At 33.7% G+C, this 115,641-nt stretch overlaps 15 protein-coding genes and 1 long non-coding RNA gene across 23 annotated transcripts; 7 read left to right on the forward strand and 9 right to left on the reverse strand.

Moving 5' to 3' along the window:
* Positions 1 to 829: 829 nt before the first annotated feature.
* Positions 830 to 3,649, reverse strand: LOC133679606 (zinc finger CCCH domain-containing protein 25-like). Its single transcript, XM_062102253.1, has 4 exons — positions 3,375 to 3,649; positions 3,022 to 3,131; positions 2,725 to 2,912; positions 830 to 1,693 (listed from the first exon to the last, which is right to left on the reverse strand). Exons 1-4 carry the CDS (start codon positions 3,545 to 3,547, stop codon positions 1,106 to 1,108), a joined length of 1,059 nt encoding a protein of 352 aa, XP_061958237.1. The 5' UTR covers positions 3,548 to 3,649; the 3' UTR covers positions 830 to 1,105.
* Positions 3,650 to 8,996: 5,347 nt separating this feature from the next.
* On the forward strand, positions 8,997 to 18,423 carry LOC133680531 (villin-1). Of its 3 annotated transcripts, none has more exons than XM_062103536.1 (22): positions 8,997 to 9,129; positions 9,221 to 9,293; positions 9,423 to 9,525; positions 9,623 to 9,691; positions 10,128 to 10,364; positions 10,755 to 10,932; positions 11,013 to 11,142; positions 11,539 to 11,704; positions 11,805 to 11,955; positions 12,075 to 12,163; positions 12,249 to 12,404; positions 13,014 to 13,082; positions 13,187 to 13,255; positions 13,401 to 13,538; positions 13,951 to 14,079; positions 14,614 to 14,919; positions 15,281 to 15,421; positions 15,782 to 15,907; positions 16,338 to 16,400; positions 16,878 to 17,091; positions 17,513 to 17,670; positions 17,946 to 18,423. In XM_062103536.1, the coding sequence occupies exons 2-22, from the start codon at positions 9,247 to 9,249 to the stop codon at positions 18,057 to 18,059; spliced, it is 2,853 nt and encodes a 950-aa protein (XP_061959520.1). In that variant the 5' UTR covers positions 8,997 to 9,129; positions 9,221 to 9,246; the 3' UTR covers positions 18,060 to 18,423. The 3 variants fall into 3 exon arrangements, with proteins under 3 accessions (XP_061959520.1, XP_061959519.1, XP_061959521.1); XM_062103537.1 differs by lacking the exon at positions 8,997 to 9,129 and having other exon boundaries at positions 9,143 to 9,293; positions 14,614 to 14,761; positions 14,909 to 14,919; XM_062103535.1 differs by lacking the exon at positions 8,997 to 9,129 and having other exon boundaries at positions 9,137 to 9,293.
* Positions 18,424 to 20,637: 2,214 nt separating this feature from the next.
* LOC133680534 (non-specific phospholipase C1-like) lies at positions 20,638 to 23,797 on the forward strand. The gene is made up of 3 exons (XM_062103539.1): positions 20,638 to 21,940; positions 22,099 to 22,275; positions 23,197 to 23,797. Exons 1-3 carry the CDS (start codon positions 20,833 to 20,835, stop codon positions 23,517 to 23,519), a joined length of 1,608 nt encoding a protein of 535 aa, XP_061959523.1. The 5' UTR covers positions 20,638 to 20,832; the 3' UTR covers positions 23,520 to 23,797.
* Positions 23,798 to 23,945: 148 nt separating this feature from the next.
* Positions 23,946 to 25,805, forward strand: LOC133680535 (ammonium transporter 1 member 3-like). Its single transcript, XM_062103540.1, has one exon. It carries the CDS (start codon positions 24,221 to 24,223, stop codon positions 25,616 to 25,618), a length of 1,398 nt encoding a protein of 465 aa, XP_061959524.1. The 5' UTR covers positions 23,946 to 24,220; the 3' UTR covers positions 25,619 to 25,805.
* A 320-nt stretch (positions 25,806 to 26,125) lies between these two features.
* Positions 26,126 to 31,133, reverse strand: LOC133680532 (DEAD-box ATP-dependent RNA helicase 51-like). Its single transcript, XM_062103538.1, has 12 exons — positions 30,668 to 31,133; positions 30,170 to 30,355; positions 29,303 to 29,488; positions 28,989 to 29,072; positions 28,463 to 28,504; positions 28,181 to 28,252; positions 27,770 to 28,069; positions 27,298 to 27,336; positions 27,097 to 27,201; positions 26,820 to 26,888; positions 26,607 to 26,732; positions 26,126 to 26,509 (listed from the first exon to the last, which is right to left on the reverse strand). The coding sequence occupies exons 1-12, from the start codon at positions 31,037 to 31,039 to the stop codon at positions 26,333 to 26,335; spliced, it is 1,758 nt and encodes a 585-aa protein (XP_061959522.1). The 5' UTR covers positions 31,040 to 31,133; the 3' UTR covers positions 26,126 to 26,332.
* A 3,075-nt stretch (positions 31,134 to 34,208) lies between these two features.
* Positions 34,209 to 37,418, reverse strand: LOC133679520 (E3 ubiquitin-protein ligase AIRP2-like). The gene is made up of 5 exons (XM_062102136.1): positions 37,160 to 37,418; positions 35,738 to 35,888; positions 35,451 to 35,517; positions 35,094 to 35,328; positions 34,209 to 34,628 (listed from the first exon to the last, which is right to left on the reverse strand). The coding sequence occupies exons 1-5, from the start codon at positions 37,225 to 37,227 to the stop codon at positions 34,418 to 34,420; spliced, it is 732 nt and encodes a 243-aa protein (XP_061958120.1). The 5' UTR covers positions 37,228 to 37,418; the 3' UTR covers positions 34,209 to 34,417.
* Positions 37,419 to 53,575: 16,157 nt separating this feature from the next.
* On the reverse strand, positions 53,576 to 55,692 carry LOC133679233 (dehydrodolichyl diphosphate synthase 2-like). Its single transcript, XM_062101771.1, has 3 exons — positions 55,218 to 55,692; positions 55,003 to 55,070; positions 53,576 to 54,276 (listed from the first exon to the last, which is right to left on the reverse strand). The coding sequence occupies exons 1-3, from the start codon at positions 55,617 to 55,619 to the stop codon at positions 53,829 to 53,831; spliced, it is 918 nt and encodes a 305-aa protein (XP_061957755.1). The 5' UTR covers positions 55,620 to 55,692; the 3' UTR covers positions 53,576 to 53,828.
* Positions 55,693 to 56,354: 662 nt separating this feature from the next.
* On the forward strand, positions 56,355 to 58,145 carry LOC133679432 (uncharacterized). Its single transcript, XR_009836165.1, has 2 exons — positions 56,355 to 57,207; positions 57,791 to 58,145. It is a non-coding gene; the product is annotated as an uncharacterized LOC133679432 (long non-coding RNA).
* Positions 58,146 to 58,892: 747 nt separating this feature from the next.
* On the reverse strand, positions 58,893 to 60,365 carry LOC133680517 ((S)-8-oxocitronellyl enol synthase CYC2-like). The gene has a single exon (XM_062103517.1). It carries the CDS (start codon positions 60,207 to 60,209, stop codon positions 59,070 to 59,072), a length of 1,140 nt encoding a protein of 379 aa, XP_061959501.1. The 5' UTR covers positions 60,210 to 60,365; the 3' UTR covers positions 58,893 to 59,069.
* Positions 60,366 to 61,740: 1,375 nt separating this feature from the next.
* Positions 61,741 to 64,961, reverse strand: LOC133679232 (vacuolar cation/proton exchanger 3-like). The gene is made up of 11 exons (XM_062101770.1): positions 64,482 to 64,961; positions 64,177 to 64,244; positions 64,022 to 64,050; positions 63,741 to 63,937; positions 63,406 to 63,618; positions 63,106 to 63,222; positions 62,893 to 63,009; positions 62,748 to 62,801; positions 62,526 to 62,642; positions 62,323 to 62,413; positions 61,741 to 62,224 (listed from the first exon to the last, which is right to left on the reverse strand). Exons 1-11 carry the CDS (start codon positions 64,791 to 64,793, stop codon positions 62,178 to 62,180), a joined length of 1,362 nt encoding a protein of 453 aa, XP_061957754.1. The 5' UTR covers positions 64,794 to 64,961; the 3' UTR covers positions 61,741 to 62,177.
* Positions 64,962 to 72,649: 7,688 nt separating this feature from the next.
* LOC133679119 (agamous-like MADS-box protein AGL29) lies at positions 72,650 to 73,664 on the reverse strand. The gene has a single exon (XM_062101628.1). The coding sequence runs from the start codon at positions 73,386 to 73,388 to the stop codon at positions 72,783 to 72,785; it is 606 nt and encodes a 201-aa protein (XP_061957612.1). The 5' UTR covers positions 73,389 to 73,664; the 3' UTR covers positions 72,650 to 72,782.
* An 8,173-nt stretch (positions 73,665 to 81,837) lies between these two features.
* On the reverse strand, positions 81,838 to 82,449 carry LOC133680130 (agamous-like MADS-box protein AGL62). Its single transcript, XM_062102953.1, has 2 exons — positions 82,150 to 82,449; positions 81,838 to 82,029 (listed from the first exon to the last, which is right to left on the reverse strand). Exons 1-2 carry the CDS (start codon positions 82,447 to 82,449, stop codon positions 81,838 to 81,840), a joined length of 492 nt encoding a protein of 163 aa, XP_061958937.1.
* A 2,170-nt stretch (positions 82,450 to 84,619) lies between these two features.
* On the forward strand, positions 84,620 to 88,227 carry LOC133680446 (inositol 3-kinase-like). Its single transcript, XM_062103405.1, has 2 exons — positions 84,620 to 85,729; positions 87,295 to 88,227. Exons 1-2 carry the CDS (start codon positions 84,860 to 84,862, stop codon positions 87,577 to 87,579), a joined length of 1,155 nt encoding a protein of 384 aa, XP_061959389.1. The 5' UTR covers positions 84,620 to 84,859; the 3' UTR covers positions 87,580 to 88,227.
* Positions 88,228 to 89,337: 1,110 nt separating this feature from the next.
* On the forward strand, positions 89,338 to 97,381 carry LOC133679223 (SMR domain-containing protein At5g58720). Of its 2 annotated transcripts, XM_062101757.1 has the most exons (11): positions 89,339 to 90,197; positions 90,922 to 90,947; positions 91,353 to 91,475; positions 92,362 to 92,441; positions 94,538 to 94,770; positions 95,014 to 95,090; positions 95,204 to 95,260; positions 96,079 to 96,146; positions 96,229 to 96,335; positions 96,429 to 96,499; positions 96,920 to 97,381. In XM_062101757.1, exons 1-11 carry the CDS (start codon positions 89,582 to 89,584, stop codon positions 97,040 to 97,042), a joined length of 1,581 nt encoding a protein of 526 aa, XP_061957741.1. In that variant the 5' UTR covers positions 89,339 to 89,581; the 3' UTR covers positions 97,043 to 97,381. The 2 variants fall into 2 exon arrangements, 1 of the variants encoding a protein (XP_061957741.1); XR_009836137.1 differs by lacking the exon at positions 96,920 to 97,381 and having other exon boundaries at positions 89,338 to 90,197; positions 95,184 to 95,260; positions 96,429 to 96,502.
* Positions 97,382 to 101,427: 4,046 nt separating this feature from the next.
* LOC133680395 (peptidyl-prolyl cis-trans isomerase CYP20-1) lies at positions 101,428 to 103,623 on the reverse strand. The gene is made up of 7 exons (XM_062103315.1): positions 103,468 to 103,623; positions 103,202 to 103,280; positions 102,799 to 102,846; positions 102,681 to 102,704; positions 102,116 to 102,298; positions 101,967 to 102,042; positions 101,428 to 101,862 (listed from the first exon to the last, which is right to left on the reverse strand). The coding sequence occupies exons 1-7, from the start codon at positions 103,540 to 103,542 to the stop codon at positions 101,724 to 101,726; spliced, it is 624 nt and encodes a 207-aa protein (XP_061959299.1). The 5' UTR covers positions 103,543 to 103,623; the 3' UTR covers positions 101,428 to 101,723.
* A 2,469-nt stretch (positions 103,624 to 106,092) lies between these two features.
* On the forward strand, positions 106,093 to 110,934 carry LOC133680394 (phosphoinositide phospholipase C 1-like). 5 transcript variants are annotated; one of them, XR_009836302.1, is made up of 9 exons: positions 106,093 to 106,437; positions 106,642 to 106,835; positions 107,113 to 107,248; positions 107,344 to 107,801; positions 108,112 to 108,229; positions 109,233 to 109,376; positions 109,474 to 109,560; positions 109,817 to 110,308; positions 110,404 to 110,934. XR_009836302.1 is itself a non-coding variant. In XM_062103314.1 (8 exons), the coding sequence occupies exons 1-8, from the start codon at positions 106,138 to 106,140 to the stop codon at positions 110,126 to 110,128; spliced, it is 1,749 nt and encodes a 582-aa protein (XP_061959298.1). In that variant the 5' UTR covers positions 106,093 to 106,137; the 3' UTR covers positions 110,129 to 110,312. The 5 variants fall into 5 exon arrangements, 1 of the variants encoding a protein (XP_061959298.1); XR_009836301.1 differs by having other exon boundaries at positions 109,817 to 110,209; XR_009836303.1 differs by having other exon boundaries at positions 109,817 to 110,205.
* The last annotated feature ends 4,707 nt before the right edge of the window (positions 110,935 to 115,641 follow it).

Below are 115,641 nucleotides of genomic sequence, written 5' to 3' on the forward strand. Positions count from 1 at the left end.
TCAGTACTGCTCGTCTCTGGATCAAGTCCAAACCCTGAGGTTCATCAAAGAGGGATCGGCGAGCTGCTTTGCTATCGAAACTTGGGTTGGCTATTGCATTGTTACTTTCATTCACAATTTGCAGAGTCGAACAATCCGTTCACCTCTCATCGATTTGAGCAACTCTCCGCTCTCTCGTGCAAATTAAAAGAGCAGCTGTAATTGAGATAAAATGTGATAGAACAGTATCAATCTGGTGAAAGGCATATAAGCCTGTATAGGGTAATATCAGAGGCAAGAACTCAGTTTTCTAGTCTCCTCTGATGACCTCCTGGAACCTTCTGATTTGTTGGGATCTATTCACGTAACACCTACAGAAAAGGATTACGAAGACTACAAGCTATGCGATTCATCAGCTTGACACCCTCTAACCAACATCCTAGATGAAGCAGGCACCGGGTCAAAAGGATCATGCCCTCAAGGAGGCGTGAGTACTGAGTGCCTGACGGTAAATGGTGTCATGACAAAGTAAGTGAGACCAAACTTGGGCTATCGGCCATTTGGCCTGCAGAATACAATGAAATAGTATCAGATGCATAATACAAGCCATCCATCCCTTGCTTGTCGATCCAAATTACCTGTCATATATACCCGTGAAAATTTTGGACCAATCATAGCACAAATATCTATGGCAATTTCCGCTCAGAAATAACTCAAGAAAAACAGAGCAATCATCCATATGACTGACCATAGGGTGTTTCATTTTTAAAGTACTTGGAACTTGCAATTACCCATTGGCATCTAACAGTAGAAAAAAGGGATTGAATGCCACCACAATACAATGAACCAATTGCAATTAACATTCCACGTATTATATAGATGTGAGATTGCCTCTTCCTAAATGACGTCAAACTGTTCTACAAATCCATCCCTTTTGAAAAAACATATCATCAGACACTCTGCTCTGTCAAGCTGCAACTATGCAGACTTTGATGCAAAGTTTCACAATACAAAGTCTGGGATCAACCCCAGTTCCCAAAACAAAAGCCATTGTCACTATCAGAAACCATGATAAGAATCACCTGGTTGCGTACTGGCAAAGTGAGCATATCTAGTGATGTGAGCATTATCTCTCTGCTTTACGCCTGTGATCACCTCTTCCTCTTTCTCGATGACGATTGGAGGGAGAATCCCTCCCATGTGCAGACAATTTGTCCCCTCGTCTCTTATCTTGCTCTTCTCTGAAATAGGACTCTGTTTCATTCCTTCTTGATCTCCTTTCTTCCCTCTTATCATCATCTTCTCTTGACCTGGGTTCAAATTCATCACGATCATGCCTCCTTGATATTTTTTCCTCCTTTCTATAATTATCTCCTCTCAACTTCGGTTCAGGTACAATATCCTTGTGCCTTTTCAATCTATTTTCATCTCTCTTATAATCATCTTCTCTTGGATTTGGCACAAATGCATCATCTTCGAGCCTTCTTAATTTCTTGTCTTCCCTTCTGTTATAATCTTCTCTTGGCTTCTGCACAATCTCATTATCATCATGCCATCTTGATCTCTTTTCCTCCCTCCTATCATTTTGTTTAGGGTGGCTCTCTGAGGGCATGTTATAGCTAGATCTTTCCTCACTCTTCTTAGGACCATCAAACATTTCATGTCCCCATCTAGAACTTTTATCTTGAGCACCCCAGCCTGTGTTTGCAGCTCTCTAGATACAAAAAGAAAGCAAAGCATAATTATGTGAGCCAGCTGCAATGAAATGCAAAATGAGTTGCAAGAACCTAATCTGCACAGCACATTCAACAAACTTACCCCACAAAGTAATTTAAACCAATAACATAATTCTCTTGGTCAGGAGATGAATTAAAATAAAAAAAATAACAAAGCAGTTAAGGGGATTGAGTGATGATTTCCAAATCAAAGAACCAAATCCTCAGCCAATTAAGAAGGTATGTGAATAGGAAGTAACTACATCTTGAAGGCTTAAAGCAGCAAGTAGAAAAGACTCTCAATCATCATTGTCCAGCTCAATGAGCCACCTTTGTAAGCAAGAAATAAATTTTATCTCAAACCACAATCAACTACTATCAATACTGATCTCCATGTTAGTATTGGAATCATTATATCAGTGCTTATGATGGGCAGTTCTGATGCATGGACTATTTCATGGCATGGGCAATTTCTCTGGTCATTGATTCAAGGATTCATTCTAAAAACACGTTAACAAACACTGACAAATAAATAATCAGACTTCAAATCAATGGATATGCAAGTCACTTTGTCACCAATTTGACCACAGCTAACTACAGACAGGGAGGTTCAATTTCATGGGCAAATTTCTAAGAGCAACCTTTAAAAGTAGAGCAGCCAGCTGCATGCGGATTGCATGAAAGAACGGTTAAGGTTTTAGAACATCAACGAGTTACTTTCAAAAAAAAAGACAGGAAAATTATACTGAAAAACTAGTAAAAACAAACACTTGAAAAATGATTCTCTTATGTAAGACGAGTACTGTGCAATGAGCATTATCATCCAATTAATTTCAAAAGGAAATAAAGAAAAAGGTTGAAAAGGAGAAAATATTAAAATCAAATGTTAGTTTTTAAGACCTTTAAATTCATTTTGAAGCTTCCATACCTATTAATTGCATATAAAAGTACAAAGACTACTAAAGGGACAGCCATCCAAAAAACAATGATATATCAACAACTGTCTTCCCCAGGGATCTATGAACCTTACATGCTCATCATGGGAAAATCTGCACCCAGCTCCACGATTACATTCACCTCTCTGGAACGCATGACAAACCCCCCGGGCCTCCCTCTTCTGCTGCGCTGTCTCTTCATCTTCTTCTTCTTTCTTCTTGTACTTAGTAACGTGGTCAACCCTTATAATTCGGCCAAGAACCTGAGCTCCATTTAGATTATCTGAAAGAAAGCCAAAAAGATTTGTCCATTGCAAGCATATTAGAAAGCAAAAACACTTAGGTAGTAACTAATGTCCATTGCAAGCATATTAGAGACAGGGGGAACCAACCTACAGCAAGATTTGTACTTCTCTGATCCTCGTATGCAATAAATGCAAAACCTTTTGATTTACCAGTACCCTTGTCTCTTACTAGATTAGCATCAACTACCTCCCCGTATCTGGAAAAACCCATTTTGAAACACATAAATATTAGTGAAAAAAACAAGATCACCTATTAGCTAATCCCTTCAAACTCACTTCTAATTAAGCAGCCAACTCCGAAAATAAGAACAGTAATAATCAACAGAAAACCACACGCTGCCTTTTCCGAGACCAAAAAGAAAAACCCACGAATGTTGAACCCTTTAATCAGTAATTAAAAATAAAAATACACAGAATTGAAGAGGGAAAGAGAGAGTTACTGAGCAAAGACAGCGAGGAGATCGCCTTCAGTGAGATCGAAAGGAATGCCACCCACAAAGACATAAGCAGAGTCTTTGTACTTAGCATGCCATGATGCTTCCTCTGAAATCCCTAACGCAGCTTCTTTTGAGTTTATGTTTTGGATTCGTTTCACCAGCGTCAATGGATTCATAGCTACCACCCCCTCTCCTTCTCTAAACCTCTCTTTTCTCTCCTCCTTCTCTCTCTCCCCGATTTGTCTTCGATTCTTTTCGCCAACGTTAATGGGCCAGTAAGTGATTTCGTCTTTTTTATACGGTTTAACTGGACCGACTTGTCTAGCCCGCCCGCGTGGTTCCAAAGTTCCAATACAAGGGTTTTTGTTTTTCCTGAATAACAACCAATAAAAGAGATTATTAGGGTACTTGCTCGTATAAAAATGGGTTTTTTAGGTAATTATGGTGTTTAATCTCACTTTTATGATGTGAAAAGAGAAATAATCAAAGAATATTGATGATTTATTATAAAGTAGATGAACGGGAGAGGCTGATTATTGTAGCCAAAATAAAAATGAAGAAAGGTAAAGTATATCTTCCTTATAATTCATAAAATTTTCAATTTCGATCACAAACTTTAAAAAATATTATTTCACAAATTTTTTAAAATTACTGAAAATTTATATAATTATTAATTTCAAAACTTATAAAATTAATCGAGATACATACAAACTGATTCAAACACTTCATTAATTAAAAAAATATATTATTTCAAACTTCTAATTCATTTCAGTTATTCTTTATTTTAACTTTTAATTGTTTATTCATTTCAAGATTTATGGATATAGAAAACACGAAGAATGAGTGATATAAAACCATCAACATTATTAATCGATCCATCGAGTATTTACTTTTTTGTTTTTAATCAAAAATAGATTTTTTTAGTTATTAATTAGATATTTGATCTCAAGCTGAATCTATTTTATTTTACAAAAAAAAATATACAAGTATTATCAACATGTTTTTTTAGTACATAGAAAAACTTTAATCACATAATAAAATGTTAATGCATGTCTTTAATATATACTAAATCAAGAATTATATTTTTTTCATAGATATCAAGAAAGCTTTAACGCTAACCAAGGATTGTTAATTGTTTTTTAATTTTACAACAATGAAATTATTCTTTTTTTAAGAAAACTAATTGTCTAAACTCGCTTGATTAAAAAAAAAACAATTTTGAGATGTAATTCATCTTTTTATTAAAAAAATAAAAAGAAAAAAGACATTGTTTTGCCCGCCACAAAAAATGACACATCGCTTGCTAGCATGATAGTCGATCATCCTAGGCGCCCAAAATGGAAGGCTCTGGTCCTTATGACCCAAATAACCCATTTCGCAACTAACTGGTCACCTAAAAAATATTACCGAGACCTTAATAAATTCGTTGATAATCTCAAATCAGATTCTAATCTCTCTGAAAATAAAAAAAGACCCGGTAAAATTTTTTTACCAAGAATAAAATTATTTGAAAATAATATAAATAATATTTTAAAATTTTTAAATTAAAATAAATTTCTAATATAATATCAAAGTTTTATCAATCAAGTGATTATAAGTTCGAATTTTATTATTTTTATTTATTTAATAAAATTAAATAAAGATAATAATGGGTATATGCACGAGAAAGATTTAAGTCTACAAAATTTATATTTAAAGAGGTATATTAAAATATATTATAAAATATATCAGTTGACTTCACATTAATTATTAAAATTTTAGGCTGGAATGATTGTCTAAAAAAATATATAATGGAGCCCTTCGTGTTACAATTCAAGATGTTTTCTGCTCAAACTTGCGCGTGATTATAATTTTTTTTTCATGGTGATGTATATTTTGGAACCGAGTGTACATCAATTAATATTATATGACTTTATGAACAAACCCATTATTAATTAATTTATTTTTTAAAGGAGTAATATTTATTTAACCTTATTTTCGAAAATCGAACTCAGGAAGTTAAGAAAAGGATTACACCGTTGCGGCTGCGTTCCCAAAAAATTTAAATTTTTTTTTTACTAAAATTTAATATGGTTTGTATGTTTTGGATCGTTTTGATGTGCTGATGTCAAAAATAATTTTTAAAAAATGAAAAAATATCAATGACATGCATTTTGGTATGAAAAGTTATTTGAAAAACACCCACAAACACACTGCCAAACACGCTCTAAACCTTTTCCACCACCAAACCTATCTCCGGATGTTCTCGTATTTGTGACAAATACACTGTCAGCATAATAAAAAAGAAAAAATAAAAAAAGAAGTCAGTACGTTGTGTTTTGATAATTCTCATTCTCTTTCGTGAAGTTATTAGATGTATACATGAGATAAGAGTACGATATTATTTTTGTACAGGGAATCGCAGTATAACTTGAAGTTTATGATATTTTAAATTGTCTTGAATCCGTGAGTTTTTTTTAACATTTAATATTTTAATTAAATACGAATATTCAAAATTCTTCATAACAAGTAATAAACAAGATATAATTATATCTTATTTATTACTTGTTATGAAGAATTTTGAATATTCGTATTTAATTAAAATATTAAATGTTAAAAAAAACCGGGGTTGTTAAAATATTCATGTTTATATCTTATACATACAAACCAGGGTTGTTACAATGGCGGTGAGTTTTCTTTGTAAACATATTTAAAAAAGACAATGAATTCCATTTTGATTTTTTCGCCGACTAATTTAAGTTTTTTTTTTTTTTGGGATGATTTTTGAGTGTTTTAATGCTAGTTGGTGGTTTATAAAGATTTTTACGGTGTTTGGTGAATGGGTTGAAAAAAATAAATTCTTAATCCAAAAAACATCACCCATGATTTTTTAGCAACCACGGTGGTGCTCGAAATCTGGGTTAGGTAGCTACAGATAATATATTATTTGTTTTTTTTTAAAAAAAAAAATAAGGGTGCACCGCCTTTAAAAGAAAAATAATATAGCCTGGCCATGCAAATCTGACCTAGGCTCATAATGACCTCAGGTTTTTTTTAAGTCTTGGAGCGTCATGTCACTCAGGTGCGCACATTTAACATTCAACACGTTTTGATGCATTTTTATTGTTTTTATTTTTCATTTCCATACTTTAAATACGATTTTGATTTTGTCTTTATTTTTTTATTATATAATTAAAAATAAAAAAATGTTACTGAATTCATCAAAATCCATCACTTAGGTTATAAGTTTAACGAGTTAACTCAGACTGACTTTAATCAATTTAATATCTTGATTTTAATTTTTTTAGAAATATTTATTTTTTCAATTCAAATTATTTCTTAATAGTCTTACAAGTTATCTCTAAACTTGCGTGCTTAATCTTTGTAATTTTTTATCCTTTGATTTATTTTTTTTGTATATAGACTTGCAAAGTTAATGAGATCTCAATGTCTAGTCTCAACTTTTTGCTTTAAAAAAAAATATCATTTTTATTTTATTTTAATTCAAATTGTTTCTTATTCGTCCTACAAATTGTCTCTGGACTTACATACCTAATATTTGTTTATTTTTTCTTTTGATGTTTCTGGAATATAGATCAATCAAGTTGACGAGATCATATCAATATAATTCTTACTTAATTTCAATTGAAACTCAAACTAAGTAAAAAAATCAAGTTAAAATTTGACCCTATAAATTAGTTTTAATAATAATATCAAAAAGCTTGTCGCTACATATGCATTTCTTTACACGTTCAATAAAATTTTGCTCCCATTTGCAACGCAGTTTAGTTCGGTCTAGTGTATTTTTGCGTGTTTGACAATGTGGTTATAGTTGTTTTTGAAAATATTTTTCACTCAGAAATATATTAAAATAATATATTTTTTATTTTTAAAAATTATTTTTGATATTAGTGCATTAAAATGATCTAAAAATACAAAAAACATATTAATTTAAAGTAAAAAAAATAAAAAGATTAAATCTTTTTTAAAATATTTTTAAAACATCAGCCGAGCCGAGTTAATCTCATCCCATCTGGTTGTATGAAAAGTGTTAACCCCCCCCCCCCCCCCCCCGGCCGGTTACCGAGTTAATATTTCCTCTCTCTCTTTAGTATTTTTGTTTTTAATTTAATTCAAACCTGACACTTCACGTTTTTTTCTTTTTTACATTTTCCATCAATTGATTCACTAACGCCGTTAAAAATGGATACTTATCGCATACTCATAGCATGATTTTTTCACTAATGTATGTTTTGGTCCCTACAATTTTTCAAAATCTATTTTGATCCCTATATATTTCTATATAAATAAATCCTTGATTAAAAGTTTTTTGTTCATCATATTTTATACTCATATATATTTTAGTCCCGGGATGACTTTTTTAAAATAATTATTTACACATCAAATTATAAACTCAGACAATAATTAAAATGGATCGATATATAGAGTAGGAATTGATTAGATTAAAATAAGGATATTCATTTAAATTAATAAAAATAAAATAAGTTAAGAAAATTCTCATATCAATGAAATTTTCTTTCATTTTTAATTTTTAATTTTTTAGGTTTTAAACAAGAAAATGAATTAAAAAAAAAGAAACAAAAGAAAATAAAATTTTGGCAATGTATAGATGATAGGGGAAACAAATATTTTTTTAAATATGACACCTATTTAAATCTATCCGATTCTTATCTTACTCACCCACTTTTTTAAATAATCGACTAATTTTACTGAGTTTATATCTCACATGTAGGGACTTAATAAAAAATCAATTCAAGGACTAAATTGTATAAGATTTTAAAACATGATGACCAAAAAACTTGCAATTAAAAACTTATTTGCAAGAAAAGTATAATATAGGAATCAAAATAAAATATTAAAAAAATACAAGATCAAAATAAACACCAACAAAAAAAATCCATACTATGAGCACATATCTTGTCAATTTTTAACATAAAACCATCTAGCAGTTAAGAGTTTGGAATGTAAGAATCTAGTTTGTGATAGTATATTTATTTTTTTTATATTTTAAAATTATTTTTAAAAAAATTTAATTTTTTATTTACTTTAAATTAATATATTTTTATTGTTTTTAAATTATTTTGATGTACTGATATCAAAATTAATTTTAAAAAAATATCATTAACATGTATTTTAACACAAAAAATTATTTAAAATATAACAGTAACCACACTAAAAAATACCGCTGCATAAAATACACCACGTATAAAAAAAAAATGGTGTAAAAATAACAAGATTCTAAAATATAAGGTTGATATTAAATAAAAATATAAATATTAAAATAAAGAGTATAAAACTGTCTAAAATCATCACCCCGCTGGTCATCTATTGTTTTCCTAAAACGCGCGCATTTGGTGTTTCACCATCATCTCTCTAAAAAAAGATAAAAAAGAAAACTCTTGGTTGGCCCAGGTAATCATTCCTGACTCAACTGAGCAATCAACGGCTTAAAAAATCACAAATGGGCCCATGAACGCACTAATCCAACCGTCCATGATTGAAATCAAAGGAGCGGGAACGGCATGAGGCACCGCCTTGTCCTTTTCATCTTTTACATTCCATCAGACACAGAGTGGGCCCCTCAATTAGCTGGACGATAAAGCCAAACTTGCCTACCCTTCTCCATTTTCCCCTCTCTTTCACTTCCTCCCTAACATCTTCAACAACAATCTTTAGTTTGTTTTTACTCTTCCTCACCAATCACTCACACTTTAAAAGTTAAAAATAAATAAAACCTGCCGAAATTCATCAAAATCTGGTGAGGCTTTTACTATGGCAGTTAGATTTGATTGATGACGAACATTTTTTATTATTTTTTTCTTACTTCTTTTTTTGCCTTTGGATGGCAGAAAATCAGAGAAGAGAATGAGCAGCAATGTCAAAGCAGGTTGACTCTGTATTCGATGGCGCAGGAGCCAAACCGTATCCTTATTTGTGCATGTTTTCGTACTGGATTTTGTCTCTGAAATAGGCGCGGTTAATTAATGTAATGTTTTTTGAGGTTATTAATTGCTTCTTCTTCTTCCTTAACGGCACCCGTCCTGTGTTTAGTGGCTTGGAAATATGGTGTGTGGAGAAGCAGCTCCGGTTGGTTCCAGTCCCAAAATCTCTGCATGGCAAGTTTTATTCTGGGAATTCGTATGTAGTTTTGAGTGTAAGTTGTTGCTTCTCACATTTCACTGTTAATATAGAAATTCCTTTTTTTTTTTGGATAATATTGAGCTTCGTTTCTTGTTTGTGCTGTGCGACAGACGGTTTTGCCAAGAAGCGGCCCTCCTCAGCACGACATACATTACTGGTTGGGAAAAGATGCAAATGAGGTATTTTTTTTTAATCTTGCCTTCTAATCTTAGTTACTTGGGATTTAGTCGACCTGCATTGATATGGGAACCACTAAATTTCGAATTGCCAGCTTAGATTATAAAGATCAAATGAATTATGTGAAATATATGCAACCGAATGAATGCATCAAAGAAAGCAATCAATTGAGCACAAGATCTTTAAACGAAGAAACTTTCCGAGTCAAAACATTTTGTTGACTCAATTTATTGTTGTTACCATACTGTGGCATTTGATCTAGGAGATTGATGAAAAATTGTTGAGTTAGTTGACTGCAGGCCTCGTCCATCTTAAATTATTCATAGACACTTGTCTTCCTATCTTCTCTGACTGTAATGGTTTGTAGAGCGCAAAATTTTACATTTGATAGCTTGCATTAGTACAAAATGTTCTAAGGTTGCTTAATGGTATTTGCAGGTGGAATCGACCCTAGCATCAGACAAAGCACTAGAATTAGATTCAGCTCTAGGGTCTTGTACTGTACAGTACAGGGAAGTTCAGGGCCAAGAAACAGAGAAGTTCTTGTCATACTTTAAGCCATGTGTTATACCCATTGAAGGAGTGTTTTCTTCAGATTCTGGACAGTTAAATGGTGAATCATACAAAATTAGCTTGTTAACATGCAAAGGGGAGCATGTTGTTTCTGTGAAAGAAGTAAGTCACGAACAACTCTATAAACTTCTGTGGAAACTGAATTAGCCATCTATGACTTGAGAGATGCTGAAGATTTGTCACTCATTTACTGTTAAAACCCTCAGTTATTTCAGATAGGTGCATATAGCTATTTTTGATGCCATTGCATGGATTCTTCTAGATGGAGCCTGAAATTAATACTTATAAAAGTGTAGCTAACATAATTTTAGTCAGCATTTGTTTACACACTTCTTTCTTTGTTGGTTAATTTAGACCAACTTTTACAAGCAGAATGATTATTGATATTGATTTTTTTTTAAGATTTATTTATCAATAAATATGCACCTGCATATGTCCTAGTCCTGTTTGGATTTTGGTGAATATGGTTTTAAAGGTGAGCATTCTGAGCAGGTGCCTTTTTCTCGGTCATCCTTGAACCACAATGATGTATTCATACTTGACACTGCATCCAAAATTTTCCTCTTTAGTGGGTGCAACTCTAGCACTCAAGAAAGGGCTAAAGCTTTGGAGGTTGTTCAGTATATCAAGGAGAACAAGCATGGTGGAACCTGTGAAGTGGCCACTGTAGGTCAGACTCCTTCCCCCCCCCCCCCCCTCTTTCTCTCTAAAGAAAAAAAGAATCTGCGATTAATTATTCTGGTGCTGCAGAGGATGGGAAACTTGTTGGCGATCCTGAAGTTGGTGAGTTCTGGAGTTTTTTTGGAGGATATGCTCCTATTCCTAGGGATTCACCTTGTGTTGAGAAACAATCTGATTCTCCATTCTCACAATTGTTCTGGTGAGTTTTTTCTTCATCTACAGGCATTCCCTGCTGTTTTGGACACATGGTCACTCCTGCATATTGCCAAGTCCAAGGTTGCCATTCAAAAGCTCGGCTAGTTTGCCTAGGATTAGGATTGGTAACATTCAACTACTGAAGTCATCTTGTTTTTGGCCACCAAAAGGATACTGTATTGTGTTCGTACAAATACAAATAATTATGTTTTTCCCTTAGCCTGCCTAATTTCATAGACGATTCACTTTTTTTGGATTTTGGATGTAGTTGTGTGTGCATGTCTACCAGTATGTGCCTGCATGCTTTGTATGTGGTTACTGTTTCCCTAAAATTTTCCTTTCATTGAAATAACACCTCTTGCTTCTTTTTCTGAAAATACTTAAGATTCCTTATTAACAGGATAACAGCACAGGCTAAGCTGTGTCCTTGTGAAGGTAGTTCGTTGAACAAAGAAATGCTAGAGACAAACAAGTGCTATATGCTTGACTGTGGTGCTGAGATTTTTGTATGGATGGGAAGAAATACCTCAATTACAGAAAGGAAGAAATCAATTTCAGTTACCGAGGTAAAAAAATGACCACCCTTTCAAAGTTTCTTCTTGTGCTAGCCCATAGGGATTCTTACGAGCATTATTCTTACCTTTTTTACTGGCTACTCCTTTGCAGGATCTACTGAGAAATCAGGGAAGGTCAATGACAACCCATTTAACTTTTCTAACTGAAGGATTAGAGACTTCCATATTTAGGTCGTATTTTAAGAATTGGCCTCAAGTGGTGGAGCCAAAGTTGTATGAAGAAGGTCGTGGAAAAGTAGCAGGTTTGTTACCTGTGCAGATAAATTATAGGAAAGATTAGAAAGGGCGATAGCAGAATGGGTGGTTTTACTAATTTAGTTGCTTTAATGCTAACTATTTAGTTCACCTTTTTTTTTTCCAGCAATATTTAAGCAACAGGGCTATGATGTGAAGGAACTGCCTGATGAAGAAGACTGCCAGCCATATATAAATTGCCGAGGAAAACTGAAGGTAGTTTGTCAATTTTTTTTTTCGAGTTTTGATCACAGCCAAATATTATCCTAGGTTCCTGTTTGATGCAATGTTAATAATTCAGGTTTGGCGGATAAATGGTGAACAGCCGACCCTTATTCCTGATCCAGAGCAGACAAAGCTCTTCAGTGGAGATTGCTACATTGTTCAGTATACATATCCTGGCAATGGGAGGGATGAACATTTGTTTTATGCATGGCTTGGTCGTGACAGTGTTCCGGTAAGTGTAGAAAATTATGATAGACTTCAAAGACAGGGATCAACCATAGGAATAATATTTTGACTGGTATCTGCACATGTTACCAAAACTGCTCACCCATGATAGTGGAACTTGGGGCAAGATTTAGGTGGAAATTCTTTTGTTCTTATAAGATCATGTATGATTTACTATATATTTGTATATTTTGAAATAAAAAAGCTTTTATATTTTCTTCACTGGGAATTCTAAAAGTTTTGACTGGAGGGTTGTGAGGTCTTAAGGTAGAGGGGAAAAAGATGAGAGGAAAAGAATCAGTGTTTTTGTTTTTCATTTGAAATAATCTTTCTTCAAATTAAAATTAAAAAAAAAGGAAAATGAAAACTGTAGTTTTCTTTTCATTGCACATTGTTTCCACTTGAGTTACAAACAAGTCATATTTGCCTGGAAACGCAAAAACATTCGGTATTGGAATTTTATGCTTGCTGTCCTTCTGAAACTGTTAATGGTTTTCCTTTTTCTTTGAACTTCCTAATTTAATGTTATAAAATCAATATAAAGTGAAAAGACCCCCTTAAAAACTTATAATCATGGTGTCTATCTGATGCGCTAACAATCCTTTACTTCTTGCAGGATGATAGAGCAGATGCTATCTCCCACATGAATGCGATAGCAGACTCAAGCAAAAGGGATCCAGTCTTGGTTTGTTCTTTTTTCTCACATTTATATGCATTATATTGGAAACCTTCCATCCAGTTATTCAAGAAACTGATTTACTACTGACTGAACTAATATTCTGTATTTAGGTTCAAGTTATTCAAGACAAGGAACCACTTCTATTTTTCTCAATTTTTCAGACAGTAATTATATTCAAGGTCTGTACTTAGTAAACTTTTATGCTCTTTCTTTTTATTTTCCTTTTCTCTCATTTGTATTTTGCCCTTCATTTCCCAAGTTAATGTCCTGTTAAACATGCCCAGTGCCTTTTTTTTTTCTTACCTTTTTTGTCATTTCCTTCAGGGAGGTTTAAGTAAACGGTACAAGAACTTGATTGCGGAGAAAGGAATTTTGGATGAAACTTATGATGAACAAAAGACTGCACTTTTTCGAGTTCAAGGGATCAGTCCAGAGAACATGCAAGCCATCCAAGTTGACCAGGTAAGTTAGCACAGTAGAATCCACACAATTATTGTCACTCTTGCTCTCTTAGAGTTGTCTTGCAGGACATTCTTTTGCACAATAATAATCCTTGTGATTGTAATGCTACAAAATCACTGTGTAAATGCAAGTGTCAACTTTTGACACCAAAACCATGTAATTGACTCCATCACACCAATAATATTTTTAACACAGATATGAACAGTTGTGTGCCTATATTGATCATGCCATAAATCTTTTCAATACACAAAAGTATGCTCTGTTTTAATTCCATGGTTTTAATTCCATTATGTGGTCTGTAGGATGGAATCAATGAATAACATAATATGCCAAAACAGAGTGTTTGTATTTGCTTCTAAAATGCTGTTGCAATTTGATCGGTAATTGATTATGAGCTGTGCAACTCATGCAGGTTTCAAATTCCTTGAACTCCTCGTATTGTTACATCTTGCAAACTGGAACATCCATCTTCACATGGATAGGGAATCTCTCTTCTACTGTAGACCATGCTCTTCTTGACAGAATGCTGGAATTGATTAATGTATGTACTCTGTTGAGCCATCACTAGGTGGCCATATGTTAATGGTTATATGCTTATGCTCTGGGTTTATCGACTCTGCATTGCATTTGGTTTAGCTTTTAGGAGGGATGAGTGGGAAAATTTGATGTTAATTTCTAAACGGTTTTAGATTTTACAGTAAGTTCTTTGATTTCACGGTAAAAGTTAGCATTTATAATTAAATATATTAGGTTTTATTCCAAGGTTTAGTATGTTACAGTAAAAGCTGGACATTAAGTCAAGAGTAGCTTGCAAGCCTTGCATCCCAGCTAAAATGTCATGTTAGTGCTTGCTTCTCCTAAAAACACACATACATCAGAAGAAATTTTTACAAAATTTCCCTTCTGTTACACTTGCTTTCCCTTCAATTTTTAAACCAAACACATTGTAAATCTTCTCTATCCCTCTCTTATTTTCCCTCTGATTGATGACTCAGCTCATAGTTATTTGAATTGAATTCTCTTCTTAACTTTCCAAAAGAGTAAAGAGAATTATATTTTATCTGGTCATTTGCAGCCAACATGGCAACCTATATCAGTGCGGGAAGGGAGTGAACCTGATATTTTTTGGAATGCCCTTGGTGGAAAAACTGAGTATCCAAGGCAAAAGGAGTTAAAACAACATGTTGAAGATCCACATCTATTTACGCTTACATGCGCTGATGGTATGCAAAATACACTTTCAAATTTCATTCATTCTAGAGATGATGTGCTCTGCCTTGGTTCTGAATTATTACAGGTGTTAATTGCTGTCAAATTTTTTCTGATGGTGGGTTTTGGATCTTATGCTGCTTGGTTGAATTTTGTTGCAGGCGATTTCAAGGTATAATTAAATGTGCACATATGCAATTAGAAGCTGGTGGATCTTTATGATATATTATATAAGCTTCGTATACAATGATTTTGAATGCCTGATTCAAGCATTGTTGTTCATAAATTAGAAGCTTCGGATACAAATAGAAGTCACGTGGAGTCTGCCTTAGTAAATTCAAGTAGTTTGCAAATTCCCTCCACAAATTTTAAGTTCAAAGGCCAATAGCTGGGTCATGATTTTGGTACATTTTGGTGATTATAAACATGTCAACTACTTTAGCAAATTACTCCTGTGTGGTACATTTAGGAGATGATTCTTATTTTTATCTGTCACTGCAAAAATGGTGTTAAGCACGTTCCCTTTATTTCAGGTGAAAGAGATATACAACTTTGCGCAGGATGATTTAACCACTGAAGATGTGTTAATACTCGACTGCCACGAGGAAATACATGTCTGGATTGGAAGCCATTCAAATGTCAAATCAAAGCAGCAAGCCATCCTGCTTGGCATGGTAACTTATTTGTTTTAACTTGTTTCAAGTTATTTTCTTGGACACAAGTATCTTTATTTAACAGTATGAGTTGCTCATTTTCTGAATCACTTTATGAAACATGGACCTTAACACTTCCATTCAACTATTTGAATGATGTGCGAGAAAATCTGATGGTTCATATGGCATGAATTGTTTTAAGGTTCCAGTTTTTGTTTAATGGTCTCATGTGTGATGGCTTTTTATATGCCACTTAAGTCCAATACATGACATTGTTCCAGTGCATTGATTAGCTAAGAATACACTTGAGGTTCTTCAGTTTTCACCTCTATCTGCATTTGTGTGTGTATTTCTTCTCATAGTTTCACTTGAAACTGGCAGAAATTCCTTCAGACAGACCCGCTGGTTGAGGGACTATCTTCCGAGACTCCTATTTATGTCATTACAGAGGGGCGGGAGCCACTTTTCTTCACTCGCTTCTTTGAGTGGGATTCATCAAAGGCAAATGTAAGTGGATCTAAATGTGGCATGTGTTGCAGATGACAACTGAATGCGTGGATAATTCCTGATGTTCTAGCAAATACAATTTTCCTAACATTAATGGTGTTATATGGGAAGTATCATAACTCGAAAATGGTAGTGGGAGATATAAATTGTCTTCTGCAGTTAAGGTGATGCATTTGTATATTGGGGGAGTGGTGGGGATTCAATAAATCACTGTCAAAACTGCAGCCAATAAATGTTCTCCATAAACAAAGAAACATGCACCCCTAGTTTCTTCCCAGTCTCTTTTTTTATTACTTTATGACTAGACATGCTCACATTTTGAAGTACACGGTGAACTTCAAGGAAACTAGAAGATAGCGATGAAATTTCCTTGTGATGTATTCATAATGAACTTTAGTTAACTATTTTAACATGGTTGTGGACCTTGTAGATGCATGGAAACTCCTTTGAACGAAGGCTTGCTATTCTAAAAGGAAAGAAGCAAAATCTTGAAGTAAGTGGTATCTTACTTTGCAATACTTGTGTTGTGCATTTGGATGGGTGCATTTCCTGGCTCTGAAAGCTCTAGTAAAATGCTGAAGTAGCCAAAGAAAGTCACTGGCCCAAATATTCCTTTATCAGTAATGACCAATGAGCATTGCTCAATAATTTTTCAGTGGAATGTATAGCCTAAGAATTTCAATGTGGATTGATATGGCATGCATTTAACTGATTCTTGCTTCAGGCTCAATCCGGCCATACTGTATTATCCCAATGTAATCTCATTTCATCTCATGTGGGATGCGTTATTATTAGCTTGAGATGATGAAGGCAATGTTGATGATGTTGTGGAAAAAGATAGTGAAGTTTTTAACCTTGTATTTATAGATATCAGATTTGTTTTTGCACATTAGGTTCTGGACAACATTTGGCCTCTTTGTTTGTGATATAAGGTTGAATTTATTCATGCTTCATTTTATTTGTTGTGCAGGTTCATACAAGTAAATCATGGAAAGCATCCTCCAAGGAGACAACTCCAGATGGTTTGAGGAGCAAGTCTGTTAGTTCAAATGGGAGAAATAGTACATCTCCAGTATCCAGTGCTTCAGTCACGCACTTTAATTCTTCAACCAACTACCAAATCTCCTCCCCAGCTCCAACAGCAAGAAAGCTCTTTCCTGGGTCCCCCTTTCATGACAGTGCTGGTAATAAAGAATCATTCAATTTGTTAATATGGAATTCAGCGAACAAAATTTTAGTTCCCCCCCCCCCCCCCATGATTTTATGTAATAACAGTGAAACCTTGGCATGCACAATTGTAGTCATTGGAACAAATAACTATCAATATAGGATAATTGCTAATTAAATGCATATTAGATTGAGTAGATTATGCCACCAAATGTTTATGACAGAATGGAAATTTGACATGATTAACATACAAAATTTTGTGGATTTTGACCTGGTCATCATCCTATTGCATGACCTGTTGGAAGAATGACGAACTTAAGTATGAATGAAACATGGAGAAGGATGCAATCATGCTGGATGCTGGCTTTCTACTCTTTAAAACTTGATGACATGTTCTGATTGAAATTTTTATTAAGACTTCATTGTTGGTCATTTCAGGTTCTCCAAAAGCAGAGGCAGAATCCCCCTCTCAGGCTGCAGTTTTAGCTCAGGTTGATGGCAATGATGCTAGTGAGAACTCAGTGATCTATCCTTATGAGCGATTGAAAGTGAATTCAAGTGATCCAGTAACGGACATAGATGTAACCAAAAGAGAGGTAGCCATTTTGTTTTCATCTAAACCTTGTCCATTTATCGTTTCAGTACACCATTTGACTATAAAACTAGCTGCTACAATTTTAATTCACTTCCGGGACATTTTGGCTATGTTGAGAATGCCGTGTAAAAATTTCAAAGAATTTTTTTTCAATGATAATTGCCAAATTAAGTGGCTATTTTTTAGGATTTGATTCTGCTGTGTTTGCCATTGCATTGCTATGGTGCAATTGAATATCAGTTCTATTCAGCAGCTAATTACAGTTTCTGAATTTAGGGATACTTAAGCGACGGAGAGTTTCAAGAGAAGTTTGGAATGCGGAAAAAAGCATTTTATGAGCTTCCAAAATGGAGACAGAACAAGCTGAAGATATCTCTTCATCTTTTTTAAGGGAGATCAGAGGTACAGAAATATCATCTTTCCATCTTAGAAAAGTGAAATCTTTTCTTCTTACTAGCAGGTTTTGGGCATTGATGGGGCATCTAGGGTTTCTTGAATCTGCTATATTGACTGCTATCCATCTTCAGAGCATAATCATTATGCATGGAGAAATGTTATATATTAAAAAGATCCTCCGAGGTACCTGTTCTAAGTCATGTTTTCTTTACTTCTTGTTGAAACCCATATTTAGTCAGTTACTTGAATCAACTTGCTGAAGTAGAGCTGGCATAAAGTGCCTTGGTCAACCATTCTAATCGACGTGTCTTCTTATGAAATAATTATTAGTAATACACTAGATGATCGATGTTTGATATCTTGTGGTGACAGACCCAAATTTTTTTGAGTATAAAAAACACTACCAAGGTCATGAAGAACTTTTTAATAATGTTATTAATCTCTTGTATTGATTTTTTTGTTCAACTCAGTTTTAAATTAAATAATAAGAATTATATTAATATGACTTAATAATGATTTATGACTTGATAAGTTTAAAGACAATTCATTTAACCAACAAAAAAATATTTTGTTTTTAGAAAAATTAAAATGATTTTTTTTTAAAAAAAAAACCCAAGTTGGATTAGCTTACCGGGATTTAGTTCATGAATTTTATTAAATTTAATTTTTATTTTGTATTTAATTATATGATAACTTTTAAAATTGAGAACCAACTCAATTTTAGAATGGTTGTTAAAAATCATGATCATTTTATAAATCAAATCAAGATAATTTTATAGAAATCAAATTTGAAATGAATTAAATATTAAAGGATAAAATTAAAAAAATTAATAAAAATATAATATTAAAACATAAAATTAAAAAAAAACAGTTCAGATCCTTTTTTTATTAAAAAAAATGAAGCATGTTGTTTGATTATACTCACATTCTAGCCAACAAAGAAGGAAGTAGCTGACTGCTAGGATTTTTTGGTATGAAAATTTATTTTTTTTATTTTTGACCACAAAAAACTTAATAAATATCCTTAGCAACTCAATGGATTGCTCTCTTTAAGTCAGAACTTTAAATTGCTTTAAAAAATTCTCTTTATCTTAATCTATATTTTCAAGGTTTAAAAACTTTTTTGTAGAACTATTTTTTAAATTGAATGAAATTCATTGACACTAAATTAATTTTTTTATTGTCGAAATATGATTAGCCGATGATTTTCTAGCTTCTTCATCATAATTAGGTAATGTTATCACTTCTCTTAAACTTTAGGGACTGAAAATAAAAAGAATTTTTGAACCAAAACAAAAATTATAAACTACATTGATAAAAAAGAAAGAAAAGGAAATATAGGTGGACCAAAAGTACTTTCTTGTGCATATTTGAGATTGGCCATGAGATCTCTCTTTGTTTAACCCTATAGTTCTTTTTTGTTGAATTTTGTCTTTCTTGAACAATTTTTAACAAATTAATCATCAAATTGGTTATAGAAGGCTCCATTAAAAAAAAGTTTATGGACTAAAGTTGAAAAAAAATTAATAGTTATTGTAAATTGTTACAGTGAAATGCCTAAATATTTTAATATATGCTGTAATTTCTAGTATACATATGTAAATAAATTAAACTATCACATAATATCATACCTGATATTTATGATTTTTTTTTGTTTTTAATCACATAAAATATGAACATATCATGTAATAGTCATACAATGTTTATTTAATATAAACAATAATTTCAGTTAAAAAAACTAAATATATAGAAGATATATTAATAAGAAAATTATTTTAATGAAAAATATTCAAAACAACCGGATTCTTTAATGGTTTAATAACCATACCAAGATAATAAAATTTTAATATTGCCAAATGGTTGATGTAAGGCGAAGCCGGCTGAAAATCATGTGGGTCTCAAGACTGATCGAAGGGTGGTCATGCGGAGGGGATGTTGGTTGACTAACTATAATTTTAAATACTTCTGCTCATCAAGTTCATGATTGTTTTCTAATGGATAATTGGCTTCGGGCACGAGGACAGGCCCGCCCGCCCGCTAAGCTGAGCAATATGTGAATAAACTGCAATTCTTGTCACAAACGCATCACGGAGCAATTACTTGAGGGCGAAGCTGAGCAATATGTGAATAAACTGCAATTCTTGCATTTCCATTGCTTTTTACCGGTGCAGCAAGCTTGATCTTTACAAGAAGCAAGGATCGTGACGGCCTGACTTGTAAATCAAACGTTCAGACCTTGAGAACTATTCACAGAAAACAAAATCAATTTGTTTATTTCCCATGAATTATTAAAAAACCTGACGAAATTAATGTTTTTACTTCAATTATTGGAATATGAAACCATCCTTTCATGATTTGAACACAATATTTGCCTCTCCACCACCCCCAAAAAAATCCTGAGATGTCTCTACCTCTACGATCTTCTATCTCTATCGCAGTGTCACGTCGCGGAAAGAAAGTAGAGAGGGCTAGGCTTTATTATCGTCGTCATGAGTTTAAAATTGGAAAACCCGGCACCACATAAACACCCACTTTACTTCAATTTAAGCTAATTAAATCCCGCCTTCTGATAATAATTATAAATAAAAGTCAAGTCAAGCATTTTAATACTCTTTCTTCCAAGATACATACCCTCCTTTGCTTCCACGTTTATTTATAAATAAATCAAGGAGCACTTTACTTTCCTGTCGTCGGCTACTCCATTATTATACCACCCTTTCCCTTCCCAAACGAATCACTGCAATTTCCCAGTTCTCGGTCACCGGAAATGACTTGTCGTCGGCTCCCGCTCGCCTTTTTGTTCTTTCTATATTTGGTAATTTCCTCTCACTCCCTGGACTTTGATAATTTACACAAAAAGCACAAATCCAAAATCAAAGGTCCCATCAAAACCCTAGTGATTCTAGTCATGGAGAATCGCTCTTTCGATCACGTCCTCGGCTGGCTCAAATCAACCCGACCCGACATCGACGGCTTGACTGGGTCCGAATCGAATCGAATCTCTGTCTCCGACCCCAACGCCGATGAAATCTTCGTCTCCGACGACGCGGTCTTCATCGACTCGGACCCTGGCCACTCATTCCAAGCTATCCGAGAACAGATTTTCGGTTCAAACGATAGCCTCGCTGACCCGGCTCCAATGAGCGGCTTTGCGCAACAAGCGAAGAGCATGAGTGAAACCATGTCGAAAGTCGTCATGAGCGGGTTCAAACCCAGTCGGGTACCGGTGTACACCGAGTTAGCGAACGAGTTCGCCGTTTTTGACCGGTGGTTCGCGTCGGTTCCCGCGTCAACTCAGCCGAACCGGCTCTATGTTCACTCAGCAACCTCACACGGAGCCATGAGTAACGTGCGGAAAGACCTCATCCATGGATTCCCTCAAAAAACGATCTTCGACTCACTTGACGAGAACGGCCTCAGTTTTGGAGTTTATTACCAAAACATCCCCGCGACCCTTTTCTTAAAGTCGTTGAGGAAATTAAAGCACGCAATGAAGTTTCACAGCTACGAATTGAAGTTCAAATTGCACGCGAAGCTAGGGAAGTTACCTAATTATGTGGTGGTGGAGCAGAGGTATTTCGATGTGGAGTTATTTCCAGCCAATGATGATCACCCATCACATGACATGGCGAGAGGACAGAGGTTTGTGAAGGAGGTGTACGAGACACTGAGGAGTAGTCCGCAGTGGAAAGAAATGGCGCTTTTGATTACTTATGATGAACATGGCGGGTTTTATGATCACGTGCCCACACCCGTGCGCGGGGTGCCGAATCCTGATGGGATTGTTGGACGTGACCCGTACTATTTCCAGTTTAACCGGTTGGGTGTTCGGGTTCCTACTCTTTTGATCTCTCCTTGGATTGACAAGGGTACTGGTAAGTGTTTGAATCTTTGTTGTTTTGTAAGTGTTTATTTGGTTGCTTAAGGATCACGCTGTGCAGAAAACGTTTTTGCACAAGTAAATAGGAGGGGGTGGTGTGGAAGTGGATTGATTAGGAAATGATTGTGGATGTGAATGTGTGTTGCACTGCAGTGATACATGAGCCAGCTGGGCCAAGACCATCTTCTCAATTTGAGCACTCTTCAATCCCTGCAACGGTGAAGAAGCTCTTTAACTTGAAATCGAATTTCTTGACAAGGAGGGATGCATGGGCTGGTAGTTTTGAGAATTACTTTTACCTACGTGACACTCCTCGTGATGATTGTCCAGGTTTGGCATCAATATCCTGATCATCAACCATAAATATTAAGTTATGTTTAGCTTTTCTTTTGAACAACTAAGTTACATTGTCTTGTAGTTTATGAAATGTTACTGAACTTTGTTGATTGCTTGAGGATTAAAGTAGGATATGGTCGTGCACAGGGACCCCTGTTTAATTGGGTGGTATTTATATTTGATTTCGACCTATAATGCTCTTGTTTGATTTACCTATAATTTCAACCTTTAATGGGATCACCTTCTTGTCCCGAGATAGATTTTATTGCATCCGCCAATTGGTTGCCTGCCTTCAAATTCGTAGGTAACATTTTTCTAACTGACAGAGACTTGAATCTTTGAAAAATTTATTGCATCCGCCAATAGGTTACCTGCCTTCAAATCCATAGGTAATATTTTTCTAACTGACAGAGACTTAAATCTGTGCAAAATGTGGGAGCACATAGAGTCTTCTGCATGTTATGCCCTGGGTGCTGATTTCTGTGGCAACATGCCAGACCTTTATTGGTATTTTCTTGTCGTCTCTTTGCTGGTAGAAGAGCAGGAAGACATAATTAGTTTGTCCGTTGTTTATCTTTTTATGCACTTCCTTTAAACTTATATGTCTATAGCCATAATGGAGATTGGAGACAAGATTTAAGCCTTTAAGTTATCTGCATCTGGAAATTTAGATGTAGAAGCCAGTCAAGAGTGAGGATACCCTATTTTTTGTTTCAGTCTACTATGTGAATCAGGTAGCTTTCCTTTAGATGGTCCACGAGTGTCTAGCATGATATATGTTGACAGATATCTTCTATGGCATTGCTGGAACCGTTGGTTCATCCATAAATCTCTTCTGACCAAACATTATTTAGAATTATTGATATGTTGTCCCACACCATATGATTTGAAATTCATCCTGAAATCTGTATACAGAAACCCTGCCAGAGGTGACAACATCAATGAGGCCATGGGGACCAAAAGAAGATGCAAGCCTCTCAGAATTCCAGGTTGAGATGATCCAGCTTGCGTCACAGCTCAATGGTGATTATGTACTGAATGCTTACCCAGATATTGGCAAAAGCATGACAGTGGGTGAAGCCAACAGATATGCCGAGGATGCAGTTAGGAGGTTCCTTGAAGCCGGCAGGGCTGCTCTAAGAGCTGGAGCAAATGAATCAGCTATTGTTACAATGCGACCTTCACTCACTAGCCGAATTCCAGTGGGGGGTCCTGGTAACTACCAGAAAGCCTATTGATTCCTCACAAAACCACCAGTTTAGATATGAATTTAAATACAAATATAAAATTACTGTGTCCGTAAATATATAATGTAAAATTGCAAATGAATCTGCTATTTGTTACAATGAATACTAGTACTGTTCCTATTTACATGTGCAAGTGGTGCTTGTATTATATCAGGTATATGCAGTAGTTAATCTGAATGTCAGACTCTCAAGAGTGGAGATTGTGTACCTTGCATCTTGTTCTTGCGAGAACCACAGAAATAAGAGGCCTCGTAGCCATTTTATACTGAGTTGCTGTTGGAAAAATTGCCAGTGGTTTAGCCTTATCATGTGGTATCAACAACTGAGGTGATGGCGAGCTACCAAAATAACTTGTGTTACGGAAATAGAGCATCATATTATATCGTTCGCTTCAATTTCCTCCATCAACGGATTTGCTTCATCTCATATTATTCAAGATCCATGTAGCTGAATTAAAAGTTAAAACGACCAAGTTTTAGGCCTATCTACTCTGTAGACGAGTCTTTGAAGGAGAACGAGCAGCCAGTCAACAATCTCCTCTAGATGGTCCTACCAAAAATCGAAATGAATAACTGGCCACAGGAGCACCTACCATTCAACGTACTATCTATACACAATAGCAAGTTGTAGCAAACCAGTCTGCATCTCCCATCTCCCGCTTGCAACAACCAACCCTCTCTCCTACGATACGAATGGAGGTCTCATGGGAACAAAGTGTGACAGACTCTATCAATACCATTTACTTGCTCTTCTCAGCTTACTTGGTCTTTGTGATGCAACTTGGCTTTGCCATGCTATGTGCTGGCTCAGTCAGGGCCAAGAATGCCATGAACATTATGCTTACAAATGTTGTTGATGCTGTTGTTGGGAGCATCTCTTATTACCTCTTCGGCTTTGCTTTTGCTTTTGGTGATGGCACCAATTCTAACCCTTTCATAGGTACAACCTTCTTTGCTCTCAAAGATATTCCCAGCACCTCTTACGACTACAGTTACTTTCTTTACCAATGGGCTTTTGCTATAGCAGTTGCTGGAATCACCAGTGGCTCAATAGCCGAAAGAACCCAATTCAGTGCTTATCTTGTTTTCTCATTTTTCCTTTCTGGATTTGTGTACCCAATTGTGGTTCACTGGGTTTGGTCATCAAATGGTTGGCTGTCTCCTAGTTCAGACATGTTGTTCGGCTCTGGTGCTATTGACTTTGCTGGCAGTGGCGTGGTTCATTTGGTGGGAGGGATTGCTGGACTTTGGGGGTCTTTCATACAAGGTCCTCGAGTGGGCAGGTTTGATGCATTTGGCAAGCCCGTGCCTATGCGTGGGCACAATGCAACTCTTGTGGTGCTTGGGACATTCTTGTTGTGGTTTGGCTGGTTTGGGTTCAATCCTGGTTCATTCGGTAAGATTCTTGTCGCCTACCCCAATACAACCGATCAAGGGAACTGGACCGGTATTGGCCGGACTGCAGTAACAACTACATTGGCTGGTTCGACTGCCGGACTCACAACCCTATTTGGCCGGCGATTACTAGTAGGCCATTGGGATGCATTAGATGCTTGCAATGGATTGCTTGGTGGTTTTGTGGCCATTACTTCAGGATGTTCTGTTGTGGAGCCATGGGCCGCCATTGTATGTGGGTTTTGTGCAGCTTGGGTCTTGATTGGGCTAAACGTCTTGACTCTAAGGCTGCAATTTGATGACCCATTAGAGGCAACTCAGCTGCATGGTGGGTGTGGTGCTTGGGGTTTGATATTCACTGGATTATTTGCCAAAAAGGAATTTGTGATCCAAGTTTATAATTCAGGTGAGGCGGGAGTGGTGAGACCCTATGGCCTTTTGTTGGGCGGTGGATGGGGTCTGATCGGATGCCAAGTGGTTGAGTTGTTGGCAATAGTAGTCTGGGTTAGCATAACAATGGGACCGGTTTTCTTTGCACTTGATAAGCTTAAGATGTTGAGAATATCAATTGATGAAGAAGTAGCAGGCCTTGATATCTCTAGCCATGGAGGCTATGCCTATACTACGCATCCTGAAGAGAACCATCCTCGCTTCTACGCAGATTATATGCCTATCCAAGGTCGAAATCATTCATGATTCAACAGCATTTCTCCACTGTATCATTGGCGCTTTGGTTTGTTTTTTTTTCCTTTTTCTTTCTGGTGAATTCAAGCATTTCTGCTCGTTGATTCCTTTCCCATTAATTTGTTGTTCCTTCTTTAAGAAAGAGAACCTGCATGTTCTTTCTGCTGTAAATAGATAGCTCTGCCGAAACTTTCCCAAACACCTACCTAACTATTACTTGACAATCAATCAGCCGCGCCATGTGCATGCTTCCTGAGTCCTGACACTGGACGCTAGTAGCAACCAAGACTTGGTTATTAACACCGCTCCAATTCGGCCAAAATGGCTTGATATCCGAAATATGTAGTCAATTTCATCTCGCTTAAATTCTCTGTGGATCATGTTTTTTCCTTGCAAAGCGGGTTGTTATCAATGGCTAGTAACGTTGCAGTGGTGGGCAGAGGAAGTGTTTGGAAGATGGCCCGTGAAGGGATTCGACCTAGACCACACTGGTGTGGCGATCTGACCTACCGTAAAAGATTACAAAAAATCTGACTTCAGAGCTCTGAATTGATACAAGTATTCCTTTAACATTACACCTCGGAGTTGCATAAACTGGAAGCAGATATAGAAACATTTAAGCAAAACTTTTGGGCGAGGCCACAAGTCAATAAACAAAATCATATGATTGCTGATATTACATTTCGCTCCACCAAAATTTGTGCCACATGCTGTTATTGATCTTGGCTAATACCTTACAAATTGTCGCTTTTCATCTCCATCACTCTGCCTTCCATACGGATTGCTCTCACTGAAACCATTTCGGCTTCCTTGATTTGCTTTCTTCCTAAACTTGGAAGCACTGCTGTCCATATTCAGATTCATCTTTGGCGGAGAAGAAAAGCAAAATGACGCAGCAACAGCCTACATATATCCAATATTAGCCATTTCATTGCTCAAAAAATAAATATAATCATTCACATGTAATCGCCTTCTAGAATGCAAGCAACAACAATGGTACCTGCAGATCTAGTCGGTGGACATTAAAGATGTCCTTCATAGAATGTGAATTATAGGCCAATATGTAAGATCTATATGCATCTTTAGCTGACTGGTTCAAATAGTAGTTGTTGGCCACCAACTTCTCCTGAAACAATCCAGTAGTTCTCTTTAAGTTCATTGTAACTTTAGTTACTAGGATGAAACATCCAACAGCGAGGAAGTAGGAAAGTACCAGATGTGATTGAACATTTGCCAGCTTCTTCTGATCAAATTCATACTCTTTGACAGGGACTTTTGCTGCCTATAAAAGAGACAATAAGTTTTAGAGTGCACAAAAGGCAAATTCATACTCTTTCAAGTATTCTTGCTTTTCAAAACCCTAATGCTGCACATCCTACTGTGTGATGAAATGAAACCAACTATTTATTGCATTAAGGTGGTGCCCTCTTCATAAAACAAAAGAATTGGGGATGTGTAAGATAAGCAGCCATGATGAATTTGCTATATACCTTCAGATAGCGCAAAAATTGCAGCTCTTCCGGAATCAGGAAAAGCAAGGCATTTCCTTTTGCACCTTCCCCTCGGGCTGTTCGACCAACCCTGTGAATGTATTCCTGAAAGCAGTAATTTCAGGGCACATGTTACTAAGCATGCATGAACAAGAACATTGAACTCTTAACTGAAACATGCTAGCCAAAAAATATGAGCACCTTAGGTTCATCAGGAGGATCAAACTGCACAATCCAGTCCTAGAAGCAGAAAAAAAAGAAAGAAGGAACAAATATCAGCCGACTTAAAAAGAAAATGCAGCTTCCATGGTCTGAATGATAAGCTGTTATTTTATGTGAAAGCCTTTAAGTGAGCAATTTTCCAATTGACTTTCAAAAATCCCAAAAAACCATGGCGAGTTCAAACAAATCCAAATGTATAACATCTCTAATAGTTGACCACGTTAATGACCCAAATTATTTTTCACTCTCTTTTTTTTCTAAGAAGATCATTTAGTTCTCGTGATAGGCCAACCAAAATATAATATCTCAAGCAAAACAGAATTCTAACTATACTCCCAGATGTCCAGGAGTCATTTTCAAATTTTCAGTGTCCCTCACCCACAAACACAACACACTTCTAGGGGTAAGATCCTGGTAAATATTAGCTAGTCACTTTAAGAAAGAAACATACCACAGCAGGAATATCAAGTCCACGAGCAGCAACATCAGTACAAAGCAAGATGCCCTTCTCGGCTTTGCAGAAATCAAAAAAGGTAGAGGTTCTTTTCTGTTGCTTTTGTTTTCCATGGATATCAAAGCATTCCACATGGATGTACCTCAGAAGGTCAGAATGGAACTTAACAGAGTTACATGAAGAGAAGAAGACCATCACTTTCTTTGACAAATTTCTCTTCAAAAAGGAGTACAAGAGAATAAATCTCTTGGCACTTGGCACTACACAATAGCCTTGCTGCAGACCTTCATTTGTGACCTACAATACCCGACATCTTGTCAGGTTTAAAGGCAGGTAACTTGTGCTAGTATGTACATATGTTTATATGTATGAAAACATTTAGAGACATAGAAGCAACAGCATGTCTACCTTGGTTCTACCATCATCCACGTCAATATAGACAGGAGCTGTCTGAAATGACAAGCGAGCAAGGTCCTCCACCTGAGATTGAAATCCAGCATTAGTTGGATCAACCAGAAAACAAAATACTGAATTTCACTATCAAAAAAGGAAAAAAGGCTGAATTTGTATTACAAGCTTAATCATTGAAATTCTGGTTAAAGAGAAAAAACTGGTTCAAATATTGAAAGGAAAAGCATGAGTAAACAGAACCAACACCAACATCAAAATGCGATGCCTTGGGAAACATACCTTTTTAGTTTGGGTAGCTGAAAATAGGGCAGTTTGCCGAGCCTGCACATTGATTAGTAAACCACATCAGCTAAAAAGCATTAACTATTGCCAAAAAGAAATAAAAAATGCCATTACAACCACAGATGGGAGCGAGCATGGCTCATTGAAAGTGACCATATCACTGAATATTATCAAATATCAGCATTTGAGCTCAAGTTTTAGCAAAGGAACATAATCAAGAAAATTCAGGATAACACTCAGCACTGAAAACAAGAAGAGATTGATGAGACTTATTTAGTGCAAATCTACCAAATACTGTAAGAGCAGCCAATCAACTCACTTCAAAGTGCTGCTGTTAATACTGTTTGGAAAACACAGGTTGGATCAGCATGGTTAACATACATTGTTTCATGAAGTAGATTTTATCCAAAGAAAGTAGATTTTGCCAGTTTTACACAACTTTCAGAGATGCCTCTGCATTATGAACATATCTTTTTTACTTTTAAATAAAAAAATCATATATAATTACCACAACTTAATTTACCTTTGGTAAAAGCTTCATAATTTGCTTCATTTCTTCCTCAAAGTTTGCCTCCAATATCCTGTCTGCTTCATCAATCACGAGGCACTACAAGTTTGAAAGGTTGTTTACAAATTAGGTCAGACTTCTAATCGCCAAACAACTAATTTAGCTACAGGGAGCAGCATTTGATTACTAAGATTTGACTTGAGTCTTATACTGCATCTGCTAAACATTATAGCTAATATAGTCATAAGATATTCGACCAATGTAATTAGTTTGAAAATAAAACAAGTAAAACATCTTCTATAACACGGTTAAAGCTTAATAGAAGTTACCTTTAGGTTCTTATAAATAAATCCCTTTGTATTTTGAAGATGATCAAGAAGTCGACCAGGTGTTGCCACCAGTAAATTTACCCCTTTAACAATGCGTTCTGCTTCTCCTCTTCTTGCGGAACCACCAATAACCAAGCCAAGAGTCTGGGAGTGATACTTGAGAAGGTCTTTTGCCACAGCATGAGTCTGCAGAGTTGATTGTTGAATTAGTCAAGGAAAACAGCAAGTGAACTATCCAGAGCCATGAAATTTTCTCTTTTACAAACACATTTTTTTTCTCTTTTCAATCTGTGGCAAGTTGATAACAAATTATAGCACACTACCAATATAAAATCACATCACTTTCCTCTAAAGCTAAAAAAAGTAAATTCAAACAAAAGCCATCAAAGCAAAGTCCATTAGCAAAGTGACATACTGCCAACTAATTTACAATTCAAATATCAGATGGTAATCACACACGGTAAGAAGCATGGGTATGTCAACACAAAGTACAGGATTAAATCACACATTTCCATGTCAAAAACATCAAACACTTAGCATCTAACTTCAAAATATCACAGAAGCTTCAACTCAACCATCAAAATTAGAATTTATCAGCAAGCATAATTTATAAGTCGTACAAAGGGGGGAAATCAATTTACAAGAAGGAAAGTACATGAATAATTTTTTTTTTCTTGGCATCATCTCATAATTACATGGGGAGAAAAGAGGTAACAACTACTAGTCCATGAAACCCTACTGCTGGCTCACAGATAATTTCTATAGGCTTCCTAATTGAAGATGAAGTCAGGTTTGTCTAACACTATCTAAAAGAGGATTGATATGCTGCTTCACGAGGATACATCTGCAGTGCAAGGATTCCTTTACCTGTATAGCAAGTTCTCTTGTCGGGCAAATAACAACCACGCCTGTTCCATTGCGAGGGGCAAAACGAACATTATATAGTAACTCTACAGCTGGTATTAGAAATGCAAGAGTTTTCCCAGAACCCGTCCTTGCAGCACCAAGAACATTTTTTCCTACTAGAAGTGGCGGGATTGCCCTGGCTTGAATCTGTATTTGCAATGATACATCAGTTATAGGAAACGTTTATCGCATAAAAAGATGAAAATAGGTATGCTATCCTACATTGTATAGAAATTACTGTGGATATTATGGTCTTCCTCTAGGCAGAGCTATATGAACTTTTTTTATGTAGGAGTTCCCAACAAGACAGCAACATTGCAAAGTTAGAAAAAAATCTCGCCAAGAATTTAGAAAGCTTGAAGTTCTAAAAAAAACTAATGCATAGGACATTGATGCAAACAAAAGCAATAAAAACTATCAGGTTCCTTGGCAAAAACCGGAAAAAAAAAATATATATACCTGAGTCATATACTCAAACCCTATCTCTTGAATAGCCTTACGAGTGGGTTCAGATAATCCCAAAGAGTCAAAAGACTCTGTGCTCATAATCCCACCTCCACTTTTCACCTTCTTCACCGTCTCTTTCTCTTTATCTTCCTCTTCACTCATGTCTTCACCTTCCTTCTTACTCTTCTTCTTTTTCTTCTTCTTCTCTTTTACCTCCTCAACTTGCCTCTGCTCCTCCTCCTCCTCCTCTTCTCCTCCTTCGATTTCATTGGAGTTCTTCTCTTCTGCTTCTTTTCCTTCCTTTTTATTTTTGTTTCTCTTACGCTTTCTCTTCTTCTTCATCTCTTCCTCTTCTGCTGATCTGTTGTGCTTCTCTTCCGCCATGGCGGCCACTGCTTTCTGATCCAAGCTAGCTAGGGTTTTGTTTGGATTGAGACGATGAATGAGCTTGGGGTTTTTGTTACTTCGTATGTCAAACGCTTAAACCCTCTAAATACAAATCTAATAGGGCCCAATAAGAGAGATATGAGAATGCTTTGGGCTTATGGAATCACTGATTTCTTGGCTTATTTATTAACATTTTAATATATTGTTTAGAGTTATTAAATAAATATGTTTGAATTTAAAATAATTTTAATTAATTTTTTAACAATATAAAATAATCTTTAACTGGATAAATTGAATAATATTTTAAAATTTAGATACACTTAACTCTTTAAAATAATAATTACTAGATAATTTTCACTTAAAATTTCAATATTATGAATCTTTTTTTTAATTTAAACATTTTTTAATTATAGATGATATGAATTTAAATTATAAATACAAGCAATAATTAAAAATTACAAATAATTTCTCAAAATCAATCTTACCTTTCTAATATTATAAGTGTTTTTTCCAAAAAAAAGTTTAAAATAATCATGCAAGACAGTAAACTATAAAACAAATGAACTAAGGATTTAATTTAACAAATCTAAGAATTTAATTTAATAAATTTATGAAATAATTAAAAATAATTCAATTATTTTTGGATTTTAATTATTTTATCAGCATACTTTTAAGACTTTTTTAAGTTTTAATAATCAAAATAATATATAGTTTATCAGTGATTTAAGTGGCTTATTTTATGTTTTATGTTTTCTATAAATAAGAAAACAATGAAAAAACGAGAATGATATTCCTAAAAAAACAGAGTAATTTTTAGAATGGGTGCTAGAACCATTATGGCACGGTTGAATTTATTAGTACATTATATTATTTTATCAAGTTTATAATAATCACTAGAGAACTTTTAAAATTTTCATATTTTTATGAATATAGTTATGGATAATAGTTATGAATGAGTTTTCATATTTTTATGAGTTTGATTTTGAACTATGCATGTTACCTGGCTAGTCATGATGTAGAACATATATCAATAACTTTACAATTAAAAAATAAAATATAAAATATAAAGATGTCAAAACACTCTTATAATTCTCTTAATCATACAAAAAATTTATGTGAAAAATATCAAAATACCTCCAAAGATAAAAAAACTTTTTTTACTTTTTCTAAGGCAGAAAATGCTATTTACTATATATCAAAATTAGAAAAAACCTAATATACCCTTGTTCAGCAGTCCATCTTTTTTTTTTATCATAAAGAAATATTTTTACTGTTATAAATATTATGAAAGGCCAATGAAGCCCTTGGTCAACAAATCTAAATTTTGTTGATTCTAGAGGTAAAAAAGTATGTGTATTGTGTTAAAAAAATTGAAAAAATACATATATCTTCAAACAAATCTTTTAATGACCACTTAGTAAAAGAAAAAGACCAAAACACCCATAGATCAAAGGCTTAAATTTAAGCCACTCAAGGGTAAAAGTATTATTTTACTATAGCAATTCATATTAATATGTGTGTAGAGGTAAATTGAGATTTCCACATGATTTAGCTTTTATTAACAGTGAAGCAGCTCGTTTTTTCTTTTTCTTTTTTCCCTTTTAATTTAACCTTTTCATAGCATAATTAGATGAAACTAGTTTTGAATTGTGATACAATTGCCAAATTAAAAAAAGGATTGACAAATAAAATATGTGTCTAATCTTTCTTTATAGTTTTTATTTTGGTCCAGATTTTTTTTTCGATCCATGCCTATGAAATATAAGAGAGAAAACCTATCTAAAAATGGAAAGAAGATAGAAAATTGACAATTTGATAATTTTTTAACGACGAAACTCACAATTGTTGGTGTTAACGGGTTGCATTCAACAAGAGGTCAATGATAGTGGGTTTTTTGTATAAACATGCTTGAAACGAGAGATTGAGTTTAGTTTTGATTTTTTTTATTGAGCTGATTTTTGAGTGTGTTTTTGGGTTGATTGGTGGTTTATGGAGGTTTTCATAGTGTTTTTTTGAGTGAAAACAGGTTGAACAATGGATTTTCAACCAAAAAAATCACACTCTTGATTTTTCAACCATCACAACGATGGTTGATTTTTAGGTTGGGCAGCAACAAGCAACGCATAATATGTAGCCTTTTTTTATTTTCTTTTTTAAAAACAAGAGTCATGTTAAATGTCATATGCCCCTTATAAAAGATAAATAAATAAATATGGCCCAGACACACATGTTTGACATGGACTTATGCGCATAAACTTTATTTAAAATTTGCTTGCTTGACCTGACTTTTTTAAAAAAACATTGAGTTTTTGCTGAATTTTTTTACTATTTTTTTAAATTTTATTATTTGATTGTTTTTTAATTGGCCTTTATTTTTTCATCATATAATTAAATAAAAAAATCTCAGTGAATCCATTGGGATCCATAACTTAGGTCATAGGTTTGATAAGCTAGTTTAGCTAGGCACGCGAGCCTAACTTTTTTTATAGCCTGTATTTTTTTTTCAATTTTATTCTTTAACATTGAGTTTTTGTTGATTTTTTTTTCAATTTTATCTTTTAATATTTGATTATTTTTTAATTAGTCTTTATTTTTATTATAAAATTAAACAAGAAAATCTTATTTGACCCATTAAAATTTATAACTCAGATTACTAACTCGGATTACAAATTTGATGAGCTAATTGAGCTTGACATGACCTGCTATAATACATCGTATTAATGTTTAAAATAAAAAAAGATTTATTTTTTTAAAAAAAGCCAAATCATTTTTTACTGGACATGCATGTTGCATTTGAACCTTGCATCTAGCCTTTTTTTTTTTTTTTTCATCTTATGACTTGATTATAAATCTGGTATGAAAGACTGCATTTTTCGCACTCATATTTAAAGTTTATCGTAGCACTCAAAATGACTTGGAAGTTTATCTTCCATCTTGCGAAGAAATGCTATTTGACATTGTGAAATCCAAAAGTTACCTAATACTATTTATCGTTTAGGACATCGTATTATAAAGGAAATATTTAGGTGAAAAACGAAAGGCAGGGAAGCGACCTCACCAAATCAATACAATTAAGGAAAATGAGTTTCGGTTAAGGTAAAATAAAGTTAAATATATATATATATATATATATATATATATATATATATATAAATGAAAGAAAGGCTTCAATATTAACATCACGCAGCCTCCACAGATTGCAGCCACTTCCAGCACATCATTCACCATTAACAAAATCAACATGAAAGTTAAACCTGAGTTACATTTTCGAAAACTCAGTTTTAACCAGTGAAGTAGGTAACTAAATGACATTTACATTTTCAAAAGTCACAGTTAAATAAATGTACAGTCTTGCTCACGCCAGTGCATAAACCGCTACTTCACATGAGAATCATAGGGCATATATACAGTATCTGGAATAATAAGGGGCAACTTATCAATGTACATGAACAGCCTCTTGCAATTCTGTCTCGTAATCAAGGCTAAATCGACAACGTCAGACTTATCTGCATAGATCCAAAGGTCGCCAGAATTGACCCTTTTAAGACTACCGCGACAAAAGGGGCATGATTGAGACCGCCCACGCCTGTGATGAAAGCGAAACAACATATCAAGGCACTATAGAAGTTAGGAAAGGACGAAACCATAGGCCAACAAACCCTTCAAAAATGTAGCAAACCAGTCAAGGACCTCCATTCCTGAGGCTGAAGGGTTGGCCTAACGGCTTTGGGACGATTCAAAAGTTCAGAGGTAAAAGATACCAGACAAAAATTCCAAACATGGGGATGCATGAGCAACGGAAAATTATGCACGAAGCAGTAGCTCTGTCCTCTTTACATCAATGTGGGATTAGATAGGTATTACAAGTGAGTTTCATAAGAATGTGAAAGGAGTAGCAATCACCAAGTGCATAAAGTGACTGTCCAATCCAATCTTCAATTTCAGGGCAAAGACTAAAGACACAACCACATATTTTTATTTTTTGGTTGCAGTAAAGATGAGATAATCAGAAATTGCGCTAGGACCCATAGAAAGAAGACAGTAAGCTCACCAATCCCGATAGCACCTCAAACACAAAGAATGACTGCAATTAGGCAACACAACCTTATTGTTCATTTCCATGCAAATCCCACACTCTTCTTCTCTTTCTATATCGACTTCTGAGAGTTTCCCCTTCTCCAACTCATCCTTTCTTCTATATCTCATAGTACATACTTCTTTCTGTTTCCTGTCATCCACATCCGTGATTCCTCCTTGAAGTTGCAGTAAAGAAGGAAATATCACCGCTGTTTATAGAAAACAAAATTTGTAAGCTTGAATTTCACCCCTACAAACTGAAGATGTTTCCTCCAAAATTTGAGTCCGGGTAAAAAGGAAAAAGATTCAGTCTTCTCAGAGTATCACTCACCATAAAATTCTCTAATGCTAGCTTTTCTTTCCTGAACAGACATAGTAGTTTTCCCATCTGCATAGGTCTGCACCAATCAGCACACCGTCACACCCCAACAAGAAGTTGTAATATTATTACTACATTTTTGAAGGTGATGGAGTGATGAAGAGTCACAACAGACAAAATAAATGGATAAATAACCTGGCAATGAAAACTGAAGGGCACATAATAAGGGGGAAACTGACAGAAAACAGTGCAAATCTAAAACAAGAAAACTGAAATGAGAAACGTGGAAAGAAACATACAAGATAAATAAGAATTCTTAGCAAACCAAGGGCACCAGCAAGGTTACAATCAGTCCACTGCACAAGAAAGAGAAAAAATTGGGCTGCTGGGCTATAGGATAATCGCATCTGAAGGCGAGCTCCGTCGTTCTCCCTTGGATGATCTAAAGCGCTGCATTAACAAGATACAATGTAAGACACACAATGACAGAACTTGTTCACTCTTTCTTCCCTTGCATGGAAAAAGGAGAGAAGCAATGATCACGGACAAGAAATTGTTAGCACCAACAACAATCAACATTGCTCTCTAATTAAGATAAGAAAGCCTTATCAGAATAAACCCTTAAGAAAAATCAGGTCCAACTCTAAGAGATGATACAGTAAAAGTTGAAAAACACAATAACAGTAGTATTGGGGTTAAACTTATGACTTCAAGTTTTATTTAAAAGCAAATACTTCCAGAATTATAAATAACATTGCCTTCTTTTTTTCTATTTTTCTATTAACAGGACAGTTTTGTAGCATGAAAGAAAATTCTAAAACAGGCGCTGTTAAGAGAGAGTATGAGCAACAAGTTGCTAATAAGTGGTATCTAACCAGAAGTGCACATTAGCTTTACTCAGGGCCACATGTATAATTTTGTTAGCATCGTGGTTGGCAATATATAATTTCTAGACACTTTGAATCAATAAACAGTAACAAGGTCTGCTTTACCGATCTTGAGGTTTCTAATGAACAAACTAGCTTAAAGACAGAGAACTAAAAAAAGCAATATTGATTGCACAATTTGGGGGACCCAAGTTTGCAAAAGAGAAGAAAACCAAGTGAGTGATAAAGTTTCATCTTTAATAATTGAACACAAGTTAATCAAAATGCCATAAGTACAGACATTGATTCATCTTGCTGTTTTAACAACAATAGCTACTTGCCTATGGTCTTTTAAAATCATGTAAAAACAACAATCTTATTCCTTTGTTTCAGAACTTGATCACAAGTTTAAAGGATTTTCCCAGCAGAAAACTAGAAAAAAAAAGAAAAAAAAACATTTGCTTTCTCATTGAAACATAGTCTTATTCCTTTATTTGAGAACATGATCACAAGTTTAAGGATTTTCCCAGCAGAAAACTAGGAGAAAAAAAAAAATTCTTTCTCATTGAAACACAGTCCCTCTAAAATCAACTTCAAGACCATAAATCAATTCACCAATTAAATAAAATTCAAGAATCATTGTGACTTCTTATAATTCAGAAATTTCTTAGTTGGCTATTTTAAAATAAAGCAAAGGCAACAAAACTGGATCAAAATCACAGTACACGCATCATTCATGCATTAGTGATTGATAACTAATATAGAACAATTACGCATTCAAAAACTTACACTTAAACCATACCAAAATTTTTTAAAAGAAAAAAAAATTAAAAGTAAGAGATAGAGAGAGAGTACAGAGTATTGGCGTGCTGGATATCAGCTTCGAGAGCTTTGAGAGAATCCTTGAAAGACAACTTTCCCATGGCTTCGGCTTGCTATTATTATTTCTCGGAAACCAATTCCCATCAAACAAACAGAAAAACCAATCAATAAAAAACACTCCTCTCGATAACTAGAATTCTATCTCCAGAATCAGATAAATTAGGAAAAGAAATTGCCTATCATAAACCCTCTCTCCTGCACGTAGTTAAGACACACACCCCCGCTCTTGTCGGTTACGAAGTCCTTAAAACTAGACGCAGCTCCGTTATATTTCTCGTTTTACCACTTTACCCTCTCTCGACAAATACTGACAAGTTTGTCCTTTTTTTTATTTATATCGTTATAATGTACGGTATCGCTTTTATTATTTTGTTCGTGCTGTGTATATAAGCTTTATCAAGGTGCACGGTTGCTTTTAGAGACAAGCAGAGGGCATTTTTGAGAAAAAATAATTACTAACATTTACAGCAAAAGCTTTACATGAGGTGACATGTCAAGGACAGAAAAAATTCACTGCTACTCGGGATAAGAATGGTTGCTCTAACAGAAACAAGGCTGCTGTGTTTTTAAAAATTTAATTTTTTTAGAATGTTTTGATATATTAATATTAAAAAATAATTTTAAAAAATAAAAAATATTAATATAATATTTTTTTAAGTAAAAATACTTTAAAAAATAATTATTATTACACTTCTAAATATTACAGTATTGAGAAATAACCAGTAATAATTACATTATAAAAAAATAATAAATATAAAAAGAGAAAGAGAGAGTAGAATAAACAATAAAGGGGAGAGGGAAGTAAAAATTTTATTTTAAAACTTAGGTTACATGTAATTTTTTTTTATTTAGCCTGTTTGAAAGTATGGATATGGTTGCTTTTTAAAGTGTTTTTCGTGTTAAAATATATTTTTTAAAAATTATTTTTGAGATCAGTACATCAAAATGATCCAAAACAAAAAAAAATTAATTTTTAACAAAAAAAAATTAAATTTTTTGAGAACACGATTTGCATTGAGTTCACAAACATGTACATATATCTATCAAAGTAATTATTGATAATAACTACTGGAGTAAGTATTTGTGTTTCACTGATTTAGTGATAATTTTTTTAAAAAAATATTAACCGTAAAACATGCAATGAAGTTATTAAATATCATACCTCTTATTATTTTTTATTACAAAACTCTTTTATTTCTTGGAGTTTATTTGGTATTATGGTTGCTTTTGTGGTTGTAGTTTAAAAAAAATAGTTTAATAAAAAGTGCTTTTTGTTAGGTTTGTTTTAAAATTTGATGTGTTTGGTTAAAACTGCGGTTGAAATTATAGTTAAAAAAAACAGTTTATTGTGTTTGGTTAATATGTTTTTTGTATGATGTTTGATTATAAAATTACCTAAGAGAACATCTATCTATCTATCTATATATATAATAACAAAATATTATTATTTTATAATTATGATTACATAATCCTTATACGTTAATAAAAGTTTTTCAGTGTCCCATCAAACTATTTAAAAAAAACATAACAAAAAATAATATTAATTAAAATAAAAACTAAAATTAGAATAAAAAAATAATTCAGTGATGGTCCAAGTAACGTAAGTAAATGTAATATATATATATAAATATAAACACAAACAATTTTGAGGTGTAACATAAGAAATTCAATCCTTTATTCAAGCATTTTTAATGTTCATGTAAAAAGAAAATTACAACACAGCCTCTGCACAAATTTTTTTTTAAGAGGTTATTTTAGTAATACCATTATTAAAAAAAAAGTAAAACAAAAACATGTTACTTCAGTTACTTTTGACAAATAGTCTTCATTTTATTGAAAACTCTTATATTTTTAGTTCAATATGGATATCCGAATTAATTTACACACACCTCAACTAATTAATTTTATTCAATTATCCAGACCATTCTAAAGCCTAAATAACTAATTATCAGGGGTGGAGATAGGGGTTGGCAGGTGTCCAGCCCTGCACGAATTATCTTTTCCCCCGACTTTTTTCTTGAATAATTTATAATTTTGATCTAAAAAATAGTAAAATTTAAATCCAGACTCCTAGATAATTTTTTCTTTTTTTATTGTTTTTCTGTTCATATTATTATTTTTTTATTTATAATTTTTAATTTATTTATCAGGAGTCTACTGAACATTGGGTTATACAATCACCTATAGCTCTAGCTTAATGTGTAATATCCAAATAAACTTGAGTTATTTGTGTTTTAAAATGTAATAATTATTATGGTTTAAAGTGTGTTTTGCTTGAAAATATATTAAAATAATATTTTTTATTTTTTTAAAATTATTTTTAATATCAGCATATTAAAATAATCTGAAAATATTAAAAATTTTAAATTTTTTAAAAATTATTTTAACTGTATTTTAAAAAAAATAACCCGAATCTATTTCACTGAACAAGGTTAGATACACAATCGTTATAATATTTATTTGTGTGTCATCGTTTAAAGACGGGTCAATAATTTTTCAACATATATCTATCAAAGCTCTTGACCCTGACCGTATCATTATTAATAAAATAAAAATTGAAATTGAAACACCCAGTTGTAAAAATCTTAAAAGTTTTGCTTGACATCATTATCTCCACGTGTAGCTTACTAGTAATACACTAGCTAACTTATTCTTGCTATTCAATGGGATGAAGCAAAAATATTTTACACGTAATAAAAAAAATACAATTATTGTCACCACATTTTTAATAGCATGAAGAATTTAATGTGGAATTCAAAATTTGATATACATGTTCAATAAAATAGAATGAGAATCACATGCATCAATAAATATTAAAAAAAAATTGTCAATACTAATTAAAAATCATAAAGTTAAAAAATAAATATATATTAAGATATTTTATCTCGTGATTGTATTTGCAATTATTCATGTAATTTAAATTTTTTTAATTTAATTGCATGGCTGTATTTTTTATGGAGGAAGAAAAAGATATTGAATTTAATCGAAACAAAATAATTTGCTAGTATAACTCTTTTTTTATCTTATTAATATTTTCTTGTTTTTTTAAAATATAACTTCAATACATTATTTTATTTATTTAATAATAATGAAAACAATCATACCAAATATAAAAAACTGGTGATTTAAAATGAGAATAAAAGAATGCACGTCTTTGATTAAAATCTATCTATCTTATCAATGCATCAATTTTTTTTATAGCAAATTTCACTAAAATATTTATTTCTTAGACAACATGCTATCATAAACATAAAAGCAAGTTTTGAATAAAAAATATATTATTTTAATATATTTTTTATTTAAGTGGATATAAAAACATACGACCAATACACTATTTTCGTGTCTATAGGAAACTCTCTGGAAACATTTTAAACTCCCTCCCTTGGTCTTATCGGTCAATTTGGATGCCACTTAACTTGATTCCTTAACTTACTCGAGTTACAAATTAAACCTTAATTGATTCAATGTGATTTTATCACCTTTGCAGGTCTAGACGCGATCTTGCTGGCCACATCAAAATCAGCTGTTTCATTTTTCTTTAAAATAGTATAAAATAACGTTTCAAATCACCACAGGTCACGAACCCGAGTGAATTTAATAAAAAAAAATTATATATATATATATATATATATTTTTATGATAATAAAAATATTCATGTGCAGGAAAAGCTACTAAATTATTTTTTAAAAAATGTTACATGTATAAAATAAGCACCTGCTAATATTAAAAATAATATCATAAATTAATTTGAAAACAAAGTCAAGACTTAATGATATCTAATAGAGTATCGCTCCCAAATATGTTTTTCATAAATTTATTTTATTTTATATGTTTTTTAAAATTTTTTTTAAAAAAAATCAAAGTCCAAGGCCACTCGATTGAGCTTGGTTAGGTAAAGCATGCTTGGCCTTTAAAAAGTGTGTTAGGCATGCGTGTCTGTAATGTTAGGCCTAAACATCTAGTTTTGTTTTATTTTTCTTTAGTATCACTTATCTATTTTTTTAAAAAAAAAACAAATGAAACATTGAGTGGCTAGAAAATGTGGATGAAAAATCAAGTTTTGCCCCTCTTGAACCTAAAACAATTGTTTCCAATCCCCTTCATACCATGAAACACATAAAAAATACCCTATAAACTTACAATAGCTTATATCTAATCTCAAAACACCGTTATTGGTTGAAAAACATAAAATTCATCCTGATTGAAAACACAATCCTGAGTCTTGATTTACTTTTCTTAACAAATTAAAGGGAAAAAACCTTAATAAAACTTCTCCCATCAAATAAAACTCATAGATATAAAAAATAATATTTTTTCATCTTCTAAATTTGAATAACTGATCATTTTCTCTATAATCTTTGAAACTCAAGAACTGAAACATAAACAAAATAAAGTTTTGGATCAAAATATAAAAACTTCAAAAAAAAAAGATCAAACTTGAAAAATAGAAAAACTTTTGGGTCCAAATTAAAAAAAGAACCTCATGTACACTAAAGAGGAAAAAAATTGGCTGAATTTTTTTATTATCAATTTTAATCTCTAAATTCTCAATTTGCTTTAACCAATAAAATCGATTTTTATTTTACAAATGCTAATTTAATACCAATTCTTTTTCATATCTCAATAACCCTATAAAAAACTAATTAAAATAAATTATAAACCTAAAATCTTCTTAAATTTATAAAGATAAAATTAAAAAAAAAATCGATAAATAAAAAAAAACTCAAAGTACAAAAGAAAAACAAAAAAATTAACGGCGCTGTTCATTCAGTGGTGCATAACGAGGGAGTCTACAGTGAAATCTAGGCGTTCCTTTTCTTTTACTTGATCAATGCGTAGCTTAATACATACATACATACATACAATACATACATTGGACATACATATAATTAGACAAGCAGAGGGTATTTTTGGAAAATGAAATTGTATTTGTTCTTGATAAGTATAAGAGCAAAAATGCTCCATGCTGACGTGTTGGCATTTTAAATATGTTATTGCTGTGATAACTGTAAGCTGACAGGGACACTGCCACACGGGGCCGCAAAAAAAAAGGAAGATGGGAAGGGGTGATGTCTTGGCCGTTTGGTTCTAACTTCTAACGCAGAGATGGCTTCCTCGGCTTTCAGCTTATAATTATAAATACAAAGTCAACCTAGAATACGGGACCGGCGAGTTAACTTTTTTTAAATAGAAAAACATTTTAAAGCTTTTCTATTTTATTTTTATACTATTTATTACAACTACAAATTACAAATTTAAATTACAATTATAAATTACGAATGAAACTATAACTAGAACTAAAACTAAAACAACTGTTGGTTTCACCATTTCAATTACTATGGACTCACAAATTGGAGTGGTAAAACTATGTGATTTTTTTTATTAGCGTAGATCTTCATGTTAGCTTGCATGTATTTCGACTAATCTTACGAGCCTTGAAGTTAACGATCATATAAGTTTTCAGTAACTATCATATTAGCAACCACATGATTTGAATTTAAAACAACAAGGAGCGCAGATCCTTTGATCCCAAACTCTTATCACTAAATCACCTGTTAAATGGTTGATGTGTTTTTTTTTTCATCATTGAAGAATGGTGTTTTTCCGAACACTGAGTTTTTTTCAATGATGATATGTTGGCATGTTAAATATGTTATTGCTTTGATAATTACAAAGCTGAGAGGGATACTGCTGAAAAAAAAAACAAAATAAGAAATAAGAAATTTTTTTTGAAAAAAACCTTTTTCTAAAAAAATTATTTTGATGTGTGCTGTTAAAAATAAATTTAAAAAAATAAAAAAAATATTATTTTAATATATATATATATAATATTTTTAAAAACCATCATTGTTATAATTTGTTTTTTAAAAAACTAACTTTTCTATTTTATTTTTCATAATTTCTATTTCAATTATTCTTTCCCAGACACATCGGAGAAAACTTCCGAGCCAAGCCCATCTTATAAAAAGGCAAAAACTGGCTGACGCGGTTTCACATTAAGACTGTGTTTGTTTACGTGGTTGCGTCCACGTTTAGCTGCGTTCACAATTACAATGTGTTTGGTAAACAATAGGCCACATTTTTTGATGCATGGGTCTCACATAAATATGTGTTCCAAACGCAGGAATGCAGAAGCAAGGCTGTCTTGCTTTTGCCGTGGTTGCTGATTAGAAAACGTGGAAAGTAGAGAATGAGAATAAAAAATTAAAAGCTTTTGAATGCAGAGATTCCAGATTAGTTGATGTCATTTTTGTTAATGATATTTTTATATTAAATAAGTATGGTAATGGCAACATCTTATTATTATTTTAGAAAAAATTATGATAGCTTTGGAAAAGAGATATATTTCTCGTATAAAATTTATTTAAAAATTTTATTTATTTTATGTATTATTTATAAAAAAATATTTTTTATTTTTTAATTCATTTCCAAGAAAATACATAGAGAATAAATAAATAATTTTTAAAATAAAAAGGTATTAATAATTAATTAGTTTTATTATATATATAAAAAAATAATCGATTTTGGATTGTATGTGTGGACCTAACACTTTGATTTATGTTTTGAAATTAGGTGGTAATTATGAATAGGTTTTTGTGATATTTAGAATTGTGTGTTTTTTTTAATTAATTATTTTTTATAATTTTTTATCTTTTCAATGAAACAATAAAAAACTATCGAATGTGTTGGTGCGCGTCAACCACCACATTATATTTATGAATTTGTTGCAAGTCATGAAAACTGTAGTTTTTGTCGGATGAAATTTATACATGATGGAATTGCAAATAGTTTAATGGAATAATAAAAAAAATACTTTATATAAAGTATTTTTTATTTCATGATGTAATAGGAGTAATTAATTCTACAATATTTAAATTTAAAACCATCAATATTAATATATATTTTTTAAAATTATTTTATAACCTCAATTTTAAAAGTATTATTAACCAAACACATTAAACTACTTTTTTTTCAACCTCAATTTCAACCACAATTTTAACCAAATACCTATTTTTTCAAACCAATCTCAACTAAAAGTACTTTTTATAAAATAACTTTTTTCAAACCGCAACTACAACAGCTACCGCAATACCAAACACAAATAATAAACCGGCGGCTTTTGAATATGATGGAAAAGACTACACTACCCGTGCAATAAATATTTTTATATATTGTCAAGTGGGGATTGTCGTTCAACTGTTGTTATGGAAAAAGTTATCCACCAACTAGTTGTTGGATGAGGAATGTTCATCTTGAATAGTCCACATCAGTCCATGACATGATATAATTAAAAATAATAATAAAAATTAAGAGGCTTGATGTTTCTACCGTGCATTCAAAGTAATGAAATATTTTTTTGATTTTTTTTTTCGTGCGATATGATCCTTTTATGATAAGATAGGAGGCCAAGTGCTTCTAATTTGTCAACCAAGAAAAAATTTGAACAACAAGGAATCCAAATAAAAAATAATGAGAATCTAGAAGATTATTTTAAAATTAACTCAAAATATTGACTTTTATCGTCTTACTTTGCAAATCATTTATTTTGAGTACTTTTAGTTTTTTTTTAATTTATTTTTATATAGAACTTTGTTTTTTTATTTTTCAGTCTTTAATTTAAGGTGATAGAAAGAAAATCAACAAATTTTGATGATGAATAGAGAAAATGTTAGTTCACACTGATTCTATTAAAAAAATAATCAATATTGGTGTTAACGAGTTTTATTCAATGAAAAAAATTCTATTTTCGGATCATTTTTAGGCTACTTAAGCCATATATAGGTTCATTTAGGTCTAAAGAGTTTTTTTGTGTGTATTTTTGGATAAAAAATAGTTGAAAATTGATTTTTAGGGTGTTAAACACTCTTGCTTCTTACCTTACCCAAGTTTCAAATTAAACTTAATAGAAATTAACTTATTGTGATTTAATCGATCTTTTTATGAAGTTATCAAGATTTTAAATAAATATTATGTTATTTGTTGATATTTAATTTTACAAGATATATTTTTTTTTTATTTTTTATGTTCATCTAAGTTATTTTTAAAATCATCGAGTTGACCAAACACATTAAATTAACCTATAAATAATTTAAATTATTTATTACTAGAAAATATGTTAACAACTTTTTTTTTTTGCATTAAAAAAATAATTTACCTTGCAACATATCGAAGATCAACAATCTTGTAAGATAAATATTAAACATTGAATTATATACTAATCATTGAAGATTTCGTGTTATTAATTAGGATGGCAAAATCAAAACTAGAAATTGTTAACCTCACAAAAAGATTTCTATCATCATTTTCCGACACACCCCCTAATTTGTATGAATAGATTTATAGCGAGCTTGGATTTGCCCAATACTTTCTTTCGTTTTCCTCGGAGGATAATAGATGCACGAGATATTCCATGAATTATAGTGGAATATGTTGTTTCTATGTTTCTCATATAATTTGAAGTTATATGATGAAGTGTGATTTTTATATATATTTTAAGGGAAAATTACAATAAACATAATGAAGTTTAATTGTTATTTTTATTTAATTATTTTAAAATTACAAAGGAGTTTATATATTCATAATATTTTATATCCTCATACTAGATAGCTAAAAAAGTAAAATTCTCATTGTATTTGAATTAATTACTAAAATTTTTTTATATTAAATATTATAATTTTTCTATCATAAAAAAAAGAGGAACAAAGCCACCAGCCTTTTCTCATTCTTTTTTCTCTTGAATTACCTGGAGATTTGATACACTCAATAAACCCACAACCCAAAAAATTACGATCAACACCTACAATATTATACCAAATAAATTAACAATCTTTTCTGTCTCCTTTTGAGTGTTTAGGGCCCCGTTTGTTTGCAGGAAAGTAGTTTCCTTTTGGAAAGTGAATTCCGGGGAAAGTGAATTCCGGGAAAGTATTTTCCGATGTTTGGTAGTGTAATGAAAAATAAGTTGGAAAACACTTTCCAGTGTTTGGTTATGTTATGGAAAATGAGCTGGAAAATAACTTATTAATATTTTATTTTTTCAAATTTATTAAAATAATAAGGAACAAATCTTACAAATTAAAAAGTTGAATGAGAATGAAATTGAAAAAAAATATAATTTCATAAATTATCTCAAATAAAATAAATAATAATCAAAATAATAGAGATCAAATCTAAAAAATTAAAAAAAATAAAAGGTGAAGAAATTAAAATAATAATAATTAACATTTCATAAATTATTTCAAATAAAATAAGTAAAAATCAAAAGAATGAGGACCAAATTTGATAGATAGAAAATTTCAATAAAAAAATGATAAGGAAAAAGCAAATAGCAAATAGCAATTATAAAAATAAGAACCAAAATTAATATAAAAATTAAATTTTAAGATATGAAATTGAAAAATAAATATTCAAAACAAATTATATATAGCAATCAAAAGTTTGAGGATCAAATTTGATATAATCAGCAAATAATGATGAATTTTTTTTCATTATAATATATATTCATACATAGCTTATTTTATAAAATATAACTATATATGTCATATCATATTATATAGAAATAAGCTTGCGAAATATTTTTTTAAGTAAAACCTATTACTATATTTTTTTTCAATTTTAAAAGCTTAAAATAAGTTTTTTTTTCAAATTTATCCATATGTAACAAATATAATTAAATACTAATCATGAATTAATAAAAAAGAATAAAACAAGTACATCTACAAATATAGCAAAATAAAATAATAATTGTGGCAAAAAAATATGTACAATGAAAGAAAAGGAAAGTGTTTTCCGGTTCTTATCAAAAGGAAAACACTTTCCTTTGTTGAAGTTGTATTTTTTTTGTTGATTGGAATTAAGTTTCCGTTGACTAGTTTTCCATGTTGTTGCCAAACATGGGAAAACAAGGAAAGTGAATTCCAGGAATTCACTTTCCTGCAATCAAACACAGCCTAGAACTACGGGTTAATTTATATTTTAAATTATTTTTTTATATTTTAAATTATTTTAATATATTAATATCAAAAATAATTTTTAAAAAATAAAATAAATATTATTTTAATATAAAAAATAATTTAAAAAATAACTACAACCCTACACTTAAACAAACTCTTAAACTTTAGCTGATTTTGGAAAGATTTCCTGAAGATCTATTTAAAAATTATATAAATTTGGAAGACTTGTTGAACCCCACCATCCTTGAACTCCATTACCAGAAATCCGAGTTTCTCCATCTCCATATTTTCCACACCGTAATAACAAAATTCAAACACCACCCATCTGTAATCACCAGGAAGATCAATCAAAATCAACACAGGGAGAAATTCTTTTGAACAATTCATAATAATAATAAACATTAAAAATAATCTTCATTTGATCATCCTCCCCCCTACCTGTCTTCCTTTCTTTTTTCATAATAATAATTAGCGAACTCGCATTTCCCTTTTTTTAGGGCTAGGAAATCTCATGTTTTCCATGTAAAGCCATTTTACATTAGTTGGCATAATTGATGGGATTTGAGTGGGAGATGAGTTGTAATTGGTGGAGTGTGAGTGGAGGATGAGTTGGTATAATTGGTGGAGTATGAGTGGAGGATGAGTTGTTAGGCATATATTCCTCCTAAATTTATGACCATTATACCCTCACTCTTGCCTATAAATAGGCAATGCATTCAAGCCTAAATGCACACCAAGATAGAGAAGAGAAGAGTAGAGTGAAGAGAGAGTAATCCCACAAAATTGTGAGGTATTTGTAAGAGAGTAAGTGAGGTGTTTTCTCCTAATAATAGAGAGATTCTTAGTTGTTCTCCTATTATTTGAGAGAGGTTGTAATTCCCACATTACTTAGTAAAATCCTTCTATACTTGCCTGTGGACGTAGCCCAATTGGGTGAACCACGTAAATTCTTGTGTGTCTCATTTCTCATTTTATCTTATTCCTTGCCTTTTGTCTTGTCGGGTTTGCATGCCAGTATCCTAACAGTGGTATCAGAGCCTTCTTGGTTGGTGTTGTTAATACACAAAAGTTATTCGTGTATACAGTTACTATTCACGTCTACGGCACTATTCACCCATACGGTACTGTTCACATAAGTTACTGTTGGCGTATATAGAAAGTCAGTGCGGTGATTAAATACAGTCTAGGAAGTTCTGTCTAAGGAGATTGGGTTTTAAGCGGGACCGTTTGTGACCCCTCCAATCTTTCCTGGGAACTTACTTAGTGAAGTATTATTCACACGATACTATTTCTGTATACGTTACAGTTCTGTGAAACGGTGATAGCTGAATAGATCACGGTGAATAAAATGGCAGCAAAGTACGAGATTGAAAGGTTTAATGGGAGCAATTTCTCACTCTGGAAAATGAGAATCAAGGCAATCTTAAGGAAAGACAATTGCTTGGCAGCAATTGGGGATTGACCCGCGGAGATCACTGATAATGCAAAATGGAATGAGATGGATGGCAATGCTATTGCTAACATACATTTAGCATTAGCCGATGAAGTATTATCAAGTGTGGCGGAGAAGAAAACAGCTAAGGAGATATGGGAGACTCTAACAAAGCTATATGAGTCCAAGTCTTTGCACAATAAGATTTTCTTAAAGCGGAGACTTTATACCCTTCGAATGGCAGAAACCACGACGGTGACTGACCACATCAATGCAATAAGGACTCTATTTTCACAACTCACTACGTTGGGTCAACAAATAGAGGAAAGTGAACGTGCAGAGCTTCTACTTCAAAGTCTTCCAGATTCGTATGATCAGCTCATTATCAACTTGACCAATAATATCCTCACAGACTATTTAGTCTTTGATGATGTTGCAGCCGCCATCTTGGAAGAAGAAAATAGGCGCAAAAATAAAGGAGACAGAAATAGTTCAAACCAAGCAGAGGCATTGTTGGTGTCAAGAGGGAGATCAACGGAGCGTGGCTCTAGTGGGAGTCAAAGGCAAGGGAGGTCCAAATCAAGAAGTAAGAAGACTGTGAAATGCTACAACTGTGGCAGAAAAGGGCACTTCAAAAAGGATTGTTGGTTTAAAAGGGGTATAGAGAATACTGCAGAGTCATCAAAACCTCAAGGATGTGTCGCAAGCACCTCAGAAGATGGAGAGGTTTTATATAGTGAAGCAGCGACAGTCTCTACAGATAGAGAAGAGCTCACTGAGGTCTGGCTAATGGATTCAGGAGCAACATGGCATATGACTCCTAATCGAGATTGGTTCCATACATATGAACCCATCTCTGGAGGCAAAGTGTTCATGGGTGATAATCATGCTTTGGAGATTGCTGGCATTGGCACCATCAAATTGAAGATGTATGATGGCTTAATTCGTACTATTTCAGGAGTGCGGCATGTGAAAGACTTGAAGAAGAATCTTTTTTCTGTAGGACAATTTGATAGTCTTGGCTGTAAGATCCGAACAGACAATGGAATAATGAAAATTGTCAAAGGAGCGCTGGTGGTTTTAAAGGCGAGAAAGACAGTTGCAAACATGTTTGTATTAATGGGAGAAACACATCATGGGGCACAAGCGTCAATCGCATCAGCCAGTCCTGCAGAAGAGAAGACGATGATGTGGCATCAAAAACTAGGCCACATGTCAGAGAAAGGTTTAAAGGTTCTCTCTGATCAGAAGTTACTCCCTGGGCTTACAAAGGTTACTTTACCTTTTTGTGAGCACTGTGTTACAAGTAAACAGCACAGGTTGAAGTTTGGCACATCAACAACTAAGAGCAAATGCATCTTAGACCTGATTCACTCTGATGTTTGGCAAGCACCGGTTGTATCCTTGGGAGGAGCAAGATACTTTGTATCATTCATAGATGACTTCTCCAGGAGATGTTGGGTGTATCCAATTAGAAGGAAGGCAGATGTGTTCGCAGTCTTTAAAACTTTCAAAGCGCGGGTGGAACTTGAATCTGAAAAGAAGATCAAGTGTTTGAGGACTGACAATGGAGGAGAATATACCAGTGATGAATTTGATAACTTCTGTCAACATGAAGGTATCAAAAGGCAGTTCACAACGGCATACACTCCACAACAAAATGGAGTGGCAGAGCGGATGAACAGAACTCTATTAGAAAGAACAAGAGCAATGTTGAAGGCTGCAGGTCTAGAAAAGTCATTTTGGGCAGAAGCAGTCAATACCGCCTGTTATGTGATAAATCGATCTCCATCAACTGCAATTGAGCTGAAGACACCGATGGAGATGTGGACTGGGAAGCCAGCTGATTATTCTCGATTGCATATATTTGGAAGTCCTGTGTACGTGATGTACAATACACAAGAAGTTAGCAATCTGGATTCAAAATCCAGAAAATGTGTATTCTTGGGATATGCTGATGGAGTGAAGGGGTATCGCTTGTGGGATCCCACTGCCCACAAGGTAGTCATCAGCAGAGATGTCATATTTGCAGAAGGTAAAATGCAAATGGAAGAACATAATAGCATTCTAAAGGAGACTACAGCAGTCCATGTGGAAAATACTCAGAATCATGCTTCTTCTGAAGTTGTACCAGAGCATGAAGAGCAATAACAAATAGAGACTGAAACTCCTGAAGTTCGGCGGTCGACTCGTGAAAGAAGGCCACCGACTTGGCACTCAGAATATGTTACTGAGAGTAACATTGCATACTGTCTTCTAACAGAGGATGGAGAGCCTTCAACTTTCCATGAGGCTATCAAAAGTACAGATGTATCTATGTGGATGACAGCAATGCAAGAGGAGATTGAAGCTCTACACAAGAATAACACTTGGGATCTTGTTCCGCTACCACAAGGAAGAAAGGCCATTGGCAACAAATGGGTTTACAAGATAAAGCGTGATGGCAATGATCAAGTGGAGCGGTATCGTGCAAGATTGGTAGTGAAAGGATATGCTCAGAAAGAAGGAATAGACTTCAATGAGATATTTTCTCCGGTGGTACGACTTACTACAATCAGAGTAGTCTTGGCAATGTGTGCTATATTTGATCTTTACTTAGAGCAGTTAGATGTGAAAACTGCATTTCTTCATGGAGAACTTGAAGAAGAAATTTATATGCTCCACCCAGAGGGTTTTGCTGAAACAGGCAAGGAGAACTTGGTTTGCAGGTTGAACAAATCTCTATACGGTCTCAAACAGGCGCCGAGGTGTTGGTACAAGAGATTTGATTCCTTCATAATTAGCCTTGGGTACAACAGCCTCAATTCAGACCATTGTACGTATTACAAGAGGTTTGAAGAAGATTTCATCATTTTGTTGTTGTACGTGGATGACATGTTGGTGATAGGCCCCAACAAAGATCGAGTCCAAGAATTGAAGGCACAGTTGGCTAGGGAGTTTGATATGAAGGACTTGGGACCAGCAAACAAGATTCTAGGGATGCAAATTCACCGAGACAGAAGTAAGAGGAAGATTTGGCTTTCTCAGAAGAATTATTTGAAGAAGATCTTGCGACGCTTCAACATGCAAGATTGTAAGCCAATTTCCACCCCACTTCCTGTTAACTTCAAATTATCCTCAAGTATGTCTCCTAGCAATGAAGCAGAGAGGATGGAGATGTCTCGAGTACCGTATGCATCAGCAGTGGGAAGTTTAATGTTTGCCATGATATGTACAAGACCAGACATTGCACAAGCAGTGGGAGCAGCTAGTCGATACATGGCAAATCCTGGTAGAGAGCATTGGAATACTATTAAGAGGATCTTGAGATACATCAAAGGTACCTCAAATGCTGCATTATGTTATGGAGGATCAGAATTTACTGTCAGAGGTTATGTTGACTCAGATTTTGCTGGTGACCTTGAGAAAAGAAAATCCACTACAGGCTATGTGTTCATAATTGCAGGAGGAGCTGTGAGCTGGGTCTCTAAACTTCAGACTGTTGTAGCATTGTCCACAACAGAAGCTGAATACATGGCAGCTACACAAGCTTGTAAAGAAGCAATATGGATGAAGAAACTTATGGAGGAGCTCGGGCACAAACAAGAGAAGATTCTTTTGTATTGTGATAGTCAAAGTGCCTTGCATATTGCAAGGAATCCAGCATTTCATTCAAGAACAAAACACATAGATGTTCAATATCACTTTGTTCGCGAAGTGGTGGAAGATGGAAGTGTGGATTTTCAGAAGGTTCACACAAAGGAAAACCCAGCAGATGCTTTGACTAAACCGGTCAACACTGATAAGTATATATGGTGTAGATCCTCTTATGGCCTAGCAGAAACGTAAGCAGCATGAAGATGGCAAGTATAGAAAGGATAGAAGAAGAATCACAGATAATCAAGTGTGAAGACTTGATTAAATCATCAAAGTCTTCAAGTGGGAGAATGTAAAGCCATTTTACATTAGTTGGCATAATTGATGGGATTTGAGTGGGAGATGAGTTGTAATTGGTGGAGTGTGAGTGGAGGATGAGTTGGTATAATTGGTGGAGTATGAGTGGAGGATGAGTTGTTAGGCATATATTCCTCCTAAATTTATGACCATTATACCCTCACTCTTGCCTATAAATAGGCAATGCATTCAAGCCTAAATGCACACCAAGATAGAGAAGAGAAGAGTAGAGTGAAGAGAGAGTAATCCCACAAAATTGTGAGGTATTTGTAAGAGAGTAAGTGAGGTGTTTTCTCCTAAAAATAGAGAGATTCTTAGTTGTTCTCCTATTATTTGAGAGAGGTTGTAATTCCCACATTACTTAGTAAAATCCTTCTATACTTGCCTGTGGACGTAGCCCAATTGGGTGAACCACGTAAATTCTTGTGTGTCTCATTTCTCATTTTATCTTATTCCTTGCCTTTTGTCTTGTCGGGTTTGCATGCCAGTATCCTAACATTCCACTTAACACAAAACGACATTTTCCATTGTAGCTCAATTAAACCTCCCAGATCTTGCTGCCCATAAATGACTTCGACCAATCATCTTCTCCTGCAAACATTACCTATTCTTGCTCAATCGATTCAATTTCTTTTTTTTTTTTAAATAAATTGGCATGGTGGAGATTTAATTCTAGGCCAGGGAAGGAAAATTCTTATCAGTATGAGTGTTGTAATAATCTGGATATGGAGAAATTAAATTTGAAATGATCATCCGTCGTCCTTGTTAGTAGATGAGAAGGAATCGTAGAAGAGAATTGATAGAAGAAAATTGATGAAATGGAAATAGTATCAGTGTTTATATTATATTATAAACGATAGTAAGTTTATATTTGGTTGATCTAACTAATTCGAATAACCTAACTAAAACTCATTCAAATCAAACCAGATCAATAGTAAAGAAAAAGAAATATAGAAATGCTGCAAAATTAACCTGCAAAAAGATGGAAATACTTAATGTTAGGAATTTCAAAGACAAAATCATGGTTTTATAATAACAGAGTTTGAAGTCGTCGAGCTTTAGATAGGAAGAAGTCTGAAATAAAGTTTTCTATTATATCAATGAGTATGGTATACAGTGCCCTGAATCATATAAGGGCATTGAATACAAGGAATACCCTTGCTCTGCTATTTACACACACGTCTCTGACCAGGTGCATACTCGACTAGCTATCCTCGAACACTGGGCTTCAGAGCCGAGGCTAAATAAATTGCCAACAGAGCTTCGCCTGACACAGAAGGCATTAATTTGTGTCAATAATTCTTGAAATTCAAATAGCATGCAGTTATGAACGTCGTCCACCATAGCGTCTCTGTCTTTGCTGGTAGGAAGTTAAGGCCTCTATAAACTCAGCTTTTCCAAAATCAGGCCAGAGTGCTTCTGCGAAGAAGAGTTCAGTGTAGGCCAGCTGCCACAGTAAGAAATTGCTGATTCTAAGTTCTCCACTGGTTCGTATCAATAAATCAGGGCATGGATACTCGGCACAATTTGTTTCCAATTCCTGTTCAAGTAGGCTTTCATCGATGTCTTCTAGTTGAACAGTACCATCCTTTACCTTTTGAGCAATGCTTTTGCATGCCTGTGTAACATCATATTTCCCACTATAGCTGACTGCCACGATAAGATGAAGTCTGGAGTTGTCTTTCGTCTTCTCCTCTACGTCACTTATCAGTTTCTTCAGAGACTCCGAGAGCCTGGACGAGTCTCCAATTGTAGAGACTCGAGCGCCCTGCCTGCGAGTAGCATAAGAAGCATCAGGACCAATAAAAGCGATGGCAATAAATCATACTACTGCATACATTTTAATGTTTGTATATTTTCAAATAGCCACGATTGTATTGCAGTGATGCACTGATGCCATACATGATAAATAATTTTCCACTGGTTACCATGTGATGACTTCTCTAACATTTTGATGTTCAAATTTGTAAACATTCATTACACTGCGCTCGCACAAATCAAGTAAACTATCGACAACCAGAAAAGATCTAGGATCAGGTTAGCATTAAAACATGCTGGTTTGATCATATATATAAAGGCTCACACAGACACGCCCAAGAGCATTTTATATACAAGAGAAGCATGTTTTTTTAGCAAAACATTGTAGAAAGTGTAGACGGAAGTAATTTAGAAAAGGGATATTCCCACGAATCAAGCTTGATAAAAGTCTCACACGCAAATGTTTTGGACTTTCTGAAACCAACAAATTTGATAGGGATTTTCCAGCAATTTTAGTCCTCCTCTATTTTGGTCTCCAAACGACTAATCTCATCTTACGTGGTTTCTGATCAGAAGTGATTAAAATTAGCCAAAGAATCTACTCTAATTGCCATTGCATACCAAGATCACTTGAGTTTTACAGCAATTCCCCATGTTTATGCAAAGAAAGAAAACTACACAAAAAAATGAAGACACTGGATCGGAGGTAAGAGAAAGAATTCTAGCAGATAGATTGCTACCTGATAAAATTATCCAACTCGGACTTCAACATCCTTTCAAATAAACTCATCAAGAAATCAACCTCCACCTGCACTATGTTACACACTCCAATCACAATTAAAGTAAAGAAACATGGAAGTGAATTAGTTTAAGTCTTTTACTTTAAGAATTTGTGAGCTCCATCGCTACTAAAATACTAACCAAAAGAAAGGAAGAGAGAGGGAAGGCTACTGACCTTAGGCCTAATCCAATTATCATAAGAGAAGGCAAAAACAGTGAGAACTCTAACCCCCCAGTCACAACACAAATCCACAAGCTCCCTAAGTGACCGTGCACCAGCTTCATGCCCAGCGGATAATGCTATAAACCCACGCTGCCTGGCCCACCTCGCATTGCCATCCATTATCACCGCCACGTGACGGGGCATCGCCTCCCTCAGTAGCCCCTCCGGCAGAGGCACAGCCGCCACTCCTTTATCTTCTTCCTCTTTGAGATCCAGGTCATGTTTGGCCGCGAGAAGCAAAGTAGGGAAACGGTGCGTTTGTTCTCTTGTGTTTCTAAAGAGAGAATGCTTGTCAGCTTTTTGAGGAGCTAGATTGTTGTTGTAAATTGGTACTGGGAGGTTGAAGGATTGCATTATCCTGTCTAAGTTTAGAATTAGCAGTATTTAAGCAGCTCTTCGTTGCTCTATCGCCCCCTGCGTGCTTGCTATATATATATATTGCATTAGAAATATTTAAATATTCTATAAATATATTTATACAATATATTTTAGGTTAATTTCAAGTTGAATTTCACAATATGTATATCTTTTTATAAATAAAAAGAATTATATTCATTTAAGTTAAGTCAAGTGGAAGTAGCGTCCAAACATCAGTTAGCTGCTAGCTCTATGATTGGTGTGGATGTGAGATGGATTTCTCCCTTTCTGTCTTTTCTTAAAATTATTATGATATGGGAAGATCTTTTTACATGCATGTTCACCTTTCAATTACAACAATGAATTAAACGTGGTCTCTCTCATGAATAATGATGTGATTTTCAATTCATGACTTAACTTAAAGCTCAGGTCATGACAGGTTTATTTAATGGATCAAAACAAAGTTATTAATTTTTTTTTAAAAAATTAAATAGGTTTTAATTCACTTGATTAACCAAGTGAAAATAAATCAATTTAAGTTGATTTTTTTAAAAAATACAACCCACGAATCCACAAAATCAGGGTAAGTTTAATAATTATAGTTTTTATTAAAAAGGAAAGGAAAGAATACGTTTTTTTTCTTATTTAAAAAGAAAAGAAAATTGAAAAGATAAGGTCCAAACTCTCACTATTATCTTTTCAAAGTTCTAGAAAATGCCAGAGAGATTCATGACAAACAGTCTGCGTTAGATTTTCTATGCATGTAACGTTATATTTCTGATTATATGGTTCATTAATTGTTGTTGAAAGAAGAATACTTCTAATGAAAATCAAGATAACCCTTTCAGCCCATGATTTCTTCTAAAGAGTCCTCTTTTTTTTACTAGCATGAATTCAAGGGCCATGGCTTAGCTTTCTTTAGCTTGCTACTTGGAGCAAAGCTTCAGTCAGTTACGCTTATGCCTTCCTGCTTTAACTTTATCATTATACTTGATACCACATGCTCTGTTGTTTGAAGAGAAAAAGGAGAAGAAGTAATCATCATTTGGCATTCCCATGTCAGCTGCAGATATTCTTTATTCATTTCTTCATATTGAGGTAACCATGATGATTCTGTAGTCCTAATGTCCCGATGGCTACAACCCAGCAACTTGGATGCTTGTGGCTACTACACCTACTATTGAAGAGAAAATCGGTGAAGATTTTGCTGAATTATACAGAGAATCTAATCAATACAGGTTTCCCAATTGAGGTCTTGTTTAAACACCAGCAAGATCTTGCAAAATACTCTCTTGTTTATCTACAGATCAGAGCGTTAATTTGCATTAGTGAACCATTTTTTGTTTTATTGCCTCAGGGAGGTGGAAGCTTCAATTATCCATTTCAGTAATCCGCCTGCTGGTTCAGAACCCTTGAAGTTTGCCTCAACATATGCTCAAGGCTCGCAGGCTCAGTTTTTTATTTGCCTTTGGAAACAAAATCTTGTATACTGGAGAAGTCCACAATACAATGGTGTGAGGCTATTTTTTACTGTATTAGCTCAATTGCTATTAGGCTCGGTATTCTGGGATATTGGTTCAAAAAGGTAAATTCCCGTCCTTATAGTGTAATCTTTTTCTGTCGCTTTCATATGGATATGCATTGTTGTGATCAACTCAGTTATGTGTTTATCTTATTTGTTCTATTATTTTTTTTTTTTATTTGTTCTATTATTATGAATACCTTCCTCTACCCTTTTTAGTCCTTTTGATTACTGCTTTGCCATATTGAAACAAAATGTCAAGTCAGCTCGAAACTACAGAAAATATTCTTGGCTAATGTCAATCTTTCTTGTGCTAAAATTTAAACCCCTGACACATATGAAATATCAGCTCATTTTTTAATATTTTTAGCATGCTTTTTGGAAAAAATAACTTGGGTTTTTGGATACAAAACCGTAGCTGTAATTCTAGATAACTTGGACATTAATGGTTAATACTTCTATCTCGATACCATAAGAGAGAATTGGAAAGAAAAGAGAAGGCCGAAAAAAACAAGAGGACTAGTGCTGTTCTTTTATTTGTTTAGTTATTTGACATCATAGCGCTTAAGATGTCTCATTTCCCTTCTGTTGAGACTTGAGACTCTCAGAATGCTATTAAATCACACCATGCTGATACTTTTGATAGGGACTCAGCTCAAGCTTTATTTGTGATTATGGGAGCACTATATTCTTCATGCATGTTTCTCGGGGTCAGTAATGCTTCCACTGTACAGCCAATAGTTTCAATTGGGAGAACTGTTTTCTACAGAGAGAAAGCAGCAATGTACTCTCCATTATCCTATGCAATGGCCCAGGTGACTGTCATTGTGCTGAAGAAGCAGCAGCTTCTTTCGGAAAGAGCAGTTGATGAAAAAATTTGCAATTCAATGTTCATTTGATGAGGTTTGTTATGTACTTTGCTCAAGACCACATATTTGTATCATATTCTATTTTGTTTCGTGGATATATAATTTGCCTCTTTTCCTCGATAAGATAAACAACTTTTGATTTCTCCTCAAGACCAGATACTTTTACATATATAAATATATTTTCGGAAAGACCAATCACATAACACCTCCAAAGTGAAGCACAGTTACACGGTAGAAAGGACAGATAGTTAAGGGACTGGGAAATAATTTGACTTCGCATACACGAGGGGAAAGGAAGTTGAAGGATTTGGGATTAATTCCCATATCCATGAAAAGTGCACGGTGTACCTGTTTCCTTTCAGCCACCTTTTATGGTTACTGTCTGCCCCTTTTCAGAGTATTCCGGGATGGTGGATCTGGTTCTACCACGTCTACCCTATTGCGTGGAATCTGCGGGGTATTATCACTTCTCAGCTAGGTGATGTGGAAACAATAAATGTGGAATGACATATAAGAAGATATGGAAATCATTCTTCGTGTTTCACAAAACCGAGTTCAAACTAGCCATAGAAACGGGCAGCGGCTGTCTTACTTTGAACAAATTTTTCTCTAAAAATAGAGAACTATGACAAGATATATATATACGTAGATGTCATGTACAAAATAAAACAGCCGTACATGGTACTTCTACGCAGAATGCTCTATGTCCCTAAAACATGGAGAAGCCAAGCCAGCCAGCGCACCCCCCTGCTTGCTCCGCAAGAGTGGGAATGTGGGATTGAACATGAGAAATGAACAATGGCATCTATATTATTGCAGCTGGCTCTTAAGTACTCTAAGGCATGCAAAATGAGTAAAAACAGGTGGACATCTGCATCATTTAATCAACTCATATCATATGGTATTATCGATATATTTCATGTTCATAAGAGAGAACTATTTAATTCAGTCAGCCAAACAGTACTTATAAAGGGACTATAATTTTTATTTGCTGAGAGAGCCAACTAGCGGCGCACCACATTCTCTCGTCCATTGTTCAACCCAAATGAAGTCAAGTCAAGGGATCATCTTCTCCTCTCTCATGGAATCAACCCAATACAAGATTGATTCCAATGTCTTGCATCTCATCGTAAAACCCAATCGGTCAGCTTTCTCTCGGGTTCCTAGCATTTTCATCGGAAAGCGGAACAAGATATCCAAGAATTCCCAGTTAGCCAAATCTTCCATCTCTGTGTGTACCAGGCCTTCCTTCACTACAATTTCTTGCCAGGCCTCCTTCTTGTCACTCATTGCTTTTGCAAACCAAAAGTCGTTTGAAAACATTTCTTCAGGCACTTCTGCTCCAAACTTCTTTCCGAGGACCGGCCAGATCTCCTTCCATGTGAAACTTGGGCCATTGATTGCGTTGAAAGCTTGGCCGTCTGTGGAAGATATTCCATCATCGGTAGCTGCCCAAATGTGTTGTTCAGCTACTAGCCGAGCATCAGAACCATCAATGAACACTTCCTCCCAACACTCCCTAGTCCCTCCAAACACAAAAGGGAGGTTCAGATGTTTGCAAATAGCACCATAGATAGCTAAACAACCCATGATGTTATACAAAGCCGTGTTGGAGCTCCCCGTCAACAAACCAGGCCTTAGCACAGACCATGCCACTTTACCAGCTAGTCTCTTCTTGAGCAAGTCCTCGAGAACATAATAGAAGTTATAACCTTCACTTGTTCTTGGGCATTTTTCATCGTAGATAGAGACTTGTTTCACATCAAAAGGACCTCTCAATGATAAATAATGCTTCATTCCTGTTTGGAGTGAAACATGCTTCAACGCCTTAGATTTGGCGAGGATGACATTCAAGGCATTGGACACCATGGCCTCGTTCTGTTCACAGCATTCTCTGCTATCTAGAGGAAATTCGCCTGTCCAAGTGACCCAAAACATATGAGTCACATCTTGCACCATAGAGAGCTTGTTTTCTGTCTCTTGAGGGTTTAGCAAGTCACATGAGATGAAATGGTAGTTGGGACTTAGGATAGGAAAACTCTCATACCTTCTAGCCACGCCATAAACCTTCCATTTGTTTTTTGAGATTAGCCTTCTGGCTATTTCTCTCCCAACAAGCCCGGTGACCCCAAAAATGATGGCAACACAATCAGCAGCAGCAGCTTCAGCTCCATTATTGGATTCCTCAGCTGCCATTTGATATTGTATAGTTAGCTCAGATTTTAGAACCTTGCAGCATCTATAAATAAAGGATTTCTTGTGTCCTCCCGCATGGTAGTTAATGACCCTCTAACAGTGTTTTAGAAGGGCCTGACACCTAATCCGAATCAAACAAGTTGTCCTATTCTTTTGAGGGAGGATATCTGGCAAGGTTTCAAGCTTGCCCATTAAGACTCAATAATTGGTTTATAATATATTGCTACTCAAAATCAAGAAAAGCAAAATCATTATTTAAATAGCTTCCTTTTCATGTCAAGAATACTTTATGTTCTAAATCAATCAAGATCACATGGCGAGTGGCAAATAGTTGCGGCGTCAATGCTTCTAGACCGCCTTGCTTGCCGGCAGATTGTGACCTTTGGCCGTTAATATGCTGGCATTGTGGTTGCAATAAGAGCTTATAGTATTATTTCCAAGTTTGTCCACACATGGTTAAGGTAGCCCTGGCACTATATTTGGTACTCAGACATGAACGGTTTCAGGACCCCATCTTCTTGATTGATGCAGCTTACTATTTTTTTCCCTCAATTAATTTTCAACAACACATGAAACACCTTGAATCTCTGTCACCAGGTCCGGAAGAATTGGAGTTTGATTTGATGGTTGAGCTGCTAGTCATCCTGAATTTAGGCTGGGCATAAAGCTGAGATACATTAAAAAAATATCAGGCAGGCCCATCGGTCTGGGTTACTTAGTGCACATAACATGTCTAATCTCATGCCTTCTCTGGCAAGGGATTAGAAGAATGAGAGAAACGAAAGAAACAGTCATCTTACTTTCTTGTCCACAATTTCCCAAGATGTTTCTACTACACTTTAACTGGATGTCCCAAATGAAAGCTACAACAAGCTTAAGATTCATGAGCTTTGGATTTGCATGAAGAACTGAATGGTACAAAACCAGACCGGGTTCATACTCCATAAACAACGAAAAGGGTGCTAATTCTGTCAGTGTATAGGGAATCTGCATCCAAAAACTTGTAATGCTAGTTTACTCCAAGCAAAATGCAGATACAGTTGGATGCATGAATCATGACATATGAGTAATCAATCCACTAATCTATTGTCAACCCTGATATTGCAGTTATTTATGTGCAACTTGGGGTGCAGCATCAATTTATTCCATGAGTAAACAGTCAAGCTGTCCTGCCAAGTTTATGCCAGCCACTTGAATTTTAATTCCTAGAGTGTCTCGTTAATTAATTAATAGAATACGGGACAGAACTAGAGACAAGAGTCGGACAAAGCCAGAGATAGCCATGATAGTTAAATTTTGAGAAAATTATTCCCTCTCATAATACTTTTGCCCCTGTATTCTTAAAAATTATATACTGTATAGATAACACTTATACTGAGTCAGCCGCACGTGAACTCGTTTAACAAAAAGTTTAAAAATATTATAAAAATTATATTATAATTAATTTAATGCCAAAATGATTTTATAACACCATTTCTCTTCCTCTTCCCCGATTAAAAAATAACTTGAGTTTTTTGAGGCACAATTACTCTGATATTCAAAGTTGTTTTCTTTATTAACTTGATTATTACATTGCAAGAAGTGAAGACAGATTATTCTCGTAAGCAACATGATACAGTGATTTAAATCAAATACATGGAAAATCACAGCTACTAGGTAAAAAACTATATGCATTTTGACACTGCTTTGTACTTCAACTCAGTACCAAAACATTATTAGGAAGACATAAAGACAGAGCTATAAACAAACTTGTTCCATGAGAAGTTCTGTTTCTTCTCCAGAGCTCCCTTCTAAATCCGAAAAAACCAGTCTCAACTTTTGATGGCCTTGTAACTCGAAAGCTCTCGTATACCACACCATCCTCTCTTACCAGAATGCCAATGCAGGTGGTTCACAGATGAATTGAAGAACATAAATTGATCTGTGGACCATTCTTTGCTGGGGATCAAGCCCCGCATGTAAATGCAGCTAAGCTGCAAAGAGTCCATTGAATGGTTTGCCTTGCGAGATTTGATCTAAATCAGAGTTGTAGGAAACATTAGCGGTGATCAGTCAATGAATGAAGAAACTTGGATCATTCTATAACATAGATTTTCGCTAGCTAGGAACTTACTCTGAGGGATTTTGTGAACAAAAAAGCATGCAGCAATCACAATGTAGCAAAGGAAAAGAAGTAGTCCTTTCATGTAGTGTGAAGTTCCATCCTGTAAGTAATTAAAATACTACCATAAGAGAATTTACAAACCAACTAAATAATTAATAGCCAATATAACATGCCTCAACACTGGTAATTAAGAAAATATCAGATGACAAAACCTGTAAAGTGAAGGCCGTGATAATTATTGTGAAAGCAAGAGAACCGGTTTCAAGGAGACTGAAATCAAGGTCCATATGGATGTTCATTGTCCACGCAACAACAACACATAAAGGGACCTGAAGCCCACAAAAAAAGGAGAAAAAAAAGAAGAAGTTATCATGATTTCTTTCCAAGGTTAATTTGGCAAAGGATTTTGTTTGCCTGGGATTTTTTAATCTTACCACAAACATTGAAATTTGAGTGGCAGAACCTAGAGCAACACCTAAAGATATGTCCTGCATAACATCCAGATAATTGGTGTTATTGAAACTTAGCAGGCAACAAAATATAGGAGTAAGACTACTGTCATGGTCTAACATATCATACCAGCTTGTTCTTGAAAGCAAATATGACCGATCCAGCATGTTCTGCAGCATTCCCCACTATTGGCAGCAAAATTATGCTGAGGAAACTGACAGAAATGCCCCAAGAATCTGATGCAGCCTGATTGAGATACATTAAAATTTGAAATCCGCATATTAGAAGATGCTTTAATATTGCTAACAAATAATATTTTAGAAATTCTCAAGTGTAATGTACCTCAATTGTGCCCACAACATACTCAGATAACAAAGCTATGATAATTGTCATGCCAGCCAACCAAGTAAATGCACTCCAAAATCCTATCACTGCCTTTTCTTCCTCCTCGTCATCTTCCTGTCATTCAACTTGAACCAGTAAGTTCTATGCATTAATATCAACTTTGGATTATAATTATTTCCTTCTGACCTAATAGAATACTGATCTCATTGAATAACACATTTTTAAGTGCTGCAATTATAATGAGCCTCATATAGTTTTTATCTTAAAACTTTTTTGCATCTAGAGTTAATTAATCACCTCTTGAGCATCAAACAGTTGCCTGTGAGTTTTAAGCTGGAAGAAGATATAAGCAACATATGCTATAAGCATAATAATGCTGCTCACTCTGGACAACTCAAGGGTAGAGAAGGCAGTGGCAGTTCCTTCCCCTATGGCATATCTGAACATCAGTGGCAACATGTGGCACAACAACCCCAGTAATAAAAGTAATGAGTTCACATCAGCCTGCTTCTGTTAAAGCCAAAAAAAGAAGAAAAAAATATTATGAAATGTATTAGATCGTATATAATAATTACTTACCCAAGTTGTAAAAATAATTGGATTTGTTCTTGAATTTTGAGTGTGTGTCTTACTCTATCGTATTTCTGTTCCTTTTTTAGGTTGGCTAAGCCTCCGCATAGGAGGGAAGTCCCAAGAACTAGAAGGAGATTTGACAAAATGGAACCCAAAAGAGAATACTTCAAGACATGTATTTTGTTCTGGTAAAGAGCAAGAATTGCTATTATCAGCTCGGTTGCATTGCCACATGTTGCATTAAGGAGTCCTCCAACTGCAAATGATCGAATCATCTTCAATTTTCAAATGATGGTGTAAAACCAGAATTAGAAGTAATCTGTGGGCAAATTTAAATTACCTGTTGGACCAGTGAAGTATGCAATTTGTCTGGGATTAATAACAGCAAGAACAACAAAAGTTGAAAATAAAGATTAGTATCAGAACAATCAATGGATAAAATATTCCACAAGTAAGCGTATAAAATTATATGACTATGCTTAGTTACAGACTTACTCAGTGAGGAAGCTGACACGTTCTGCTAGTGGGGTGAGTCCAAGCAAGCTCAAAGCAAATATCCAAGACTACGTGTGGCAGAATAATGCAAATTAAAAAGATAAACAACAAGAAATATCATAATATATTTATTTAATCCATATCTATGATCATCTTCTTAATTTAATTTGGTAATTAAATATATATACAGGAGTTGCTAAATGTAACAAAATCAATTGTAAATATACAAAGAAAAATCAATGACATGGTTGTGTAACCAAAAAAAAGGTTCCATGATTCTTCCGAAAAGAAACTAATCAACTTACTCTTCCGAACTTATAATAGTCAGCAGCAATTGCTAGAGGAATGGCTGGGAAGAGAACAGCCAGCTTAGTTCCAAGAAGCACTTCTTGAAGATTGGTCAAGAAATAGCCAAGCATTTCAAACCGAACATTTGATGAAACAAGCATTGGATCGGATTTCTTTCGAATAATTGAAGATGAAACATTCTGTGGTGTCTTCCCATTGACAAAACCCCCCTTAATGTTATTGCTGTTCAAGCCTTCCTTATAGTTAACATCTCCATTTTCCAATTCTGATGAGACCTGTTGATGAACCTGTGAGTGGTACTGGTCCATATTATGGTAAAATATTGTATAGCTACCACCCCAGTATACACCTAGTTTGTTTTCACTTCTACGTGAAAATCCAAGCGATCCCTGCTACCTTTAGCTTTAATTCCTGGGCTGATATCATAAAGAGGAGGTTATATATATATATATATATATAGGACAAGAGAAGCTAAATGTTTCTGAGGCAGAAAGACCCGAGAGTGCAGTTTCTTTATAATTAGTGTAGCTTCCTGGAATTTTCCCCCGCTTGTTGCCATTCTTGCATGGGAGTCCACGTACTTGCTAATGAAATTGTCTAGGTGTTGCCCTCCTGGGACTATATACTGAGGTTTCACATGTTATGTGTTATACATTACTAGCTATCAGACAGAGTGCAAGGATAGGAATGGAATTGCATCCATAGCTGTATATATAACAGGATTAGTACACCTTTCTAATTGCCTTCCAAATATAGTTTTATAAAAAAATTAATTTTTTTATTTAAAATTAATTATTTTTTACATTTTTAGATTGTTTTGATACGTGGATATTAAAAATAATTTTTAAAAATAAAAAAATATTATTTTAATATATTTATATGTGTAAAACACTTTAAAAAACAACTATTATTACAGTTTCAAGTATAATAATAAGCCAACTGGTTCTTTTATATTTTATATGAATCATGAAAAAATAATATATTATTGAATATAGTAATTTCATTAAACACACAAAATATAAAATACATTGCTATTTTTAAAATTCAATGATAATTACAGCTTACCAATTAAAAAGAATTAAATAAAACAACCAACAATAATATTAATATGAAAACATGAACTTTCAGGTTACTATTAATCCATCTATGTACGCAGGGAGCTGACAGGGCCTGGGTCTTTGGGGAAAAAAAAAAAACCAAACAGTTTTAAATTCTAGAATAAAAACTATTAAAATTAATTAAGTTATGGTCCTCTAGAAAATCTCTTATAATCTTGGCCTCAGTAAAAAGATTTCCTGGCCACGCCCTTATGAAAATTAAATAGAATTCTCTAATCTTCTCTATCAAGAGCTTTCTAAAAGAAGAATGTTGTTGCAGCTTATATACGCGGAACAATCTCAAGTGGTCATCAACTTCTGAAGGAACCGGGTTACAACATCAGACTCCATTGATGGAAAACTTCAGTTTTTTATATGATCGTTATTAATCTCTTCTAAATCATAAGATTTAATTTAATAGCAAACCATTTGTTCAGAGAAAATATAAATCAGATTATATATACCGATAAAAAAAACTAAAAACAAAACCAGATCCAGAACCATATATATATGGAACTAGATCAAGATTTGGTAAAAAGGAAGAAGAAAAAAAAGAGAAGTGAAAAGTGAGGTGATTCTTTCATTGACGTCGACGGCCATGGTTTTTCTCTCTTAAGAGAACTAAGAGAGAGAAAAGAGAGCAGTAAGGAGAAGAAATTCCTTGACCACGTTGGGTAGGCCAAAGCTACAGTAGAAATGTTGCTTTGCTTTATTGCAAACCTGTTGAATTTAGAACTGCATGCACAGTGAAGATCTTGTAGCGTGTAGTCTGAATGAAGCAATTGATATTGCTACTGTTAAACTAACTAATGATTTAACAGTCACCAGCGAATGCATATATTCTAACATCTCACTCAAACTCAGTCACAACATGTATGTCAACTCTCAGCCCGAGTTTGAACAGTTAAGTTAGGAATTGACAAAAGGGGACAGGATGCGTCTTTCATCTGGTAATTAGAAAGATAAAAGATCAAGAAGGGATTGGAGAGATCCCTCAAATTATCCTTCCTAATTTACTCGAATTAGGTAGATTGATTTCTATCCTTCCATCTTTTCATAATTTTCAATGCTTTTGCTTTGGATAGATTGACTCTTATCCTTCCAGTTAGCCAAATAATTAGAGGGATAATAAGCCATCCATCATCTCCCCTACCGGCCCTACCCATCCCTTCACTTAATCCAACCCAGCTCCCCCAAAATTTATCATTCCCAATAAACAGTCTTACATGCATGGTGTAAACTAGCACGTGGTACCTCTTGTCTAATGCTATGTTTGGAAGAACATCACAAGTGTTATAGCCAATACATGCATGGTGTAACGCAGACAGCAAATGATATAGAAAAAGGTGATAAAACAACAGGCATGCAAAGAATAAATCTCAGCCGTAAAATCTAAGATTTAGGAATTTGTTTAACCAGAAAGAAACTCAAAGTCAGGCGATATTGTAGAAGTAGAGTTAGCAAAAATCAAGTCTCGAAACTGAAAAGAACTTTTTTTGAAAACCCTAGAAGCCAGTAAAAAAGGCCAAGTAAAAAACAAACAAATTAGTAGACCTAGAAAGATACCCAGTACCAAGACCAAAACTCGAAAGAACAAGTCGGAAAACTCCTGGAACCGGTTTGACCCATATCTAATTAAGGTTAGAAGAACCTAAAACAAAACATGGGTGAACAAAGTAAAGACATGTGTTTTACAAACAGACACGTCAACTGCAGCGTGGAATCTTATGGACAGATATATAGAGTGCGTGGAGACTCAAATGATGGTGAAATTTAATCAATAAGCTCATTAGGTGATGAGAAATCCCAAAATAAGGGTTTGAATCAAATATTTCTTCATCTTCTCTTCTTATCTCATGTTTTTTTATATTACACTCACAGTTTTCCCCGAATTCAAAGTATATCCATGGTAAAAAAAAAAATCGATAGTTTTTGGTAGAATTTGAAAGCAAAAGGGCAGATTTTAAGTTGAATATTGGTCTGTTCGATCCGAATCCAATCTAATCCCTGAATTTAACCTGAAATAAATAAATAAATAAACTTGAAGTTTTTTAAAAATACATGTATATTAAGCTAATAATTATATATTAAATTATAGTATTTGAGTTTTAAGTTTTGATTATAAATATCCCATGAGTACTCGAAATACAATTAAGTTAATTTTAGTACATACAATATATATAGAACATGATCCATTAATATAAATAGTCTCTTTGTTAATTAAAAAAAAGAGTATTTAATGCAAATACAAGTCACAACAACAAATTAACTGCCTCTTATCCTCTCTCCTAATTGAAACCATTTAATTATTTCAAAATTATTGCTAAGATTTGAAGAATGGATCGAACATGAGAGGATATCATGTGCTTGTTATCATCCAATTGCATTGCTTTCTAGAATTTAATCATCCACTATGTTAAAATTGAGACATATATGTTCGCAAAAGCACATGTACTATGTATAAATAATTAGCTCATTTAATGAATTAATATGGACGTCGTACTAGGATACTAAATTTCGAAGAATTAATGAACTGAAACAATAAATACATCGAACCAGTTAGTTTCTTAACACAAGTAAATTAAATCCTTCCAAATCACTTAATGTTTAATCTTCCAAGTCTTATATTAAAAAAGGGAGCAGCAGTATCCGTACCCAGGAAAGTTTAGAACCTTCCTGGAATTTTCAAGGCCTCCCCAAGAACAATCAGATGGCTGTGGTTTTTTCACCTGTCTTCGAGAGTGCTGATGAAGTAAAACAAGAACAAGAGCATGCATAAACTAACGCCATTTGATTGGTCAGATTCTCAACAAGTAATGAAATTTGGTCGAAATTTCCCATCCCTACCGTCCAAAACAACCACTGATCTCTTCTTCCTCCCATCCAATATTATCTTACGTTAATGTCGTGCATCCCTGTATTAACACCTGATAGCTACGTGTTAGGAAGGAGGCACTTGTTATTATGACAAGTACGAGTATATATTTTAGTTTTTTTCTCCATGAACGAGTTATGATATTTTTGCCTTTTCTTTTGATGGCCACAGGCGGCATTACCACTTGAGGTTTGTGCGTTTTTGTTCCTTTCTTTGTATAGTTCATGAGTGCCCGTATGGGGTACAAACCTCGACATCTTGCATGATTTGACTCGTCTAATTATGTTATTAAAGAAAATTATATTTTTTTTTATCTGAGAATAGAAGAGTTAGAATAAAGGGTAAATAGATAATTAATCTCTTAACTCTGTTTTATTTTAAAACATGTCTCTAATTAATTTAAGCATTTTCTTTAAATTAAGAAGAAATTGCATATAACCTCATTGGGTTCTTGCTATACGCAATTTTTCAGGGCATTGAATATGGGCTAAAATGAGGCCCAGTAATTGGCCTTTTGTTATAATTATAATTGTAGTTTTTTTTAAAAAAAAATAGCCGGTGGTTTTACTATATATGTTTGCGTTATGCATACTTTCACGCTTCATTATTGATTATAGTAGTGCTTTTTTTAATTTTGATCACTCAATTTTTGTGTTTTTTGATTTTTTTTAATCTATTTGCATATTCTTGAGATATAAAAGTTTTGAATAGAATTCAAAAATTGATTAGATATCAATTTAATAAGATATTATTTAAATTTATAGCATTTATAATCAGAAAAAAAAAGACCAAATTGAAAACCATAAAAAAATAGCTTTACTCAATTTTGTGGGAAAAAATGTATTTTAATCCATGTTTTTTATGTTGACTCCTCCTTTGGTTCCTTTTGTTTTAGAATTGTTAGTTTTGATCCATAACTTTATTTTATTCATGTTTTAATCCTTGAGGTTAAGAGTGAGAAAGAAAGTCGATAAAAAAAAAAGAGGTGCATGAGAGAAAGTTGTTAGTTATCCAAATTTTAATAACAAAAAAAAAATGATTTTGTTGACAATGTATTTCATTTAATGAGAAAAGTATCATTGAGATGTTTTTTATCCCTTATTTTGTCTAAAGAAGTAAATTGGGATTCAAGAATTTTTTTTATTTAAAATGAATTTTTTAGTTTTTTTATTTGATTAAAAACTTATTTAAGGTTAGATATGGAGTTGTTGAGGTTTTACAAGGTGTTTCTTGAGTGTTTTTAGATGGAAAAAAAATTGAAAATAAGTTTTTAATTACATGAGATCTAAATTGTATTTTCTAGACTTCTAATGTGGCTAAAATCTTACTAGTATATAACATGTTGTTTGTTTTTTTAAAAAAATAAAAGGATATTCAAGGATGTGCCCATGGCCTTTTTTTTCTTTTTTTTTGTTAAGAGCTAGGCACATTGGCACATTCAATCTCAAGTGTCTAATCTCTTTTCGTTAAGCATTATATGATAATGTTTTTCTATAGATTTAATTAAAATTCTTAAAAAATTAATTAAATATATATTAATGATATTATTTTATTAAATATCAATCACTTTTTTTTAATAAGAATATGGCATTCTTTTTTCAATATTAGCAATCATTTTTTTTGTCAACTTTCATGTCTTTTTTTTTGTTAAATTTTATTCGTTGACTTTCATGTTCATGTTCATGTTCATGTTCATGTTTATTATTTTATAATTAAATAAAAAAAAATTCCATAAAATCCTCTGCAACAATGTGTGATAGGTGTGTTATTCTTATAATCTTTTCTATTACAATTTGCTTTTATCATTCTTATAAGTTGTTGTTTAAAAAATGTATTTTTATATATAAAAAAAAACAAGAAAGCTCATTAATAAGATAGATGTGTTTTAATTAATTAGAAAGATATCTTTTTCACCTTTATTTCAAATCATCCATTTTTTTACTTTTTCTAATTGATTTTGTTTTTTTATCAAATATATATATATATATATATTCAGAATGGTTAATTAAAAAAAAGGAATTATGATCTTGTTTCAATGTATTAAATTAGTACTTTTCTTAAAAAAAAACATTGACGGATAATATTAAATAAAAAAAATCAACACAAGATCAAACATCAATTTAATCTACACGTACCTCTCAATTTATCAATTTAATTTTTAATTAATTATAATTCTCAATTTATTTTTATTAATCACACAACAACTTTTTAATTCACAGTTAAAAATCAAGAATCTTCCTGATGCCAGAAAACATACGAACAAAAGGTAGCTCTCAAAACATGTAAAAGAGTAGAGATATAGTTATTTTTTAAAATATTTTTTATTCAGAAATATATAAAAATATTATATTTTTTTATTTTTTTAAAATTATTTTTGATATCAATATATCAAAATAATCTAAAAACATTAAAAAAATATTAATTTAAAGTAAAAAAATAAAAAAAATCTAAATTTTTTTAAAATATTTTAAATACATAAAAACAAACATGCTCCTAAATTAATGATCGGTTAAAAAGAAGTCAATGACCGGTTGACAGAGGATAAATTGGGGTTGTGAGGTGGCGCTTTGGAGGGCAGTATTGAGATTTCGTAATTGTCATTGAATTCCACTTCCATTTAAGGGGCTTTCTTAATGAGAGGGAGTTAATCCGTGGAGTGTCAAGGTAACGTTATAAACGGAAAATAGTCTTGCGTGAAAATCGCATAAGTCTTACGTGGGGTTGCGGGTCTTGAATTACACTTGTCGGATTTTTAGCCAGAGAGAGAAAGAGAAGAACAGATTTTCTTACAGCCCTCGTACCAATTCTGACCTCGGTTTTGTCCGTATATATCCATTTTCTGTCACTGTAAGAGTGATTTTAGGCTGTGATTTAATTTTTTTGTCCAAAAATAAATTAAGAAAGGACCACGCTATCTGTTAAACGCCACCTTCATTTATCCATGCACAGCGCCTCCTAAATATTTTTATCACGAGAGCTCCTTAACAAATTAAGAGCATGTTTGGTAGTGATTTTTTAAATAATTTTTTATATTAAAATATATATTAATGATATATTTTTATTTTTTAAAAATTATATTTTATATTAACACATCAAAATTATCCAAAACATATAAATCATATTAAATTTTAACCAAAAAAAATTTAAATTTTTCCCAAATTATTTCTAGTTACTAAACAACTCTTTTAATTTTTTTTTATAAACATAGTTAAAAATTAAAACATGTCATGTCATGTTATCCTATTTCTGTTTTTCAAGAAAATATATAAAAAAAAGAAGAAAGAGAGCTTCAATATCTATCTCAACTGTTTTTATTTTAAAAAATAATTATATTATATAATGAAAACAAATATAAACTAGTTTTTCATAAATTCCAGTGTAGTTTTATTTATTGGTTTTTGTTGATTTTTTTTATAGAAATTTTAGAGTTTTAATAGTCAACATGAAGTGCTACTAAGGTAATATATGGGTTAAGAGCGATTCAAGAAGCTTTTTTAAAACTATTTAAATTTTTCGTGACGCACACATAGACATATAGTGAAGAAACAAGATCAGTATATTTGTTAAGAATTATATTAATTTTTTAATCTCTTTCTTAATTTGGTAAAATGGGTTGAATTTACATATTAATTAGTATTGATTTGTAATTTTGTATCGTCATATAAAAAAACATTTATATTTTAGCATATAGAATTTCTTAATATTTCGTAGTTATAAATACATTTCTTTTAATGCATATAATTCTTTTTATTCAACAATAAAGGTATTTTCAGACCAATTTATATATGTATTAATTAAGATACATGCTCTACATCTATCTAGTGTATTCAAAAGAATTTAATAAATTTCTCTTTGAACAGGGTTCAAGGTATGATCTTCCAAAAGTGAAGGAAGGGAGCAAACTTCAAGGCAATCCCTTGGATTTTTTTTTAAAACCTATCTAAATATTTTTTCTGACAAAAATATTTTTAAAATATATAATTATATTAAAGATTTTTTTTCAAACTAAATATTTAGATAGAGAGTTCATGGTTTTACATAGAATTATATTAAATCTTTAGGTGAGTGTGAAGACACTATCCATTAATTACTGTAATTCACCTTAAAATTAATAATACACAGAGTCATATATACACAACGCATCTGTATAAATAAATTTATTTTTATATATCTTTATCTGTAATCCAACAACAACACTTTGGCATAAACAAAATTAGATATATAAAACCAAATAAACAAAATAAACAAAACAATAGATTTAAAAATCTTTGTAAACATAAACCCTAAAAAGGTAACGGGCCTTTTCAACAAAGTTGTTCAGAACTTCACACGCCCCAATTACTTCCATGAGAGGCAACGTTTGAATCATTTGCATGAGATGCTGACGGGTTGCCTACTTCTGGAGCATGTGAAGAGGATGCACCATTACTGCTGTCTTTCATCTTGCTGTGTAAGGTCATTCGTAAGCCTTCGAACTTCTTCTCCAATTCAATCAACTCTTGGAGGTTGAGCTCTTCGACTGGAGCATTCCACCAATCCCCTCTCTCATTACCTTGTATTTTATCCTTCAACTTGCTGCCTTTTTCCTTATTGTCATCCAACTGCTGTTGCATTTCATCATACTTTTGTGCTAGCTCGTCGATCCTCGCCCTCCTATACTCCTCCACAAGTTCGTGGGTGCCATCTGCGTTCGATGGATTCTCAAGAAAACGATCAAGCACATTATCAATTGAAGGGTGGCCGAATGAAAACGGCTTACCCCCAGGTGAAAAAACGAGGAATGCAACTTCTGTCCCGGTTAAAGTGATAAGCTCGCTCAGTTTTTTGTAGATCCCGGATCTACGCTTTGAGAAAGTGACTAATCTATCATCTTCATTTACAATTCTCTTCATTTCCACCTTTTGCCTTCCTCTTGTTTTCTTGGCTTCCATAATGAAAAAAATAAGATGCAAGATAAGATAAATAGATAGAATATGTATGATGGCACTACCTGGCTGGAGAATGGAGATGTAGGAAGAGAAATTTGAATGCAGTACTTTGCTGGAGAATGGAGATGTATATAAAGGAAGGGAAACTTGAATGTGTTAAGTGTATGTACGGTAATATCGCGCGGGCCACCTTGAAGTATAAATTCTCATTAAGTGGTGGATAGATTTTTTTATAAATAACTTGAATACCCGATTAATTAGATATTATAAGTGGTAGAGTGATTTTATTATCATGATCTATTGAGATTTAGTTCCATATCGCTTTGATTATTTCCCTTGAATCCCTCTAAAGGTGGAGACTATATATATATATATATATATATATATATATATATATATATATACATACATACATATATATATGTATGTATGTATATATATCAACACTAAAATCATCAAGAAATATCAACACTAAAACCATCAATTTAATATTTTTTAAATAAAAAAATATTTTAAAAAACATTTACAATTATAAAAACAAAAACTCCTTATTAGGTAATAAAGTTGTCATTTCAATTTAAATATATTTAATTGGAGTTATATAATTTTTAAATAGAGAAGGCTAATGATTGCTCTTGGAACACATGTTAAGCATTATTTGATTACATATTTTATTCTTGCATTTTTTTAAATCAAGTTAATGAATGAATGAATCCTATATTATATGGCGACTTAATTTTTTCAGTGTTTATAATATATATTATGTTGCAGTATAGAAAACTAGATGTTGATTTTAAACTAAAAATGACTGACTCTTGCCAATGTACTAATGGTGTGTATTGGCCACATTTAAAAAAAAAAAAGATTATGGTATGTTCTTTGTTCTATTAATTTAGAAATGGCAATACATAGACACCTCATTGGTTTTTTATTTTTAATTATTGGTTATCAGACTATAATATAAAATAATATTCTAAAGGTTCATCAGTGACTTTAATTTCTACTCTCAAATAGTTTTTTAATATAATATTAAAGTTTATAAAATTATATATTAGCAACTCACCCATCATGTTAAGTTTTATGGTTTATGTGCTTCTTTGATATAGATCAATCAGTCTTTTTGTTACTTTCCTCTAATTTGCATATTCCTTGATCTTTGGATCATATAGGATGATTCATTGTTTTAAGTAATTGATCTTAATCATGATTGTTGGTTGTAAGAGCCGTAAAAATAATACAAGTTTTATGTAATCGATCTTAATCATGTTTGTCGGTTGTTAGAGTCGTAAAGAATAATATGAGTTTTATATAATCGATCTTAATTGCGTTTGTCGGCAAAAAACAACCCGACATGTTATTTTAAATGAGTAATTATTATCTTTTATACCATATCATTTATAAATTATATAATTTATAAATGATAAAAGTTAATGATTGTTTTTAGAACACATGTTGAACATTATTTGATTACATACATAGAAAATTTTATAGTGCTCAAGCTTTAATTATTGAATATTTACGGTATATAAAAAAGATATACATAAAAAAAAATAGAGAAAATCATATTTGATTTCGATAAAAAAGGATAATAAGTATTTTTTTTCATATTGAAAAAAATATTTTTGTAATTCTCCTCTTGTTTTTTTTTTTTTTGTGTTTATCTCTCTCCTATGATATGAGCATTTAACTATTACATTTGAAGCACCATGAAATTTATCTACATATTAATCTTGTTTTTTCAATCAAGTTAATGAATGGAATAAAAATCCAACATTTATAGATGTTAACTAAAGATATTAAATGAATATTATATTATATGGAAACTTTTTAAGTGTTTATATATAATATAAATTATGCTGCAAAAAAGAAAACTATATGTTGATTTAAACTATAAATGACTACTAACAAGTGTCATAATGACAGTTGTTGGCCACATTTAAAAAACATTTATGGTTAGTTCTTTGTTCTCTTAATTTAGAAAGTACAGGTCATTTGTTATGCGTACCTCATTCAAAACCAATTATATTTATTTCAATTAATTATAAATTGTAAAAAAATATATATAAAAAATTATATCCTTGAGGGTCATCTAATTATGACTTAAATTTCCATGTTTAATAATTCCTTATCATAATATTAGAGTTTATAAAATTATGTATTGGAGATTTCACATGTTGAGTTAGATGTTTTTTGATATAAAATAAATATTTTTTTATTTTCTTTTAATTAGGATATTTTTATTTTATTAAGCCATGATTCATTATTTTAAGCGCTGCTTCTTATCATGGCAGGGTATTAGAGTTAATGAGAATAATAAAACATATTATAATGTACAAGTAATAACTCTAATTATTGTTTTTATGCAATCATGAATGGAAATTTGTCTGACAACATTGAAAATTTGTTTGTTCTTGATAGGTATGTGTGAAATGTATTTTCAGTAATGTGGTGTAGAGTGTTTTTATATATAAAAAAATTATTAATAATATGTATTAAAATAATATTATATTTTTAGATTTTTTTATTTTTGATATCAACATATCAATTAAAACTATCAAAAACAAATATTTAAAAATACATTAATCTGATTTTTTTCAAGTGAAAAAATAAATCAAAAAAGTATTTTAAGAAACAAATTAAACAATAAAAAAATATTATTTAAATAACAATATTAAATAATTACTCGAGCTTAACTATTAACCTTAATAAGAGGTGTGCACAAACCAAACATTAATTACTTAACTCTATAACCATACATTGTATTTCTTTAACATTCCAAATTAATCAATAAGTATTATTTACGAGTAATATTATACGAATGAATTTTTCAATTATTAGACAAACATATAAAACAATTATTTTTTATTGGAGGCAATCATATAAAATTCATGAAAACATATTTAATATAGTACCACTTGTAGCTTGACACGTCAATATTCTGTATAGAAATTTAATTTGAAAACTTTGATTGTTTGTAAATCATTTGCCTTATTATTTTATATTCTATAGTGAGTATATGTAAATCTGCATTAACAAACAAGAATTATGAAACTATAAATGATTAATTTAATATAAATAACAGTTGAAGAGATAGAATTTAAACATTGTAAATCAACTAAATAAAGGAATACATACAATGTATATGGAGATAAACGTGTTTTCATAAATAGTAACGAAAATGACTTTACATCTCAAAAAAAAAAGAGCATGATTATACACACACACACACACATACACACACACACACATGATTAAGAGGCTGAAACAGTATAAATTATAAGCATTAATTATATTATAAATTAACTAAATAAGAATTGGTTTGCATACAATACTTTTGGGATTGGAATTAATCCTCTCATGTTTCTCTGAACATGATCTGTAATTTGTTTTTTTTTTTAAGAAAAATGGCATAGTCTATCTGTAATTTGTGGATTAAATCATGAACGATATCTCTTATTCTAATGACTTGGAATAAGAATCTATATAAGTGCATATGAGTAAAATAACAGGAAAAAAAACCAATCAGAGGAATTTTTTTTAGGATCCATTTGTTTTGTTTTAAATATTTATAGAAATTTTATATATATATATTTTTTCTTGTGTTTGTTTTCCAAAAATATTTTTCTATATTTGTTTTCTATAAGATATTTTATAGGAAAACTTGTCAATAAAAAATATTTTAAAGTCAACCTTAAAACTTAATTAGTTTATTTATTGAAAAATATTTTCAATTTATGAAACTTTGTAAAATATTTTATGAATAGTAATTCACTTATAATAATAATATCCGACTATTTCAACCATCATTTTCTTTTTATCACCACCACCACCATCATCACTTTCAATACCACCACCGCTATCTTCAACTCATGAAGTTTGTAAAATATTTTATGAACAATAATTCACTTATAATAATAACATCCGATTATTTCAACCATCATTTTCTTCTTATAATCACCTTCTCTATTATCATCACTTTCAATACAACTATCGCTATCTCATAACTACCATGACTATCTCACTATTTTCTCTTATACCACCATCACCATCTCATTATAATTATTATTGCCTCACCATCATCCTTTTTTCCATCACCACGTTCTTTTTCACTATTATCATTGAAAAATATTTCACATGTAAAATATTTTATAAAAAAAATCTTATTTATAAAATATTTTTTATTTGTAAAATATCTTAAGCAAAACAAAATAAAATCATAGTTCACATGGCAACAATAGGATGACAAATGAATTAGAGAAAGCCCAATCCACCACCTTTTAAATTAGTAAAAAACAGAACCCCCAGAGCGTTTCAGGAAACCAGAGAAAGTCCACAAAGCCCATTATCACCCTTAAAAAAAAAAAAAAACACTCCCAAGTCTCAATGCGTCTTCGTTACCGGAGAGCAGCTCGTCCGCTCAAATTCTCTAGGTTAGTCCCTCTCTTTGATCTCTCTCTCTCTCTCTCTCTCTCTCTCTCTCTCTCTCTCTCTCTCTCTCTTTTTGTTCTCTAATAGACTATGATTTCAACAAATACACAGCTCTCTCTCTTTCTCAGAATAGAAATTAAATAAAATCGGCGAAAACGTGAAAGAATGGCTGAGAAATTGGCTCCAGAGAAGCGCTACAGCTTCGTCCGTGAAGGTCTGTACCTCTAATTCTCCCTTATTATTTAAATTATATTCTTTCTGATTTCTGATATTTGTGCGTGTGCGATTCTTGTTTGTTTAGATAAACTGTATTTGAGTGGGATCAAACCCTCAAAGAGGTGATATTTACATAAATTTACCGCCAAATGTTCATTCTAAGCAGTTTTACTGCAAGATTCAGTCCAAACTGTTGGGTTGTTGTCGTTGCATATGCAGTAAATGGACGGCACCAACCATTGACTATTGGCAGTCATCATTGTTGAATAAGCTGGAGTTGGCAGCCACCTTTGTTGAAGAAGAATAGGAGCTGGTGGCACCATTGTTGCCTATAAAAGAGGCATGATTTTAGAGAGCAAAATGTGAGAAAGAACGTGAGTGTGTGCAAGAGAGTGGAGAAAAAGAGAGCTGTAATGGCAGCAGCTGCAAGAGCAGCAATGAGAATTGATGAGTTGAGTAGAGTGAATGTAATCCTCCTTCTCTACATGTATTTATTGTAACCCTTTCTCTATCTCTAATACAATGACTCTCCCGTGGATGTAGGCGGTTTTGCCGAACCACGTAAAATATTGTGTCAGTGTGCTTAAGCCTTCTATGAGCAACTATCAGTACACTACCAGTCCGTGCATGGGGGAGCCGGAATCCCCAAGACAAACATGCCTTCATTAGCATGTCAAGAAATCCTGACGATCTTCTGGTAAACGGCACGAGTATTTGTGTTTCTCCCTTCAGTCCTGAGACTTTAATTAGCCTACCAGTCTTGTAGCAATATTTGTAATAAGCGGATGTGCTCAGTTTGTTTCTTGCTTTTGCAACTGTAAAGTGAAAATCAAAGTGTTTTTTGTTTTTTTTTTTTTGCGATCTTTCTCCCAGTGTGCCTGATCGCTCTAGTTAAAAATCCCATGTCTCTCTTTTTTGGGCTACAGAAGCAAATTTACGTACCCAAACCAGTCTTAACAAGTTTATTAAGTGATGAAGATACAAAAATCACTGGGAGGTTTTTTTTTTGGGATGAATTACTTCTAGAAATTCTTTTAACCCATGTCATGCATAATATGTTGTATGATTATTAATCCAGATCCAGGATATGAGAGGCTCAATATAATTTTAAAAATGTTGGGTTCAATTTATACACTGAGCTCATGAAAAATTGAGTTTAGCTTGTAACTGCATGAAAAAATGGTTAGAGATGGACGCTTCATAGCCCAACGTAACGTGGAGTAGTGTGGTCGCGTTTCTGACCCAACAGAAAATTGAACGTGAACACCCTATAGCTCAACATGGAGTTGGGTAGAACGTATTCTTGACCCAACATGAAGTTGGGTGTAGGCCCGTCTTGACTTAGCATAAATTTAAGCGCGTGCATATCAGAATCCATTGTTGAGTTGGGCAGGAACGTATCACAATCCAACCTAGAGTTGCGTGCAATCATGCCAAAACTCAACACAAAAGAAACACACAATCTCATTTTGAGTTGTCATTTTCGTAGAACTCAAGCCAGCCTGGGTTGAAGCAAGAGGAATTGACAGCGGCTATGTTGCGTAACACGTGGATTCGTTGGGAAGGCATTAATTAATCAAGAATGAAGATACTAGCATGCAAGTGAATCGGAAATTAGGCTGGCTTCTTTTTTTTGGAGGAACAGAAGATCTGTGCTCCCTCTATCTTGAATAAAATGTCCCTTAAAGCAATTGAATTCTCGGGCATCAACCGGCTTTGATTAATAACTCCAACATCGTGAAGAATGTTCGACCAAATATGCCAAATGCTTTTCAACTTGATGGTTTTTTTATGGTTTTTTATTTAAAAATAAATTGAAATATTTTTTTAATTTTTTTTAATATCAACCTATTATAATGTCCGTAGCCTTGAGGTGATCGAATTCGCACGAATTGTTGCTTCCTGCTCTATGGTTTGGACGCGCTCACCATCTTTGACTCGCAACCATTTCCCACTAACTCAAAAGGCCACACGGTCCATTTTTAGTGGGCCGGAAATGCAGTGGAATCCGATTCAAAGGGAAAAGGTTATGATTCGGTGTGGACAGAACTAGTATATTCCTGAGCTTATGATAGCCATCGTGAGTGGAGATGTGTGTTTCTTAATTATATACATGTTAAGTAATGGATGGTTTGCTTTAAGAAAAGTGTTCTGCTCAAGTGGTGGTAATTTCTTGTCGAAAGTTGGTCGGTGGAGATGTGTTGTTGGGGAATGTTTTCATGTTCTTTAAAAATTTAAATTGTTTTATTAAAAATTTAAATTTTTTTTATATATTTTGGATTGTGTTGATATGCTGATTTTAAAAATAATTTTAAATTTTTTTTATTTTTTAAATTATTATTAATATTAGCATATTAAAATAATATAAAATCATCACAAAATAATTTTTTTAAAAAAATACTCTTAGAATATAAAAATAAACAGAACTGATATGTGAATGTGATCTCCCCCGTATCGACGACTAGAAGAGGGCTGAGCATGGATGGGTCAGTTTTTTATAGGCTCTCTCTTTCATTTAGGCACATGGCATACACACTTCTCATTTGCCTAGGGAAAGGAAATTGCGTCTTTTAGGAAAATATGAATTTTATATCATTCAAATTAAAAATTTTCATGAAAAAGTTTTATTATTAAATTAAAAAAGATTTTATATTAGATATATAATAAAAATCAAGTTTATGATACTAATAAAATATGCATGTAAGAACTAAATTATCAATGAAAACTAGTATTGTCAACTAAAAATGAAATTATATTAGATTTATAATAAAAATAAATAAATTTATGGTGCTAACTAAATTTAAAAATTTAAAATAAAAATTTTAACCTTTTACATTACTAAATGGTGCTTGTATCTAAGAGAAAAAAAATTATTCATGAATTTTCTTCATTTGAAAAACAATGAAAAATTCGTAAAGAAAAACCGTAAATAACCTCTAAAATATATTTTCCAAACCCATTAAAAAAATTTAAAACTAAAAAAATAATTTTCTAATGGCAGAATAAAACCATAATTTTTTTAAAAAAAATATACATCAAGATTACAACTATCTTTCATAGGAAATAAAACCATAATTTACAATACTCATTTTAATATTTTGTATTTATTATTATCTATTGGCAGAATATCAATTTTAAAAGATTTACATGAATTGGATAATCTAGTCAAATCCTCTTCAAAAATCCTTTTGTACATTTAAATTAAAAATTATCATGAAAAAATTAAATTGTTAAATAAAAAAATATCTATGTTAGATATATAATAAAAATTAAATTTGTAAAACTAATAAAATATGCATTTAAAAATTAAATTATCATTAAAGATTTATCTTGTTAACTAAAAAAGGGATATCTTTATATTAGATTTATAATAAAAACTAAATTTATGGCACCTATTAAATATAAGAAAAAATAACCTCGTTACTTATAAAAGTTCTTGTATATAAAAGAAAAAAATTTATAATTCATGAATTTTCTTCATTTGAAAAACAATGGAAAATTTATAAAGAAAAAATATAAATTTCAGTGCATGTGTTTGTATTGTAATTGAATTCATTCGTTAGGCACACAAGATAAAAATCGGAAGTAATAAACAAGACTTGATAGATTTCGAATTTCTTCATAAGCATAAACCGTAATAAACTATCTTATTAAAAAGTTATTAAAATAATATATTTTTTATTTTTATAAAATTATTTTTAACATCAACAGAAAATAATTTAAAAATAAAAAATTAATTAATTTTAAATAAAAATTAATTTAATTTTTAAAAAATACCCCATCACTGCCTTCATCTGGGTGAAGTCGTTTAGAACTCCCCCCCACCTTGATGGTTTCTATCAGCAAAAACAGAAGCGTTCGGATCATTTGCAAGGGAATAGCCTATTTCTGGTGCCTGTGAAGAAGAAGCACCGTCATTGTTCTTTACGATTTTATTGTGCATGGTCATTTGTAACCTTTCAAACTTTGTTTCCAGCTCAATCAGATCCTTGAGGTCAAGCTCTTCCAATGGGAGCATCCCACCAGCCCTTGCTATCATTTTCTTTTCTTTTGCCTTTTAACCGGTGGCTCGTTTCCTTCTTCTCGTCCAATTGACGTTGCATTTCATCATATTTCTGGCCAGTTCTTCAATCCTCATCCTCCGGCGAGCCTCCACAACATGGTAAGTGCTATCCATGCTTGATGGATCTTCAAGAAAACGATTAATGACTGATTCAACCGAAGGATGACCACAAGAGAGAGGGTTACCTGATGGTGAAAATACTATCACTGTAATTTCTGCCCCCGTTAAAACAACCAATTCGCTTGCTTTCTTGTAAATCCCAGATCTACGCCTCGAGAAGGTGATTGATCTATCATCTTGCTTATCAATTCTCTTCATTTCCACCTTCTGCCTTCCTTTTGTTTTCTTGGCTGCCATGGTTAAAAGCTAGGACACAGTATAATGAGTAATAGAAAATGCATGGTGACACTGTATATAGAAAGATGAACTTCAATGAATTAAACGCTATAGGTAATGGCATTATATATCATTTCAAGTTGTAAATTTCCATATATGTATTTGGTTTGCATCTTACATTTGAATTTTCCAATTCCAAAATTTATGATAAAGTATGTTAGGGATACGTATAGTTTGTTTGGGAAGGAGATGAGTGGAGGGGGAAGGGATAGGAGAAGAGGAGATTTGAGAGCAGCTTGTTTTCTTCCATTTCCCTCTCTTGCCCTTTCCTCGAACATTCCCAACACAGTAGATGAGTTTTGATAAATTTTTCACTAAATAATGTGAGAATATTTGGTGGCACGTGCATATATCAATTTGAGAAATGCTAAATAAGAATTAAAAAATATTAAAAAATTGTCGGCCATTTGATCGTAGAGGATTTGAAAATCTAAAACTGAAACACCAAAAGGAACATAAAACAAATAACAAATTAATAACCTTGTTATGTCGATTTAATCCAGAACTAGCTGATCTTGTGCTAGTGAGAAAAAAAATGAAAAATATCATAATCAAATCATCTAGATAATGATCTAGTGATAAGAACTTGGAATCAAAAGATTTATTTTTTTAATCACTAAAAATTTACATAGTCGTTAACTTGAGGACTTATGGGATTAGTCGAGATACACGCAAGCTGATCCGGACACCCACGTTAAACTAAAAAAAATATCACAATCAAATACAAATTGATAAAATAAAACTCCAGAAAATAATATGAATTTTCCATGTCGAGGGCCAAAACAAAATGGCAGATGATCTCATCAAATTCATTCCAGAACTCCTCTAGCGCAACACTCCAATGCAGAATAACTTGTTTTTTACCATAGAAAAACCCTCCAAGAATATTTAGAGAAAAAACCCATAAAAACTAAACTCTCAGCAGCAATATGGATAAGTACAAAGAGATAGAATCGGTCTGATCATGTCAAATCAAGCCCAGAGACAAAAAAAAAAACAACCGGTGTCGTTTTATTAATCAAGATAGAAAGGCAAAAAAACGTGTCCGTTAAATAAAAAAACCCCTAGATCAAGAACTCTAGTTTGAAAATCAATGGAAGCCAAATTAATTACGGCTTCTATCAAATAAATTGGGAGAAAAGAAGAAGAAAGCGTACGTTGATTTACTTGCGGTGGATTCTGGTTTGCATGTAGAAAGGAAGAAACCCTGGATTTCTTTTAGGTATAGTGTTATATCTTAAAATGGTTTTCTCTCTTTTTTTGGGAACCAAAAAAAATTAAAGAAATAAAAAAAATATAACTCTAATAAATATAACTCAACTAGTCAGGTTATGAGTTTACTTTCTAAAAATCATCAGTTCGAGTCCTATAAACCTCAAAGCCACTAGAAACTTACATAATCATTAATTTGAAGGCCGATAAGATTAGTTAAGGTGCATGTTAGTTAGACCGGAAATCCATATTAATCTTATACATATATATATATATATATATATATATATATATATATAACTAATGTAATGTTTTGTAGTTATATAGAATTTGATCAATCTTATTCTATTCTTTTTTCCGGAATAAAAACATTTGTCTTATACATAATGAACAATAATTTTTATACTGTTCAAAAATATATTAAATAATTTCAAAAATAAAAATTTTGTCCAGTACATCTTTATCTAATATATTAGCACTTTCTGAATTACAAAACAAACTTAAAAACTTATATGAGACACAAACTTGTAAATATGTGTCTTTTATATTATTATATTATTATGGTATATACATGAAAAAAATTAATAAAATTTATTAGATACTAATTTTATCGTTGCTTAAGAGTTTCATAAATATTATTTTTTTAAAATAATTTTTATTTATAAATATATAAAAATAATAATATTTTTTATTTTTTAAATTTTATTTTTTATATTAGCACATCAAAATAATAAAAAATTAATTTAAAACTTAAAAAAATCAAAATTTTCAAGATATAATCAAGATTCCAAACACCCCCAACTAAAAGAAAAATTAAATTAAATTAAAAATATAGAGGAGGAAAATTTTATCGAGAGTGATCACAGTTCTCAAAATCCCACTAGAATTTAATAATAACACCATCATCATCCACCCTGCATCATCAATACCTTTCAGTATTTGAGCGCTTCAAGACATAGAGTTCCATCCTCGCCCCCCACCAAAAAAAAACAGACAACGATATCTCTCTTCTATGTTTGGCGCGCGTCCTCTCTCTTTCGACACATAACCAAAACACCCCATTTTTGTCTCACTCCTTCATTTCTCATGATCTTTCCTAGTTTAGCTCTCTCTCACTTATGACCTGCAGACCATCAACAATTACATCAACTTCACGACAATGGTTACAACAGCAGCAGCAGCCCACAAACCCCAACAGCAGCAAACCCGTGTTTTGATTGTGGGCAATTACTGCCACGATGTTTTGATCCAAGACGACACCGTCAAAGCCGAATCACTTGGTGGTGCAGCCTCTTTCATTTCCAATGTTGTCAATGGAATGTCGATTCCTTGTAATTTAGTTTCAAAAGTTGGGGAAGATTTTAAATACCCGGTTGATTATACCCCAATTGTCATACCCACTTCAAAAACTACTGTTTTTCATGCTTATTTTGATCTAGGTATTCATGAGAATGGTCATCAAGATCGGGTCTTGAAACGGGTCTGTGCTTGTGACCCGATTCGGCCATCGGATCTTCCTGATGTGAGGTCCAATTTTGGAATGGCTGTTGGTGTTGGCGGGGAAATACTTCCCGAGACGCTTGAGAGGATGATTGAGATTTGTGATGCTGTTTTTGTTGATATTCAAGCATTAATCAGGGTGTTTGATAGTGTTGATGGTACTGTTAAGCTTGTAAAGTTAGAGGAGACGGGATTTTATTCGATGTTGCCGCGAATTGGGGTTTTGAAGGCGTCATCGGAGGAGGCGGTGTTTATGGATGTGGAGGAGGTGAGGAAGTGGTGTTGTGTGGTGGTGACCAATGGGAAAGATGGTTGTAAAGTGTATTGGAAAGACGGGGAGTTGAGGATTTCACCCTTTTCGGCGAATCAAGAGGATCCGACCGGTGCAGGGGATAGTTTTTTAGGCGGGTTTGTGGCGGGGTTGGTTCAAGGTTTGGCTGTGCCTGATGCTGCTTTGTTGGGGAACTTGTTTGGTTCTCTCACTGTTGAACAAATTGGATTGCCTAAGTTTGATTCAAGATTGTTGCAGGTTTGTTTCCTAACTTTTTTACTGTTTTTGTTGCTATGGGAGTTTGTTTTGATGCTCTAGTTGCTGGTTGATGCATTTGCTTGTTGTGGAATATATCTTTTGATTGGAAGTTGTTTGATATTGTTATGAGAAAGTTGGAAACAAAAATCACTTTTGAAAATCATAAATGAGTGGGATAAGCTGCTATTGAATTGTCAAATGTAATTTACGGTGTGAATTTTCGGAACGAGCATTGGCTGCATAATGCTGGAGAGGGAATTTGTGAACAGCTATCTTTTTGTTGAGAAATCATTGCCTTTGAAATCTTTTGCAGAGAATAAATGTGGGTTCTTTCAAAAGTTTTTTATAAGAATCTTAGCTTATAGCTGGACCCCAAATTCCATATAATTCAGTAGGGCAGACTGCAGACTGAAGCCATCACTTTTAGTATCAATAGATTGTAGATATGCAACCCTGAAGGGTTGCTCAACTGGTCAAGCCTTGGGTTTGCTCCCCAATGGTCACAAGTTCGAGTTCTTTCAGGGTCACTGGAGGCTTACATGGTCGTTAACTTCAGGGCCCGTGGGATTAGTCGAGATGTGCGCAAGCTGACCCGAAAACCCACGTTAGTGATAAAAAAAATAGATTGTAGATATGGAAAGGGATGGTAGCTTTTTTAAAATACATGATGCAATGCACGAACTTGGTTCTTCTTGGGTGGATCATCAAGTTACTTGAAAGATGATGGTTATATCAGAATGCTAGAGAATCAGACACTTTTTGTGTTTGATTTTGTGTTATGACATTTTAGCGTATGGTGATAATTTGGCTTACTTACAAGTTGATTATTGTAATCTAATTGATTCCAAGATTTGTTATGCACCTATTGAAAGATGAGTAGATTAACAGTAGTAGCAGTTTTTGGCACAAAGACAATGATTCTAATAATTTGCCAGTAATAATCTAGAACCAGTCTCTAAAAGAAAGTAACAGTCTCTAAAAGAAAGTAACAGTCTCATCAGGCATGTTACTACAGTATTCTTAAACTTCATTCCTGCTTGACCATTGGAATCTTAGTTAAGAGCATTTATTCTGCTCTTTATATTATTTGCTTTTGAAATGAAATGGTTGTTCTTTCAAGTATACATGAAATTTTGTGATTATGACGGGACTCTTCCCAGCATGCATGACAGACGTGGTTGGTTTCTAGGAATCTGCTTCTTTTGAACTTTTTTACTAGCAGTTAAGCTAATAGCTTTCTAAACAGGGTGGATGTTTTGGATCAGAAACCACGGCAATTAGTTTTCTAAATCTTGGGAAGGCAGAGATAGTGTGGGGTATCGTAGAAATGCTTTGAATACCTTAAATTTTTGCATGGTAGCGGTGGTAGACATAGGCTCTTCCTTGTCCACAACAACCCCCCTCTCACTTGAAATGAAAGAACCACAGTAGGAAAATATTTTCAATGCTACAAAATGAATTGCATGATCTTTCGCCACTATTCTGCCATATCTTTGATTTCTATTTGCAATAAGCTGGGAATGTTTTGTTGAGGATTTTTATCTCCTTCTGTTTTCTCTTTCTAGAGAGTGAAGGATGAGGTGCAGAGAAGGAAAATGCAGTGTCTGCATTGTGAGAGAAGTGATAATGAGCTGGAGTTCTTGAAGCCAGTTGGGCATGAACAGTTCCACGCTTCCCTTGGTTCAGCAAAATTAATACCCCCATGTTCCAGTCAAGCACGTCCATGGACTCCATCAAATTCTCCCAAGGAGACGGAGCAGACTCTTATTCCACATTACACGGCGCAGGCTAAATTATTGGTTAACTCTGTGTATGAAGAACCAATTCAAACAGTTGAGGGAAAACCATGAAGTGGTTGGGGCATGAAACTGCTCTTCCCCTTCACGTTGTTCTTTTGTTGTAATCTAATAAATCGGCTAGCATAGATATCTCTCTCTTTACAACTTAGTGCCTGTTGTTTCCCATTTGGCCTGATATTAGAAGAGCAATCCAAATAAAAGCTGTCAGTGCCCGGAAACTAATAAAACCTACCGGTGAAAGTTTCTATATACTGGACTTGTTGGGTAGTCTCTTTCTGTACAGCGGAGCAGCATGTAAGGCTATTTTTCTTGTCTCCGTTGATACGGCACGACGATTTTCCTATTTTGGGTCATCAGGCGGTGTTAAAGTTTGGAACTTTGAACACTGGATCATCTTGCACCAGAAATGCAGTTCGAGTTTTCCTAGGTTTAAAACTTGTGCTCCTGCAATCTAAGGTTCGTCCTTTGATACGTGTGGCGGTAAAATAACTGGTCCAGCTTTGTTATGTCTTCGAAGCTGTCGGCGGAAAGAGATGGCCACGTTGTGGAGATCTGCTTCTCTCAAATCAACATCCTTTGGGCTGTTGCCAATTGTAATGGTCCCATGAATATTGTTATTCTGAAGCACTAGATGTGGCATCGATAACATGTCACAACAATACTTTCATTATCTTTCAATGAGCTTTATCTTTATCTTTAGTGTGTCTTTACTTTCCAAAAATGTGTTTTTTTTCTAATATATTAAAGTATTTTTTTAATATTAGTATATAAAATTTATTGAAAAACATTAAAAAAAAGGTTTAATTTGATGCTTTTAAAATTAAAAATACTTTTAAACTCAATTTCAAATAAAAAAAACAATAACATCAAAATTTAATAATTTTTTAAGTTAAAGTTCATTTGAATAATATTTTAAAAAATAAATTATTATCTTTGGGTTGTTGCCACTTTAATGGTCCCATAAATATTGTTAATCCGAAGCACTACATGTCACAATACTTTTATTATCTTTTAATGGATTTTCCTTTGTGTTTGCTGTACAATACTTTTAAAAAGTATTTCTAGATTAAAAATATATATAAACAATTTTTTTTTACTTTTAATATAAATACATGAAACCTATCAAAAAATACTATAATAAAAATCAGTTTAATATTTTTTCAAGTTAAACATATTTTTAAACACATCTAAACTTGATTTCAAATAAAAAAAATAAACATAATAGATGCTTTTTTTAAGTGTAAAATCATTTAAAAAATATTTTGAAAAACATGTTAAAAAACAAGAATAAAAGAATAGATAATGAATGAATATGATCAAAGTAATGTGGAATTCATAATCAAATGTTTTCGGTTTTGGTTATACTCAAAAACCATACAAAAGGAGGCATACAACGATCATTTTTATATTCAATATTTTATGAGAATGTAATTGTGATTATTTTTAAAATATTTTTTATTTAAAAATATATTTAAATAATATTTTTTTATTTTTAAAAAATTATTTTTAATATTAGCGTATTAAAATATTAAAAAAATAAAAAAATATTAATTTAAAATAAAAAAAAAAAAAAATTTTAATTCCATTTTTAAAAACACTTTTAAAATACAAAAATAAACATTGATTAATCACATCACCTACAACACGCTCAAAATCCAACTTACACAAAGAAAAGAAAAGAATTAAAGCAGGAGAAAAGGTGAAGAAATCCATAAAAGAAAAGGAGACAAGACAATAATTGAGCGTGTGTTCAAGGACCTGTTTCAAGAGCGTGAGGTCAAAACGCAGCCTTTTAAAAAGAAACAGACCCGAAGAAAACGCGCTACAGTAGAGATTCTGTGATGCTAATGCCATGCCTCTATAACCGACATGAATTTTCCCTCAACCTCCACCTTCCTCCCCCACTGTTACTGCGGTTATTTTCAGTGAACCTCTTCTTTATCTTCTCGCCCGAAACCCCCCTTCTCTCCTCCCATAATCTAGGGCTCCCAAATAATCAAAATCGTCAATCTCTCTTAAATCTACTCCTATTTCAATCTCGAAACCCTAGGATATGATGCAACAACACAATAAGAAGAAGAAGAAGCGATCCGCTTCACGTGCCTCTAAACCCATCGCACTTGACGGAGGTCAGGGTCAACAATCGCAACAGCAACAAAATCTGGAGCAGAGTCAGGAAGGAACCAAAGTAGTTGAGGCTTTAATGGAAGCTTTTGACTCGATCTCTATAGAAGAAGCCGAAGAGGCTTATAGGGAAGCGAAGGGAGATATTAACAAAGCGGCGCAGATTTTGGAGAATTTGATGGAAAATAGTGAGGATCCATCGACAAGTTCCTTTTCGAGTGGGTTATCGGGTTTTGGTTTGGGTTCGAGCTCGAGTAGTAGTGCGGGTTCGAGTTCGGCTTCAAGGGATGGGTTTTTGGAGGGGAATTTGGTGAATAGGAAAGGGTTTCGTGGAGGGAACAAGCAGAAGAGAGTTTTGGCGGTTACGGGGACGGTCTCGACGGTTTTAGGGAAGGAGTATGTTAAGGCCAGCCCGAGAAGGGATTCTATGAAAGCAAAGGACTTTGGGAATGGTGTTGTGGAGAAAGAAGAGGCGGAACAGTTTTTGTGTTCGATGCTTGGTAATGATTGTGAGCTCAGCATGGGTGTTGTTAGAGATGTTCTTTGTAAGTATTGACCCTTTCTTGTCTGTAACCCTATAGTTTTTTTTTTAATTAGTTGAATGATTGGTTTCTGTCAAGTGAACTGTAAATATGGATTTGTTGGTTGATGTTCTTGTGAAAAATTGAAACGCATAGTAAAATTTGGGATAAAGGAGTGTGTATGGATTTGGTATGAATTCTTTTTGGTGTTCAATGTACTTCCCTAATGTGCTTTGATTGGATACGAAGATAGTAGAAGTAGATGGTGTAAAAGTTATCCACTGACAAGTGGGACTGGGGAGTTTTATCCTGGTTACTCGTGGGAGTACTTTTAATGTTTGGCCTTGGCGTTCATATATTTTGATTGGTGACTGCTAAATGTTCAAGAGTTTGAGGGTTTTGGGTTGGGATTGGGAGGCGATACTTTTGAGTGTACTAGTAGTTAGTATTGAGGTTGTTTTTAGTTTCACTGATTTAAACTTAGTTCTCAACTGCAGTTTTTAATGGTTTTTCTTGCTTAAGACTTTTTTTGTTATTTATTTGTACCACCGTTTTACTCAACTAGAGGAGTCTCAAATCTATTATATAAGTTTGTGTGTATTTCAATCATGTTGGTAACGGGCTATATAATCATGATGTACGTGTATATACAGATCTCATTATTATTATTATTATTAGTTAGTGGAAGGATTTCATAATTAATTTGTTATTGTTGGCCAACACTTGACTTGAGATCTTGATTTGGCAGGTCAGTGCGGATATGATGTTGAAAAGGTAAGGAAATTGTAATTCAGACTTTGTTCATATTTTTAGATTTGGAGTCACTTTTTCTTCCCAGTATCACTCCTTATGAAAGTACCATCTCCATTTCCTTCACCACTCTGTACACCAGGATTACTTCCATTGCCTTCAGCATCTATACGATGTTCATATCGGAGGGAAAATAATTATGCTTCTCTGAATAATCTACCAATGCTTTTGACATTTGGTTGCAGTAAAGCACATGAAGCCCAGAGTTATCATAGTTATAATCTACCAATGTTCATATCTCCTTAAAAATGAGCTGGTTATTGAAATGATAGTTTGTTGCTGTTGCAACTTGCTATTCTACTTTTATGTCTGTGGAGCACTGATTCTCTAAAATATGAATTATGTTTTCATATGCTTGTTATCCTTCAGGCGTTGGATGTGTTGCTTGATTTATCAGCTTCCCCCCATGAACAGTCAAGAACTGGTAGACATGTTAAAGATTCTGTAAACTATAAACAAGATTCCAGATTTCTTGTTGAGCGCAGTGACAATGTAAGTGTTACCATATGTGTTGTTTATTCTGTTGGAAATGCTGGCTAACCCACATTTCCTGTAACACTGCTGATTCCTTTCCTCAAGGGAACTTTCAGTTGGTTTATGTGCTTTAAAATTGATTTCTCTCCCTAGCCTTTACGGTCTTAATTATTATCCTTGGAACCTCACAAGGTTATAAGAAGCTCGTAGGTGTTTGTTTCTAGAGTAGTTCTGTTGAGGACATGATTATTTTTAAGGTTACTGCTAGAATTGGAATTTGATGAGGTTTTTTCTTTCTTTCTTTTACACTAGGATGATTGATTCTGAAAGTAAGAAGAGGTTATCAATGGTGCATTTGTAATTTGTGAAATATTCCTATCCCATTTGTTTTTTTGATCTCTATAGGTGTCTTCTATGTGATTTGCTCACAGATGCAGTAACCTCCATCCTTCTGTTTTGTTCTTTTTCTATGTCCCTGTATTGTCTTCATTAATTTAGCATGCAGGCTTCTAAATGGGTAGTTTTCATGACAATCACACTGAATTTTCAATGCTATTCCAATTAAATACTGATGTACGTTCAGTTCTAGCCGTTAACAAATAACCAAATATTAACCATGCCCTTTTTATTAGAAAAGAGTCCTAGTTATATTCTTTCAGCATTCTAGCTGCCCTGTGGTATTTTGCAAAGAGGTAAATCTAGGGCATTATAGCCTAGGGATTCAACAGCTGATATGAAGTATATGTTTTTTTGTTTTCTTCCTTTGTTATTTTGTTTAATCAAACAATATTGCAAATGATACATATTAAAAATTTCTCATTGTGGTGATTTGTTTTTCAAAATATGGAAACTTGTGGCTTTGGTTTTCGCTATATATATAGTGATCATTTTAATTTTTCAACAGTTGACTGATGTGGCTTCTGATTGCACTTCCCATTCTTCTGAAAATGAACTTCAGGATAGTGTATGGGGCTGTGGTTACAGGTAATCCATTCTGTTGTTATTGTTGTTACCACCATTGCTCAACTAGTTGCCTTTTATACGCAGATCTATATTGTGCATGTGTGGGTAGGTGTGGATATGAGTGTGGGGCCATATTTGCCATATTTCAAGAGTAACTATTAAGTCACAATAGTAGTATTTCTAGGAATTATTTGGTACTCCTGATGTCTTGTTCTCTCACCCACAAAAATGACAATTACCTGTTGGTTCCACTTTTATGTGAGTGAAGGTGAACTACACTTCGAGTGCCGAATAATCATAGCATTTCTCTTGATTAAAGTTGTAACAAACAACTGTTGGGACAACAATTTTCTGGGCTTTTTTGTTGCAAGAGGTGTTAGCATCACTTGCTCTAGCACCCACTATTAGACACTCGGCCAATTAAAATATCCACATCACACCTCTCTTCCCTTGTAAAATTAGTAACTGACTGTGGTTAAATAAAGCATAAACAAGATGATTATTTTGGAAGTATGAAGTCTCGTCCTCAAAACCACTACTTTTACTTTAGAATCTGTCTTTCAACCTTAGATTTCTCTTCAACTTTGCAAAAATAATTTATCTCATGTTTTCTTATTGTTTTGGAACAACTAAGAGCTCTTTTAAGTAAACCAGATAGAGATAATTATATTAATAGTAGTATTGCAGGTTATACAAGATGAAAGAAATCAAACATTGAACCGTCCTTGTCTAAATGCATTTAAGTTACATTTGTTTGACCAAGAGAATAAAAACCCAGAAAATAAATGACCTGAATGAGGTTGATTAATCTGTCAACTTTACCAACAGAAAATGCATAAATCGTGATATTACAAGCAAATTTCTTGCAGCAATAATCCAATACTAGCTTCTTCATAAAAAACACATGTATTTCAATCTAGATCAAAGAAATTCGTGGAGACTTTTTTCAAAATCCTGCAATAACCCAGTAAACAAATTCACAGGATTCCAAAGTTGTTGGTAAAGGGTACATTTAATTATCAACTAAAATAATGGAATCTGCTATAGGGAGTTTTAAGAGAGAAAAGGTGAAGGAGAGAAAACTAGAACAAATAACTTAAATTTTGGAAAAGGTTAAAAGTTAATGTGGGTTTGGATCGCTTGTTAACATAGGAATCTACTATGTGCAGTTTCCAGTTTTATTAGAATGAAGAAGTGTGATGTGTATATTTTAATTGGCTGAGTGTCTAATAGAGAACGCTAGAGTGAGTGTTACTAGCATTTCTCTTGTTGCAAATTTTCCCTGAGCTTTTAGCTAGTAATAGTGAAGCTGTTGTGGTGGTAAAGAACGTTTCTTTATGGTGTACCACTTCAGGGCGTCTTCAGAGGATATTTTTTTTTATGCTCAAAGGATTGGAGGTCTCTTCTGTTCTGCTGGCCCTCATCTTAAATTTGTATTCTTTTAATTTTTAATGTGGTGATAGTTTTTTTATATTAAAAACAGCATTTCTTTTAACTGCAAGTACTAATAGAACTGATAAAAGATGTAGAAAAGTTATCCTTTTAAATGGAAGGTTAAGTGTTTTTCTCTTGTCAGTGGATCGTAGCCTCCATTTATATTTTGTCGATTCTTGTCTAACATTCTTAACAATCGTGTCTTACATTTAATGTTGATTCAACTTTTTCCATAAAAAAACCTTAAACGTCTTTATTGGATGTACTCAGTCATTCTATTAATGTTAATGTTAATCAGATACATCACATTTTTATTTAGAAATTTAAGCTTAATATTAATCAAAATTCTATGTCTAGAGCATGGATGTAATTATAGCATAGGATTTTCAGCAGCAACTGAGAGTAACTGTTTCTTTTTCTCAAAATAATGAAAAAGGAAAGAAAAGGAGAGGGCCAAACTCATGCAGAATGTTAATCGTCACTTCCCAGACTATAGGATGATAATTGAAGACTTCTGAAACTGTTGACCTCAACAGAGCATGTATCTGCTATTGTTGAATGTGGATCATTACAAATTGCTAAAGAGAAATCATTTGTTCAGACACACTTGAACAGATAACTTGTCATTGAATCAACTGTAAAAGGCACCTAATGCAGAAGCTTACTTGTTTTTCCCTTTTTAGGAATTATTATCAGGCCCTTACTAGTTTCGAAGCTCCATCTTCAACTACCCCAATAAGCAATGAGTCAAATCTCCCTCAAAAGGTTCTGGAATGTTTGTTCAATGTTCCCATGAGTTCTGAACATGAACCAAGCACTATGAATTGGAGGAATGTAGTAAAGAAAATGCAATCACTGGGGCCTGCTGTTGATGTCTTTCCATCTATTGATGCACTTCCTCAGCAGAATAACTATGGTAGTTGGCATTGATTTTTATTAATTTTTATTCATGTTATTTGTAGTTCTCATGCTTTGTAGAATCATTTCTTTATCCACTTTTGATTTGCTTCTGTTACCATTTTGCAATTTATCAATCTACTCTGCAGACAGCACAACTGCAATTGACAAAAAGAAAACTTTAAACAGCTTTCTTGTTATATGTGGATGATTAAATTTCATCATGCCTTTTTCTATACCATTACATCTCTATGAATTGTAGCCAATGGTGAAGAATATCATCTTCTTAGAGAATCTGCAAAGCGACACTGGAATTCAAGGACCTCGTACTATCAAAAAGTAAGAAGATTTCCTACTTACAAGCTCCACAACATTAGATGCCATATAAGAATTTAGGTCTCTCCTTTTTTATAACAAAATCTGTTTCTGAAGGAAGATGAACTTTTCTTCAGGCTGCAGCAGCATATTCAAAGGGAGAGAGGGGGTATGCAGCTTACCTTTCAGATCAGGTGAGTCAGCTGCTTTAGGGAAGAATATTTGCATTTGTATTTTAATGTCAACATCCATATTCCATCTTCTTCTTGGTTTATCCATTATGAGTTCTTATTTTTGTAAACTAAAAAGTCATATAGTGTCTGATGCATGAAATGAATTGAGTGGTCATGGAGAAAGTCCTAAATAATTGGGGTCTGCTACATGGATTTGTTTGTGTCATCTAGCTCGATCATAAACCAAATCCATCCCAATTTGATTTTAGATCCTTAAATATCACTTTCCTCCATGTTATCTTAGGTCTTCCTCATCCCCTCTCTCTTTCCAGTGACAACTTATTACTTCTTTGAAAGTGATAAGGAGTACTATTATTGTTGGACTGCCTAGCCTATCTTCCAATTTTTTTTGAAAAAATTCTAATGGTTTTTTTTTTCTAGTGACATCTGTGATAAAACATTATAAGATGCATTTACTATGGCATCTCCTTTTAAATTATATAAATCTTTTGGTTTGATTTTTTTTGTTTTTTGGCAATTGTTTTTTCCATTATTTCATTTGGTTTTGAATTTTTGCTTGTTAAAGGCACAGAATCATGTCTTGCATGTCATACAAATTTGTCAAAACAGGGTCATCAAGTAAGCTGTAGTTGTCAACTTTTCTTTTGTAAACACCACCCACCTTTTTCATTTTACTTGTGGGCTGGGTCTGAATGCTGTTGGGCTGTGTTTGCAATTATGTTGGTGGGTTACAATTTAGATTCCCAGGATATTTATGTACATCTAACTGGTGAAATTTGTGCCTTAAATTGTTGACTTGCTATCTTTGATTTGGACAGGGGAGGATACAAACTAAGTTGGCGCAGGAGGCAGATAAAAAGGCAAGCCAGGATATCTTTAAAGCTAGGTCTGTGCATGAAATGATTCGTTATTTTTCCAACTCTACATTTATTGTTGTGTATCGACCATGATTTGCTAGTATTCTGCAGAAACAAGGGCATAACAAATGTCATAACAATTGACTTGCATGGGCAACATGTCAAACAAGCAATGAGGGTTTTGAAACTTCATCTTCTATTTGGAACTTATGTGCGCTGTAAGCATCTTCCTGCCCTTCCTTATTTCTATGCAGACTTACCTCGATCTGCAATTTTGCTGTGTGTGATGAATATTTGTGGTCTGGTCCCAGCAATTCAAACTCTCAGAGTAATCACAGGATGTGGGAGTCGTGGTCTGGGAAAGTCAAAAGTCAAACAAGCGGTATGGACTCCTACTATCCCACTTCCAGCTAATTTGCTATCTTACATTGGAAAGTTAGTTAGTTAATTGTGTTTTCAAGGTTTGACGTTCTGAATGTGGCAATGAATTACAAAATGAAATCCATGTCCTTTTGTCTTGTATTAGTTTCGCTCCTGATTAATGTAGTAGCAATTGCCTTGTTTATTCCGTAACATGATGGGTTCGCCTTCATAATTCTCATGTTGATTTGTCACATGGGAAAAACAATGTGCTACTTTACCTCTGTAGTTTTCTTCTTTTGTCTTTGACAACATTTGACTTTGGGAAATATTGGGATGGAAGAACTGAAAAGCGAGTTTCTGACATGCAAAAGCTACCTGCTGAATCATCTAGGTCTCCTGCATTGACAATATACTGTATTTTTCTGTTTAATGAATGTAGGTCACAAGACTCCTGGAGAATGAAGGTATTGAATGGAGTGAAGAAAACCAAGGAGTGTTGTTAATCAAGATTGATGGATACAAAGAGTATAGCTTTCCAGATATAGATAGCGATACTGACTAATTGTATCCCAAGCTAAGCAGTCGAGCACACAACAGGTTTTCTCGTTATATTGGTTAACAATCAATAGGGATTCACGGATCAGGTACTGTAAAATGTTAAAGAATAGGTTTCAGATGTTAATATCCATGCAGTAGCTCCGTTCCTTTATGGAGGTAGGTGAAAGATGAGCTAGACTAGGGTGTACCTAAGCTGGTAGATTAAGCTCCTCTTCGTGTTCTGAACTTGTATTGAACCCTCCCTTTCTAACTGTCATTGGTAGATTATGCTCAGGGATTGTAAGTTATAAATTGACCAAATTACTTGTTCTTATTTAATAGTTATTGGAATTTCACAAAACAATCTTCTGTCTTCCAAGCTTGATTTGCATTGCATCAGTCAGAATTTCTCTGTTGATGTCCTGTAAAGCCTAGGCTGTGTAATTGGAAAAGTAATGAAGTAGTCCGTGGTTGTGTTTCTGAGTCGTTTCCAACCATTCTGAACTTGTAATTATTTTCTTTACCCCAACAATATTAGCGGTGCAGGTTACCATCTGGGCACAACCAATTGAAGATCCGTGATCTTACAACATGAAACATGACGTATCTTCAGAATCCAGCATCAAGAGAATTACGAGGTAATAGAGTGACAAATCGATTAATGTCATTGGCAGAATTTCAAGATTATCAAAGGGTAATTGTTAATTTGTTAGGAGTGAGATTAGGATACAGCAGAATATTTAGGAAGACTTTACGACGACTCCAGTTCCTCAACCGTTGATACGTTTCCTTGTATTTTTTTGCCTGTTAACTTCCTTTCCTGAAACAAAGCAAGACTAAGTCTCCATCTCCCAAGTTGTTGGGTTTAGGTCCTTTATCAAGAAGCAGGCTTTGAGCATGTTCCAACTTCGCTGATCGAAGCCCATCGTGGCATCATCAGACTCTCAGATTTGACTCTTCTTTTCTTGTCCAGCACATTTTGACATCAAACGCCGCCGTCCCACTATAATTTCATGCTGAAGGATTCCAAGTCAACGCGCGTCTCAAGGCGCGTGTCCTGACGAGCCCAAAGCTCCGAAAATCAATCGACGAGAGAGAGATGTTTATTTGAACGAGAAGATATTTGTTATTTTAACATCATTAAAATCACCCAGTCGGCCAATAAGGCAGCGCTTTGGGACACCAAAAAAAATATATCAGGTCAGCACTAGAGCGAAAACAGAGAGGCGCACCTCTTTTTTGCTGTTTTTGAAAAATAATCATCCACTTTACACCACCAGCTATCAATGGTCCTTTGACAGACCAATCAAGACTCACCAAATGGCAAGAATCAATCGTTTCCAAAAACATGACTGGGTTGTCAAATTGTTCAACACCATAGATCGCCATTTCAAGTCGGTTAGCCTTCGACCCGACCCGTTTCTCTCTCACCACAAGATATAAAATCAAGTTTAATTTTCGTTAAACCATCTAGGTGGTGGCTAATGGTAAGAGCTTGGGACTAAGAGGTTTGCTCCCTCTTAGGTCTCAGATTCAAACCCTATGGCTGCTCATATGATGGCCACTGGAGGCTTACATGGTCGTTAACTTCAGGGCCCGTGGGATTAGTCGAGGTGCGCGCAAACTGACCCGGACACCCACGATAATCAAAAAAAAAAAAAAAAAAGGTTTAATTTTCGTTATTTCTGCTGAATAAAACAGCACCCGAGTGACGAAATCGAGAGAGAGAGAGAGAAGCTAAACTCACATATGAAGCGTTGAAAAAGCTTGAATCATCATCACTGGTGGAGGAAGAAGAAGATTCAAGCATGAACAACACAACCGTTACAGCTTCACCAAAACCAAACAAAAAGCGAATAAAAAACGACAGAGGAGGAGCAAAGAAGGAAGAAGAGTGTGACGCGGAGGCGTGGGATACCCTGAGCAAGAGTTTCAAGCAGGTGCAGAGCATACTGGATCACAACAGTGACTTGATTAAACAAGTGAACGCGAATCACCAGTCGAAGATTCCAGATAATCTCGTTAAAAACGTTTCATTAATTCGCGAGATTAATGGAAATATGACCAAGGTAATGTCGATTTACTCCGATTTATCATTCAATGTCTCCAACATTGTTGAGGAACGGCGTCGCCTTAAGAATGGAGGAGAAAGCAAGTTGGAGAGCGCTAGCAACGAGTCTTGAAATGAAGTCAAGTCAAATCAAATCAAAGGATCAATCAGTTAAAGTAATCTCGATCATCTTTGCTTAATCAATCATGCTTAGTCAGTCAATTAATAATGACCTCTTTTGAGGTCTGTCGTGTTTGTCTTGTTTAGTGTCCTGGTGGTTGGTTGTGGTGGAGATGGAGATGGAGGTCAGGCGGTGATAATGATGGTTATGGATGCTTATGCGGTGTTTGTTGTTATGTTTTATAAGGATGATGATTTCAAGCCTGCGGGACTCTGTTTTATTGCATTGTATGCAGACGTAATAAGGTATTTATGTTCTGTTTATTTTTTTGTCTTACTTTCTCCTTCGCTATATTTGCTTGCAAAACTCTTAACAGAGGCTGACGGAGGGAAATCGCAATAAGGTAGGTCTGTGATTTCGGTACTTCATTTATGATGTGGCAAAGAGAGGGAAAAAGTAATGAATTAATGCGGTATTTAATCCGCGGTTCCATGTGTTGTGACTGTATATTATCTGGGTTAGTAGACAGGCAGGGGGGGCCCGAAGACATCCAAAATTAGGACATCATAGAACTGGGCCATCAAATAATGTTTCACGAGAAGAATGTGAAAAACAGCAAACCCCTTTTTCCAAAACCTTAATCTTCGATTTGTGAGACTGACTTAATCAATTCTTTCATCTTATTTCCTTGGGTGTGAGGTCTTAACAACTGTACTTTCCCCAACAAATTCTCTGGCCATAGGATAGCTCCATAAATACTCCAAAGAGCGTCTTTTCCTTTATCGACCACCATGGTGAGTCGTTATTTATTATTTATGTATTTGGAACTCTGGAAATTGTTCATCTATGACAATAAATTCTAGATGAAATTTTCTGTAGAATCACTGGGAATGGGAAGATGTACCAGTTGTGTTTTCTCTTGTTGATGGATGGAGGAGCAAGAGAGAAGAAATGTGAACTGTCGACATAATACAGGTTATCAACAACTGGTTCTAAAGGCAGTTAGAGATGACGTTTTCAATGCTAATCGAAGGTATCGAGAGTTGAGGTTAAAGGGTCGTAGTTCTCTAATATATATATATATATATATGTATATCAAGAAAGGAGGTTTAATTGTCATATTATTTGTTCATCTGAGGTTATGACGGTGATGAAGAAAACGGTATGGTCGTTCTATACCGAGGTGATGGTGATGCAGAACAAACTTTTCCTTTCTAATTACCTCGAGACATCTAGATTTGGGATGGGTTCTTTCAACTGATAAAGCTCTAAAGGCAACTACATCAGGTAAGATGTATTACTGGTAAGACAGCCAAGGTCTCTCGTCCTTTAAACTATGTCGTGTGTTCGCCCATGTCAGTGCTTCTAGTTCCTTAGAATAGCAATTTTTGCCATCAATGTAATATGATGCCTCTCTTTTTTGTTGGTAACACCACAATCAGTAGTTAAAATACTCTTCTTAGCAGTAGCTAAGCAATCCATTATCTTCTTGTTTTTAGATGCTCGAGTAAGGTAAACTCGTTTTAGGATGTGGACTAATGGCATGAATTTGGTCAAGTGGACGGTTCTACTTAGGGAGAAGGAAGAGAAAGTCGGTCTGTAAAAAAATACTGGAATAGTTGACTGGTCAAGGCAACGTAATGTCATGTGTGCTATTGATTTTTTTATTGATAGGCTCGTGCATGGCTGATCACACTGTAGATGTCGATCCCCTAATATTTGCATATTATAATAATAAATAAATAAATAAAATAAAACCAGAGTTTTAACAACATCTGAATGGATATAATTTCATATATGAAAATTAACAACTCCACTTCTTAATAATTTATGGACTTAATCATGCACAAGGGATATGCTGCTGCAATTGAATTTTAGCTTCTTGGAGCATTTTCTAAAATTATTAAAGGGGCTGTTTAATCTTTGTAGTTTTTTTTTTATATAAATGAATTAAAATAATATTTTTTTATATATTTTAAAATTTACTTTGACATATACAAAAACACAAAAATAATTAATTTAAAGCAAAATAAATTTCAAAAATTTGCAAATCTACAGTTAAACAGCAGCACTAAGTGCTGTATTTTAAAAAAAAATAATTTTTTTTTACTTAAAATGAATTGTTTTATGTATTCAAATTGTTTTGATATGATAATATCAAAAAAAAAATAAAAAACTTTAATGCATAATGTATTTCTAAACAAATAAACACTTTAAATCCTCGCCGCTAACATAGAAGTCATATAAATCTGTGTCTGATTGGATTAAAAATTTTATAAATTTAACTAACCCACCATCTTCGGCACTTTGATGCCTCAAAATAAACGTGCGCCAAATAACAATCCATCACTAGTATTTCAGATGTATTTGGTACAGTATTCTTACGTGAAAGCATTTCATAAAGGCCACTTAAAACATCTCTAAAATATCAGAGCACAGTTTACCTCACCTTATGCCGTCTTCTTCTACATAATGTGAAAAGAACACCCATTATCACCGGACATGCTGGTTTGGGGGTGGGGGGGTAGCGGACACTTATAGAGGGAGTTCACCACTGTCCGCGACAACAACCTTGCTCTTGGGTGTGCCATTTTGCCTGCCTTCAGCTTCAACCTTGTAAACCACATCCATTCCAGATATGACCTTACCAAACACAACATGTCTGCCATCCAACCTGTACATGGTTTGATCATTCAGTAGTGCAGACAATTCAGTATTCGATCAGAGAATTGCAGCTGCAACTCACACCAGATGTTCAAAACATAAACATGTCATTACCAGCTAGTTGTCACTGTTGTGATGAAAAACTGTGAGCCATTTGTATCAGAACCAGCGTTTGCCATTGATAAAATTCCTGTACAAAAAAAGGTCATGTTTATCACGCAACCAAGAGGCTGTTTATCAAAACTACCGAACATTTCACCTACCAGGTCCAGTATGCTTCAACTTGAAATTCTCATCCGCAAACTTCTCCCCGTAAATTGATTCTCCCCCTCTACCATCACCAAGTGTAAAATCACCTCCCTGGATCATAAAGCTGGGAATAATCCTGTGGAATGCACTCCCCTTGTAGTGAAGAGGTTTCCCACTCTTTCCAACACCCTTTTCTCCTGCGATAAAGAATAATGGTGGGGCATGAACCTACCTTTTACAATTCTGTTGCAATAGGCTAAGATCATGGGGGTCATTTTATGAAAACGAACCACAATAAAAAACTAATTGTCTTCTATTTCTTCTAAAAAAGGCCCAACACATAAAGCCACTTTTATTGTTCTCTCTACGGCTTTCAAGAATTTCCGAGGTCAGCAGTCCAGATATTCATCACCAATTAGACGATCAGACATTCAGAAATGAAAATGGCAGAAATGTTATATGTTCTGTAAAAAGCAAGTCCATCTACTTTGGAAATAGAAAAACGATACAATGGAGATAGGAAATAATTCATCTATAGAAACGTGTAGATAAATGATGATGCTTAGTTTAGCAGCTTACCAGTGCACAGTGCCCGGAAATTTTCTGCAAATTGGAAGCATCAACTAATTAACAACATTCTGAATCAAGATCAACAACAATCAAGGAACCAAATACACCACCACGTATAAGATTATACCTACGGTCTTTGGAACTGTCTTGCCAAATAATCCGATGGTAATGCGACCTGAGAATAGATTTCATGTTTTAGTGACCCATATTTGAGAACAAAGCAATGCAAAACAGAGAAATTTATACAGCATATTGCTTCCACTGCAGAGTTCAACAGTTATAATAACTCCAATAATTTCAAACCGTTCTCTAAATGAATGAAAAAGTTAGTTATTGCCAACTATATTGTCCTTAGATCCAGAATGTAGCACACAAGAATTATCTCACTGATGTCAAACAGTCTGTTTGAGAGCCAGAACACGACAGCATGCATAAACAGAGCAAATGGGTCACATAGGCATCTAGCAACTTCTTCATCGAAATACCCAATTGCTTCTTTTCTTTTAATACAATCCAAACAAAGAACATACCAGCTGGTTTTCCATCAATCTCAACATCAAAGTAAACTTTATGGGTAATCTCCGTCAAACCTTCCTTCGACTTCTTCGCCTGAAAAAGGTTACTCAGATTTTCAGCTTTATAACCACAATTTTCACCAATCAATGCAATCTTCCGGTCAACGATTAAAACACAGAAAATCAGAACAAAATCTCTTAATATTTGCCTCGATCTAATAGAACCATTATAGCCGACGGACCTAGATAATTATGAATCAACATAACCGATCTTAGATTACCTGGATGAGAGTCAGAGTTCCGAAAAGGACTAAAGTCCACAGCAGAGTACCAGCCAACGATCCCGATCTTGCCATCTCTACTACAGGGTTTTTTTGCGAGTGACAGTGAGAAGCTGCAGAGAGGATCTTTTATTTACTTTTTATACAGGAAGGGAGTGGCATAGTCCAATGGAATTGTGCCGCGTGGCTAGCTGGATATTTTAGTTAAACCCTATTGGCTGATAAACGTGGAGTCTCCAGGGCCCTTCCTGGCTCAGAAAAAGGCCGACATTTGGTGGGCTATGGTTTTATGATTTGTGCTCTGATCTTTCTGGGCCTTCATCCTCGAGTACCTGTTGGGTTGATGTTTTTTTTAAGATTTAGGATATGATAAGTGTGAAATATATTAATTCTTTCCAAATTTAAAATATTATCCAATATTTTTTATTAAGATAAATAAAAAATTAAATAAACGTAATAATCTATGTTAATATAATTAATTAAAATGTAAAATATGAAGTTATATATATAAGAAATAGACATTATGTTATCTAAGTTTGTTTTTCAATAATATCATAGTACTTTGTAATGATGATTACGGGAGGATCAGCAATCATCTCATTTTTGTTCTCTTTTGAATTTAATTATCACTCTTCATATATATACTAATTAAGCATATAATTTTTTAGTCTATTTATAGTAAATACCATGTTTATTGTTATAATAATTACATAAAAAATAAACGTAAAATTATAATATTTATGTTTTTATTTAAAATACCTCCCGTGTAAAAATATGATTATTTATTAATTATGTCATTTCACTAGTTCACGTTATTTTGAAATAAAAATTGAAGAATATAAATAAAGTTAATTACCCCCGCCATCCTCTATTTTAGAAGCCATTACATTTTGCATTCTAGGTTCAAACTTAAACTTTTCACCCTCTATTTTTTTTTTTTTTTGTGATTTCTTATTTTACTTCCATTAAAAATCCGTCATCTGATCATTAATAATCGAGTTGTCTTTCGTCAAAAATATCCTAAAATGAACAAATAACCCTTGAAAAGGTAATAAATACCTAGAATATATATATGATTGCTTTAGAATTAGGGTTTCAAAAAATATAAATTTATGAAAAAAAACCATAATAAAGGAAAAACTTCAAAAACATCATCCTATATAGGTATTTCAATATTGCCATCATATATTTTTTTAGTTTCAATTTTATCCTCAAACTTTTAAAAATTCTTAATCAAGGACTTTTATCCATTTTTAAGGCTTTTCATCCATATTCTTATTTAAATTGTACTATTTTTTATATAATTTTTTTTAAGGATTCAATGTTTTATGATAAACGAATTTAACAGAAGTTCTTAATTGAGAAACTAAAATAGTTTAGTGATAAAATTATTATAAAAATATTTTGGATGCAAAATTGATAATACTCTAATAATTTGGTGGTATATTTGGTGTTTTTTAAAAAAATAATAGAATTGAGTATTCTGTGGAAAAAAAAGATTGCTTTAATTTTTGTTTTTTTTTAAAAAAATACATGATATCATCATGATAAAATGATAAAATGGTTGGAGAGAAAAGAGAGATTTTGGAATTTGATGGTAGAGAAAGAGAGATAGAGTTATGATAAAATGAGACTACCATACTTTTTATTCTTTTTTTTTAATTCAAAAGTATTTTTGATGGAATTTTAAAAAAATTAGATGAAAAAATAAATAATTTTTTAAAATTTAAGAAGTAAATACAATGTCATCCAAAAACATGTATGTAATTGAGAGAATATTTGAGAATGCAGTAATATTTTAAAATAATTTTTATTAAAAAATATATTAAAATAATATCTTTTTATTTTTAAAATTTTATTTTTAACATCAACACTATCTACGCTTAATAATTTTCTGCATCTGATCTCCTAAAGTGATTTGAGTTGGAACTTCATTGCTTTCTACTTTTTAGCACTATAAAATCTCAAATTCAATATGGCGAGGAGCAAAAGCAGATGGAAGTAAATTTGCCCAGATGAAAATGCAAAACCGTTATAAAAGCAGTGTCATTCGTGATATTACAGATCATTTAAAATACAATAACGTGATTGTAAACCTAAAATGAAACCAAAAGGATAGCAGCAAATCAATCTAAAAGCAGAGAACTCAATAACTTGGTTTATTTTCTTGCAGAGTTGCATATGCTATTCCCTTCTCTGATGGGAATATTATAACGTACGAATGGGGTGTCTAAACAGAGTGTGATCATGACCTCTGTATTCTCCAGTGAACTCTGCAGCTTAAATGCCAAGAATTTTATAACTCGAGGGACGGATGCATTTCCTTGCCCCACTTCATTCTTTTTATCTGTTTGTGGTTCAAGGTTAATAGCAGCGACAAGATATTCTTTCCTTTAATTCAGTAGTAAGATTCGTAGAATTACTACAACTACTTTCTTCTGACCACTATTGTTTGTTCTGAAACAACAAATGAAGAGGACGGGTTGTGAAAATTGTAGCTTTCTTACAATTTGCGCGTCCTAGATGCTCAGTTTGCTCTACCAACACTCTTGTGATGTACAGCCATTTGAAGATATTCTACTCTTTCTCAATTCCAAATAAAGCAGAATCAATATACATGGAAGCATAAACAACATCAACTCAAGGATCTCATCTCTTTTTCTTCAACAAATGGAGCAACCTTTCAGGGTCTGCATCTTTTGCATAAGAACTTTCATGCACAGGGTGCTTGAACCCCCTGATGATGTCAAAAAACTTTTCCAGGACTACTCACAGAATGGCACCATGTCAAAGGATGATCTACTTAAATTTCTATCAAAGGTTCAAGGACAAAACAATGCCAAGGAAGAAGACGCTGAGGCGATCTTTAATAGTCTCAAGCATCTCAACATCTTCCCCAGAAAGGGTCTTCATCTAGAAGCCTTCTATCGATATCTTCTTGGCGACCTGAATACTCCTCTTTCTCCATGTGTAATACTCCTCTCCTCCTGCTCTTCCAGAGTAACACCAAACATCTTTCATGCATCCATCTTTAACATCTTGATTATTTAAATCTTCCGTGTCATAGCCAATATTGATATATAACTTTTCCAAACCCCCCCCCCCCCCCCTCTCTGTTTCGTGTGTGCCTCCTATAATGGTAATTGTGTGTGATATCAATGTTTCTGAATTCAGGTGCACCAGGACATGACTGCTCCACTAGCTCATTATTTCATGTACACAGGCCACAACTCTTACCTGTCTGGGAATCAATTAAGCAGTAAGAGCGGTGTTAGACCTATCAAAAAAGCTTTGCAAAATGGTGTAAGAGTAATTGAATTAGATCTATGGCCAGCCAGGAACAACAATGTGGTGGTTCGCCATGGAGGGTATGGAATTAATTTTCACTTTTATCTCTAGATCTCATATTGTGTTACTGTGTCTACCTAATTTATGCTCGAGGTTTGTTTTGTTTCGTAATATAAATATGTGATTTTCATTGAAAATAAGAATGTGAAAATGATTCATGCTTAATTGCATCGGCTCTAGTAAACAAAGATACGCAAAACCCTTTTGTTTCTTTTACTTCTGAAGCTATATTTAGGTTTCGGTATTAACTATTATTGTCAAAATTATGAATTGATAAGATTTCTTTTATATATGCAGGACCCTGACAACATCAGTGAAACTCCTCAGATGTTTGCGTGCAATTAAGGAATTTGCCTTTCAGGTATCCGAATATCCTGTTGTGATAACGTTTGAAGATCACCTGACTGCCAATCTTCAATATAAGGTTGCTGAGGTGAGAGTGAACTTATATCATGGGATTTTATGTTCTTTTATTGCTGGCATGGTTTCGAGTGTACCTCTTGTGTAACCAAAATTGGTATGCAATAGATGGTCACTAAAACATTCGGAGGCATGCTGTACCGTCCCGAGACAGATGAATTAGAGAAATTATCACCAGAGTCATTGAAGAAGAAGATTTTGATTTCAACTAAACCGCCAAGAGAGTATCTTGAAACTCAAGACAGCAACACTCCGCACGAATCAAAAAAATCATCAGAGGAACAAGGGGGTGATGAGAAGTTGCATTCTTCAAGAATTAACCTTTTTAGTTGCTCATCCATGTGTTTCGCTAAGCAGGATCAGATTGATGAGGGAGAACAGCTTCAAGGAGAAGATGAGGAGATGACAATACCTAAATACAGGGATTTAATTGCCATTCCTTCAGGGAAGCCAGAAGGTGGATTAGAAGAATGGCTCAGAATAGATGAGAAAGAAGTAAAACGTCTGAGCTTGAGTGAGCAAGAACTTGAAAAGGCTACAAGAACATATGGAAAAGACATTGTCAGGTAAATAAGATCATGTATTCAGAATAAGTTTATCCTTCTCTTCCGCCCCTAAAAAAAAAAACTAGCTTTGTTCATCGACAAGGATTCTGTGCTTCATTGATATAAAAAAAACCCACGTTGTTAATTCGGGGACAGCATTGCAGTGCTGGGAGTCTTAACACCTTGATCTTCTGCTCCTTACGGAGGCAGGGCATGCTTTTTCTAAATTTGTTCTAGTGCTCCTACTGATTATAACCACCGGTATTGCTTACCTTGCTTGCCATCTTAATTGTCAGTTCTAATTAGCAAGTCTAATGATTTCTTCCACTAGTTTCACCAAGAACAATTTGTTGCGGGTATACCCCAAAGGTACACGCTTGGATTCATCTAATTACGATCCTTTCGTCGGATGGAAACATGGAGCTCAAATGGTTGCATTTAATATGCAGGTTTGTCTCCTAGCTTCTTAGGTTGATAGAATGAGTACTGATACTTTGTACTCTAGGGATATCTCCGACTTTGAATTCTATTTCTAATTTTCTCATGCATATCTTCTGATTCTATATTAGAGTACACCTCACTTCAAAAGAAGCGAGGATGGAATTGTAGCTTTCTGTTCCATTATTCCTGTCATTGATCACTCTCTAGAGGACATAAGACCGAACAAGACACTCTCAAATGAATACTTGAAAAGAAAAGCCTTATATAACTTCATTTCAAAAGTTCTTTAGGTAGAAAAACTGTTCCAACAGTACAGCCGATGCAACAAATAAAAGCAGGTCTCATAAAGAAATACGTATAGTTTATGACTTTCTTGTTACTGTGTTGGCTCTGAGCATTTTCTTCATCAAAAGGGATTAGGAATACTAGTCTATTCAAAAAAAAAAAAACAGCCTATTATTGTCGAGGTAAATCAGGTCCCATATCTAAAATGCAAGTTTTTTTAGTGATCAATGACGACAATTCTGGAGTATTCTGAGTAAATTTTTAAGAATTCTTAGAAATCTGTGGTCATTTTGCTTTAAGATATAGCATCTCTATAACATGCAGCATGCTTTAAAATTTTCGGTAGTGTATTATATGCTGGAGAGTCGTGCCACTATGATTCAAGTCTAGGAAACTTCTTCCAATAAAAGAACAGTGATTCTCTGGCCACAACGTTATTTGAAAAACAAAAAAACAACAACAGTGTATGAGACTACACTATCATCAAACTCTGTCTTAAATCTAAATTGGGTGTTTGTATTCCTGGAAGCTCCAGTTATAATGGAATAATTATGCTTGCTTTCTTCTGCTAACATTCCATTTTCAGGTTTCACTGATCAATTTCAACAGGAAGAGAATTTTGAATTGTTTGAGCTCCATTTCAATTGACTGTTGGGACAGATGTCCACTCTCTGTGTTATGGCCTTGTGTGTTTTCTTGACCCTTTCCTCTTTATTTCCTTGACAGGGCTATGGGAACCACCTTCGGATTATGCAAGGAATGTTTAGAGCCAATGGTGGCTGTGGTTATGTGAAAAAACCTGATTTTTTATTGAGGGAAAATGATGATTTTGATCCTGGTGTGCCCTCAACAGTTTATAAAATATTGAAGGTGTGTGGACTTAAATAGTAACAATAAATGTTTTAAATTCCACTTCTCATCTCCTTAATACTGAAGCATCTGGATCGGACTCACTTCTAATTATCAGGTGAAAATCTACTCTGGGGAAGGGTGGCATTTGGATTTTCGCCACACACATTTTGATCAATATTCTCCACCTGACTTCTTGGTAAAAGTAAGATCAAAGTAAATATGTGTGATAATTATTAAATGTGCCTGTAGGAGTTTCAAGTCACGAGTTTTGAAAATGTTTCACCTTTAGAGTTCTGTACTTGTTTGTGATCTTTGACATGCCAGCAGTTTTCCCGAATTTCTTATGATCGTCTTAACGCACATCACTTGCATTACTCATTGGCAGAATAGATCTCCCTCTTTTGGAACATGACCATGGAAAAAATGTTACTTCTGATAACCAGTTACTGGATTCACAGGTTGGAATTGTTGGGGTCCATGCTAGTGAAACCAGTAGAACAAAGGTGGTTAAAAACAGCTGGCTACCGGAATGGAACGAGGAATTTAAGTTCGAAGTGGCTGCTCCTGAATTGTCAGTGCTTAGGATCGAAGTCAATGACGATGATAAATATGGAAGTCATGACTTCGCTGGCCAAACATATTTGCCTATATCAGAGTTGAGAACTGGTATTCGAGCAGTTCCGTTGCATGATCGTAGAGGAGTGAGATACAAGAGTGCAAGGCTTCTTATGAGATTTGACCTAAAAGACTCCCGAGAATGTTCCGAGTGACAAAAATCACGAGATTGATCGTCTCCATTAGCGGATTGAACCAGGGAGTCTATTTAGAGGAACTACACTAACCCTTTGTTAGTGAGTATATATTTAAAATTATTGGCTCGTGTTGATCTGCTTTTTACGTATTTTTAGAGTTTTAAGGGTCAAAATAAAACACCGATAAGATATCTATAGGTAATTACCGGTGATTTAAGAAACTTATTTAAGAACTTATCACAACATGATCTTAAGAAACTTCTTTAAGATTTTCAACGGACCTTGTTTTACAGGGCTGGGAGCTATTTTAAGCCATGGCATTTGTCAGTAAGGCATTAATTGTGAGGCGTATGGGATTATCGATTCATGAGAAGGAATTCATGGCTATTTCGATGGTTGTTGAAAGGTGGAGATATTATTTGGAACATGATCAATTCCTCATCAAGACTGATAGTGAAAGTCTGAAATATCTCCTGAAGCAGAAGATACACGCTCCATTGCAGAGGAAAGAGGTAACTAAGTTGGTGGGTGCTGCTGCACCTGACTCTTACACAGCTTGGTTATCCATTATTGAAACTCTTCTAAGATTCTCTGTCAACTCCTCTGCGCACCTGCTTTCACCATGACTGTAGAGTTCTCTTTCAGTGTCTGGAACGCCATGTCCCTTATCAATTTATGCATTTTCACAGGACTGTCGCCATAAATTCTTTCCAATATACATACATTTTCAAGTCTATTAAAACAACGTGAGCCCCACGAAGTATAAACATGTTACAAGGAACTAGATATTATCATTAATGCAAAAGGTATATAGTTAAGTGTGATTGTTTTTGTGGTTGACTTGCTTTTGAGGCAGATCATAATTTAATGTTTTTTGGTTAAATTTGAAATATAATTTAAAATCTGTGAAACCCATAATTTATTCTATTTTGATCACAGATCATGAAATAGCATTGTTAACATGATTTTTACTGAGTTTACAACTCAAATCTTCCCCACCAACAACCTTTAATTCCAAAATAGAGTCGTTGGTTTTTATACTTCCCAAAATACCCCCACCTTCTCCATCTTTCTTTTTTTTTTTGATTTACATGGATGTCCGGGCCAGCTTGCGCGCACCACGACTAATCCTACGGCCTACTGAACACCCTGCAAACCCAGTGGACATGTAAGGCACCACGGAGATGACAGGCGTGCACACGAGGACTCGAACCCAGGAACAGCAGGAGAAGACAAGCCCCTCCTACCACCAGGGCTCCCCTCTCCATCTTTTGTTCATCCCCATCGTGCCTTTTTTCATTCATGTTGTTCTTTCATCTTTTTTCTCAGATCTAACATAATTTTCTTCTAATAATTTTCACAGATCTACCATCCAATACGTTTTACTGTCAAACAACCTTCATTAGGGAGTTTGTATATATGTGGGGTGATTCTTTAGATTTATCAAGAGAAAAAAAATATCTGTTTGTTTTCACACTTCCCAAAACACCTCTCAATCGTTTCCACCGTCACATTCATTCACGTATCCTATTTGTCTTTTTCTTCTTCTTCTTCTCTCTTCCTTCGATCTTCTTGTCCCCAAAATTGTTGGCTTAGCATCCCTCAAACTAGCTTCCCAAATCTTCCTTCCACCACTTGTTTTTGTGAAACCATCTTTGAATTCTGATTTGGATAAATAAGTTTCTTTCTTTTTAGTTGTTATGATAATACATTTTTAAATAAAATGCAAATTGATATATAAATTAGTTGTTATTTTTAGTAATTTAACATGCAAGAACAATTTCAACCATAATTTTAAATAAAAAATTATTACTTTAATAAAAAAATATCAAACTCTGAGAGACAAAAGCTATTAATTATTGGATGATTTATAGTTAAGAAAAAAGAGCAAGCCTCGAGACATCCTTGTTTTGCCTGTCCAGTGTCCACCACCTCTTGGCATTCCATCTCAGCTTTTAGATGATAGCAAACTTTTCCAAAGTTCCTGCATTGAATTAATCAAAACCTGAGACGTAATCTTAAGCTATTGTTGCACCTAACCAGGGCCACGTAGAGAAATATGATAGCAGAAGGGTGGAGGAGCGTTTATAGGTTTTTGCTTGCTTCACATCATAACACGAACTTCAACCCCCGAGGAAGCCCTTTTGACTCTTCTCCGTTTAATTTGTAGCAGCAACCTTGAGGTCATTTCCAATTTGAAACCCAGACTTCCTGGTTCTTAATTAAGAATGAACGTCGCAGTTCCTTGTGATCTCTTGTGGATTTTGGCAAGCAAATACGTAAAAAACCTTGCAATCTTTAAACCCTAGTTCTATAGGCTTTTAGCTAGCCATCACGGATGACTACTTCTGATAGTTTAGTTTTAAAATCTTATCAAAGGGTAGGTTGGAAAGGTTGGAAATTTAGCATATATTTAGGAATTGATAAAACTGATCAGTTAGGTTTACAAGGATAAATTAAAAAACTACCCTAGGATAAATTGAACATGGCCCGAATGGTCATCGGCTTCTCGCATCGGATCCCTCACCAGCTAACCTTCATCTCATTAATTAACTCTTCTATTTTGAGGAATGAGGCACTAATATAGAACAATCAATTTTCTACTCTTGCCCATACCTAGTTGACGTTGTTTGCTCGGCGGGAAAGTGAAAGAAAAAACCAAGGCGAGCTATATCTGGGCTTGTCAGGGTGGTGCAACCTCCCCTGTGTAACATAGAAATCGTGGGTTTGAATCTTTCCCTCCTCCTCTTCTTTGTACCAGAAGAAAATAACGTTGTATTTGACCACAATAACTTATGAATGTATTTTGCTCGTGGTGCTTGAATCTATCTAGATCGAGCTCCATCTCTCCACCCAGGTTTTTTTTTTAAAAAAAAAAGGTAAAATACATGCAATAAGAAACCAAGAATTGGTTCATTTTGTGGCAAGGACCTTAGCAGTTTTCAGTTAAAAATTAGTGGAAGATCGAATATATATGCTCATCGAGAATCTTACAAACCCAGGATTTATCATAAGGATTGTTGTCTTCTTTGACGGTGGCCGGTTACCTCAAACCTGGGGTTGGCCAAGAGAGTTTGGATTTGAATAGTAATATCACAATTGCAGCAATTCTACTTCTTATGATTCCATTTATTATAAAATTATTATTCTCCCAGGGTTTGGAGATAACCTCCTTTCTGCTCTTCTTTTAAGTATGGCAAATGCTTGGAAGAAAAATGACAGAGCACCCCCACAAAACACCGCCCCATTTTCCTTTCATCATATCTGTCCTCCTGTTTTAACCTCCCCACTCGAGTTTTTCTTTGTTTTAGGAAAGGAAATGGTGTCACATCAGGGTCCAAAGCGTGGCATCTTGTCGACAAAGTAAACACCTCCCCTAGACTAAAGTCATTGCTTCTCCTTCTATGGCTGCCTTATGTGAACAATTGGCTCTCAACTATGGAGGGGACATTCGCAATCCTCCATATCACATCAAAATATCTCAAGCCATTATGCTTTGATTGACACGTCATTACACTGGCTGACTAGGTACCGGGAAAGGATCAAGTCGATTAAAAAAACAAAAAAGTCAATTAAGACAAGTAATTTTCACAGACTATATGATTTACCTTTTCCATTTTTATTTTTAATTAACGCGTGTGTGCATGCCGATTTATATATATTTCAATTAATTTTATAAATTATATAATTAATAATTATATAATTTTTTAATAGTTTGAAGATTTATAAAACTTCAACTAATAATATTTAAAAAATAAATTTAAATCCTGATCAATTTAACTATACTCTCAAAATTTTATTATTATTATTAATATATCGGTTGATTGGAGAGCGACCTCCAAATTCATCACAAGAAGTGATAGTGATATCTTTGGAGTCGGAGAAGTTCTTGAATTTTTTTTCCTCGGAAAGTTTTCGGTTAAAACACTCTTGAATGTGTAATACTTAAAATACCTTCACTACATGATCAAATTTGGATAAAACATGAGAGATAATATATTACAATATCTCAGTGTTAAAAATACTTTTTTATTCAATATATCTATTTGTTTTTTTTTGCAGATAGATATAAGTTAATTACGCACCTTATAAGTTACAAGACCACACTTATTTTAGAAAACTCGATGCAATTTGTTAAAGACAGTAAGAGCACAAGGAAAGGTGGGCAAGTTCAATTATTTACACTATTTTAGGACTCATTTGCAAATTTACAAAACTTTAAGTACCAAACTATATTTATGCATTGGAGTTGTGTGTTTGGCGGGGGTGTCATTTATTGTTTTTATTATTATTCTACCAAGGGTCAAACTTAGCATTATTTAGATTGCGGTTTAAATAGACATCGGTTAAAATTAATTTTATAAAAGAAATTGTTTTTTATATTTTTTTAATTATTTTAATATTCAAATGTAAAAAATAAATATTTTAATATACTTCAACAAAAAAACACACTTTTAAAACAACCTCTTCCTTGAGTGACCTTGCAATGCTACAGGACCGAACTTCAAAGACACACGTTTTCCTTTGTGCGATGTCTTATCATGCCTTTCAACTATGCTATATGTATTTCGAACCTTTTGAGCTGGCCTGATGGTGGAAAATGGAAATCCACTTGGACTCGTACGAAACAAGCTATACGACAAGATCCTCGGGTAGCCCTGGTCTGGGCTTAAAAGAGGGAAGACGGCAAATCTAGGAACGGACAATTAGTGGAAAAGGTGTCAAAAAAAAATATGATACGCTACTAGCCTACTATTCCATTTCAAGCAAAACCCACTTTACAAAGAAAGTGAGGGTTAATTACTTGGCTCCTCCTTTTCTTCTCCTTTCTCCATTATCATCACCACTTCAAAGAATAAAATCAGTCCTTCCATATACATCCACTCGCCATGCCTGCGCCAAGTTGAGAGATGCAACGCAGTGATGAACTAACCTGTTGGTAGTGGGCTACTTGTCAAAAAAGTAATCCTTTCTAGAAAGAAACTAGAGTTCAGATCTCGTGTATATAGACTATGAAAACCAGATGGGATCTTCATCAACTGTTAAGTTCTGATCAATATATTTTTTTTTTGTTTTTAAACAAATCGAAGAAAGGAAGCTTTATCTCTCGAGACAAGAAAATCGGTTCAGCCCCTGCAGATTGATGAATAATTGGGACGTGTTTCTGAAGTTGAAAAGCAACAGATGGTAATGGTGATTGGACCTGGCAACTTGCAAGTGGATTAGTGTAAGTCCAAAATAAGCTGTCACAAGCAAGTAGCTTTTCGCGGTGGATGGCCCTCCTGGTTATTGAGGTCGACGGATAAGAAAATGAAAGCGATGGAGGATTTGGCTGAAGATCCATGGCCATCCAACCACCATTATAGGAGAGAGAAAGTGTTCTGGGACAACAACTATTCCAAGATCACAGTTCTGCCTCTTGGCTCGGCACATGTACCTCTAAACATAAGCACAATAAAGTTCTGGTGGATTAGGACCACGATGAACTTAGGCTTGTAAGAGGGGCATATGGGAATAAAGTTTATTAAATG

Source organism: Populus nigra, chromosome 19 (assembly GCF_951802175.1).
Source record: "Populus nigra chromosome 19, ddPopNigr1.1, whole genome shotgun sequence".
NCBI classification, from domain to species: domain Eukaryota; kingdom Viridiplantae; phylum Streptophyta; class Magnoliopsida; order Malpighiales; family Salicaceae; genus Populus; species Populus nigra.

Coding starts and splice junctions, on each gene's coding strand:
- LOC133680130 (XM_062102953.1), bottom strand. CDS start 82,449: ATGGCAGCCAAGAAAACAAAAGGAAGGCAGAAGGTGGAAATGAAGAGA. Junction 82,030..82,149: donor GGATGAGGATTGAAGAACTG/GCCAGAAATATG, acceptor CCATTGGAAGAG/CTTGACCTCAAGGATCTGAT.
- LOC133679119 (XM_062101628.1), bottom strand. CDS start 73,388: ATGGAAGCCAAGAAAACAAGAGGAAGGCAAAAGGTGGAAATGAAGAGA.
- LOC133680394 (XM_062103314.1), top strand. CDS start 106,138: ATGGAGCAACCTTTCAGGGTCTGCATCTTTTGCATAAGAACTTTCATG. Junction 107,802..108,111: donor TATGGAAAAGACATTGTCAG/GTAAATAAGATC, acceptor TTCTTCCACTAG/TTTCACCAAGAACAATTTGT. Junction 108,230..109,232: donor TGGTTGCATTTAATATGCAG/GTTTGTCTCCTA, acceptor TTTCCTTGACAG/GGCTATGGGAACCACCTTCG.
- LOC133680446 (XM_062103405.1), top strand. CDS start 84,860: ATGGTTACAACAGCAGCAGCAGCCCACAAACCCCAACAGCAGCAAACC. Junction 85,730..87,294: donor TTGATTCAAGATTGTTGCAG/GTTTGTTTCCTA, acceptor TTCTCTTTCTAG/AGAGTGAAGGATGAGGTGCA.
- LOC133680532 (XM_062103538.1), bottom strand. CDS start 31,039: ATGGCGGAAGAGAAGCACAACAGATCAGCAGAAGAGGAAGAGATGAAG. Junction 28,070..28,180: donor TGGATGATGGTAGAACCAAG/GTAGACATGCTG, acceptor CGGGTATTGTAG/GTCACAAATGAAGGTCTGCA. Junction 27,202..27,297: donor ATCCTCCTGATGAACCTAAG/GTGCTCATATTT, acceptor TACTGCTTTCAG/GAATACATTCACAGGGTTGG.
- LOC133679520 (XM_062102136.1), bottom strand. CDS start 37,227: ATGGGAAAGTTGTCTTTCAAGGATTCTCTCAAAGCTCTCGAAGCTGAT. Junction 35,518..35,737: donor TAAGAATTCTTATTTATCTT/GTATGTTTCTTT, acceptor TGATTGGTGCAG/ACCTATGCAGATGGGAAAAC. Junction 34,629..35,093: donor TTGAGGTGCTATCGGGATTG/GTGAGCTTACTG, acceptor CTTTCATCACAG/GCGTGGGCGGTCTCAATCAT.
- LOC133680531 (XM_062103536.1), top strand. CDS start 9,247: ATGTCAAAGCAGGTTGACTCTGTATTCGATGGCGCAGGAGCCAAACC. Junction 9,294..9,422: donor GATGGCGCAGGAGCCAAACC/GTATCCTTATTT, acceptor TCCTGTGTTTAG/TGGCTTGGAAATATGGTGTG. Junction 16,401..16,877: donor GAAAGAAGCAAAATCTTGAA/GTAAGTGGTATC, acceptor TTTGTTGTGCAG/GTTCATACAAGTAAATCATG.
- LOC133679223 (XM_062101757.1), top strand. CDS start 89,582: ATGATGCAACAACACAATAAGAAGAAGAAGAAGCGATCCGCTTCACGT. Junction 90,198..90,921: donor TGTTGTTAGAGATGTTCTTT/GTAAGTATTGAC, acceptor TTGATTTGGCAG/GTCAGTGCGGATATGATGTT. Junction 90,948..91,352: donor GCGGATATGATGTTGAAAAG/GTAAGGAAATTG, acceptor GTTATCCTTCAG/GCGTTGGATGTGTTGCTTGA.
- LOC133680535 (XM_062103540.1), top strand. CDS start 24,221: ATGGAGGTCTCATGGGAACAAAGTGTGACAGACTCTATCAATACCATT.
- LOC133680517 (XM_062103517.1), bottom strand. CDS start 60,209: ATGGCAGCTGAGGAATCCAATAATGGAGCTGAAGCTGCTGCTGCTGAT.
- LOC133680534 (XM_062103539.1), top strand. CDS start 20,833: ATGACTTGTCGTCGGCTCCCGCTCGCCTTTTTGTTCTTTCTATATTTG. Junction 21,941..22,098: donor TTGGATTGACAAGGGTACTG/GTAAGTGTTTGA, acceptor GTTGCACTGCAG/TGATACATGAGCCAGCTGGG. Junction 22,276..23,196: donor TCCTCGTGATGATTGTCCAG/GTTTGGCATCAA, acceptor ATCTGTATACAG/AAACCCTGCCAGAGGTGACA.
- LOC133680395 (XM_062103315.1), bottom strand. CDS start 103,542: ATGGCAAGATCGGGATCGTTGGCTGGTACTCTGCTGTGGACTTTAGTC. Junction 102,299..102,680: donor TTTCCGGGCACTGTGCACTG/GTAAGCTGCTAA, acceptor TCTTTATCGCAG/GAGAAAAGGGTGTTGGAAAG. Junction 102,043..102,115: donor GTTGAAGCATACTGGACCTG/GTAGGTGAAATG, acceptor TTTTTTGTACAG/GAATTTTATCAATGGCAAAC.
- LOC133679233 (XM_062101771.1), bottom strand. CDS start 55,619: ATGCAATCCTTCAACCTCCCAGTACCAATTTACAACAACAATCTAGCT. Junction 55,071..55,217: donor ATAATTGGATTAGGCCTAAG/GTCAGTAGCCTT, acceptor AACATAGTGCAG/GTGGAGGTTGATTTCTTGAT. Junction 54,277..55,002: donor GAGTTGGATAATTTTATCAG/GTAGCAATCTAT, acceptor TGCTACTCGCAG/GCAGGGCGCTCGAGTCTCTA.
- LOC133679232 (XM_062101770.1), bottom strand. CDS start 64,793: ATGGACCAGTACCACTCACAGGTTCATCAACAGGTCTCATCAGAATTG. Junction 63,938..64,021: donor ATACTTCACTGGTCCAACAG/GTAATTTAAATT, acceptor GATCATTTGCAG/TTGGAGGACTCCTTAATGCA. Junction 63,010..63,105: donor ATGTTGTGGGCACAATTGAG/GTACATTACACT, acceptor TATCTCAATCAG/GCTGCATCAGATTCTTGGGG.
- LOC133679606 (XM_062102253.1), bottom strand. CDS start 3,547: ATGAATCCATTGACGCTGGTGAAACGAATCCAAAACATAAACTCAAAA. Junction 3,132..3,374: donor CTCCTCGCTGTCTTTGCTCA/GTAACTCTCTCT, acceptor GGGTTTTTCCAG/ATACGGGGAGGTAGTTGATG. Junction 1,694..2,724: donor GATTTTCCCATGATGAGCAT/GTAAGGTTCATA, acceptor TTTTGTATCTAG/AGAGCTGCAAACACAGGCTG.